The sequence below is a fragment of the Phyllobates terribilis genome, unplaced genomic scaffold (genome assembly GCF_046119375.1).
Source record: "Phyllobates terribilis strain yellow unplaced genomic scaffold, ASM4611937v1 Scaffold_8__6_contigs__length_399053987, whole genome shotgun sequence".
Lineage (NCBI taxonomy): Eukaryota > Metazoa > Chordata > Amphibia > Anura > Dendrobatidae > Phyllobates > Phyllobates terribilis.
Window position 1 is genome coordinate 78,247,224 of NW_027362768.1, and position 144,179 is coordinate 78,391,402.

Consider the following 144,179-nt stretch of genomic DNA (forward strand, 5'->3'; position numbering starts at 1 on the left):
ATTCCCTCATTTAGTGGATATTTTCACAAAAAAGTGAAATTTTCAAAAATTCAGAAAATTGGCTGAAAACGACTAAATATGAAGGATTCATAGGGCGAATCGCTCTGGAATGGAAATCGGAACGCTCACTGACATTTCCCCTATCTGAAAGTCTGATAAACGCCAGAAAAATGACTAAGTCCAAAAAAGAATTTTTTAAACTTTTTTCAATTTTACCCCCATGGGATATATATTCTACCCACACACATTTGGAACTCTCCTGGGGTACCCTCACACATATTATTCCCTCATTTGTGGATATTTTCACAAAAAAGTGAAATTTTCAAAAATTCAGAAAATTGGCTGAAAACGACTAAATATGAAGGATTCATTGGGCGAATCGCTCTGAAACTGAAATCGGAACGCTCACTGACATTTCTCCTATCTGAAAGTCTGATAAACGCCGGAAAAATGACAGTCCAAAAAAAAAATTTTTTCAACTTTTTTCAATTTTACCCCCGTGGGATATATATTTTACACACACACATTTGGAACTCTCCTGGCATACCCTCACACATATTATTCCCTCATTTAGTGGATATTTTCACAAAAAAGTGAAATTTTCAAAAATTCAGAAAATTGGCTGAAAACGACTAAATATGAAGGATTCATCGGGCGAATTGCTCTGGAACTGAAATCGGAAAGCTCACTGACATTTCTCCTATCTGAAAGTCTGATAAACGCTGAAAAAATGACTAAGTCCAAAAAAAAATTTTTTTCAACTTTTTTCAATTGTACCCCCGTGGGATATATATTCTACCCACACACATTTGGAACTCTCCTGATGTACCCTCACACATATTATTCCCTCATTTAGTGGATATTTTCACAAAAAAGTGAAATTTTCAAAAATTCAGAAAATTGGCTGAAAACGACTAAATATGAAGGATTCATAGGGCGAATCGCTCTGGAATGGAAATCGGAATGCTCACTGACATTTCCCCTATCTGAAAGTCTGATAAACGCCAGAAAAATGACTAAGTCCAAAAAAGAATTTTTTTAACTTTTTTCAATTTTACCCCCATGGGATATATATTCTACCCACACACATTTGGAACTCTCCTGGGGTACCCTCACACATATTATTCCCTCATTTGTGGATATTTTCACAAAAAAGTGAAATTTTCAAAAATTCAGAAAATTGGCTGAAAACGACTAAATATGAAGGATTCATTGGGCGAATTGCTCTGGAACTGAAATCGGAACGCTCACTGACATTTCTCCTATCTGAAAGTCTGATAAACGCCGGAAAAATGACAGTCCAAAAAAAAAATTTTTTCAACTTTTTTCAATTTTACCCCCGTGGGATATATATTTTACCCACACACATTTGGAACTCTCCTGGCATACCCTCACACATATTATTCCCTCATTTAGTGGATATTTTCACAAAAAAGTGAAATTTTCAAAAATTCAGAAAATTGGCTGAAAACGACTAAATATGAAGGATTCATCGGGCGAATTGCTCTGGAACTGAAATCGGAAAGCTCACTGACATTTCCCCTATCTGAAAGTCTGATAAATGCCGGAAAAAAGACTAAGTCCAAAAAAAAAATTTTTTAAACTTTTTTCAATTGTAACCCGTGGGATATATATTCTACCCACACACATTTTGGAACTCTCCTGGTGTACCCTCACACATATTATTCAGTCATTTAGTGGATATTTTCACAAAAAAGTGAAATTTTCAAAAATTCCGAAAATTGGCTGAAAACGACTAAATATGAAGGATTCATAGGGCGAATCGCTCTTTAACTGAAATCGGAACGCTCACTGACATTTCCCCTATCTGAAAGTCTGATAAACGTCAGAAAAATGACTAATTTCAAAAAAAAATTTTTCTTTCAACTTTTTTCAATTTTACCCCCGTGGGATATATATTCTACCCACACACATATGGAACTCTCCTGGTGTACCCTCACACATATTATTCCCTCATTTAGTGGATATATTCACAAAAAAGTGAAATTTTCAAAAATTCAGAAAATTGGCTGAAAACGACTAAATATGAAGGATTCATCGGGCGAATCGCTCTGGAACTGAAATCGGAACGCTCACTGACATTTCTCCTATCTGAAAGTCTGATAAACGCTGAAAAAATTACTAAGTCCAAAAAAAAAATTTTTCAACTTTTTACAGTTTTATCCCCGTGGGATATATATTCTACCCACACACATTTGGAACTCTCCTGGTGTACCCTCACACATATTATTCAGTCATTTAGTGGATATTTTCACAAAAAAGTGAAATTTTCAAAAATTCAGAAAATTGGCTGAAAACGACTAAATATGAAGGATTCATCGGGCGAATCGCTCTGGAACTGAAATCTGAACGCTCACTGACATTTCTCCTATCTGAAAGTCTGATAAACGCCGGAAAAATGACTAAGTCCAAAAAAAAATTTTTTTCAACTTTTTTCAATTTTACCCCCGTGGGATATATATTTTACCCACACACATTTGGAACTCTCCTGGCGTACCCTCACACATATTATTCCCTCATTTAGTGGATATTTTCACAAAAAAGTGAAATTTTCAAAAATTCAGAAAATTGGCTGAAAACGACTAAATATGAAGGACTCATCGGGCGAATCGCTCTGGAACTGAAATCGGAACGCTCACTGACATTTCCCCTATCTGAAAGTCTGATAAACGCCGGAAAAATGACTAAGTCCAAAAAAAAATTTTTTTCAACTTTTTTCAATTTTACCCACACACATTTAGAACTCTCCTGGCGTACCCTCACACATATTATTCCCTCATTTAGTGGATATTTTCACAAAAAAGTGAAATTTTCAAAAATTCAGAAAATTGGCTGAAAACGACTAAATATGAAGGCTTCATAGGGCGAATCGCTCTGGAACGGAAATCGGAATGCTCACTGACATTTCCCCTATCCGAAAGTCTGATAAACGCCGGAAAAATGACTAAGTCCAAAAAAAATTTTTTTGAAACTTTTTTCAATTTTACCCTCGTGGGATATATATTCTACCCACACACGTTTGGAACTCTCCTGGCGTACCCTCACACATATTATTCCCTCATTTAGTGGATATTTTCACAAAAAAGTGAAATTTTAAAAAATTCAGAAAATTGGCTGAAAACGACTAAATATGAAGGATTCATCGGGCGAATCGCTCTGGAACTGAAATCGGAATGCTCACTGACATTTCCCCTATCTGAAAGTCTGATAAACGCCGGAAAAATGACTAAGTCCAAAAAAAAATTTTTTTCAACTTTTTTCAATTTTACCCCCGTGGGATATATATTCTACCCACACACATTTGGAACTCTCCTGGTGTACCCTCACACATATTATTCCCTCATTTAGTGGATATTTTCACAAAAAAGTGAAATTTTCAAAAATTCAGAAAATTGGCTGAAAACGACTAAATATGAAGGATTCATAGGGCGAATTGCTCTGGAACTGAAATCGGAACGCTCACTGACATTTCTCCTATCTGAATGTCTGATAAGCGCTGAAAAAATGACAGTCCAAAAAAAAATTTTTTGAAACTTTTTTCAATTTTACCCTCGTGGGATATATATTCTACCCACACACATTTGGAACTCTCCTGGCGTACCCTCACACATATTATTCCCTCATTTAGTGGATATATTCACAAAAAAGAGAAATTTTCAAAAATTCAGAAAATTGGCTGAAAACGACTAAATATGAAGGATTCATCGGGCGAATCGCTCTGGAACTGAAATCGGAACGCTCACTGACATTTCCCCTATCTGAAAGTCTGATAAACGTCAGAAAAATGACTAATTTCAAAAAAAAAATTTTTTTAAACTTTTTTCAATTGTACCCCCGTGGGATATATATTCTACCCACACACATTTTGGAACTCTCCTGGTGTACCCTCACACATATTATTCCCTCATTTAGTGGATATATTCACAAAAAAATGAAATTTTCAAAAATTCAGAAAATTGGCTGAAAACGACTAAATTTGAAGGATTCATCGGGCGAATCGCTCTGGAACTGAAATCGGAACGCTCACTGACATTTCCCCTATCTAAAAGTTTGATAAACGCTGAAAAAATGACTAAGTCCAAAAAAAATTTTTTTTCAAATTTTCAATTGTACCCCCGTGGGATATATATTCTACCCACACACATTTGGAACTCTCCTGGCATACCCTCACACATATTATTCCCTCATTTAGTGGATATTTTCACAAAAAAGTGAAATTTTCAAAAATTCAGAAAATTGGCTGAAAATGACTAAATATGAAGGATTCATTGGGCGAATCACTCTGGAAATGAAATTGGAACGCTCACTGACATTTCCCCTATCTGAAAGTCTGATAAACGCCAGAAAAATGACTAAGTCCAAAAAAAAAAATTTTTAAACTTTTTTCAATTTTACCCCCGTGGGATATATATTCTACACACACACATTTGGAACTCTCCTGGCGTACCCTCACACATATTTTATTCCCTCATTTAGTGGATATTTTCACAAAAAAAGTGAAATTTTCAAAAATTCAGAAAATTGGCTGAAAATGACTAAATATGAGGGATTCATCGGGCGAATCCTTCTGGAACTGAAATCGGAACGCTCACTGACATTTCCCCTATCTGAAAGTCTGATAAACGCGGGAAAAATGACTAAGTCCAAAAAAAAATGTTTTTCAACTTTTTTCAATTGTAACCCGTGGGATATATATTCTACCCACACACATTTGGAACTCTCCTGGGGTACCCTCACACATATTATTCCCTCATTTAGTGGATATTTTCACAAAAAAGTGAAATTTTCAAAAATTCAGAAAAGTGGCTGAAAACGACTAAATATGAAGGACTCATCGGGCGAATCGCTCTGGAACTGAAATCGGAACTCTCACTGACATTTCCCCTATCTGAAAGTCTGATAAACGCCGGAAAAATGACTAAGTCCAAAAAAAAAATTTTTACAACTTTTTTGAATTTTACCCCCGTGGGATATATATTCTACACACACACATTTGGAACTCTCCTGGCGTACCCTCACACATATTTTATTCCCTCATTTAGTGGATATTTTCACAAAAAAGTGAAATTTTCAAAAATTCAGAAAATTGGCTGAAAACGACTAAATTTGAAGGATTCATCGGGCGAATCGCTCTGGAACTGAAATCGGAACGCTCACTGACATTTCCCCTATCTAAAAGTTTGATAAACGCTGAAAAAATGACTAAGTCCAAAAAAAATTTTTTTTCAACTTTTTTCAATTGTACCCCCGTGGGATATATATTCTACCCACACACATTTGGAACTCTCCTGGCATACCCTCACACATATTATTCCCTCATTTAGTGGATATTTTCACAAAAAAGTGAAATTTTCAAAAATTCAGAAAATTGGCTGAAAATGACTAAATATGAAGGATTCATCGGGCGAATCACTCTGGAAATGAAATTGGAACGCTCACTGACATTTCCCCTATCTGAAAGTCTGATAAACGCCAGAAAAATGACTAAGTCCAAAAAAAAAAATTTTTAAACTTTTTTCAATTTTACCCCCGTGGGATATATATTCTACACACACACATTTGGAACTCTCCTGGCGTACCCTCACACATATTTTATTCCCTCATTTAGTGGATATTTTCACAAAAAAAGTGAAATTTTCAAAAATTCAGAAAATTGGCTGAAAATGACTAAATATGAGGGATTCATCGGGCGAATCCTTCTGGAACTGAAATCGGAACGCTCACTGACATTTCCCCATCTGAAAGTCTGATAAACGCCGGAAAAATGAATAAGTCCAAAAAAAAATTTTTTTCAACTTTTTTCAATTTTACCCCCGTGGGATATATATTCTACCCACACACATTTGGAACTCTCCTGGCGTACCCTCACACATATTATTATCTCATTTAGTGGATATATTCACAAAAAAGTGAAATTTTCAAAAATTCAGAAAATTGGCTGAAAACGACTAAATATGAAGGACTCATCAGGCGAATCGCTCTGGAACTGAAATCAGAACGCTCACTGACATTTCCCCTATCTGAAAGTCTGATAAACGCGGGAAAAATGACTAAGTCCAAAAAAAAATGTTTTTCAACTTTTTTCAATTGTAACCCGTGGGATATATATTCTACCCACACACATTTGGAACTCTCCTGGGGTACCCTCACACATATTATTCCCTCATTTAGTGGATATTTTCACAAAAAAGTGAAATTTTCAAAAATTCAGAAAAGTGGCTGAAAACGACTAAATATGAAGGACTCATCGGGCGAATCGCTCTGGAACTGAAATCGGAACTCTCACTGACATTTCCCCTATCTGAAAGTCTGATAAACGCCGGAAAAATGACTAAGTCCAAAAAAAAAATTTTTACAACTTTTTTAAATTTTACCCCCGTGGGATATATATTCTACACACACACATTTGGAACTCTCCTGGCGTACCCTCACACATATTATTCCCTCATTTAGTGGATATTTTCACAAAAAAGTGAAATTTTCAAAAATTCAGAAAATTGGCTGAAAACGACTAAATTTGAAGGATTCATCGGGCGAATCGCTCTGGAACTGAAATCGGAACGCTCACTGACATTTCCCCTATCTAAAAGTCTGATAAACGCTGAAAAAATGACTAAGTCCAAAAAAAAATTTTTTTCAACTTTTTTCAATTGTACCCCCGTGGGATATATATTCTACCCACACACATTTGGAACTCTCCTGGCATACCCTCACACATATTATTCCCTCATTTAGTGGATATTTTCACAAAAAAGTGAAATTTTCAAAAATTCAGAAAATTGGCTGAAAATGACTAAATATGAAGGATTCATAGGGCGAATCGCTCTGGAACTGAAATCGGAATGCTCACTGACATTTCCCCTATCCGAAAGTCTGATAAACACTGGAAAAATGACTTAGTTCAAAAAAAAATTTTTTGAAACTTTTTTCAATTTTACCCTCGTGGGATATATATTCTACCCACACACATTTGGAACTCTCCTGGCGTACCCTCACAGATATTATTCCCTCATTTAGTGGATATATTCACAAAAAAGAGAAATTTTCAAAAATTCAGAAAATTGGCTGAAAACGACTAAATATGAAGGATTCATCGGGCGAATCGCTCTGGAACTGAAATCGGAACGCTCACTGACATTTCCCCTATCTGAAAGTCTGATAAACGCCGGAAAAATGACTAAGTCCAAAAAAAAAATTTTTACAACTTTTTTAAATTTTACCCCCGTGGGATATATATTCTACACACACACATTTGGAACTCTCCTGGCGTACCCTCACACATATTATTCCCTCATTTAGTGGATATTTTCACAAAAAAGTGAAATTTTCAAAAATTCAGAAAATTGGCTGAAAACGACTAAATTTGAAGGATTCATCGGGCGAATCGCTCTGGAACTGAAATCGGAACGCTCACTGACATTTCCCCTATCTAAAAGTCTGATAAACGCTGAAAAAATGACTAAGTCCAAAAAAAAATTTTTTTCAACTTTTTTCAATTGTACCCCCGTGGGATATATATTCTACCCACACACATTTGGAACTCTCCTGGCATACCCTCACACATATTATTCCCTCATTTAGTGGATATTTTCACAAAAAAGTGAAATTTTCAAAAATTCAGAAAATTGTCTGAAAATGACTAAATATGAAGGATTCATCGGGCGAATAACTCTGGAACTGAAATTGGAACGCTCACTGACATTTCCCCTATCTGAAAGTCTGATAAACGCCGGAAAAATGACTAAGTCCAAAAAAAAAATTTTTACAACTTTTTTAAATTTTACCCCCGTGGGATATATATTCTACACACACACATTTGGAACTCTCCTGGCGTACCCTCACACATATTTTATTCCCTCATTTAGTGGATATTTTCACAAAAAAGTGAAATTTTCAAAAATTCTGAAAATTGGCTGAAAATGACTAAATATGAAGGATTCATAGGGCGAATCGCTCTGGAACTGAAATCGGAATGCTCACTGACATTTCCCCTATCCGAAAGTCTGATAAACACTGGAAAAATGACTAAGTCCAAAAAAAAATTTTTTTAAACTTTTTTCAATTGTACCCCCGTGGGATATATATTCTACCCACACACATTTTGGAACTCTCCTGGTGTACCCTCACACATATTATTCAGTCATTTAGTGGATATTTTCACAAAAAAGTGAAATTTTCAAAAATTCAGAAAATTGGCTGAAAACGACTAAATATGAAGGATTCATCGGGCGAATCGCTCTGGAACTGAAATCGGAACGCTCACTGACATTTCTCCTATCTGAAAGTCTGATAAACGCCAGAAAAATGACTAAGTCCAAAAAAAAATTTTTTTCAACTTTTTTCAATTTTACCCCCGTGGGATATATATTCTACCCACACACATTTGGAACTCTCCTGGTGTACCCTCACACATATTATTCCCTCATTTAGTGGATATATTCACAAAAAAGTGAAATTTTCAAAAATTCAGAAAATTGGCTGAAAACGACTAAATATGAAGGATTCATCGGGCGAATCGCACTGGAACTGAAATCTGAACGCTCACTGACATTTCTCCTATCTGAAAGTCTGATAAACGCCGGAAAAATGACAGTCCAAAAAAAAATTTTTTTCAACTTTTTTCAATTTTACCCCCGTGGGATATATATTCTACCCACACACATTTGGAACTCTCCTGGCGTACCCTCACACATATTATTCCCTCATTTAGTGGATATATTCACAAAAAAGTGAAATTTTCAAAAATTCAGAAAATTGGCTGAAAATAACTAAATATGAAGGATTCATCGGGCGAATTGCTCTGGAACTGAAATCGGAAAGCTCACTGACATTTCTCCTATCTGAAAGTCTGATAAACGCTGAAAAAATGACTAAGTCCAAAAAAAATTTTTTTTCAACTTTTTTCAATTGTACCCCCGTGGGATATATATTCTACCCACAAACATTTGGAACTCTCCTGGTGTACCCTCACACATATTATTCCCTCATTTGTGGATATTTTCACAAAAAAGTGAAATTTTCAAAAATTCAGAAAATTGGCTGAAAACGACTAAATATGAAGGATTCATTGGGCGAATTGCTCTGGAACTGAAATCGGAACGCTCACTGACATTTCTCCTATCTGAAAGTCTGATAAACGCCGGAAAAATGACAGTCCAAAAAAAAAATTTTTTCAACTTTTTTCAATTTTACCCCCGTGGGATATATATTTTACCCACACACATTTGGAACTCTCCTGGCATACCCTCACACATATTATTCCCTCATTTAGTGGATATTTTCACAAAAAAGTGAAATTTTCAAAAATTCAGAAAATTGGCTGAAAACGACTAAATATGAAGGATTCATCGGGCGAATTGCTCTGGAACTGAAATCGGAAAGCTCACTGACATTTCCCCTATCTGAAAGTCTGATAAATGCCGGAAAAAAGACTAAGTCCAAAAAAAAAATTTTTTAAACTTTTTTCAATTGTAACCCGTGGGATATATATTCTACCCACACACATTTTGGAACTCTCCTGGTGTACCCTCACACATATTATTCAGTCATTTAGTGGATATTTTCACAAAAAAGTGAAATTTTCAAAAATTCCGAAAATTGGCTGAAAACGACTAAATATGAAGGATTCATAGGGCGAATCGCTCTTTAACTGAAATCGGAACGCTCACTGACATTTCCCCTATCTGAAAGTCTGATAAACGTCAGAAAAATGACTAATTTCAAAAAAAAATTTTTCTTTCAACTTTTTTCAATTTTACCCCCGTGGGATATATATTCTACCCACACACATATGGAACTCTCCTGGTGTACCCTCACACATATTATTCCCTCATTTAGTGGATATATTCACAAAAAAGTGAAATTTTCAAAAATTCAGAAAATTGGCTGAAAACGACTAAATATGAAGGATTCATCGGGCGAATCGCTCTGGAACTGAAATCGGAACGCTCACTGACATTTCTCCTATCTGAAAGTCTGATAAACGCTGAAAAAATTACTAAGTCCAAAAAAAAATTTTTTCAACTTTTTACAGTTTTATCCCCGTGGGATATATATTCTACCCACACACATATGGAACTCTCCTGGTGTACCCTCACACATATTATTCAGTCATTTAGTGGATATTTTCACAAAAAAGTGAAATTTTCAAAAATTCAGAAAATTGGCTGAAAACGACTAAATATGAAGGATTCATCGGACGAATCGCTCTGGAACTGAAATCTGAACGCTCACTGACATTTCTCCTATCTGAAAGTCTGATAAACGCCGGAAAAATGACTAAGTCCAAAAAAAAATTTTTTTCAACTTTTTTCAATTTTACCCCCGTGGGATATATATTTTACCCACACACATTTGGAACTCTCCTGGCGTACCCTCACACATATTATTCCCTCATTTAGTGGATATTTTCACAAAAAAGTGAAATTTTCAAAAATTCAGAAAATTGGCTGAAAACGACTAAATATGAAGGACTCATCGGGCGAATCGCTCTGGAACTGAAATCGGAACGCTCACTGACATTTCCCCTATCTGAAAGTCTGATAAACGCCGGAAAAATGACTAAGTCCAAAAAAAAATTTTTTTCAACTTTTTTCAATTTTACCCACACACATTTAGAACTCTCCTGGCGTACCCTCACACATATTATTCCCTCATTTAGTGGATATTTTCACAAAAAAGTGAAATTTTCAAAAATTCAGAAAATTGGCTGAAAACGACTAAATATGAAGGCTTCATAGGGCGAATCGCTCTGGAACGGAAATCGGAATGCTCACTGACATTTCCCCTATCCGAAAGTCTGATAAACGCCGGAAAAATGACTAAGTCCAAAAAAAATTTTTTTGAAACTTTTTTCAATTTTACCCTCGTGGGATATATATTCTACCCACACACGTTTGGAACTCTCCTGGCGTACCCTCACACATATTATTCCCTCATTTAGTGGATATTTTCACAAAAAAGTGAAATTTTAAAAAATTCAGAAAATTGGCTGAAAACGACTAAATATGAAGGATTCATAGGGCGAATTGCTCTGGAACTGAAATCGGAACGCTCACTGACATTTCTCCTATCTGAATGTCTGATAAACGCTGAAAAAATGACAGTCCAAAAAAAAATTTTTTGAAACTTTTTTCAATTTTACCCTCGTGGGATATATATTCTACCCACACACATTTGGAACTCTCCTGGCGTACCCTCACACATATTATTCCCTCATTTAGTGGATATATTCACAAAAAAGAGAAATTTTCAAAAATTCAGAAAATTGGCTGAAAACGACTAAATATGAAGGATTCATCGGGCGAATCGCTCTGGAACTGAAATCGGAACGCTCACTGACATTTCCCCTATCTGAAAGTCTGATAAACGTCAGAAAAATGACTAATTTCAAAAAAAAAAATTTTTTAAACTTTTTTCAATTGTACCCCCGTGGGATATATATTCTACCCACACACATTTTGGAACTCTCCTGGTGTACCCTCACACATATTATTCCCTCATTTAGTGGATATATTCACAAAAAAATGAAATTTTCAAAAATTCAGAAAATTGGCTGAAAACGACTAAATATGAAGGATTCATCGGGTGAATCGCTCTGGAACTGAAATCGGAACGCTCACTGACATTTCTCCTATCTGAAAGTCTGATAAACGCTGAAAAAATTACTAAGTCCAAAAAAAATTTTTTTCAACTTTTTACAATTTTATCCCCGTGGGATATATATTTTACCCACACACATTTGGAACTCTCCTGGCGTACCCTTACACATATTATTCCCTCATTTAGTGGATATTTTCACAAAAAAGTGAAATTTTCAAAAATTCAGAAAATTGGCTGAAAACGACTAAATATGAAGGATTCATCGGGCGAATCGCTCTGGAACTGAAATCGGAATGCTCACTGACATTTCCCCTATCCGAAAGTCTGATAAACGCCGGAAAAATGACTAAGTCCAAAAAAAAATTTTTTAAAACTTTTTTCAATTTTACCCTCGTGGGATATATATTCTACCCACACACATTTGGAACTCTCCTGGCGTACCCTCACACATATTATTCCCTCATTTAGTGGATATATTCACAAAAAAGAGAAATTTTCAAAAATTCAGAAAATTGGCTGAAAACGACTAAATATGAAGGCTTCATAGGGCGAATCGCTCTGGAACGGAAATCGGAATGCTCACTGACATTTCCCCTATCCGAAAGTCTGATAAACGCCGGAAAAATGACTAAGTCCAAAAAAAATTTTTTTGAAACTTTTTTCAATTTTACCCTCGTGGGATATATATTCTACCCACACACGTTTGGAACTCTCCTGGCGTACCCTCACACATATTATTCCCTCATTTAGTGGATATTTTCACAAAAAAGTGAAATTTTAAAAAATTCAGAAAATTGGCTGAAAACGACTAAATATGAAGGATTCATCGGGCGAATCGCTCTGGAACTGAAATCGGAATGCTCACTGACATTTCCCCTATCCGAAAGTCTGATAAACGCCAGAAAAATGACTAAGTCCAAAAAAAAATTTTTTTCAACTTTTTTCAATTTTACCCCCGTGGGATATATATTCTACCCACACACATTTGGAACTCTCCTGGTGTACCCTCACACATATTATTCCCTCATTTAGTGGATATATTCACAAAAAAGTGAAATTTTCAAAAATTCAGAAAATTGGCTGAAAACGACTAAATTTGAAGGATTCATCGGGCGAATCGCTCTGGAACTGAAATCGGAACGCTCACTGACATTTCCCCTATCTAAAAGTTTGATAAACGCTGAAAAAATGACTAAGTCCAAAAAAAATTTTTTTTCAACTTTTTTCAATTGTACCCCCGTGGGATATATATTCTACCCACACACATTTGGAACTCTCCTGGCATACCCTCACACATATTATTCCCTCATTTAGTGGATATTTTCACAAAAAAGTGAAATTTTCAAAAATTCAGAAAATTGGCTGAAAATGACTAAATATGAAGGATTCATCGGGCGAATCACTCTGGAAATGAAATTGGAACGCTCACTGACATTTCCCCTATCTGAAAGTCTGATAAACGCCAGAAAAATGACTAAGTCCAAAAAAAAAAATTTTTAAACTTTTTTCAATTTTACCCCCGTGGGATATATATTCTACACACACACATTTGGAACTCTCCTGGCGTACCCTCACACATATTTTATTCCCTCATTTAGTGGATATTTTCACAAAAAAAGTGAAATTTTCAAAAATTCAGAAAATTGGCTGAAAATGACTAAATATGAGGGATTCATCGGGCGAATCCTTCTGGAACTGAAATCGGAACGCTCACTGACATTTCCCCATCTGAAAGTCTGATAAACGCCGGAAAAATGAATAAGTCCAAAAAAAAATTTTTTTCAACTTTTTTCAATTTTACCCCCGTGGGATATATATTCTACCCACACACATTTGGAACTCTCCTGGCGTACCCTCACACATATTATTATCTCATTTAGTGGATATATTCACAAAAAAGTGAAATTTTCAAAAATTCAGAAAATTGGCTGAAAACGACTAAATATGAAGGACTCATCAGGCGAATCGCTCTGGAACTGAAATCAGAACGCTCACTGACATTTCCCCTATCTGAAAGTCTGATAAACGCGGGAAAAATGACTAAGTCCAAAAAAAAATGTTTTTCAACTTTTTTCAATTGTAACCCGTGGGATATATATTCTACCCACACACATTTGGAACTCTCCTGGGGTACCCTCACACATATTATTCCCTCATTTAGTGGATATTTTCACAAAAAAGTGAAATTTTCAAAAATTCAGAAAAGTGGCTGAAAACGACTAAATATGAAGGACTCATCGGGCGAATCGCTCTGGAACTGAAATCGGAACTCTCACTGACATTTCCCCTATCTGAAAGTCTGATAAACGCCGGAAAAATGACTAAGTCCAAAAAAAAAATTTTTACAACTTTTTTAAATTTTACCCCCGTGGGATATATATTCTACACACACACATTTGGAACTCTCCTGGCGTACCCTCACACATATTATTCAGTCATTTAGTGGATATTTTCACAAAAAAGTGAAATTTTCAAAAATTCAGAAAATTGGCTGAAAACGACTAAATATGAAGGATTCATAGGGCGAATCGCTCTGGAACTGAAATCGGAACGCTCACTGACATTTCCCCTATCTGAAAGTCTGATAAACGCCAGAAAAATGACTAAGTCCAAAAAAAAAATTTTTTCAACTTTTTTCAATTTTACCCCCGTGGGATATATATTCTACCCACACACATTTGGAACTCTCCTGGTGTACCCTCACACATATTATTCCCTCATTTAGTGGATATATTCACAAAAAAGTGAAATTTTCAAAAATTCAGAAAATTGGCTGAAAACGACTAAATTTGAAGGATTCATCAGGCGAATCGCTCTGGAACTGAAATCGGAACGCTCACTGACATTTCCCCTATCTAAAAGTTTGATAAACGCTGAAAAAATGACTAAGTCCAAAAAAAATTTTTTTTCAACTTTTTTCAATTGTACCCCCGTGGGATATATATTCTACCCACACACATTTGGAACTCTACTGGCATACCCTCACACATATTATTCCCTCATTTAGTGGATATTTTCACAAAAAAGTGAAATTTTCAAAAATTCAGAAAATTGGCTGAAAATGACTAAATATGAAGGATTCATCGGGCGAATCACTCTGGAAATGAAATTGGAACGCTCACTGACATTTCCCCTATCTGAAAGTCTGATAAACGCCAGAAAAATGACTAAGTCCAAAAAAAAAAATTTTTAAACTTTTTTCAATTTTACCCCCGTGGGATATATATTCTACACACACACATTTGGAACTCTCCTGGCGTACCCTCACACATATTTTATTCCCTCATTTAGTGGATATTTTCACAAAAAAAGTGAAATTTTCAAAAATTCAGAAAATTGGCTGAAAATGACTAAATATGAGGGATTCATCGGGCGAATCCTTCTGGAACTGAAATCGGAACGCTCACTGACATTTCCCCATCTGAAAGTCTGATAAACGCCGGAAAAATGAATAAGTCCAAAAAAAAATTTTTTTCAACTTTTTTCAATTTTACCCCCGTGGGATATATATTCTACCCACACACATTTGGAACTCTCCTGGCGTACCCTCACACATATTATTATCTCATTTAGTGGATATATTCACAAAAAAGTGAAATTTTCAAAAATTCAGAAAATTGGCTGAAAACGACTAAATATGAAGGACTCATCAGGCGAATCGCTCTGGAACTGAAATCAGAACGCTCACTGACATTTCCCCTATCTGAAAGTCTGATAAACGCGGGAAAAATTACTAAGTCCAAAAAAAAATGTTTTTCAACTTTTTTCAATTGTAACCCGTGGGATATATATTCTACCCACACACATTTGGAACTCTCCTGGCGTACCCTCACACATATTATTCCCTCATTTAGTGGATATATTCACAAAAAAGAGAAATTTTCAAAAATTCAGAAAATTGGCTGAAAACGACTAAATATGAAGGATTCATCGGGCAAATCGCTCTGGAACTGAAATCGGAACGCTCACTGACATTTCCCCTATCTGAAAGTCTGATAAATGCCGGAAAAAAGACTAAGTCCAAAAAAAAATTTTTTTAAACTTTTTTCAATTGTACCCCCGTGGGATATATATTCTACCCACACACATTTTGGAACTCTCCTGGTGTACCCTCACACATATTATTCAGTCATTTAGTGGATATTTTCACAAAAAAGTGAAATTTTCAAAAATTCAGAAAATTGGCTGAAAACGACTAAATATGAAGGATTCATAGGGCGAATCGCTCTGGAACTGAAATCGGAACGCTCACTGACATTTCCCCTATCTGAAAGTCTGATAAACGTCAGAAAAATGACTAATTTCAAAAAAAAATTTTTCTTTCAACTTTTTTCAATTTTACCCCCGTGGGATATATATTCTACCCACACACATATGGAACTCTCCTGGTGTACCCTCACACATATTATTCCCTCATTTAGTGGATATATTCACAAAAAAATGAAATTTTCAAAAATTCAGAAAATTGGCTGAAAACGACTAAATATGAAGGATTCATCGGGCGAATCGCTCTGGAACTGAAATCGGAACGCTCACTGACATTTCTCCTATCTGAAAGTCTGATAAACGCTGAAAAAATTACTAAGTCCAAAAAAAAATTTTTTCAACTTTTTACAATTTTATCCCCGTGGGATATATATTTTACCCACACACATTTGGAACTTTCCTGGCGTACCCTTACACATATTATTCCCTCATTTAGTGGATATTTTCACAAAAAAGTGAAATTTTCAAAAATTCAGAAAATTGGCTGAAAACGACTAAATATGAAGGATTCATCGGGCGAATCGCTCTGGAACTGAAATCGGAATGCTCACTGACATTTCCCCTATCCGAAAGTCTGATAAACGCCGGAAAAATGACTAAGTCCAAAAAAAAATTTTTTTAAACTTTTTTCAATTTTACCCTCGTGGGATATATATTCTACCCACACACATTTGGAACTCTCCTGGCGTACCCTCACACATATTATTCCCTCATTTAGTGGATATTTTCACAAAAAAGTGAAATTTTCAAAAATTCAGAAAATTGGCTGAAAATGACTAAATATGAAGGATTCATCGGGCGAATCACTCTGGAACTGAAATTGGAACGCTCACTGACATTTCCCTTATCTGAAAGTCTGATAAACGCCGGAAAAATGACAGTCCAAAAAAAAAATTTTTACAACTTTTTTAAATTTTACCCCCGTGGGATATATATTCTACACACACACATTTGGAACTCTCCTGGCGTACCCTCACACATATTTTATTCCCTCATTTAGTGGATATTTTCACAAAAAAGTGAAATTTTCAAAAATTCAGAAAATTGGCTGAAAATGACTAAATATGAGGGATTCATCGGGCGAATCCCTCTGGAACTGAAATCGGAACGCTCACTGACATTTCCCCATCTGAAAGTCTGATAAACGCCGGAAAAATGAATAAGTCCAAAAAAAAATTTTTTTCAACTTTTTTCAATTTTACCCCCGTGGGATATATATTCTACCCACACACATTTGGAACTCTCCTGGCGTACCCTCACACATATTATTCCCTCATTTAGTGGATATATTCACAAAAAAGTGAAATTTTCAAAAATTCAGAAAATTGGCTGAAAACGACTAAATATGAAGGACTAATCAGGCGAATCGCTCTGGAACTGAAATCAGAACGCTCACTGACATTTCCCCTATCTGAAAGTCTGATAAACGCGGGAAAAATGAATAAGTCCAAAAAAAAATTTTTTTCAACTTTTTTCAATTGTAACCCGTGGGATATATATTCTACCCACACACATTTGGAACTCTCCTGGGGTACCCTCGCACATACTATTCCCTCATTTAGTGGATATTTTCACAAAAAAGTGAAATTTTAAAAAATTCAGAAAATTGGCTGAAAACGACTAAATATGAAGGACTAATCAGGCGAATCGCTCTGGAACTGAAATCAGAACGCTCACTGACATTTCTCCTATCTGAAAGTCTGATAAACGCGGAAAAAATGACTAAGTCCAAAAAAAAATTTTTTTCAACTTTTTTCAATTGTAACCCGTGGGATATATATTCTACCCACACACATTTGGAACTCTCCTGGGGTACCCTCACACATATTATTCCCTCATTTAGTGGATATTTTCACAAAAAAGTGAAATTTTCAAAAATTCAGAAAATTGGCTGAAAATGACTAAATATGAAGGATTCATCAGACGAATCACTCTGGAACTGAAATTGGAACGCTCACTGACATTTCCCCTATCTGAAAGTCTGATAAACGCCGGAAAAATGACTCAGTTCAAAAAAAAAATTTTTACAACTTTTTTAAATTTTACCCCCGTGGGATATATATTCTACACACACACATTTGGAACTCTCCTGGCGTACCCTCACACATATTATTCCCTCATTTAGTGGATATTTTCACAAAAAAGTGAAATTTTCAAAAATTCAGAAAATTGGCTGAAAATGACTAAATATGAGGGATTCATCGGGCGAATCCCTCTGGAACTGAAATCGGAACGCTCACTGACATTTCCCCATCTGAAAGTCTGATAAACGCCGGAAAAATGAATAAGTCCAAAAAAAAATTTTTTTCAACTTTTTTCAATTTTACCCCCGTGGGATATATATTCTACCCACACACATTTGGAACTCTCCTGGCGTACCCTCACACATATTATTCCCTCATTTAGTGGATATATTCACAAAAAAGTGAAATTTTCAAAAATTCAGAAAATTGGCTGAAAACGACTAAATATGAAGGATTCATCGGGCGAATCGCTCTGGAACTGAAATCTGAACTCTCACTGACATTTCCCCTATCTGAAAGTCTGATAAACGCCAGAAAAATGACTAAGTCCAAAAAAAAATTTTTTAAACTTTTTTCAATTTTACCCCCGTGGGATATATATTTTGCCCACACACATTTGGAACTCTCCTGGGGTACCCTCACACATATTATTCCCTCATTTAGTGGATATTTTCACAAAAAAAGTGAAATTTTAAAAAATTCTGAAAATTGGCTGAAAACGACTAAATATGAAGGACTAATCAGGCGAATCGCTCTGGAACTGAAATCAGAACGCTCACTGACATTTCCCCTATCTGAAAGTCTGACAAACGCGGGAAAAATGACTAAGTCCAAAAAAAATTTTTTTTCAACTTTTTTCAATTGTAACCCGTGGGATATATATTCTACCCACACACATTTGGAACTCTCCTGGGGTACCCTCACACATATTATTCCCTCATTTAGTGGATATTTTCACAAAAAAGTGAAATTTTCAAAAATTCAGAAAATTGGCTGAAAACGACTAAATATGAAGGACTCATCGGGCAAATCGCTCTGGAACTGAAATCGGAACTCTCACTGACATTTCCCCTATGTGAAAGTCTGATAAACGCCGGAAAAATGACTAAGTCCAAAAAAAAAATTTTTACAACTTTTTTAAATTTTACCCCCGTGGGATATATATTCTACACACACACATTTGGAACTCTCCTGGCGTACCCTCACACATATTATTCCCTCATTTAGTGGATATTTTCACAAAAAAGTGAAATTTTCAAAAATTCAGAAAATTGGCTGAAAATGACTAAATTTGAAGGATTCATCAGGCGAATCGCTCTGGAACTGAAATCGGAACGCTCACTGACATTTCCCCTATCTAAAAGTTTGATAAACGCTGAAAAAATGACTTAGTCCAAAAAATAATTTTTTTCAACTTTTTTCAATTGTACCCCCGTGGGATATATATTCTACCCACACACATTTGGAACTCTCCTGGCATACCCTCACACATATTATTCCCTCATTTAGTGGATATTTTCACAAAAAAGTGAAATTTTCAAAAATTCAGAAAATTGGCTGAAAATGACTAAATATGAAGGATTCATCGGGCGAATCACTCTGGAACTGAAATTGGAACGCTCACTGACATTTCCCCTATCTGAAAGTCTGATAAACGCCGGAAAAATGACTCAGTTCAAAAAAAAAATTTTAACAACTTTTTTAAATTTTACCCCCGTGGGATATATATTCTACACACACACATTTGGAACTCTCCTGGCGTACCCTCACACATATTATTCCCTCATTTAGTGGATATTTTCACAAAAAAGTGAAATTTTCAAAAATTCAGAAAATTGGCTGAAAATGACTAAATATGAGGGATTCATCGGGCGAATCCCTCTGGAACTGAAATCGGAACGCTCACTGACATTTCCCCATCTGAAAGTCTGATAAACGCCGGAAAAATGAATAAGTCCAAAAAAAAATTTTTTTCAACTTTTTTCAATTTTACCCCCGTGGGATATATATTCTACCCACACACATTTGGAACTCTCCTGGCGTACCCTCACACATATTATTCCCTCATTTAGTGGATATATTCACAAAAAAGTGAAATTTTCAAAAATTCAGAAAATTGGCTGAAAACGACTAAATATGAAGGATTCATCGGGCGAATCGCTCTGGAACTGAAATCTGAACTCTCACTGACATTTCCCCTATCTGAAAGTCTGATAAACGCCAGAAAAATGACTAAGTCCAAAAAAAAATTTTTTAAACTTTTTTCAATTTTACCCCCGTGGGATATATATTTTGCCCACACACATTTGGAACTCTCCTGGGGTACCCTCACACATATTATTCCCTCATTTAGTGGATATTTTCACAAAAAAGTGAAATTTTCAAAAATTCAGAAAATTGGCTGAAAACGACTAAATATGAAGGACTCATCGGGCAAATCGCTCTGGAACTGAAATCGGAACTCTCACTGACATTTCCCCTATGTGAAAGTCTGATAAACGCCGGAAAAATGACTAAGTCCAAAAAAAAAATTTTTACAACTTTTTTAAATTTTACCCCCGTGGGATATATATTCTACACACACACATTTGGAACTCTCCTGGCATACCCTCACACATATTATTCCCTCATTTAGTGGATATTTTCACAAAAAAGTGAAATTTTCAAAAATTCAGAAAATTGGCTGAAAATGACTAAATATGAAGGATTCATCGGGTGAATCACTCTGGAACTGAAATTGGAATGCTCACTGACATTTCCCCTATCTGAAAGTCTGATAAACGCCAGAAAAATGACTAAGTCCAAAAAAAAAAATTTTTAAACTTTTTTCAATTTTACCCCCATGGGATATATATTCTACCCACACACATTTGGAACTCTCCTGGGGTACCCTCACACATATTATTCCCTCATTTAGTGGATATTTTCACAAAAAAGTGAAATTTTCAAAAATTCAGAAAATTGGCTGAAAATGACTAAATATGAAGGATTCATCGGGCGAATCACTCTGGAACTGAAATTGGAACGCTCACTGACATTTCCCCTATCTGAAAGTCTGATAAACGCCGGAAAAATGACTCAGTTCAAAAAAAAAATTTTTACAACTTTTTTAAATTTTACCCCCGTGGGATATATATTCTACACACACACATTTGGAACTCTCCTGGCGTACCCTCACACATATTATTCCCTCATTTAGTGGATATTTTCACAAAAAAGTGAAATTTTCAAAAATTCAGAAAATTGGCTGAAAATGACTAAATATGAGGGATTCATCGGGCGAATCCCTCTGGAACTGAAATCGGAACGCTCACTGACATTTCCCCATCTGAAAGTCTGATAAACGCCGGAAAAATGAATAAGTCCAAAAAAAAATTTTTTTCAACTTTTTTCAATTTTACCCCCGTGGGATATATATTCTACCCACACACATTTGGAACTCTCCTGGCGTACCCTCACACATATTATTCCCTCATTTAGTGGATATTTCACAAAAAAGTGAAATTTTCAAAAATTCAGAAAATTGGCTGAAAACGACTAAATATGAAGGATTCATCGGGCGAATCGCTCTGGAACTGAAATCTGAACTCTCACTGACATTTCCCCTATCTGAAAGTCTGATAAACGCCAGAAAAATGACTAAGTACAAAAAAAAATTTTTTAAACTTTTTTCAATTTTACCCCCGTGGGATATATATTTTGCCCACACACATTTGGAACTCTCCTGGGGTACCCTCACACATATTATTCCCTCATTTAGTGGATATTTTCACAAAAAAGTGAAATTTTCAAAAATTCAGAAAATTGGCTGAAAACGACTAAATATGAAGGACTCATCGGGCAAATCGCTCTGGAACTGAAATCGGAACTCTCACTGACATTTCCCCTATGTGAAAGTCTGATAAACGCCGGAAAAATGACAAAGTCCAAAAAAAAAATTTTTACAACTTTTTTAAATTTTACCCCCGTGGGATATATATTCTACACACACACATTTGGAACTCTCCTGGCGTACCCTCACACATATTATTCCCTCATTTAGTGGATATTTTCACAAAAAAGTGAAATTTTCAAAAATTCAGAAAATTGGCTGAAAATGACTAAATTTGAAGGATTCATCAGGCGAATCGCTCTGGAACTGAAATCGGAACGCTCACTGACATTTCCCCTATCTAAAAGTTTGATAAACGCTGAAAAAATGACTTAGTCCAAAAAATAATTTTTTTCAACTTTTTTCAATTGTACCCCCGTGGGATATATATTCTACCCACACACATTTGGAACTCTCCTGGCATACCCTCACACATATTATTCCCTCATTTAGTGGATATTTTCACAAAAAAGTGAAATTTTCAAAAATTCAGAAAATTGGCTGAAAATGACTAAATATGAAGGATTCATCGGGCGAATCACTCTGGAACTGAAATTGGAACGCTCACTGACATTTCCCCTATCTGAAAGTCTGATAAACGCCGGAAAAATGACTCAGTTCAAAAAAAAAATTTTTACAACTTTTTTAAATTTTACCCCCGTGGGATATATATTCTACACACACACATTTGGAACTCTCCTGGCGTACCCTCACACATATTATTCCCTCATTTAGTGGATATTTTCACAAAAAAGTGAAATTTTCAAAAATTCAGAAAATTGGCTGAAAATGACTAAATATGAGGGATTCATCGGGCGAATCCCTCTGGAACTGAAATCGGAACGCTCACTGACATTTCCCCATCTGAAAGTCTGATAAACGCCGGAAAAATGAATAAGTCCAAAAAAAAATTTTTTTCAACTTTTTTCAATTTTACCCCCGTGGGATATATATTCTACCCACACACATTTGGAACTCTCCTGGCGTACCCTCACACATATTATTCCCTCATTTAGTGGATATATTCACAAAAAAGTGAAATTTTCAAAAATTCAGAAAATTGGCTGAAAACGACTAAATATGAAGGATTCATCGGGCGAATCGCTCTGGAACTGAAATCTGAACTCTCACTGACATTTCCCCTATCTGAAAGTCTGATAAACGCCAGAAAAATGACTAAGTCCAAAAAAAAATTTTTTTAACTTTTTTCAATTTTACCCCCGTGGGATATATATTTTGCCCACACACATTTGGAACTCTCCTGGGGTACCCTCACACATATTATTCCCTCATTTAGTGGATATTTTCACAAAAAAGTGAAATTTTCAAAAATTCAGAAAATTGGCTGAAAAAGACTAAATTTGAAGGATTCATCAGGCGAATCGCTCTGGAACTGAAATCGGAACGCTCACTGACATTTCCCCTATCTAAAAGTTTGATAAACGCTGAAAAAATGACTTAGTCCAAAAAATAATTTTTTTCAACTTTTTTCAATTGTACCCCCGTGGGATATACATTCTACCCACACACATTTGGAACTCTCCTGGCATACCCTCACACATATTATTCCCTCATTTAGTGGATATTTTCACAAAAAAGTGAAATTTTCAAAAATTCAGAAAATTGGCTGAAAATGACTAATTATGAAGGATTCATCGGGTGAATCACTCTGGAACTGAAATTGGAATGCTCACTGACATTTCCCCTATCTGAAAGTCTGATAAACGCCAGAAAAATGACTAAGTCCAAAAAAAAAAATTTTTAAACTTTTTTCAATTTTACCCCCATGGGATATATATTCTACCCACACACATTTGGAACTCTCCTGGGGTACCCTCACACATATTATTCCCTCATTTAGTGGATATTTTCACAAAAAAGTGAAATTTTCAAAAATTCAGAAAATTGGCTGAAAATGACTAAATATGAGGGATTCATCGGGCGAATCCCTCTGGAACTGAAATCGGAACTCTAACTGACATTTCCCCTATCTGAAAGTCTGATAAACGCCGGAAAAATGACTAAGTCCAAAAAAAAAATTTTTACAACTTTTTTAAATTTTCCCCCGTGGGATATATATTCTACACACACACATTTGGAACTCTCCTGGCGTACCCTCACACATATTATTCCCTCATTTAGTGGATATTTTCACAAAAAAGTGAAATTTTCAAAAATTCAGAAAATTGGCTGAAAATGACTAAATTTGAAGGATTCATCGGGCGAATCGCTCTGGAACTGAAATCGGAACGCTCACTGACATTTCCCCTATCTAAAAGTTTGATAAACGCTGAAAAAATGACTAAGTCCAAAAAAAAATTTTTTTCAACTTTTTTCAATTGTACCCCCGTGGGATATATATTCTACCCACACACATATGGAACTCAACTGGCATACCCTCACACATATTATTCCCTCATTTAGTGGATATTTTCACAAAAAAGTGAAATTTTCAAAAATTCAGAAAATTGGCTGAAAATGACTAAATATGAAGGATTCATCGGGCGAATCACTCTGGAACTGAAATTGGAACGCTCACTGACATTTCCCCTATCTGAAAGTCTGATAAACGCCGGAAAAATGACTCAGTTCAAAAAAAAAATTTTTACAACTTTTTTAAATTTTACCCCCGTGGGATATATATTCTACCCACACACATTTGGAACTCTCCTGGCGTACCCTCACACATATTATTCCCTCATTTAGTGGATATATTCACAAAAAAGTGAAATTTTCAAAAATTCAGAAAATTGGCTGAAAACGACTAAATATGAAGGATTCATCGGGCGAATCGCTCTGGAACTGAAATCTGAACGCTCACTGACATTTCCCCTATCTGAAAGTCTGATAAACGCCAGAAAAATGACTAAGTCCAAAAAAAATTTTTTTAAACTTTTTTCAATTTTACCCCCGTGGGATATATATTTTACCCACACACATTTGGAACTCTCCTGGGGTACCCTCACACATATTATTCCCTCATTTAGTGGATATTTTCACAAAAAAGTGAAATTTTAAAAAATTCAGAAAATTGGCTGAAAACGACTAAATATGAAGGACTAATCAGGCGAATCGCTCTGGAACTGAAATCAGAACGCTCACTGACATTTCCCCTATCTAAAAGTTTGATAAACGCTGAAAAAATGACTAAGTCCAAAAAAAATTTTTTTCAACTTTTTTCAATTGTACCCCCGTGCGATATATATTCTACCCACACACATTTGGAACTCTCCTGGCATACCCTCACACATATTATTCCCTCATTTAGTGGATATTTTCACAAAAAAGTGAAATTTTCAAAAATTCAGAAAATTGGCTGAAAATGACTAAATATGAAGGATTCATCGGGCGAATCACTCTGGAACTGAAATTGGAACGCTCACTGACATTTCCCCTATCTGAAAGTCTGATAAACGCCAGAAAAATGACTAAGTCCAAAAAAAAAAATTTTTAAACTTTTTTCAATTTTACCCCCATGGGATATATATTCTACCCACACACATTTGGAACTCTCCTGGGGTACCCTCACACATATTATTCCCTCATTTAGTGGATATTTTCACAAAAAAGTGAAATTTTCAAAAATTCAGAAAATTGGCTGAAAATGACTAAATATGAGGGATTCATCGGGCGAATCCCTCTGGAACTGAAATCGGAACTCTCACTGACATTTCCCCATCTGAAAGTCTGATAAACACCGGAAAAATGAATAAGTCCAAAAAAAAATTTTTTTCAACTTTTTTCAATTTTACTCCCGTGGTATATATATTCTACCCACACACATTTGGAACTCTCCTGGCGTACCCTCACACATATTATTCCCTCATTTAGTGGATATATTCACAAAAAAGTGAAATTTTCAAAAATTCAGAAAATTGGCTGAAAACGACTAAATATGAAGGATTCATCGGGCGAATCGCTCTGGAACTGAAATCTGAACTCTCACTGACATTTCCCCTATCTGAAAGTCTGATAAACACCAGAAAAATGACTAAGTCCAAAAAAAAATTTTTTAAACTTTTTTCAATTTTACCCCCGTGGGATATATATTTTGCCCACACACATTTGGAACTCTCCTGGGGTACCCTCACACATATTATTCCCTCATTTAGTGGATATTTTCACAAAAAAAGTGAAATTTTAAAAAATTCTGAAAATTGGCTGAAAACGACTAAATATGAAGGACTAATCAGGCGAATCGCTCTGGAACTGAAATCAGAACGCTCACTGACATTTCCCCTATCTGAAAGTCTGATAAACGCGGGAAAAATGACTAAGTCCAAAAAAAATTTTTTTTCAACTTTTTTCAATTGTAACCCGTGGGATATATATTCTACCCACACACATTTGGAACTCTCCTGGGGTACCCTCACACATATTATTCCCTCATTTAGTGGATATTTTCACAAAAAAGTGAAATTTTCAAAAATTCAGAAAATTGGCTGAAAATGACTAAATATGAAGGATTCATCGGGTGAATCACTCTGGAACTGAAATTGGAATGCTCACTGACATTTCCCCTATCTGAAAGTCTGATAAATGCCAGAAAAATGACTAAGTCCAAAAAAAAAAAATTTTTAAACTTTTTTCAATTTTACCCCCATGGGATATATATTCTACCCACACACATTTGGAACTCTCCTGGGGTACCCTCACACATATTATTCCCTCATTTAGTGGATATTTTCACAAAAAAGTGAAATTTTCAAAAATTCAGAAAATTGGCTGAAAATGACTAAATATGAGGGATTCATCGGGCGAATCCCTCTGGAACTGAAATCGGAACTCTCACTGACATTTCCCCTATCTGAAAGTCTGATAAACGCCGGAAAAATGAGTAAGTCCAAAAAAAAAATTTTTACAACTTTTTTAAATTTTACCCCCGTGGGATATATATTCTACACACACACATTTGGAACTCTCCTGGCGTACCCTCACACATATTATTCCCTCATTTAGTGGATATTTTCACAAAAAAGTGAAATTTTAAAAAATTCAGAAAATTGGCTGAAAACGACTAAATATGAAGGACTAATCAGGCGAATCGCTCTGGAACTGAAATCAGAACGCTCACTGACATTTCCCCTATCTGAAAGTCTGATAAACGCGGGAAAAATGACTAAGTCCAAAAAAAATTTTTTTTCAACTTTTTTCAATTGTAACCCGTGGGATATATATTCTACCCACACACATTTGGAACTCTCCTGGCATACCCTCACACATATTATTCCCTCATTTAGTGGATATTTTCACAAAAAAGTGAAATTTTCAAAAATTCAGAAAATTGGCTGAAAATGACTAAATATGAAGGATTCATCGGGCGAATCACTCTGGAACTGAAATTGGAACACTCACTGACATTTCCCCTATCTGAAAGTCTGATAAACGCCGGAAAAATGACTCAGTTCAAAAAAAAAATTTTTACAACTTTTTTAAATTTTACCCCCGTGGGATATATATTCTACACACACACATTTGGAACTCTCCTGGCGTACCCTCACACATATTATTCCCTCATTTAGTGGATATTTTCACAAAAAAGTGAAATTTTCAAAAATTCAGAAAATTGGCTGAAAATGACTAAATATGAGGGATTCATCGGGCGAATCCCTCTGGAACTGAAATCGGAACGCTCACTGACATTTCCCCATCTGAAAGTCTGATAAACGCCGGAAAAATGAATAAGTCCAAAAAAAAATTTTTTTCAACTTTTTTCAATTTTACCCCCGTGGGATATATATTCTACCCACACACATTTGGAACTCTCCTGGCGTACCCTCACACATATTATTCCCTCATTTAGTGGATATATTCACAAAAAAGTGAAATTTTCAAAAATTCAGAAAATTGGCTGAAAACGACTAAATATGAAGGACTAATCAGGCGAATCGCTCTGGAACTGAAATCAGAACGCTCACTGACATTTCCCCTATCTGAAAGTCTGATAAACGCGGGAAAAATGACTAAGTCCAAAAAAAAATTTTTTTCAACTTTTTTCAATTGTAACCCGTGGGATATATATTCTACCCACACACATTTGGAACTCTCCTGGGGTACCCTCACACATATTATTCCCTCATTTAGTGGATATTTTCACAAAAAAGTGAAATTTTCAAAACTTCAGAAAAGTGGCTGAAAACGACTAAATATGAAGAACTCATCGGGCGAATCGCTCTGGAACTGAAATCGGAACTCTCACTGACATTTCCCCTATCTGAAAGTCTGATAAACGCCGGAAAAATGACTAAGTCCCAAAAAAAATATTTTTACAACTTTTTTAAATTTTACCCCCGTGGGATATATATTCTACACACACACATTTGGAACTCTCCTGGCGTACCCTCACACATATTATTCCCTCATTTAGTGGATATTTTCACAAAAAAGTGAAATTTTAAAAAATTCAGAAAATTGGCTGAAAACGACTAAATATGAAGGACTAATCAGGCGAATCGCTCTGGAACTGAAATCAGAACGCTCACTGACATTTCCCCTATCTGAAAGTCTGATAAACGCCGGAAAAATGACTCAGTTCAAAAAAAAAATTTTTACAACTTTTTTAAATTTTACCCCCGTGGGATATATATTCTACACACACACATTTGGAACTCTCCTGGCGTACCCTCACACATATTATTCCCTCATTTAGTGGATATTTTCACAAAAAAGTGAAATTTTCAAAAATTCAGAAAATTGGCTGAAAATGACTAAATATGAGGGATTCATCGGGCGAATCCCTCTGGAACTGAAATCGGAACGCTCACTGACATTTCCCCATCTGAAAGTCTGATAAACGCCGGAAAAATGAATAAGTCCAAAAAAAAATTTTTTTCAACTTTTTTCAATTTTACCCCCGAGGGATATATATTCTACCCACACACATTTGGAACTCTCCTGGGGTACCCTCACACATATTATTCCCTAATTTAGTGGATATTTTCACAAAAAAGTGAAATTTTCAAAAATTCAGAAAATTGGCTAAAAACGACTAAATATGAAGGACTCATCGGGCGAATCACTCTGGAACTGAAATCGGAACGCTCACTGACATTTCCCCTATCTGAAAGTCTGATAAACGCCGGAAAAATGACTAAGTCCAAAAAAAAAATTTTTACAACTTTTTTAAATTTTTCCCCCGTGGGATATATATTCTACACACACACATTTGGAACTCTCCTGGCGTACCCTCACACATATTATTCCCTCATTTAGTGGATATTTTCACAAAAAAGTGAAATTTTAAAAAATTCAGAAAATTGGCTGAAAACGACTAAGTATGAAGGACTAATCAGGCGAATGGCTCTGGAACTGAAATCGGAACGCTCACTGACATTTCCCCTATCTAAAAGTTTGATAAACGCTGAAAAAATGACTAAGTCCAAAAAAAATTTTTTTTCAACTTTTTTCAATTGTAACCCGTGGGATATATATTCTACCCACACACATTTGGAACTCTCCTGGGGTACCCTCACACATATTATTCCCTCATTTAGTGGATATTTTCACAAAAAAGTGAAATTTTCAAAAATTCAGAAAATTGGCTGAAAACGACTAAATTTGAAGGATTCATCGGGCGAATCGCTCTGGAACTGAAATCGGAACGCTCACTGACATTTCCCCTATCTAAAAGTCTGATAAACGCTGAAAAAATGACTAAGTCCAAAAAAAAATTTTTTTCAACTTTTTTCAATTGTACCCCCGTGGGATATATATTTTACCCACACACATTTGGAACTCTCCTGGGGTACCCTCACACATATTATTCCCTCATTTAGTGGATATTTTCACAAAAAAGTGAAATTTTCAAAAATTCAGAAAATTGGCTGAAAATGACTAAATATGAAGGATTCATCGGGCGAATCACTCTGGAACTGAAATTGGAATGCTCACTGACATTTCCCCTATCTGAAAGTCTGATAAACGCCGGAAAAATGACTCAGTTCAAAAAAAAAATTTTTACAACTTTTTTAAATTTTACCCCCGTGGGATATATATTCTACACACACACATTTGGAACTCTCCTGGCGTACCCTCACACATATTATTCCCTCATTTAGTGGATATTTTCACAAAAAAATGAAATTTTCAAAAATTCAGAAAATTGGCTGAAAATGACTAAATATGAGGGATTCATCGGGCGAATCCCTCTGGAACTGAAATCGGAACGCTCACTGACATTTACCCATCTGAAAGTCTGATAAACGCCGGAAAAATGAATAAGTCCAAAAAAAAATTTTTTTCAACTTTTTTCAATTTTACCCCCGTGGGATATATATTCTACCCACACACATTTGGAACTCTCCTGGCGTACCCTCACACATATTATTCCCTCATTTAGTGGATATATTCACAAAAGAGTGAAATTTTCAAAAATTCAGAAAATTGGCTGAAAACGACTAAATATGAAGGATTCATCGGGCGAATCGCTCTGGAACTGAAATCTGAACTCTCACTGACATTTCCCCTATCTGAAAGTCTGATAAACGCCAGAAAAATGACTAAGTCCAAAAAAAAATTTTTTAAACTTTTTTCAATTTTACCCCCGTGGGATATATATTCTACACACACACATTTGGAACTCTCCTGGCGTACCCTCACACATATTATTCCCTCATTTAGTGGATATTTTCACAAAAAAGTGAAATTTTCAAAAATTCAGAAAATTGGCTGAAAATGACTAAATTTGAAGGATTCATCGGGCGAATCGCTCTGGAACTGAAATCGGAACGCTCACTGACACTTCCCCTATCTAAAAGTTTGATAAACGCTGAAAAAATGACTTAGTCCAAAAAAAAATTTTTTTCAACTTTTTTCAATTGTACCCCCGTGGGATATATATTCTACCCACACACATTTGGAACTCTCCTGGCATACCCTCACACATATTATTCCCTCATTTAGTGGATATTTTCACAAAAAAGTGAAATTTTCAAAAATTCAGAAAATTGGCTGAAAATGACTAAATATGAAGGATTCATCGGGCGAATCACTCTGGAACTGAAATTGGAACGCTCACTGACATTTCCCCTATCTGAAAGTCTGATAAACGCCGGAAAAATGACTCAGTTCAAAAAAAAAATTTTTACAACTTTTTTAAATTTTACCCCCATGGGATATATATTCTACCCACACACATTTGGAACTCTCCTGGCATACACTCACACATATTATTCCCTCATTTAGTGGATATTTTCACAAAAAAGTGAAATTTTCAAAAATTCAGAAAATTGGCTGAAAACGACTAAATATGAAGGATTCATCGGGCGAATCGCTCTGGAACTGAAATCTGAACGCTCACTGACATTTCCCCTATCTGAAAGTCTGATAAACGCCAGAAAAATGACTAGTCTAAAAAAAATTTTTTTAAACTTTTTTCAATTTTACCCCCGTGGGATATATATTCTACCCACACACATTTGGAACTCTCCTGGCGTACCCTCACACATATTATTCCCTCATTTAGTGGATATATTCACAAAAAAGTGAAATTTTCAAAAATTCAGAAAATTGGCTGAAAACGACTAAATATGAAGGACTAATCAGGCGAATCGCTCTGGAACTGAAATCAGAACGCTCACTGACATTTCCCCTATCTGAAAGTCTGATAAACGCGGGAAAAATGACTAAGTCCAAAAAAAAATTTTTTTCAACTTTTTTCAATTGTAACCCGTGGGATATATATTCTACCCACACACATTTGGAACTCTCCTGGGGTACCCTCACACATATTATTCCCTCATTTAGTGGATATTTTCACAAAAAAGTGAAATTTTCAAAACTTCAGAAAAGTGGCTGAAAACGACTAAATATGAAGAACTCATCGGGCGAATCGCTCTGGAACTGAAATCGGAACTCTCACTGACATTTCCCCTATCTGAAAGTCTGATAAACGCCGGAAAAATGACTAAGTCCCAAAAAAAATATTTTTACAACTTTTTTAAATTTTACCCCCGTGGGATATATATTCTACACACACACATTTGGAACTCTCCTGGCGTACCCTCACACATATTATTCCCTCATTTAGTGGATATTTTCACAAAAAAGTGAAATTTTAAAAAATTCAGAAAATTGGCTGAAAACGACTAAATATGAAGGACTAATCAGGCGAATCGCTCTGGAACTGAAATCAGAACGCTCACTGACATTTCCCCTATCTGAAAGTCTGATAAACGCCGGAAAAATGACTCAGTTCAAAAAAAAAATTTTTACAACTTTTTTAAATTTTACCCCCGTGGGATATATATTCTACACACACACATTTGGAACTCTCCTGGCGTACCCTCACACATATTATTCCCTCATTTAGTGGATATTTTCACAAAAAAGTGAAATTTTCAAAAATTCAGAAAATTGGCTGAAAATGACTAAATATGAGGGATTCATCGGGCGAATCCCTCTGGAACTGAAATCGGAACGCTCACTGACATTTCCCCATCTGAAAGTCTGATAAACGCCGGAAAAATGAATAAGTCCAAAAAAAAATTTTTTTCAACTTTTTTCAATTTTACCCCCGAGGGATATATATTCTACCCACACACATTTGGAACTCTCCTGGGGTACCCTCACACATATTATTCCCTAATTTAGTGGATATTTTCACAAAAAAGTGAAATTTTCAAAAATTCAGAAAATTGGCTAAAAACGACTAAATATGAAGGACTCATCGGGCGAATCACTCTGGAACTGAAATCGGAACGCTCACTGACATTTCCCCTATCTGAAAGTCTGATAAACGCCGGAAAAATGACTAAGTCCAAAAAAAAAATTTTTACAACTTTTTTAAATTTTTCCCCCGTGGGATATATATTCTACACACACACATTTGGAACTCTCCTGGCGTACCCTCACACATATTATTCCCTCATTTAGTGGATATTTTCACAAAAAAGTGAAATTTTAAAAAATTCAGAAAATTGGCTGAAAACGACTAAGTATGAAGGACTAATCAGGCGAATGGCTCTGGAACTGAAATCGGAACGCTCACTGACATTTCCCCTATCTAAAAGTTTGATAAACGCTGAAAAAATGACTAAGTCCAAAAAAAATTTTTTTTCAACTTTTTTCAATTGTAACCCGTGGGATATATATTCTACCCACACACATTTGGAACTCTCCTGGGGTACCCTCACACATATTATTCCCTCATTTAGTGGATATTTTCACAAAAAAGTGAAATTTTCAAAAATTCAGAAAATTGGCTGAAAACGACTAAATTTGAAGGATTCATCGGGCGAATCGCTCTGGAACTGAAATCGGAACGCTCACTGACATTTCCCCTATCTAAAAGTCTGATAAACGCTGAAAAAATGACTAAGTCCAAAAAAAAATTTTTTTCAACTTTTTTCAATTGTACCCCCGTGGGATATATATTCTACCCACACACATTTGGAACTCTCCTGGCATACACTCACACATATTATTCCCTCATTTAGTGGATATTTTCACAAAAAAGTGAAATTTTCAAAAATTCAGAAAATTGGCTGAAAACGACTAAATATGAAGGATTCATCGGGCGAATCGCTCTGGAACTGAAATCTGAATGCTCACTGACATTTCCCCTATCTGAAAGTCTGATAAACACCAGAAAAATGACTAAGTCCCAAAAAAAATTTTTTAAACTTTTTTCAATTTTACCCCCGTGGGATATATATTTTACCCACACACATTTGGAACTCTCCTGGGGTACCCTCACACATATTATTCCCTCATTTAGTGGATATTTTCACAAAAAAGTGAAATTTTCAAAAATTCAGAAAATTGGCTGAAAATGACTAAATATGAAGGATTCATCGGGCGAATCACTCTGGAACTGAAATTGGAATGCTCACTGACATTTCCCCTATCTGAAAGTCTGATAAACGCCGGAAAAATGACTCAGTTCAAAAAAAAAATTTTTACAACTTTTTTAAATTTTACCCCCGTGGGATATATATTCTACACACACACATTTGGAACTCTCCTGGCGTACCCTCACACATATTATTCCCTCATTTAGTGGATATTTTCACAAAAAAATGAAATTTTCAAAAATTCAGAAAATTGGCTGAAAATGACTAAATATGAGGGATTCATCGGGCGAATCCCTCTGGAACTGAAATCGGAACGCTCACTGACATTTACCCATCTGAAAGTCTGATAAACGCCGGAAAAATGAATAAGTCCAAAAAAAAATTTTTTTCAACTTTTTTCAATTTTACCCCCGTGGGATATATATTCTACCCACACACATTTGGAACTCTCCTGGCGTACCCTCACACATATTATTCCCTCATTTAGTGGATATATTCACAAAAGAGTGAAATTTTCAAAAATTCAGAAAATTGGCTGAAAACGACTAAATATGAAGGATTCATCGGGCGAATCGCTCTGGAACTGAAATCTGAACTCTCACTGACATTTCCCCTATCTGAAAGTCTGATAAACGCCAGAAAAATGACTAAGTCCAAAAAAAAATTTTTTAAACTTTTTTCAATTTTACCCCCGTGGGATATATATTCTACACACACACATTTGGAACTCTCCTGGCGTACCCTCACACATATTATTCCCTCATTTAGTGGATATTTTCACAAAAAAGTGAAATTTTCAAAAATTCAGAAAATTGGCTGAAAATGACTAAATTTGAAGGATTCATCGGGCGAATCGCTCTGGAACTGAAATCGGAACGCTCACTGACACTTCCCCTATCTAAAAGTTTGATAAACGCTGAAAAAATGACTTAGTCCAAAAAAAAATTTTTTTCAACTTTTTTCAATTGTACCCCCGTGGGATATATATTCTACCCACACACATTTGGAACTCTCCTGGCATACCCTCACACATATTATTCCCTCATTTAGTGGATATTTTCACAAAAAAGTGAAATTTTCAAAAATTCAGAAAATTGGCTGAAAATGACTAAATATGAAGGATTCATCGGGCGAATCACTCTGGAACTGAAATTGGAACGCTCACTGACATTTCCCCTATCTGAAAGTCTGATAAACGCCGGAAAAATGACTCAGTTCAAAAAAAAAATTTTTACAACTTTTTTAAATTTTACCCCCATGGGATATATATTCTACCCACACACATTTGGAACTCTCCTGGCATACACTCACACATATTATTCCCTCATTTAGTGGATATTTTCACAAAAAAGTGAAATTTTCAAAAATTCAGAAAATTGGCTGAAAACGACTAAATATGAAGGATTCATCGGGCGAATCGCTCTGGAACTGAAATCTGAACGCTCACTGACATTTCCCCTATCTGAAAGTCTGATAAACGCCAGAAAAATGACTAGTCTAAAAAAAATTTTTTTAAACTTTTTTCAATTTTACCCCCGTGGGATATATATTTTACCCACACACATTTGGAACTCTCCTGGGGTACCCTCACACATATTATTCCCTCATTTAGTGGATATTTTCACAAAAAAGTGAAATTTTAAAAAATTCAGAAAATTGGCTGAAAACGACTAAATATGAAGGACTAATCAGGCGAATCGCTCTGGAACTGAAATCAGAACGCTCACTGACATTTCCCCTATCTGAAAGTCTGATAAACGTGCGAAAAATGACTAAGTCCAAAAAAAAATTTTTTTCAACTTTTTTCAATTGTAACCCGTGGGATATATATTCTACCCACACACATTTGGAACTCTCCTGGGGTACCCTCACACATATTATTCCCTCATTTAGTGGATATTTTCACAAAAAAGTGAAATTTTCAAAAATTCAGAAAATTGGCTGAAAACGACTAAACATGAAGGACTCATCGGGCGAATCGCTCTGGAACTGAAATCGGAACTCTCACTGACATTTCCCCTATCTGAAAGTCTGATAAACGCCGGAAAAATGACTAAGTCCAAAAAAAAAATTTTTACAACTTTTTTAAATTTTACCCCCGTGGGATATATATTCTACACACACACATTTGGAACTCTCCTGGCGTACCCTCACACATATTATTCCCTCATTTAGTGGATATTTTCACAAAAAAGTGAAATTTTCAAAAATTCAGAAAATTGGCTGAAAATGACTAAATATGAAGGATTCATCGGGCGAATCACTCTGGAACTGAAATTGGAACGCTCACTGACATTTCCCCTATCTGAAAGTCTGATAAACGCCAGAAAAATGACTAAGTCCAAAAAAAAAAATTTTTAAACTTTTTCAATTTTACCCCCATGGGATATATATTCTACCCACACACATTTGGAACTCTCCTGGGGTACCCTCACACATATTATTCCCTCATTTAGTGGATATTTTCACAAAAAAGTGAAATTTTCAAAAATTCAGAAAATTGGCTGAAAATGACTAAATATGAGGGATTCATCGGGCGAATCCCTCTGGAACTGAAATCGGAACTCTCACTGACATTTCCCCATCTGAAAGTCTGATAAACGCCGGAAAAATGAATAAGTCCAAAAAAAATTTTTTTTCAACTTTTTTCAATTGTAACCCGTGGGATATATATTCTACCCACACACATTTGGAACTCTCCTGGGGTACCCTCACACATATTATTCCCTCATTTAGTGGATATTTTCACAAAAAAGTGAAATTTTCAAAAATTCAGAAAATTGGCTGAAAATGACTAAATTTGAAGAATTCATCAGGCGAATCGCTCTGGAACTGAAATCGGAACGCTCACTGACATTTCCACTATCTAAAAGTTTGATAAACGCTGAAAAAATGACTTAGTCCAAAAAAAAATTTTTTTCAACTTTTTTCAATTGTACCCCCGTGGGATATATATTCTACCCACACACATTTGGAACTCTCCTGGCATACCCTCACACATATTATTCCCTCATTTAGTGGATATTTTCACAAAAAAGTGAAATTTTCAAAAATTCAGAAAATTGGCTGAAAATGACTAAATATGAAGGATTCATCGGGTGAATCACTCTGGAACTGAAATTGGAATGCTCACTGACATTTCCCCTATCTGAAAATCTGATAAACGCCAGAAAAATGACTAAGTCCAAAAAAAAAAATTTTTAAACTTTTTTCAATTTTACCCCCATGGGATATATATTCTACCCACACACATTTGGAACTCTCATGGGGTACCCTCACACATATTATTCCCTCATTTAGTGGATATTTTCACAAAAAAGTGAAATTTTCAAAAATTCAGAAAATTGGCTGAAAATGACTAAATATGAGGGATTCATCGGGCGAATCCCTCTGGAACTGAAATCGGAACTCTCACTGACATTTCCCCTATCTGAAAGTCTGATAAACGCCGGAAAAATGAGTAAGTCCAAAAAAAAAATTTTTACAACTTTTTTAAATTTTACCCCCGTGGGATATATATTCTACACACACACATTTGGAACTCTCCTGGCGTACCCTCACACATATTATTCCCTCATTTAGTGGATATTTTCACAAAAAAGTGAAATTTTCAAAAATTCAGAAAATTGGCTGAAAATGACTAAATATGAGGGATTCATCGGGCGAATCCCTCTGGAACTGAAATTGGAACGCTCACTGACATTTCCCCATCTGAAAGTCTGATAAACGCCGGAAAAATGAATAAGTCCAAAAAAAAAAATTTTTAAACTTTTTTCAATTTTACCCCCATGGGATATATATTCTACCCACACACATTTGGAACTCTCCTGGGGTACCCTCACACATATTATTCCCTCATTTAGTGGATATTTTCACAAAAAAGTGAAATTTTCAAAAATTCAGAAAATTGGCTGAAAACGACTAAATATGAAGGATTCATCGGGCGAATCGCTCTGGAACTGAAATCTGAACTCTCACTGACATTTCCCCTATCTGAAAGTCTGATAAACGCCAGAAAAATGACTAAGTCCAAAAAAAAATTTTTTAAACTTTTTTCAATTTTACCCCCGTGGGATATATATTTTGCCCACACACATTTGGAACTCTCCTGGGGTACCCTCACACATATTATTCCATCATTTAGTGGATATTTTCACAAAAAAAGTGAAATTTTAAAAAATTCTGAAAATTGGCTGAAAACGACTAAATATGAAGGACTAATCAGGCGAATCGCTCTGGAAATGAAATCAGAACGCTCACTGACATTTCCCCTATCTGAAAGTCTGATAAACGCCAGAAAAATGACTAAGTCCAAAAAAAAAAATTTTAAAACTTTTTTCAATTTTACCCCCATGGGATATATATTCTACCCACACACATTTGGAACTCTCCTGGCGTACCCTCACACATATTATTCCCTCATTTAGTGGATATTTTCACAAAAAAGTGAAATTTTCAAAAATTCAGAAAATTGGCTGAAAACGACTAAATTTGAAGGATTCATCGGGCGAATCTCTCTAGAACTGAAATCGGAACGCTCACTGACATTTCCCCTATCTGAAAGTCTGATAAACGCCGGAAAAATGACTAAGTCCCAAAAAAAATATTTTTACAACTTTTTTAAATTTTACCCCCGTGGGATATATATTCTACACACACACATTTGGAACTCTCCTGGCGTACCCTCACACATATTATTCCCTCATTTAGTGGATATTTTCACAAAAAAGTGAAATTTTCAAAAATTCAGAAAATTGGCTGAAAATGACTAAATATGAAGGATTTATCGGGCGAATCACTCTGGAACTGAAATTGGAACGCTCACTGACATTTCCCCTATCTGAAAGTCTGATAAACGCCAGAAAAATGACTAAGTCCAAAAAAAAATTTTTTTCAACTTTTTTCAATTGTACCCCCATGGGATATATATTCTACCCACACACATTTGGAACTCTCCTGGCGTACCCTCACACATATTATTCCCTCATTTAGTGGATATTTTCACAAAAAAGTGAAATTTTCAAAAATTCAGAAAATTGGCTGAAAACGACTAAATTTGAAGGATTCATCGGGCGAATCGCTCTGGAACTGAAATTGGAACGCTCACTGACATTTCCCCTATCTAAAAGTCTGATAAACGCTGAAAAAATGAATAAGTCCAAAAAAAATTTTTTTTCAACTTTTTTCAATTGTAACCCGTGGGATATATATTCTACCCACACACATTTGGAACTCTCCTGGGGTACCCTCACACATATTATTCCCTCATTTAGTGGATATTTTCACAAAAAAGTGAAATTTTCAAAAATTCAGAAAATTGGCTGAAAATGACTAAATTTGAAGAATTCATCAGGCGAATCGCTCTGGAACTGAAATCGGAACGCTCACTGACATTTCCACTATCTAAAAGTTTGATAAACGCTGAAAAAATGACTTAGTCCAAAAAAAAATTTTTTTCAACTTTTTTCAATTGTACCCCCGTGGGATATATATTCTACCCACACACATTTGGAACTCTCCTGGCATACCCTCACACATATTATTCCCTCATTTAGTGGATATTTTCACAAAAAAGTGAAATTTTCAAAAATTCAGAAAATTGGCTGAAAATGACTAAATATGAAGGATTCATCGGGTGAATCACTCTGGAACTGAAATTGGAATGCTCACTGACATTTCCCCTATCTGAAAATCTGATAAACGCCAGAAAAATGACTAAGTCCAAAAAAAAAAATTTTTAAACTTTTTTCAATTTTACCCCCATGGGATATATATTCTACCCACACACATTTGGAACTCTCATGGGGTACCCTCACACATATTATTCCCTCATTTAGTGGATATTTTCACAAAAAAGTGAAATTTTCAAAAATTCAGAAAATTGGCTGAAAATGACTAAATATGAGGGATTCATCGGGCGAATCCCTCTGGAACTGAAATCGGAACTCTCACTGACATTTCCCCTATCTGAAAGTCTGATAAACGCCGGAAAAATGAGTAAGTCCAAAAAAAAAATTTTTACAACTTTTTTAAATTTTACCCCCGTGGGATATATATTCTACACACACACATTTGGAACTCTCCTGGCGTACCCTCACACATATTATTCCCTCATTTAGTGGATATTTTCACAAAAAAGTGAAATTTTCAAAAATTCAGAAAATTGGCTGAAAATGACTAAATATGAGGGATTCATCGGGCGAATCCCTCTGGAACTGAAATTGGAACGCTCACTGACATTTCCCCATCTGAAAGTCTGATAAACGCCGGAAAAATGAATAAGTCCAAAAAAAAAAATTTTTAAACTTTTTTCAATTTTACCCCCATGGGATATATATTCTACCCACACACATTTGGAACTCTCCTGGGGTACCCTCACACATATTATTCCCTCATTTAGTGGATATTTTCACAAAAAAGTGAAATTTTCAAAAATTCAGAAAATTGGCTGAAAACGACTAAATATGAAGGATTCATCGGGCGAATCGCTCTGGAACTGAAATCTGAACTCTCACTGACATTTCCCCTATCTGAAAGTCTGATAAACGCCAGAAAAATGACTAAGTCCAAAAAAAAATTTTTTAAACTTTTTTCAATTTTACCCCCGTGGGATATATATTTTGCCCACACACATTTGGAACTCTCCTGGGGTACCCTCACACATATTATTCCATCATTTAGTGGATATTTTCACAAAAAAAGTGAAATTTTAAAAAATTCTGAAAATTGGCTGAAAACGACTAAATATGAAGGACTAATCAGGCGAATCGCTCTGGAAATGAAATCAGAACGCTCACTGACATTTCCCCTATCTGAAAGTCTGATAAACGCCAGAAAAATGACTAAGTCCAAAAAAAAAAATTTTAAAACTTTTTTCAATTTTACCCCCATGGGATATATATTCTACCCACACACATTTGGAACTCTCCTGGCGTACCCTCACACATATTATTCCCTCATTTAGTGGATATTTTCACAAAAAAGTGAAATTTTCAAAAATTCAGAAAATTGGCTGAAAACGACTAAATTTGAAGGATTCATCGGGCGAATCTCTCTAGAACTGAAATCGGAACGCTCACTGACATTTCCCCTATCTGAAAGTCTGATAAACGCCGGAAAAATGACTAAGTCCCAAAAAAAATATTTTTACAACTTTTTTAAATTTTACCCCCGTGGGATATATATTCTACACACACACATTTGGAACTCTCCTGGCGTACCCTCACACATATTATTCCCTCATTTAGTGGATATTTTCACAAAAAAGTGAAATTTTCAAAAATTCAGAAAATTGGCTGAAAATGACTAAATATGAAGGATTTATCGGGCGAATCACTCTGGAACTGAAATTGGAACGCTCACTGACATTTCCCCTATCTGAAAGTCTGATAAACGCCAGAAAAATGACTAAGTCCAAAAAAAAATTTTTTTCAACTTTTTTCAATTGTACCCCCATGGGATATATATTCTACCCACACACATTTGGAACTCTCCTGGCGTACCCTCACACATATTATTCCCTCATTTAGTGGATATTTTCACAAAAAAGTGAAATTTTCAAAAATTCAGAAAATTGGCTGAAAACGACTAAATTTGAAGGATTCATCGGGCGAATCGCTCTGGAACTGAAATTGGAACGCTCACTGACATTTCCCCTATCTAAAAGTCTGATAAACGCTGAAAAAATGACTAAGTCCAAAAAAAATTTTTTTTCAACTTTTTTCAATTGTACCCCCGTGGGATATATATTCTACCCACACACATTTGGAACTCTCCTGGCATACCCTCACACATATTATTCCCTCATTTAGTGGATATTTTCACAAAAAAGTGAAATTTTCAAAAATTCAGAAAATTGGCTGAAAATGACTAAATATGAAGGATTCATCGGTCGAATCACTCTGGAACTGAAATTGGAACGCTCACTGACATTTCCCCTATCTGAAAGTCTGATAAACGCCAGAAAAATGACTAAGTCCAAAAAAAAATTTTTTTCAACTTTTTTCAATTGTACCCCCGTGGGATATATATTCTACACACACACATTTGGAACTCTCCTGGCGTACCCTCACACATATTATTCCCTCATTTAGTGGATATTTTCACCAAAAAGTGAAATTTTCAAAAATTCAGAAAATTGGCTGAAAACGACTAAATATGAAGGACTAATCGGGCGAATCGCTCTGGAACTGAAATCAGAATGCTCACTGACATTTCCCCTATCTGAAAGTTTGATAAACGCCGGAAAAATGAATAAGTCCAAAAAAAAATTTTTTTCAACTTTTTTCAATTTTACCCCCATGGGATATATATTCTACCCACACACATTTGGAACTCTCCTGGGGTAACCTCACACATATTATTCCCTCATTTAGTGGATATTTTCACAAAAAAGTGAAATTTTCAAAAATTCAGAAAATTGGCTGAAAATGACTAAATATGAGGGATTCATCGGGCGAATCCCTCTGGAACTGAAATTGGAACGCTCACTGACATTTCCCCTATCTGAAAGTCTGATAAACGCGGGAAAAATGACTAAGTCCCAAAAAAAATATTTTTACAACTTTTTTAAATTTTACCCCCATGGGATATATATTCTACCCACACACATTTGGAACTCTCCTGGCGTACCCTCACACATATTATTCCCTCATTTAGTGGATATTTTCACAAAAAAGTGAAATTTTCAAAAATTCAGAAAATTGGCTGAAAACGACAAAATTTGAAGGATTCATCGGGCGAATCGCTCTGGAACTGAAATCGGAACGCTCACTGACATTTCCCCTATCTAAAAGTCTGATAAACGCTGAAAAAATGACTAAGTCCAAAAAAAAATTTTTTTCAACTTTTTTCAATTGTACCCCCGTGGGATATATATTCTACCCACACACATTTGGAACTCTCCTGGCATACCCTCACACATATTATTCCCTCATTTAGTGGATATTTTCACAAAAAAGAGAAATTTTCAAAAATTCAGAAAATTGGCTGAAAATGACTAAATATGAAGGATTCATCGGGCGAATCACTCTGGAACTGAAATTGGAACGCTCACTGACATTTCCCCTATCTGAAAGTCTGATAAACGCCAGAAAAATGACTAAGTCCAAAAAAAAATTTTTTTAACTTTTTTCAATTTTACCCCCGTGGGATATATATTTTACCCACACACATTTGGAACTCTCCTGGGGTACCCGCACACATATTATTCCCTCATTTAGTGGATATTTTCACAAAAAAGTGAAATTTTAAAAAATTCAGAAAATTGGCTGAAAACGACTAAATATGAAGGACTAATCGGATGAATCGCTCTGGAACTGAAATCAGAACGCTCACTGACATTTCCCCTATCTGAAAGTCTGTTAAACGCCGGAAAAATGACTAAGTCCAAAAAAAAATTTTTTTCAACTTTTTTCAATTGTACCCCCGTGGGATATATATTCTACCCACACACATTTGGAACTCTCCTGGCATACCCTCACACATATTATTCCCTCATTTAGTGGATATTTTCACAAAAAAGTGAAAGTTTCAAAAATTCAGAAAATTGGCTGAAAACGACTAAATATGAAGGATTCATTGGGCGAATCGCTCTGGAACTGAAATCTGAACGCTCACTGACATTTCCCCTATCTGAAAGTCTGATAAACGCCGGAAAAATGACTAAGTCCAAAAAAAAATTTTTTAAACTTTTTTCAATTTTACCCCCGTGGGATATATATTTTACCCACACACATTTGGAACTCTCCTGGGGTACCCTCACACATATTATTCCCTCATTTAGTGGATATTTTCACAAAAAAGTGAAATTTTAAAAAATTCAGAAAATTGGCTGAAAACGACTAAATATGAAGGACTAATCGTGCGAATCGCTCTGGAACTGAAATCAGAACGCTCACTGACATTTCCCCTATCTGAAAGTCTGATAAACTCCAGAAAAATGACTAAGTCCAAAAAAAAATTTTTTTCAACTTTTTTCAATTTTACCCCCATGGGATATATATTCTACCCACACACATTTGGAACTCTCCTGGGGTACCCTCACACATATTATTCCCTCATTTAGTGGATATATTCACAAAAAAGTGAAATTTTAAAAAATTCAGAAAATTGGCTGAAAACGACTAAATATGAAGGACTAATCGGGCGAATCCCTCTGGAACTGAAATATGAACGCTCACTGACATTTCCCCTATCTGAAAGTCTGATAAACGCCGGAAAAATGACTAAGTCCAAAAAAAAATTTTTTTCAACTTTTTTCAATTTTACCCCCGTGGGATATATATTCTACCCACACACATTTGGAACTCTCCTGGGGTACCCTCACACATATTATTCCCTCATTTAGTGGATATTTTCACAAAAAAGTGAAATTTTCAAAAATTCAGAAAATTGGCTGAAAATGACTAAATATGAGGGATTCATCGGGCGAATCCCTCTGGAACTGAAATATGAATGCTCACTGACATTTCCCCTATCTGAAAGTCTGATAAACGCCGGAAAAATGACTAAGTCCCAAAAAAAATTTTTTTCAACTTTTTTCAATTTTACCCCCGTGGGATATATATTCTACCCACACACATTTGGAACTCTCCTGGCGTACCCTCACACATATTATTCCCTCATTTAGTGGATATATTCACAAAAAAGTGAAATTTTCAAAAATTCAGAAAATTGGCTGAAAACGACAAAATATGAAGGATTCATTGGGCGAACCGCTCTGGAACTGAAATCTGAACGCTCACTGACATTTCCCCTATCTGAAAGTCTGATAAACGCCAGAAAAATGACTAAGTCCAAAAAAAAATTTTTTAAACTTTTTTCAATTTTACCCCCGTGGGATATATATTTTACCCACACACATTTGGAACTCTCCTGGGGTACCCTCACACATATTATTCCCTCATTTAGTGGATATTTTCACAAAAAAGTGAAATTTTAAAAAATTCAGAAAATTGGCTGAAAACGACTAAATATGAAGGACTAATCGGATGAATCGCTCTGGAACTGAAATCAGAACGCTCACTGACATTTCCCCTATCTGAAAGTCTGTTAAACGCCGGAAAAATGACTAAGTCCAAAAAAAAATTTTTTTCAACTTTTTTCAATTGTACCCCCGTGGGATATATATTCTACCCACACACATTTGGAACTCTCCTGGCATACCCTCACACATATTATTCCCTCATTTAGTGGATATTTTCACAAAAAAGTGAAAGTTTCAAAAATTCAGAAAATTGGCTGAAAATGACTAAATATGAAGGATTCATCGGGCGAATCACTCTGGAACTGAAATTGGAACGCTCACTGACATTTCCCCTATCTGAAAGTCTGATAAACGCCAGAAAAATGACTAAGTCCAAAAAAAAATTTTTTAAACTTTTTTCAATTTTACCCCCGTGGGATATATATTTTACCCACACACATTTGGAACTCTCCTGGGGTACCCTCACACATATTATTCCCTCATTTAGTGGATATTTTCACAAAAAAGTGAAATTTTAAAAAATTCAGAAAATTGGCTGAAAACGACTAAATATGAAGGACTAATCGGGCGAATCGCTCTTGAACTGAAATCAGAATGCTCACTGACATTTCCCCTATCTGAAAGTCTGATAAACGCCGGAAAAATGACTAAGTCAAAAAAAAATTTTTTTTAAACTTTTTTCAATTTTACCCCCATGGGATATATATTCTACCCACACACATTTGGAACTCTCCTGGGGTACCCTCACACATATTATTCCCTCATTTAGTGGATATTTTCACAAAAAAGTGAAATTTTCAAAAATTCAGAAAATTGGCTGAAAATGACTAAATATGAGGGATTCATCGGGCGAATCCCTCTGGAACTGAAATATGAACGCTCACTGACATTTCCCCTATCTGAAAGTCTGATAAACGCCGGAAAAATGACTAAGTCCAAAAAAAAATTTTTTTCAACTTTTTTCAATTTTACCCCCGTGGAATATATATTCTACCCACACACATTTGGAACTCTCCTGGCGTACCCTCACACATATTATTCCCTCATTTAGTGGATATATTCACAAAAAAGTGAAATTTTCAAAAATTCAGAAAATTGGCTGAAAACGACTAAATATGAAGGATTCATCGGGCGAATCGCTCTGGAACTGAAATCGGAACGCTCACTGACATTTCTCCTATCTGAAAGTCTGATAAACGCTGAAAAAATGACTAAGTCCAAAAAAAAATTTTTTCAACTTTTTTCAATTTTACCCCGGTGGGATATATATTTTACCCAAACACATTTGGAACTCTCCTGGCGTACCCTCACACATATTGTTACCTCATTTAGTGGATATATTCACAAAAAAGTGAAATTTTCAAAAATTCAGAAAAATGACTGAAAACGACTAAATATGAAGGATTCATCGGGCGAATCGCTCTGGAACTGAAATCTGAACGCTCACTGACATTTCCCCTATCTGAAAGTCTGATAAACGCCAGAAAAATGACTAAGTCCAAAAAAAAATTTTTTAAACTTTTTTCAATTTTACCCCCATGGGATATATATTTTACCCACACACATTTGGAACTCTCCTGGGGTACCCTCACACATATTATTCCCTCATTTAGTGGATATTTTCACAAAAAAGTGAAATTTTAAAAAATTCAGAAAATTGGCTGAAAACGACTAAATATGAAGGACTAATCGGGTGAATCGCTCTGGAACTGAAATCAGAACGCTCACTGACATTTCCCCTATCTGAAAGTCTGTTAAACGCCGGAAAAATGACTAAGTCCAAAAAAAAATTTTTTTCAACTTTTTTCAATTGTACCCCCGTGGGATATATATTCTACCCACACACATTTGGAACTCTCCTGGTGTCGCCTCACACATATTATTCCCTCATTTAGTGGATATTTTCACAAAAAAGTGAAATTTTCAAAAATTCAGAAAATTGGCTGAAAACGACTAAATATGAAGGATTCATAGGGCGAATCGCTCTGGAACTGAAATCGGAACGCTCACTGACATTTCCCCTATCTGAAAGTCTGATAAACGCGGGAAAAATGACTAAGTCCCAAAAAAAATTTTTTAAACTTTTTTCAATTTTACCCCCGTGGGATATATATTTTACCCACACACATTTGGAACTCTCCTGGGGTACCCTCACACATATTATTCCCTCATTTAGTGGATATTTTCACAAAAAAGTGAAATTTTAAAAAATTCAGAAAATTGGCAGAAAACGACTAAATATGAAGGACTAATCGGGCGAATCGCTCTGGAACTGAAATCGGAACTCTCACTGACATTTCCCCTATCTGAAAGTCTGATAAACGCCGGAAAAATGACTAAGTCCAAAAAAAAAATTTTTACAACTTTTTTCAATTGTACCCCCGTGGGATATATATTCTACCCACACACATTTGGAACTCTCCTGGCATACCCTCACACATATTATTCCCTCATTTAGTGGATATTTTCACAAAAAAGTGAAATTTTCAAAAATTCAGAAAATTGGCTGAAAATGACTAAATATGAAGGATTCATCAGGCGAATCACTCTGGAACTGAAATTGGAACGCTCACTGACATTTCCCCTATCTGAAAGTCTGTTAAACGCCTGAAAAATGACTAAGTCCCAAAAAAAATTTTTTTCAACTTTTTTCAATTGTACCCCCGTGGGATATATATTCTACCCACACACATTTGGAACTCTCCTGGTGTACCCTCACACATATTATTCCCTCATTTAGTGGATATTTTCACAAAAAAGTGAAATTTTCAAAAATTCAGAAAATTGGCTGAAAACTACTAAATATGAAGGATTCATCGGGCGAATCGCTCTGGAACTGAAATCGGAACGCTCACTGACATTTCTCCTATCTGAAAGTCTGATAAATGCTGAAAAAATGACTGAGTCCAAAAAAAATTTTTTTTCAACTTTTTTCAATTGTACCCCCGTGGGATATATATTCTACCCACACACGTTTGGAACTCTCCTGGCATACCCTCACACATATTATTCCCTCATTTAGTGGATATATTCACAAAAAAGTGAAATTTTCAAAAATTCAGAAAATTGGCTGAAAACGACTAAATATGAAGGATTCATCGGGCGAATCGCTCTGGAACTGAAATCGGAACGCTCATTTACATTTCTCCTATCTGAAAGTCTGATAAACGCTGAAAAAATGACTAAGTCCAAAAAAAAATTTTTTTCAACTTTTTTCAATTGTACCCCCGTGGGATATATATTCTACCCACACACATTTGGAACTCTCCTGGCATACCCTCACACATATTATTCCCTCATTTAGTGGATATTTTCACAAAAAAGTGAAATTTTCAAAAATTCAGAAAATTGGCTGAAAACGACTAAATATGAAGGATTCATCGGGCGAATCACTCTGGAACTGAAATTGGAATGCTCACTGACATCTCCCCTATCTGAAAGTCTGATAAACGCCGGAAAAATGACTAAGTCCAAAAAAAAATTTTTTAAACTTTTTTCAATTTTACCCCCATTGGATATATATTCTACCCACACACATTTGGAACTCTCCTGGGGTACCCTCACACATATTATTCCCTCATTTAGTGGATATTTTCACAAAAAAGTGAAATTTTCAAAAATTCAGAAAATTGGCTGAAAACGACTAAATATGAAAGACTCATCGGGCGAATCGCTCTGGAACTGAAATCGGAATGCTCACTGACATTTCTCCTATCTGAAAGTCTGATAAACGCTGAAAAAATGACTAAGTCCAAAAAAAAAATTTTTTTCAACTTTTTTCAATTTTACCCCCATGGGATATATATTCTACCCACATTTGGAACTCTCCTGGGTTACCCTCACACATATTATTCCCTCATTTAGTGGATATTTTCACAAAAAAGTGAAATTTTCAAAAATTCAGAAAATTGGCTGAAAACGACTAAATATGAAGGATTCATCGGGCGAATCGCTCTGGAGCTGAAATCTGAACGCTCACTGACATTTCTCCTATCTGAAAGTCTGATAAACTCCGGAAAAATGACTAAGTCCAAAAAAAAATTTTTTTCAACTTTTTTCAATTTTACCCCTGTGGGATATATATTCTACCCACACACATTTGTAACTCTCCTGGGGTACCCTCACACATATTATTCCCTCATTTAGTGGATATTTTAAAAAAAAAGTGAAATTTTCAAAAATTCAGAAAATTGGCTGAAAACGACTAAATATGAAGGATTCATCGGGCGAATCGCTCTGGAGCTGAAATCTGAACGCTCACTGACATTTCCCCTATCTGAAAGTCTGATAAACGCCGGAAAAATGACTAAGTCCAAAAGAAATTTTTTTTCAACTTTTTTCAATTTTACCCCCGTGGGATATATATTCTACCCACACACATTTGGAACGCTCCTGGTGTACCCTCACACATATTATTCCCTCATTTAGTGGATATATTAACAAAAAAGTGAAATTTTCAAAAATTCAGAAAATTGGCTGAAAACGACTAAATATGAAGGATTCATCGGGCGAATCGCTCTGGAACTGAAATCGGAACGCTCACTGACATTTCTCCAATCTGAAAGTCTGATAAACGCTGAAAAAATGACTAAGTCCAAAAAAAATTTTTTCAACTTTTTTCAATTTTACCCCGGTGGGATATATATTTTACCCAAACACATTTGGAACTCTCCTGGCGTACCCTCACACATATTGTTACCTCATTTAGTGGATATATTCACAAAAAAGTGAAATTTTCAAAAATTCAGAAAATTGGCTAAAAACGACTAAATATGAAGGATTCATCGGGCGAATCGCTCTGGAACTGAAATCGGAACGCTCACTGACATTTCTCCTATCTGAAAGTCTGATAAATGCTGAAAAAATGACTAAGTCCAAAAAAAATTTTTTTAAACTTTTTTCAATTTTACCCCCATGGGATATATATTCTACCCACACACATTTGGAACTCTCCTGGCATACCCTCACACATATTATTCCATCATTTAGTGGATATTTTCACAAAAAAGTGAAATTTTCAAAAATTCTGAAAATTGGCTGAAAACGACTAAATATGAAGGATTCATCGGGCGAATCACTCTGGAACTGAAATTGGAACGCTCACTGACATCTCCCCTATCTGAAAGTCTGATAAACGCCGGAAAAATGACTAAGTCCAAAAAAAAATTTTTTAAACTTTTTTCAATTTTACCCCCATTGGATATATATTCTACCCACACACATTTGGAACTCTCCTGGGGTACCCTCACACATATTATTCCCTCATTTAGTGGATATTTTCACAAAAAAGTGAAATTTTCAAAAATTCAGAAAATTGGCTGAAAACGACTAAATATGAAAGACTCATCGGGCGAATCGCTCTGGAACTGAAATCGGAATGCTCACTGACATTTCTCCTATCTGAAAGTCTGATAAACGCTGAAAAAATGACTAAGTCCAAAAAAAAATTTTTTTTCAACTTTTTTCAATTGTATCCCCGTGGGATATATATTCTACCCACACACATTTGGAACTCTCCTGGCATACCCTCACACATATTATTCCCTCATTTAGTGAATATTTTCACAAAAAAGTGAAATTTTCAAAAATTCAGAAAATTGGCTGAAAATGACTAAATATGAAGGATTCATCGGGCGAGTCGCTCTGGAACTGAAATCGGAACGCTCACTGACATTTCCCTTATCTGAAAGTCTGATAAACGCCGGAAAAATGACTAAGTCCAAAAGAAATTTTTTTTCAACTTTTTTCAATTTTACCCCCGTGGGATATATATTCTACCCACACACATTTGGAACGCTCCTGGTGTACCCTCACACATATTATTCCCTCATTTAGTGGATATATTAACAAAAAAGTGAAATTTTCAAAAATTCAGAAAATTGGCTGAAAACGACTAAATATGAAGGATTCATCGGGCGAATCGCTCTGGAACTGAAATCGGAATGCTCACTGACATTTCTCCTATCTGAAAGTCTGATAAACGCTGAAAAAATGACTAAGTCCAAAAAAAATTTTTTCAACTTTTTTCAATTTTACCCCGGTGGGATATATATTTTACCCAAACACATTTGGAACTCTCCTGGCGTACCCTCACACATATTGTTACCTCATTTAGTGGATATATTCACAAAAAAGTGAAATTTTCAAAAATTCAGAAAATTGGCTGAAAACGACTAAATATGAAGGATTCATCGGGCGAGTCGCTCTGGAACTGAAATCGGAACGCTCACTGACATTTCTCCTATCTGAAAGTCTGATAAATGCTGAAAAAATGACTAAGTCCAAAAAAAAATTTTTTTCAACTTTTTTCAATTGTACCCCCGTGGGATATATATTCTACCCACACACATTTGGAACTCTCCTGGCATACCCTCACACATATTATTCCCTCATTTAGTGGATATTTTCACAAAAAAGTGAAATTTTCAAAAATTCAGAAAATTGGCTGAAAACGACTAAATATGAAGGATTCATAGGGCGAATCGCTCTGGAACTGAAATCGGAACGCTCACTGACATTTCCCCTATCTGAAAGTCTGATAAACGCCGGAAAAATGACTAAGTCCAAAAGAAATTTTTTTTCAACTTTTTTCAATTTTACCCCCGTGGGATATATATTCTACCCACACACATTTGGAACGCTCCTGGTGTACCCTCACACATATTGTTACCTCATTTAGTGGATATATTCACAAAAAAGTGAAATTTTCAAAAATTCAGAAAAATGACTGAAAACGACTAAATATGAAGGATTCATCGGGCGAATCGCTCTGAAACTGAAATCGGAACGCTCACTGACATTTCTACTATCTGAAAGTCTGATAAATGCTGAAAAAATGACTAAGTCCAAAAAAAATTTTTTTTCAACTTTTTTCAATTTTACCCCCGTGGGATATATATTCTACCCACACACATTTGTAACTCTCCTGGCATACCCTCACACATATTATTCCCTCATTTAGTGGATATTTTCACAAAAAAGTGAAATTTTCAAAAATTCAGAAAATTGGCTGAAAACGACTAAATATGAAGGATTCATCAGGCGAATCGCTCTGGAACTGAAATTGGAACGCTCACTGACATTTCCCCTATCTGAAAGTCTGATAAACGGCAGAAAAATGACTAAGTCCAAAAAAAAATTTTTTAAACTTTTTTCAATTTTACCCCCATGGGATATATATTCTACCCACATTTGGAACTCTCCTGGGGTACCCTCACACATATTATTCCCTCATTTAGTGGATATTTTCACAAAAAAGTGAAATTTTCAAAAATTCAGAAAATTGGCTGAAAACGACTAAATATGAAGGATTCATCGGGCGAATCGCTCTGGAGCTGAAATCTGAACGCTCACTGACATTTCTCCTATCTGAAAGTCTGATAAACTCCGGAAAAATGACTAAGTCCAAAAAAAAATTTTTTTCAACTTTTTTCAATTTTACCCCCGTGGGATATATATTCTACCCACACACATTTGTAACTCTCCTGGGGTACCCTCACACATATTATTCCCTCATTTAGTGGATATTTTAAAAAAAAGTGAAATTTTCAAAAATTCAGAAAATTGGCTGAAAACGACTAAATATGAAGGATTCATCGGGCGAATCGCTCTGGAACTGAAATCGGAACGCTCACTGACATTTCTCCTATCTGAAAGTCTGATAAACGCTGAAAAAATGACTAAGTCCAAAAAAAATTTTTTCAACTTTTTTCAATTTTACCCCGGTGGGATATATATTTTACCCAAACACATTTGGAACTCTCCTGGCGTACCCTCACACATATTGTTACCTCATTTAGTGGATATATTCACAAAAAAGTGAAATTTTCAAAAATTCAGAAAATTGGCTGAAAACGACTAAATATGAAGGATTCATTGGGCGAGTCGCTCTGGAACTGAAATCGGAACGCTCACTGACATTTCTCCTATCTGAAAGTCTGATAAATGCTGAAAAAATGACTAAGTCCAAAAAAAAATTTTTTTCAACTTTTTTCAATTGTACCCCCGTGGGATATATATTCTACCCACACACATTTGGAACTCTCCTGGCATACCCTCACACATATTATTCCCTCATTTAGTGGATATTTTCACAAAAAAGTGAAATTTTCAAAAATTCAGAAAATTGGCTGAAAACGACTAAATATGAAGGATTCATAGGGCGAATCGCTCTGGAACTGAAATCGGAACGCTCACTGACATTTCCCCTATCTGAAAGTCTGATAAACGCCGGAAAAATGACTAAGTCCAATAAAAAATTTTTTCAACTTTAGTGGATATATTCACAAAAAAGTGAAATTTTCAAAAATTCAGAAAATTGGCTGAAAACGACTAAATATGAAGGATTCATCGGGCGAATCGCTCTGAAACTGAAATCGGAACGCTCACTGACATTTCTACTATCTGAAAGTCTGATAAATGCTTAAAAAATGACTAAGTCCAAAAAAAATTTTTTTTCAACTTTTTTCAATTGTACCCCCGTGGGATATATATTCTACCCACACACATTTGGAACTCTCCTGGCATACCCTCACACATATTATTCCCTCATTTAGTGGATATTTTCACAAAAAAGTGAAATTTTCAAAAATTCAGAAAATTGGCTGAAAACGACTAAATATGAAGGATTCATCGGGCGAATCACTCTGGAGCTGAAATTGGAACGCTCACTGACATCTCCCCTATCTGAAAGTCTGATAAACGCCGGAAAAATGACTAAGTCTAAAAAAAAAAATTTTTTTCAACTTTTTTCAATTTTACCCCCGTGGGATATATATTCTACCCACACACATTTGGAACTCTCCTGGCGTACCCTCACACATATTATTCCCTCATTTAGTGGATATATTCACAAAAAAGTGAAATTTTCAAAAATTCTGAAAATTGGCTGAAAACGACTAAATATGAAGGATTCATCGGGCGAATCGCTCTGGAACTGAAATCTGAATGCTCACTGACATTTCTCCTATCTGAAAGTCTGATAAACGCCGGAAAAATGACTAAGTCCAAAAAAAAATTTTTTTTCAATTTTACCCCCGTGGGATATATATTCTACCCACACACATTTGGAACTCTCCTGGCATACCCTCACACATATTATTCCCTCATTTAGTGGATATTTTCACAAAAAAGTGAAATTTTCAAAAATTCAGAAAATTGGCTGAAAACGACTAAATATGAAGGATTCATCGGGCGAATCGCTCTGAAACTGAAATCGGAACGCTCACTGACATTTCTACTATCTGAAAGTCTGATAAATGCTGAAAAAATGACTAAGTCCAAAAAAAATTTTTTTTCAACTTTTTTCAATTGTACCCCCGTGGGATATATATTCTACCCACACACATTTGGAACTCTCCTGGCATACCCTCACACATATTATTCCCTCATTTAGTGGATATTTTCACAAAAAAGTGAAATTTTCAAAAATTCAGAAAATTGGCTGAAAACGACTAAATATGAAGGATTCATCGGGCGAATCACTCTGGAACTGAAATTGGAACGCTCACTGACATCTCCCCTATCTGAAAGTCTGATAAACGCCGGAAAAATGACTAAGTCCAAAAAAAAATTTTTTTCAACTTTTTTCAATTTTACCCCCGTGGGATATATATTCTACCCACACACATTTGGAACTCTCCTGGCGTACCCTCACACATATTATTCCCTCATTTAGTGGATATATTCACAAAAAAGTGAAATTTTCAAAAATTCTGAAAATTGGCTGAAAACGACTAAATATGAAGGATTCATCGGGCGAATCGCTCTGGAACTGAAATCTGAATGCTCACTGACATTTCTCCTATCTGAAAGTCTGATAAACGCCGGAAAAATGACTAAGTCCAAAAAAAAATTTTTTTTCAATTTTACCCCCGTGGGATATATATTCTACCCACACACATTTGGAACTCTCCTGGCATACCCTCACACATATTATTCCCTCATTTAGTGGATATTTTCACAAAAAAGTGAAATTTTCAAAAATTCTGAAAATTGGCTGAAAACGACTAAATATGAAGGATTCATCGGGCGAATCGCTCTGGAACTGAAATTGGAACGCTCACTGACATTTCCCCTATCTGAAAGTCTGATAAACGCCATAAAAATGACTAAGTCCAAAAAAAATTTTTTTAAACTTTTTTCAATTTTACCCCCATGGGATATATATTCTACCCACATTTGGAACTCTCCTGGGGTACCCTCACACATATTATACCCTCATTTAGTAGATATTTTCACAAAAATAGTGAAATTTTCAAAAATTCAGAAAATTGGCTGAAAACGACTAAATATGAAGGATTCATCGGGCGAATCGCTCTGGAGCTGAAATCTGAACGCTCACTGACATTTCTCCTATCTGAAAGTCTGATAAACTCCGGAAAAATGACTAAGTCCAAAAAAAAATTTTTTTCAACTTTTTTCAATTTTACCCCCGTGGGATATATATTTTACCCACACACATTTGGAACTCTCCTGGCGTACCCTCACACATATTATTCCCTCATTTAGTGGATATTTTCACAAAAAAGTGAAATTTTCAAAAATTCTGAAAATTTCTGAAAACGACTAAATATGAAGGATTTATCGGGCGAATCGCTCTGGAACTGAAATCGGAATGCTCCCTGACATTTCCCCTATCTGAAAGTCTGATAAACGCCGGAAAAATGACTAAGTCCAAAAAAAAATTTTTTTCAACTTTTTTCAATTTTACCCCCGTGGGATATATATTCTACCCACACACATTTGGAACTCTCCTGGGGTACCCTCACACATATTATTCCCTCATTTAGTGGATATATTCACAAAAAAGTGAAATTTTCAAAAATTCTGAAAATTGGCTGAAAACGACTAAATATGAAGGATTCATCGGGCGAATCGCTCTGGAACTGAAATCGGAACGCTCACTGACATTTCTCCTATCTGAAAGTCTGATAAATGCTGAAAAAATGACTAAGTCCAAAAAAAATTTTTTTTCAACTTTTTTCAATTGTACCCCCGTGGGATATATATTCTACCCACACACATTTGGAACTCTCCTGGCATACCCTCACACATATTATTCCCTCATTTAGTGGATATTTTCACAAAAAAGTGAAATTTTCAAAAATTCAGAAAATTGGCTGAAAACGACTAAATATGAAGGATTCATCGGGCGAATCACTCTGGAACTGAAATTGGAACGCTCACTGACATTTCCCCTATCTGAAAGTCTGATAAACGCCAGAAAAATGACTAAGTCCAAAAAAAAATTTTTAAAACTTTTTTCAATTTTACCCCCGTGGGATATTTATTCTACCCACACACATTTGGAACTCTCCTGGGGTACCCTCACACATATTATTCCCTCATTTAGTGGATATATTCACAAAAAAGTGAAATTTTCAAAAATTCTGAAAATTGGCTGAAAACGACTAAATATGAAGGATTCATCGGGCGAATCGCTCTGGAACTGAAATCGGAACGCTCACTGACATTTCTCCTATCTGAAAGTCTGATAAACGCCGGAAAAATGACTAAGTCCAAAAAAAAATTTTTTAAACTTTTTTCAATTTTACCCCCATTGGATATATATTCTACCCACACACATTTGGAACTCTCCTGGGGTACCCGCACACATATTATTCCCTCATTTAGTGGATATTTTCACAAAAAAGTGAAATTTTCAAAAATTCAGAAAATTGGCTGAAAACGACTAAATATGAAGGATTCATCGGGCGAATCGCTCTGGAACTGAAATCGGAACGCTCACTGACATTTCCCCTATCTGAAAGTCTGATAAACGCCAGAAAAATGACTAAGTCCAAAAAAAAATTTTTTTTCAACTTTTTTCAATTTTACCCCCGTGGGAAATATATTTTACCCACACACATTTGGAACTCTCCTGGCGTACCCTCACACATATTATTCCCTCATTTAGTGGATATTTTCACAAAAAAGTGAAATTTTCAAAAATTCAGAAAATTGGCTGAAAACGACTAAATATGAAGGATTCATAGGGCGAATCGCTCTGGAACTGAAATCGGAATGCTCACTGACATTTCCCCTATCTGAAAGTCTGAGAAACGCCAGAAAAATGACTAAGTCCAAAAAAAAATTTTTTAAACTTTTTTCTATTTTACCCCCATGGGATATATATTCTACCCACATTTGGAACTCTCCTGGCGTACCCTCACACATATTATTCCCTCATTTAGTGGATATATTCACAAAAAAGTGAAATTTTCAAAAATTCTGAAAATTGGCTGAAAACGACTAAATATGAAGGATTCATCGGGCGAATCGCTCTGGAACTGAAATCGGAACGCTCATTGACATTTCTCCTATCTGAAAGTCTGATAAACGCTGAAAAAATGACTAAGTCCAAAAAAAAATTTTTTTCAACTTTTTTCAATCTTTCCCCCGTGGGATATATATTCTACCCACACACATTTGGAACTCTCCTGGGGTACCCTCACACATATTATTCCCTCATTTAGTGGATATTTTCACAAAAAAGTGAAATTTTCAAAAATTCAGAAAATTGGCTGAAAACGACTAAATATGAAGGATTCATCGGGCGAATCACTCTGGAACTGAAATTGGAACGCTCACTGACATTTCCCCTATCTGAAAGTCTGATAAACGCCAGAAAAATTACTAAGTCCAAAAAAAAATTTTTAAAACTTTTTTCTATTTTACCCCCATGGGATATATATTCTACCCACATTTGGAACTCTCCTGGCGTACCCTCACACATATTATTCCCTCATTTATTGGATATATTCACAAAAAAGTGAAATTTTCAAAAATTCAGAAAATTGGCTGAAAACGACTAAATATGAAGGATTCATCGGGCGAATCACTCTGGAACTGAAATTGGAACGCTCACTGACATTTCCCCTATCTGAAAGTCTGATAAACGCCAGAAAAATGACTAAGTCCAAAAAAAAATTTTTTCAACTTTTTTCAATTTTACCCCCGTGGGATATATATTCCACCCACACACATTTGAAACTCTTCTGGGGTACCCTCACACATATTATTCCCTCATTTAGTGGATATTTTCACAAAAAATGAAATTTTCAAAAATTCAGAAAATTGGCTGGAAACGACTAAATATGAAGGATTCATCGGGCGAATCGCTCTGGAACTGAAATCGGAATGCTCACTGACATTTCTACTATCTGAAAGTCTGATAAATGCTGAAAAAATGACTAAGTCCAAAAAAAAATTTTTTTCAACTTTTTTCAATTGTACCCCCGTGGGATATATATTCTACCAACACACATTTTGAACTCTCCTGGCATACCCTCACACATATTATTCCCTCATTTAGTGGATATTTTCACAAATTCAGAAAATTGGCTGAAAACGACTAAATATGAAGGATTCATCGGGCGAATCACTCTGGAACTGAAATTGGAACGCTCACTGACATTTCCCCTATCTGAAAGTCTGATAAACGCCGGAAAAATGACTAAGTCCAAAAAAAAAATTTTTTCAACTTTTTTCAATTTTACCCCCGTGGGATCGAAATTCTACCCACACACTCTCCTGGGGTACCCTCACACATATTATTCCCTCATTTAGTGGATATTTTCACAAAAAAGTGAAATTTTCAAAAATTCAGAAAATTGGCTGAAAACGACTAAATATGAAGGATTCATCGGGCGAATCACTCTGGAACTGAAATTGGAACGCTCACTGACATTTCCCCTATCTGAAAGTCTGAGAAACGCCGGAAAAATGACTAAGTCCAAAGAAAAAATTTTTTAAACTTTTTTCAATTTTACCCCCGTGGGATAGAAATTCTACCCACACACATTTGTAACTCTCCTGGGGTACCCTCACACATATTATTCCCTCATTTAGTGGATATTTTCACAAAAAAGTGAAATTTTCAAAAATTCAGAAAATTGGCTGAAAACGACTAAATATGAAGGATTCATCGGGCGAATCGCTCTGGAACTGAAATCGGAACGCTCACTGACATTTCCCCTATCTGAAAGTCTGATAAACGCCGGAAAAATGACTAAGTCCAAAAAAAAATTTTTTAAACTTTTTTCAATTTTACCCCCATTGGATATATATTCTACCCACACACATTTGGAACTCTCCTGGGGTACCCTCACACATATTATTCCCTCATTTAGTGGATATTTTCACAAAAAAGTGAAATTTTCAAAAATTCAGAAAATTGGCTGAAAACGACTAAATATGAAGGATTCATCGGGCGAATCGCTCTGGAACTGAAATCGGAACGCTCACTGACATTTCCCCTATCTGAAAGTCTGATAAACGCCAGAAAAATGACTAAGTCCAAAAAAAAATTTTTTTTCAACTTTTTTCAATTTTACCCCCGTGGGAAATATATTTTACCCACACACATTTGGAACTCTCCTGGCGTACCCTCACACATATTATTCCCTCATTTAGTGGATATTTTCACAAAAAAGTGAAATTTTCAAAAATTCAGAAAATTGGCTGAAAACGACTAAAAATGAAGGATTCATAGGGCGAATCGCTCTGGAACTGAAATCGGAATGCTCACTGACATTTCCCCTATCTGAAAGTCTGAGAAACGCCAGAAAAATGACTAAGTCCAAAAAAAAATTTTTTAAACTTTTTTCTATTTTACCCCCATGGGATATATATTCTACCCACATTTGGAACTCTCCTGGCGTACCCTCACACATATTATTCCCTCATTTAGTGGATATATTCACAAAAAAGTGAAATTTTCAAAAATTCAGAAAATTGGCTGAAAACGACTAAATATGAAGGATTCATCGGGCGAATCGCTCTGGAACTGAAATCGGAACGCTCATTGACATTTCTCCTATCTGAAAGTCTGATAAACGCTGAAAAAATGACTAAGTCCAAAAAAAAATTTTTTTCAACTTTTTTCAATCTTTCCCCCGTGGGATATATATTCTACCCACACACATTTGGAACTCTCCTGGGGTACCCTCACACATATTATTCCCTCATTTAGTGGATATTTTCACAAAAAAGTGAAATTTTCAAAAATTCAGAAAATTGGCTGAAAACGACTAAATATGAAGGATTCATCGGGCGAATCACTCTGGAACTGAAATTGGAACGCTCACTGACATTTCCCCTATCTGAAAGTCTGATAAACGCCAGAAAAATTACTAAGTCCAAAAAAAAATTTTTAAAACTTTTTTCTATTTTACCCCCATGGGATATATATTCTACCCACATTTGGAACTCTCCTGGCGTACCCTCACACATATTATTCCCTCATTTATTGGATATATTCACAAAAAAGTGAAATTTTCAAAAATTCTGAAAATTTCTGAAAACGACTAAATATGAAGGATTTATCGGGCGAATCGCTCTGGATCTGAAATCGGAATGCTCCCTGACATTTCCCCTATCTGAAAGTCTGATAAACGCCGGAAAAATGACTAAGTCCAAAAAAAAATTTTTTTCAACTTTTTTCAATTTTACCCCCGTGGGATATATATTCTACCCACACACATTTGGAACTCTCCTGGCATACCCTCACACATATTATTCCCTCATTTAGTGGATATTTTCACAAAAAAGTGAAATTTTCAAAAATTCTGAAAATTGGCTGAAAACGACTAAATATGAAGGATTCATCGGGCGAATCACTCTGGAACTGAAATTGGAACGCTCACTGACATCTCCCCTATCTGAAAGTCTGATAAACGCCGGAAAAATGACTAAGTCCAAAAAAAAATTTGTTAAACTTTTTTCAATTTTACCCCCATTGGATATATATTCTACCCACACACATTTGGAACTCTCCTGTGGTACCCTCACACATATTATTCCCTCATTTAGTGGATATTTTCACAAAAAAGTGAAATTTTCAAAAATTCAGAAAATTGGCTGAAAACGACTAAATATGAAGGATTCATCGGGCGAATCACTCTGGAACTGAAATTGGAACGCTCACTGACATTTCCCCTATCTGAAAGTCTGAGAAACGCCGGAAAAATGACTAAGTCCAAAGAAAAAATTTTTTAAACTTTTTTCAATTTTACCCCCGTGGGATAGAAATTCTACCCACACACATTTGTAACTCTCCTGGGGTACCCTCACACATATTATTCCCTCATTTAGTGGATATTTTCACAAAAAAGTGAAATTTTCAAAAATTCAGAAAATTGGCTGAAAACGACTAAATATGAAGGATTCATTGGGCGAATCGCTCTGGAACTGAAATCGGAACGCTCACTGACATTTCCCCTATCTGAAAGTCTGATAAACGCCAGAAAAATGACTAAGTCCAAAAAAAAATTTTTAAAACTTTTTTCAATTTTACCCCCGTGGGATATATATTCTACCCACACACATTTGGAACTCTCCTGGGGTACCCTCACACATATTATTCCCTCATTTAGTGGATATTTTCACAAAAAAGTGAAATTTTCAAAAATTCAGAAAATTGGCTGAAAATGACTAAATATGAGGGATTCATCGGGCGAATCCCTCTGGAACTGAAATCGGAACGCTCACTGACATTTCCCCTATCTGAAAGTCTGATAAACGCCGGAAAAATGACTAAGTCCAAAACACAATTTTTTTTCAACTTTTTTCAATTTTACCCCCGTGGGATATATATTTTACCCACACACATTTGGAACTCTCCTGGCGTACCCTCCCACATATTATTCCCTCATTTAGTGGATATTTTCACAAAAAAGTGAAATTTTCAAAAATTCAGAAAATTGGCTGAAAACGACTAAATATGAAGGATTCATAGGGCGAATCGCTCTGGAACTGAAATCGGAACGCTCACTGACATTTCCCCTATCTGAAAGTCTGATAAACGACAGAAAAATGACTAAGTCCAAAAAAAAATGTTTTAAACTTTTTTCAATTTTACCCCCATTGGATATATATTTTACCCACACACATTTGGAACTCTCCTGGCGTACCCTCACACATATTATTCCCTCATTTAGTGGATATTTTCACAAAAAAGTGAAATTTTCAAAAATTCTGAAAATTTCTGAAAACGACTAAATATGAAGGATTTATCGGGCGAATCGCTCTGGATCTGAAATCGGAATGCTCCCTGACATTTCCCCTATCTGAAAGTCTGATAAACGCCGGAAAAATGACTAAGTCCAAAAAAAAATTTTTTTCAACTTTTTTCAATTTTACCCCCGTGGGATATATATTCTACCCACACACATTTGGAACTCTCCTGGCATACCCTCACACATATTATTCCCTCATTTAGTGGATATATTCACAAAAAAGTGAAATTTTCAAAAATTCTGAAAATTGGCTGAAAACGACTAAATATGAAGGATTCATCGGGCGAATCGCTCTGGAACTGAAATCGGAATGCTCATTGACATTTCTCCTATCTGAAAGTCTGATAAACACTGAAAAAATGACTAAGTTCAAAAAAAATTTTTTTTCAACTTATTTCAATTTTACCCCCGTGGGATATATATTCTACCCACACACATTTGGAACTCTCCTGGCATACCCTCACACATATTATTCCCTCATTTAGTGGATATTTTCACAAAAAAGTGAAATTTTCAAAAATTCAGAAAATTGGCTGAAAACGACTAAATATGAAGGAATCATAGGGCGAATCGCTCTGGAACTGAAATCGGAACGCTCACTGACATTTCCCCTATCTGAACGTCTGATAAACGACAGAAAAATGACTAAGTCCAAAAAAAATTTTTTTTAACTTTTTTCTATTTTACCCCCATGGGATATATATTCTACCCACATTTGGAACTCTCCTGGCGTACCCTCACACATATTATTCCCTCATTTAGTGGATATATTCACAAAAAAGTGAAATTTTCAAAAATTCAGAAAATTGGCTGAAAACGACTAAATATGAAGGATTCATCGGGTGAATCGCTCTGAAACTGAAATCGGAACGCTCACTGACATTTCTCCTATCTGAAAGTCTGATAAATGCTGAAAAAATGACTAAGTCCAAAAAAAATTTTTTTTCAACTTTTTTCAATTGTACCCCCGTGGGATATATATTCTACCCACACACATTTGGAACTCTCCTGGCATACCCTCACACATATTATTCCCTCATTTAGTGGATATTTTCACAAAAAAGTGAAATTTTCAAAAATTCAGAAAATTGGCTGAAAACGACTAAATATGAAGGATTCATTGGGCGAATCGCTCTGGAACTGAAATCTGAATGCTCTCTGACATTTCTCCTATCTGAAAGTCTGATAAACGCCGGAAAAATGACTAAGTCCAAAAAAAAATTTTTTTTCAACTTTTTTCAATTTTACCCCCGTGGGATATATATTCTACCCACACACATTTGGAACTCTCCTGGCGTACCCTCACACATATTATTCCCTCATTTAGTGGATATTTTCACAAAAAAGTGAAATTTTCAAAAATTCAGAAAATTGGCTGAAAACGACTAAATATGAAGGATTCATCGGGCGAATCGCTCTGGAACTGAAATTGGAACGCTCACTGACATTTCGCCTATCTGAAAGTCTGATAAACGCCAGAAAAATGACTAAGTCCAAAAAAAAATTTTTTAAACTTTTTTCAATTTTACCCCCATGGGATATATATTCTACCCACACACATTTGGAACTCTCCTGGCGTACCCTCACACATATTATTCCCTCATTTAGTGGATATTTTCACAAAAAGTGAAATTTTCAAAAATTCAGAAAATTGGCTGAAAACGACTAAATATGAAGGACTCATCGGGCGAATCGCTCTGGAACTGAAATCGGAACGCTCACTGACATTTCCCCTATCTGAAAGTCTGATAAACGCCGGAAAAATGACAGTTCAAAAAAAAAAATTTTTTCAACTTTTTTCAATCTTTCCCCCGTGGGATATATATTCTACCCACACACATTTGGAACTCTCCTGGCGTACCCTCACACATATTATTCCCTCATTTAGTGGATATTTTCACAAAAAGTGAAATTTTCAAAAATTCAGAAAATTGGCTGAAAACGACTAAATATGAAGGATTCATCGGGCGAATCGCTCTGGAACTGAAATCGGAATGCTCACTGACATTTCTCCTATCTGAAAGTCTGATAAACGCTGAAAAAATGGCTAAGTCCAAGAAAAAATTTTTTTCAACTTTTTTCAATTTTACCCCCGTGGGATATATATTCTACCCACACACATTTGGAACTCTCCTGGGGTACCCTCACACATATTATTCCCTCATTTAGTGGATATTTTCACAAAAATTTAAATTTTCAAAAATTCAGAAAATTGGCTGAAAACGACTAAATATGAAGGACTCATCGGGCGAATCGCTCTGGAACTGAAATCGGAACGCTCACTGACATTTCCCCTATCTGAAAGTCTGATAAACGCCGGAAAAATGACTAAGTTCAAAAAAAAAATTTTTTCAACTTTTTTCAATCTTTCCCCGTGGGATATATATTCTACCCACACACATTTGGAACTCTCCTGGCGTACCCTCACACATATTATTCCCTCATTTAGTGGATATTTTCACAAAAAGTGAAATTTTCAAAAATTCAGAAAATTGGCTGAAAACGACTAAATATGAAGGATTCATCGGGCGAATCGCTCTGGAGCTGAAATCGGAATGCTCACTGACATTTCTCCTATCTGAAAGTCTGATAAACGCTGAAAAAATGACTAAGTCCAAGAAAAAATTTTTTTCAACTTTTTTCAATTTTACCCCCGTGGGATATATATTCTACCCACACACATTTGGAACTCTCCTGGGGTACCCTCACACATATTATTCCCTCATTTAGTGGATATTTTCACAAAAAAGTGAAATTTTCAAAAATTCAGAAAAATGGCTGAAAACGACTAAATATGAAGGACTCATCGGGCGAATCGCTCTGGAACTGAAATTGGAACGCTCACTGACATTTCTCCTATCTGAAAGTCTGATAAACGCTGAAAAAATGACTAAGTTCCAAAAAATTTTTTTTTCAACTTTTTTCAATTTTACCCCCGTGGGATATATATTCTACCCACACACATTTGGAACTCTCCTGGCATACCCTCACACATATTATTCCCTCATTTAGTGGATATATTCACAAAAAAGTGAAATTTTCAAAAATTCAGAAAATTGGCTGAAATTGACTAAATATGAAGGATTCATCGGGCGAATCGCTCTTGAACTGAAATCGGAATGCTCACTGACATTTCCCCTATCTGAAAGTCTGATAAACGCCGGAAAAATGACTAAGTTAAAAAAAAATTTTTTTTCAACTTTTCTCAATCTTTCCCCCGTGGGATATATATTCTACCCACACACATTTGGAACTCTCCTGGCGTACCCTCACACATATTATTCCCTCATTTAGTGGATATTTTCACAAAAAGTGAAATTTTCAAAAATTCAGAAAATTGGCTGAAAACGACTAAATATGAAGGATTCATTGGGCGAATTGCTCTGGAACTGAAATCGGAATGCTCACTGACATTTCTCCTATCTGAAAGTCTGATAAATGCTGAAAAAATAACTAAGTCCAAGAAAAAAATTTTTTCAACTTTTTTCAATTTTACCCCCGTGGGATATATATTCTACCCACACACATTTGGAACTCTCCTGGGGTACCCTCACACATATTATTCCCTCATTTAGTGGATATTTTCACAAAAATTGAAATTTTCAAAAATTCAGAAAATTGGCTGAAAACAACTAAATATGAAGGACTCATCGGGCGAATCGCTCTGGAACTGAAATCGGAACGCTAACTGACATTTCCCCTATCTGAAAATCTGATAAACGCCGGAAAAATGACTAAGTCCAAAAAAAATTTTTTTTAAACTTTTTTCAATTTTACCCTCGTGGGATATATATTCTACCCACACACATTTGGAACTCTCCTGGCGTACCCTCACACATATTATTCCCTCATTTAGTGGATATTTTCACAAAAAAGTGAAATTTTCAAAAATTCAGAAAATTGGCTGAAAACGACTAAATATGAAGGATTCATAGGGCGAATCGCTCTGAAACTGAAATCGAAACGCTCACTGACATTTCCCCTATCTGAAAGTCTGATAAATGCTGAAAAAATGGCTAAGTCAAAGAAAAAAATTTTTTCAACTTTTTTCAATTTTACCCCCGTGGGATATATATTCTACCCACACACATTTGGAACTCTCCTGGGGTACCCTCACACATATTATTCCCTCATTTAGTGGATATTTTCACAAAAATTGAAATTTTCAAAAATTCAGAAAATTGGCTGAAAACGACTAAATATGAAGGACTCATCGGGCGAATCACTCTGGAACTGAAATTGGAACGCTCACTGACATTTCTCCTATCTGAAAGTCTGATAAACGCTGAAAAAATGACTAAGTTCCAAAAAATTTTTTTTTCAACTTTTTTCAATTTTACCCCCGTGGGATATATATTCTACCCACACACATTTGGAACTCTCCTGGCATACCCTCACACATATTATTCCCTCATTTAGTGGATATATTCACAAAAAAGTGAAATTTTCAAAAATTCTGAAAATTGGCTGAAAACGACTAAATATGAAGGATTCATCGGGCGAATCGCTCTGGAACTGAAATCGGAATGCTCACTGACATTTCCCCTATCTGAAAGTCTGATAAACGCCGGAAAAATGACTAAGTTAAAAAAAAAAATGTTTTCAACTTTTTTCAATCTTTCCCCCGTGGGATATATATTCTACCCACACACATTTGGAACTCTCCTGGCGTACCCTCACACATATTATTCCCTCATTTAGTGGATATTTTCACAAAAAGTGAAATTTTCAAAAATTCAGAAAATTGGCTGAAAACGACTAAATATGAAGGATTCATTGGGCGAATTGCTCTGGAACTGAAATCGGAATGCTCACTGACATTTCTCCTATCTGAAAGTCTAATAAATGCTGAAAAAATGACTAAGTCCAAGAAAAAATTTTTTTCAACTTTTTTCAATTTTACCCCCGTGGGATATATATTCTACCCACACACATTTGGAACTCTCCTGGGGTACCCTCACACATATTATTCCCTCATTTAGTGGATATTTTCACAAAAAAGTGAAATTTTCAAAAATTTAGAAAGTCGTCTGAAAACGACTTAATATGAAGGATTCATAGGGCGAATCGCTCTGGAACTGAAATCGGAACGCTCACTGACATTTCCCCTATCTGAAAGTCTGATAAACGCCGGAAAAATGACTAATTCCAAAAAAAAAAATTTTTCAACTTTTTGCAATTGTACCCCCGTGGGATATATATTCTACCCACACACATTTGGAACTCTCCTGGGGTACCCTCACACAGATTATTCCCTCATTTAGTGGATATTTTCACAAAAAAGTGAAATTTTCAAAAATTCTGAAAATTGGCTGAAAACGACTAAATATGAAGGATTCATCGGGCGAATCGCTCTGGAACTGAAATCGGAATGCTCACTGACATTTCTCCTATCTGAAAGTCTGATGAACGCCCGAAAAATGACTAAGTCCAAAAAAAAATTTTTTTCAACTTTTTTCAATTTTACCCCCGTGGGATATATATTTTACCAACACACATTTGGAACTCTCCTGGCGTACCCTCACACATATTATTCCCTCATTTAGTGGATATTTTCACAAAAAAGTGAAATTTTCAAAAATTTAGAAAGTCGTCTGAAAACGACTAAATATGAAGGATTCATAGGGCGAATCGCTCTGGAACTGAAATCGGAACGCTCACTGACATTTCCCCTATCTGAAAGTCTGATAAACGCCGGAAAAATGACTAATTCCAAAAAAAAAATTTTTTCAACTTTTTGCAATTGTACCCCCGTGGGATATATATTCTACCCACACACATTTGGAACTCTCCTGGGGTACCGTCACACATATTATTCCCTCATTTAGTGGATATTTTCACAAAAAAGTGAAATTTTCAAAAATTCTGAAAATTGTCTGAAAACGACTAAATATGAAGGATTCATCGGGCGAATCGCTCTGGAACTGAAATCGGAACGCTCACTGACATTTCCCCTATCTGAAAGTCTGATAAACGCCGGAAAAATGACTAAGTTAAAAAAAAAAATTTTTTCAACTTTTTTCAATCTTTCCCCCGTGGGATATATATTCTACCCACACACATTTGGAACTCTCCTGGGCTACCCTCACACATATTATTCCCTCATTTAGTGGATATTTTCACAAAAAAGTGAAATTTTCAAAAATTCAGAAAATTGGCTGAAAACGACTAAATATGAAGGATTCATCGGGCGAATCGCTCTGGAACTGAAATCGGAATGCTCACTGACATTTCCCCTATCTGAAAGTCTGATAAACGTCGGAAAAATGACTAAGTCCAAAAAAAAAATTTTTAAAACTTTTTTAAATTTTACCCCCGTGGGATATATATTCTACCCACACACATTTGGAACTCTCCTGGCCTACCCTCACACATATTATTCCCTCATTTAGTGGATATATTCACAAAAAATTGAAATTTTCAAAAATTCAGAAAATTGGCTGAAAACGACTAAATATGAAGGATTCATCGGGCGAATCGCTCTGGAACTGAAATCGGAATGCTCACTGACATTTCTCCTATCTGAAAGTCTGATGAACGCCGGAAAAATGACTAAGTCCAAGAAAAATTTTTTTTCAACTTTTTTCAATTTTACCCGCGTGGGATATATATTCTACCCACACACATTTGGAACTCTCCTGGGGTACCCTCACACATATTATTCCCTCATTTAGTGGATATTTTCACAAAAAATTGAAATTTTCAAAAATTCAGAAAATTGGCTGAAAACAACTAAATATGAAGGACTCATCGGGCGAATCGCTCTGGAACTGAAATCGGAACGCTAACTGACATTTCCCCTATCTGAAAGTCTGATAAATGCCGGAAAAATGACTAAGTCCAAAAAAAATTTTTTTTAAACTTTTTTCAATTTTACCCTCGTGGGATATATATTCTACCCACACACATTTGGAACTCTCCTGGGGTACCCTCACACATATTATTCCCTCATTTAGTGGATATTTTCACAAAAAAGTGAAATTTTCAAAAATTTAGAAAGTAGTCTGAAAACGACTTAATATGAAGGATTCATAGGGCGAATCGCTCTGGAACTGAAATCGGAACGCTCACTGACATTTCCCCTATCTGAAAGTCTGATAAACGCCGGAAAAATGACTAATTCCAAAAAAAAAATTTTTTCAACTTTTTGCAATTGTACCCCCGTGGGATATATATTCTACCCACACACATTTGGAACTCTCCTGGGGTACCCTCACACAGATTATTCCCTCATTTAGTGGATATTTTCACAAAAAAGTGAAATTTTCAAAAATTCTGAAAATTGGCTGAAAACGACTAAATATGAAGGATTCATCGGGCGAATCGCTCTGGAACTGAAATCGGAACGCTCACTGACATTTCCCCTATCTGAAAGTCTGATAAACGCCGGAAAAATGACTAAGTTAAAAAAAAAAATTTTTTCAACTTTTTTCAATCTTTCCCCCGTGGGATATATATTCTACCCACACACATTTGGAACTCTCCTGGCGTACCCTCACACATATTATTCCCTCATTTAGTGGATATTTTCACAAAAAGTGAAATTTTCAAAAATTCAGAAAATTGGCTGAAAACGACTAAATATGAAGGATTCATCGGGCGAATCGCTCTGGAACTGAAATCGGAATGCTCACTGACATTTCTCCTATCTGAAAGTCTGATAAACGCTGAAAAAATGACTAAGTCCAAGAAAAATTTTTTTTCAACTTTTTTCAATTTTACCCCCGTGGGATATATATTCTACCCACACACATTTGGAACTCTTCTGGCATACCCTCACACATATTATTCCCTCATTTAGTGGATATTTTCACAAAAAAGTGAAATTTTCAAAAATTCTGAAAATTGTCTGAAAACGACTAAATATGAAGGATTCATCGGGCGAATCGCTCTGGAACTGAAATTGGAACGCTCACTGACATTTCCCCTATCTGAAAGTCTGATAAACGCCGGAAAAATGACTAAGTTAAAAAAAAAATTTTTTTCAACTTTTTTCAATCTTTCCCCTGTGGGATATATATTCTACCCACACACATTTGGAACTCTCCTGGGCTACCCTCACACATATTATTCCCTCATTTAGTGGATATTTTCACAAAAAAGTGAAATTTTCAAAAATTCAGAAAATTGGCTGAAAACGACTAAATATGAAGGATTCATCGGGCGAATCGCTCTGGAACTGAAATCGGAATGCTCACTGACATTTCCCCTATCTGAAAGTCTGATAAACGTCGGAAAAATGACTAAGTCCAAAAAAAAATTTTTTAAAACTTTTTTAAATTTTACCCCCGTGGGATATATATTCTACCCACACACATTTGGAACTCTCCTGGCATACCCTCACACATATTATTCCCTCATTTAGTGGATATATTCACAAAAAATTGAAATTTTCAAAAATTCAGAAAATTGGCTGAAAACGACTAAATATGAAGGATTCATCGGGCGAATCGCTCTGGAACTGAAATCGGAATGCTCACTGACATTTCTCCTATCTGAAAGTCTGATGAACGCCGGAAAAATGACTAAGTCCAAAAAAAATTTTTTTTAAACTTTTTTCAATTTTACCCTCGTGGGATATATATTCTACCCACACACATTTGGAACTCTCCTGGGGTACCCTCACACATATTATTCCCTCATTTAGTGGATATTTTCACAAAAAAGTGAAATTTTCAAAAATTTAGAAAGTCGTCTGAAAACGACTTAATATGAAGGATTCATAGGGCGAATCGCTCTGGAACTGAAATCGGAACGCTCACTGACATTTCCCCTATCTGAAAGTCTGATAAACGCCGGAAAAATGACTAATTCCAAAAAAAAAATTTTTTCAACTTTTTGCAATTGTACCCCCGTGGGATATATATTCTACCCACACACATTTGGAACTCTCCTGGGGTACCCTCACACAGATTATTCCCTCATTTAGTGGATATTTTCACAAAAAAGTGAAATTTTCAAAAATTCTGAAAATTGGCTGAAAACGACTAAATATGAAGGATTCATCGGGCGAATCGCTCTGGAACTGAAATCGGAATGCTCACTGACATTTCTCCTATCTGAAAGTCTGATGAACGCCGGAAAAATGACTAAGTCCAAAAAAAAATTTTTTTCAACTTTTTTCAATTTTACCCCCGTGGGATATATATTTTACCAACACACATTTGGAACTCTCCTGGCGTACCCTCACACATATTATTCCCTCATTTAGTGGATATTTTCACAAAAAAGTGAAATTTTCAAAAATTTAGAAAGTCGGCTGAAAACGACTAAATATGAAGGATTCATAGGGCGAATCGCTCTGGAACTGAAATCGGAACGCTCACTGACATTTCCCCTATCTGAAAGTCTGATAAACGCCGGAAAAATGACTAATTCCAAAAAAAAAATTTTTTCAACTTTTTGCAATTGTACCCCCGTGGGATATATATTCTACCCACACACATTTGGAACTCTCCTGGGGTACCGTCACACATATTATTCCCTCATTTAGTGGATATTTTCACAAAAAAGTGAAATTTTCAAAAATTCTGAAAATTGTCTGAAAACGACTAAATATGAAGGATTCATCGGGCGAATCGCTCTGGAACTGAAATCGGAACGCTCACTGACATTTCCCCTATCTGAAAGTCTGATAAACGCCGGAAAAATGACTAAGTTAAAAAAAAAAATTTTTTCAACTTTTTTCAATCTTTCCCCCGTGGGATATATATTCTACCCACACACATTTGGAACTCTCCTGGGCTACCCTCACACATATTATTCCCTCATTTAGTGGATATTTTCACAAAAAAGTGAAATTTTCAAAAATTCAGAAAATTGGCTGAAAACGACTAAATATGAAGGATTCATCGGGCGAATCGCTCTGGAACTGAAATCGGAATGCTCACTGACATTTCCCCTATCTGAAAGTCTGATAAACGTCGGAAAAATGACTAAGTCCAAAAAAAAAATTTTTAAAACTTTTTTAAATTTTACCCCCGTGGGATATATATTCTACCCACACACATTTGGAACTCTCCTGGCCTACCCTCACACATATTATTCCCTCATTTAGTGGATATATTCACAAAAAATTGAAATTTTCAAAAATTCAGAAAATTGGCTGAAAACGACTAAATATGAAGGATTCATCGGGCGAATCGCTCTGGAACTGAAATCGGAATGCTCACTGACATTTCTCCTATCTGAAAGTCTGATGAACGCCGGAAAAATGACTAAGTCCAAGAAAAATTTTTTTTAAACTTTTTTCAATTTTACCCGCGTGGGATATATATTCTACCCACACACATTTGGAACTCTCCTGGGGTACCCTCACACATATTATTCCCTCATTTAGTGGATATTTTCACAAAAAATTGAAATTTTCAAAAATTCAGAAAATTGGCTGAAAACAACTAAATATGAAGGACTCATCGGGCGAATCGCTCTGGAACTGAAATCGGAACGCTAACTGACATTTCCCCTATCTGAAAGTCTGATAAATGCCGGAAAAATGACTAAGTCCAAAAAAAATTTTTTTTAAACTTTTTTCAATTTTACCCTCGTGGGATATATATTCTACCCACACACATTTGGAACTCTCCTGGGGTACCCTCACACATATTATTCCCTCATTTAGTGGATATTTTCACAAAAAAGTGAAATTTTCAAAAATTTAGAAAGTCGTCTGAAAACGACTTAATATGAAGGATTCATAGGGCGAATCGCTCTGGAACTGAAATCGGAACGCTCACTGACATTTCCCCTATCTGAAAGTCTGATAAACGCCGGAAAAATGACTAATTCCAAAAAAAAAATTTTTTCAACTTTTTGCAATTGTACCCCCGTGGGATATATATTCTACCCACACACATTTGGAACTCTCCTGGGGTACCCTCACACAGATTATTCCCTCATTTAGTGGATATTTTCACAAAAAAGTGAAATTTTCAAAAATTCTGAAAATTGGCTGAAAACGACTAAATATGAAGGATTCATCGGGCGAATCGCTCTGGAACTGAAATCGGAACGCTCACTGACATTTCCCCTATCTGAAAGTCTGATAAACGCCGGAAAAATGACTAAGTTAAAAAAAAAAATTTTTTCAACTTTTTTCAATCTTTCCCCCGTGGGATATATATTCTACCCACACACATTTGGAACTCTCCTGGCGTACCCTCACACATATTATTCCCTCATTTAGTGGATATTTTCACAAAAAGTGAAATTTTCAAAAATTCAGAAAATTGGCTGAAAACGACTAAATATGAAGGATTCATCGGGCGAATCGCTCTGGAACTGAAATCGGAATGCTCACTGACATTTCTCCTATCTGAAAGTCTGATAAACGCTGAAAAAATGACTAAGTCCAAGAAAAATTTTTTTTCAACTTTTTTCAATTTTACCCCCGTGGGATATATATTCTACCCACACACATTTGGAACTCTTCTGGCATACCCTCACACATATTATTCCCTCATTTAGTGGATATATTCACAAAAAAGTGAAATTTTCAAAAATTCTGAAAATTGGCTGAAATCGACTAAATATGAAGGATTCATCGGTCGAATCGCTCTGAAACTGAAATCGGAACGCTCACTGACATTTCCCCTATCTGAAAGTCTGATAAACGCCGGAAAAATGACTAAGTTAAAAAAAAAAATTTTTTCAACTTTTTTCAATCTTTCCCCCGTGGGATATATATTCTACCCACACACATTTGGAACTCTCCTGGCATACCCTCACACATATTATTCCCTCATTTAGTGGATATATTCACAAAAAAGTGAAATTTTCAAAAATTCTGAAAATTGGCTGAAAACGACTAAATATGAAGTACTCATCGGGCGAATCGCTCTGGAACTGAAATCGGAATGCTCACTGACATTTCCCCTATCTGAAAGTCTGATAAACGTCGGAAAAATGACTAAGTCCAAAAAAAAAATTTTTAAAACTTTTTTAAATTTTACCCCCGTGGGATATATATTCTACCCACACACATTTGGAACTCTCCTGGCCTACCCTCACACATATTATTCCCTCATTTAGTGGATATATTCACAAAAAATTGAAATTTTCAAAAATTCAGAAAATTGGCTGAAAACGACTAAATATGAAGGATTCATCGGGCGAATCGCTCTGGAACTGAAATCGGAATGCTCACTGACATTTCTCCTATCTGAAAGTCTGATGAACGCCGGAAAAATGACTAAGTCCAAGAAAAATTTTTTTTCAACTTTTTTCAATTTTACCCGCGTGGGATATATATTCTACCCACACACATTTGGAACTCTCCTGGGGTACCCTCACACATATTATTCCCTCATTTAGTGGATATTTTCACAAAAAATTGAAATTTTCAAAAATTCAGAAAATTGGCTGAAAACAACTAAATATGAAGGACTCATCGGGCGAATCGCTCTGGAACTGAAATCGGAACGCTAACTGACATTTCCCCTATCTGAAAGTCTGATAAATGCCGGAAAAATGACTAAGTCCAAAAAAAATTTTTTTTAAACTTTTTTCAATTTTACCCTCGTGGGATATATATTCTACCCACACACATTTGGAACTCTCCTGGGGTACCCTCACACATATTATTCCCTCATTTAGTGGATATTTTCACAAAAAAGTGAAATTTTCAAAAATTTAGAAAGTCGTCTGAAAACGACTTAATATGAAGGATTCATAGGGCGAATCGCTCTGGAACTGAAATCGGAACGCTCACTGACATTTCCCCTATCTGAAAGTCTGATAAACGCCGGAAAAATGACTAATTCCAAAAAAAAAATTTTTTCAACTTTTTGCAATTGTACCCCCGTGGGATATATATTCTACCCACACACATTTGGAACTCTCCTGGGGTACCCTCACACAGATTATTCCCTCATTTAGTGGATATTTTCACAAAAAAGTGAAATTTTCAAAAATTCTGAAAATTGGCTGAAAACGACTAAATATGAAGGATTCATCGGGCGAATCGCTCTGGAACTGAAATCGGAACGCTCACTGACATTTCCCCTATCTGAAAGTCTGATAAACGCCGGAAAAATGACTAAGTTAAAAAAAAAAATTTTTTCAACTTTTTTCAATCTTTCCCCCGTGGGATATATATTCTACCCACACACATTTGGAACTCTCCTGGCGTACCCTCACACATATTATTCCCTCATTTAGTGGATATTTTCACAAAAAGTGAAATTTTCAAAAATTCAGAAAATTGGCTGAAAACGACTAAATATGAAGGATTCATCGGGCGAATCGCTCTGGAACTGAAATCGGAATGCTCACTGACATTTCTCCTATCTGAAAGTCTGATAAACGCTGAAAAAATGACTAAGTCCAAGAAAAATTTTTTTTCAACTTTTTTCAATTTTACCCCCGTGGGATATATATTCTACCCACACACATTTGGAACTCTTCTGGCATACCCTCACACATATTATTCCCTCATTTAGTGGATATATTCACAAAAAAGTGAAATTTTCAAAAATTCTGAAAATTGGCTGAAATCGACTAAATATGAAGGATTCATCGGTCGAATCGCTCTGAAACTGAAATCGGAACGCTCACTGACATTTCCCCTATCTGAAAGTCTGATAAACGCCGGAAAAATGACTAAGTTAAAAAAAAAAATTTTTTCAACTTTTTTCAATCTTTCCCCCGTGGGATATATATTCTACCCACACACATTTGGAACTCTCCTGGCATACCCTCACACATATTATTCCCTCATTTAGTGGATATATTCACAAAAAAGTGAAATTTTCAAAAATTCTGAAAATTGGCTGAAAACGACTAAATATGAAGTACTCATCGGGCGAATCGCTCTGGAACTGAAATCGGAATGCTCACTGACATTTCCCCTATCTGAAAGTCTGATAAACGCCGGAAAAATGACTAAGTTCAAAAAAAAATTTTTTTCAACTTTTTTCAATCTTTCCCCCGTGGGATATATATTCTACCCACACACATTTGGAACTCTCCTGGCGTACCCTCACACATATTATTCCCTCATTTAGTGGATATTTTCACAAAAAGTGAAATTTTCAAAAATTCTGAAAATTGGCTGAAAACGACTAAATATGAAGGATTCATCGGGCGAATCGCTCTGGAGCTGAAATCGGAATGCTCACTGACATTTCTCCTATCTGAAAGTCTGATAAACGCTGAAAAAATGACTAAGTCCAAGAAAAATTTTTTTTCAACTTTTTTCAAATTTACCCCCGTGGGATATATATTCTACCCACACACATTTGGAACTCTCCTGGCATACCCTCACACATATTATTCCCTCATTTAGTGGATATATTCACAAAAAAGTGAAATTTTCAAAAAATTCTGAAAATTGGCTGAAAACGACTAAATATGAAGGATTCATCGGGAGAATCGCTCTGGAACTGAAATCGGAACGCTCACTGACATTTCCCCTATCTGAAAGTCTGATAAACGCCGGAAAAATGACTAAGTTAAAAAAAAAATTTTTTTCAACTTTTTTCAATCTTTCCCCCGTGGGATATATATTCTACCCACACACATTTGGAACTCTCCTGGTGTACCCTCACACATATTATTCCCTCATTTAGTGGATATTTTCACAAAAAGTGAAATTTTCAAAAATTCAGAAAATTGGCTGAAAACGACTAAATATGAAGGATTCATCGGGCGAATCGCTCTGGAACTGAAATCGGAATGCTCACTGACATTTCCCCTATCTGAAAGTGTGATAAACGTCGGAAAAATGACTAAGTCCAAAAAAAAAATTTTTAAAACTTTTTTAAATTTTACCCCCGTGGGATATATATTCTACCCACACACATTTGGAACTCTCCTGGCCTACCCTCACACATATTATTCCCTCATTTAGTGGATATATTCACAAAAAATTGAAATTTTCAAAAATTCAGAAAATTGGCTGAAAACGACTAAATATGAAGGATTCATCGGGCGAATCGCTCTGGAACTGAAATCGGAATGCTCACTGACATTTCTCCTATCTGAAAGTCTGATGAACGCCGGAAAAATGCCTAAGTCCAAGAAAAAATTTTTTTCAACTTTTTTCAATTTTACCCGCGTGGGATATATATTCTACCCACACACATTTGGAACTCTCCTGGGGTACCCTCACACATATTATTCCCTCATTTAGTGGATATTTTCACAAAAAAGTGAAATTTTCAAAAATTTAGAAAGTCGTCTGAAAACGACTTAATATGAAGGATTCATAGGGCGAATCGCTCTGGAACTGAAATCGGAACGCTCACTGACATTTCCCCTATCTGAAAGTCTGATAAACGCCGGAAAAATGACTAATTCCAAAAAAAAAATTTTTTCAACTTTTTGCAATTGTACCCCCGTGGGATATATATTCTACCCACACACATTTGGAACTCTCCTGGGGTACCCTCACACAGATTATTCCCTCATTTAGTGGATATTTTCACAAAAAAGTGAAATTTTCAAAAATTCTGAAAATTGGCTGAAAACGACTAAATATGAAGTACTCATCGGGCGAATCGCTCTGAAACTGAAATCGGAATGCTCACTGACATTTCCCCTATCTGAAAGTCTGATAAACGCCGGAAAAATGACTAAGTTCAAAAAAAAAATTTTTTCAACTTTTTTCAATCTTTCCCCCGTGGGATATATATTCTACCCACACACATTTGGAACTCTCCTGGCGTACCCTCACACATATTATTCCCTCATTTAGTGGATATTTTCACAAAAAGTGAAATTTTCAAAAATTCAGAAAATTGGCTGAAAACGACTAAATATGAAGGATTCATCGGGCCAATCGCTCTGGAGCTGAAATCGGAATGCTCACTGACATTTCTCCTATCTGAAAGTCTGATAAACGCTGAAAAAATGACTAAGTCCAAGAAAAATTTTTTTTCAACTTTTTTCAAATTTACCCCCGTGGGATATATATTCTACCCACACACATTTGGAACTCTCCTGGCATACCCTCACACATATTATTCCCTCATTTAGTGGATATATTCACAAAAAAGTGAAATTTTCAAAAAATTCTGAAAATTGGCTGAAAACGACTAAATATGAAGGATTCATCGGGCGAATCGCTCTGGAACTGAAATCGGAACGCTCACTGACATTTCCCCTATCTGAAAGTCTGATAAACGCCGGAAAAATGACTAAGTTAAAAAAAAAATTTTTTTCAACTTTTTTCAATCTTTCCCCCGTGGGATATATATTCTACCCACACACATTTGGAACTCTCCTGGGGTACCCTCACACATATTATTCCCTCATTTAGTGGATATTTTCACAAAAAGTGAAATTTTCAAAAATTCAGAAAATTGGCTGAAAACGACTAAATATGAAGGATTCATCGGGCGAATCGCTCTGGAACTGAAATCGGAATGCTCACTGACATTTCTCCTATCTGAAAGTCTGATAAAAGCTGAAAAAATGACTAAGTCCAAGAAAAAAATTTTTTCAACTTTTTTCAATTTTACCCCCGTGGGATATATATTCTACCCACACACATTTGGAACTCTCCTGGGGTACCCTCACACATATTATTCCCTCATTTAGTGGATATTTTCACAAAAATTGAAATTTTCAAAAATTCAGAAAATTGGCTGAAAACGACTAAATATGAAGGACTCATCGGGCGAATCGCTCTGGAACTGAAATCGGAACGCTAACTGACATTTCCCCTATCTGAAAGTCTGATAAACGCCGGAAAAATGACTAAGTCCAAAAAAATTTTTTTTGAAACTTTTTTCAATTTTACCCTCGTGGGATATATATTCTACCCACACACATTTGGAACTCTCCTGGCGTACCCTCACACATATTATTCCCTCATTTAGTGGATATTTTCACAAAAAAGTGAAATTTTCAAAAATTTAGAAAGTCGGCTGAAAACGACTAAATATGAAGGATTTATCGGGCGAATCGCTCTGGAACTGAAATCGGAATGCTCACTGACATTTCCCCTATCTGAAAGTTTGATAAACGCCAGAAAAATGACTAAGTCCAAGAAAAAATTTTTTTAAACTTTTTTCAATTTTACCCCCGTGGAATATATATTCTACCCACACACATTTGGAACTCTCCTGGGGTACCCTCACACATATTATTCCCTCATTTAGTGGATATTTTCACAAAAAAGTGACATTTTCAAAAATTTAGAAAGTCGGCTGAAAACGACTAAATATGAAGGATTTATCGGGCGAATCGCTCTGGAACTGAAATCGGAATGCTCACTGACATTTCCCCTATCTGAAAGTTTGATAAACGCCTGAAAAATGACTAAGTCCAAAAAAAAATTTTTTTCAACTTTTTTCAATTTTACCCCCGTGGGATATATATTTTACCCACACACATTTGGAACTCTCCTGGCGTACCCTCACACATATTATTCCCTCATTTAGTGGATATTTTCACAAAAAAGTGAAATTTTCAAAAATTCAGAAAATTGGCTGAAAACGACTAAATATGAAGGATTCATAGGGTGAATCGCTCTGGAACTGAAATCGGAACGCTCACTGACATTTCTCCTATCTGAAAGTCTGATAAATGCTGAAAAAATGACTAAGTTCAAAAAAAATTTTTTTTCAACTTTTTTCAATTTTACCCCCGTGGGATATATATTCTACCCACACACATTTGGAACTCTCCTGGCATACCCTCACACATATTATTCCCTCATTTAGTGGATATATTCACAAAAAAGTGAAATTTTCAAAAATTCTGAAAATTGGCTGAAAACGACTAAATATGAAGGATTCATCGGGCGATTCGCTCTGGAACTGAAATCGGAACGCTCACTGACATTTCCCCTATCTGAAAGTCTGATAAACGCCGGAAAAATGACTAAGTTCAAAAAAAAATTTTTTTTAACTTTTTTCAATCTTTCCCCTGTGGGATATATATTCTACCCACACACATTTGGAACTCTCCTGGCGTACCCTCACACATATTATTCCCTCATTTAGTGGATATTTTCACAAAAAAGTGAAATTTTCAAAAATTCAGAAAATTGGCTGAAAACGACTAAATATGAAGGATTCATAGGGCGAATCGCTCTGGAACTGAAATCGTAACGCTCACTGACATTTCCCCTATCTGAAAGTCTGATAAACGCTAGAAAAATGACTATGTCCAAAAAAAAATTTTTTTAAACTTTTTTCAATTTTACCCCCGTGGAATATATATTCTACCCACACACATTTGGAACTCTCCTGGGGTACCCTCACACATATTATTCCCTCATTTAGTGGATATTTTCACAAAAAAGTGAAATTTTCAAAAATTTAGAAAGTTGGCTGAAAATGACTAAATATGAAGGATTCATCGGGCAAATCGCTCTGGAACTGAAATCGGAATGCTCACTGACATTTCCCCTATCTGAAAGTCTGATAAACGCCAGAAAAATGACTAAGTCCAAAAAAAAATTTTTTTAAACTTTTTTCAATTGTACCCCCTTGGGATATATATTCTACCCACACACATTTGGAACTCTCCTGGTGTACCCTCACACATATTATTCCCTCATTTAGTGGATATTTTCACAAAAAAGTGAAATTTTCAAAAATTCTGAAAATTTCTGAAAACGACTAAATATGAAGGATTTATCGGGCGAATCGCTCTGGAACTGAAATCGGAATGCTCACTGACATTTCCCCTATCTGAAAGTCTGATAAACACCGGAAAAATGACTAAGTTCAAAAAAAAATTTTTTTCAACTTTTTTCAATCTTTCCCCCTTCGGATATATATTCTACCCACACACATTTGGAACTCTCCTGGCGTACCCTCACACATATTATTCCCTCATTTAGTGGATATTTTCACAAAAAGTGATATTTTCAAAAATTCAGAAAATTGGCTGAAAACGACTAAATATGAAGGATTCATCGGGCGAATCGCTCTGGAACTGAAATCGGAATGCTCACTGACATTTCTCCTATCTGAAAGTCTGATAAAAGCTGAAAAAATGACTAAGTCCAAGAAAAAAATTTTTTCAACTTTTTTCAATTTTACCCCCGTGGGATATATATTCTACCCACACACATTTGGAACTCTCCTGGGGTACCCTCACACATATTATTCCCTCATTTAGTGGATATTTTCACAAACATTGAAATTTTCAAAAATTCAGAAAATTGGCTGAAAACGACTAAATATGAAGGACTCATCGGGCGAATCGCTCTGGAACTGAAATCGGAACGCTAACTATCATTTCCCCTATCTGAAAGTCTGATAAACGCCGGAAAAATGACTAAGTCCAAGAAAAAAATTTTTTAAACTTTTTTCAATCTTTCCCCTGTGGGATATATATTCTACCCACACACATTTGGAACTCTCGTGGCGTACCCTCACACATATTATTCCCTCATTTAGTGGATATTTTCACAAAAAGTGAAATTTTCAAAAATTCAGAAAATTGGCTGAAAACGACTAAATATGAAGGATTCATCGGGCGAATCGCTCTGGAACTGAAATCGGAATGCTCACTGACATTTCTCCTATCTGAAAGTCTGATAAACGCTGAAAAAATGACTAAGTCCAAGAAAAAATTTTTTTCAACTTTTTTCAATTTTACCCCCGTGGGATATATATTCTACCCACACACATTTGGAACTCTCCTGGGGTACCCTCACACATATTATTCCCTCATTTAGTGGATATTTTCACAAAAAGTGAAATTTTCAAAAATTCAGAAAATTGGCTGAAAACGACTAAATATGAAGGATTCATCGGGCGATTCGCTCTGGAACTGAAATCGGAATGCTCACTGACATTTCTCCTATCTGAAAGTCTGATAAACGCTGAAAAAATGACTAAGTCCAAGAAAAATTTTTTTTAAACTTTTTTCAATTTTACCCCCGTGGAATATATATTCTACCCACACACATTTGGAACTCTCCTGGGGTACCCTCACACATATTATTCCCTCATTTAGTGGATATTTTCACAAAAAAGTGACATTTTCAAAAATTTAGAAAGTCGGCTGAAAACGACTAAATATGAAGGATTTATCGGGCGAATCGCTCTGGAACTGAAATGGGAATGCTCACTGACATTTCCCCTATCTGAAAGTTTGATAAACGCCTGAAAAATGAATAAGTTAAAAAAAAAAATTTTTTCAACTTTTTCAATTTTACCCCCGTGGGATATATATTCTACCCACACACATTTGGAACTCTCGTGGCGTACCCTCACACATATTATTCCCTCATTTAGTGGATATTTTCACAAAAACGTGAAATTTTCAAAAATTCTGAAAATTGGCTGAAAACGACTAAATATGAAGGACTCATCGGGCGAATCGCTCTGGAACTGAAATCGGAATGCTCACTGACATTTCCCCTATCTGAAAGTCTGATAAACGCCAGAAAAATGACTAAGTCCAAAAAAAATTTTTTTAAACTTTTTTCAATTTTACCCCCGTGGGATATATATTCTACCCACACACATTTGGAACTCTCCTGGGGTACCCCCACACATATTATTCCCTCATTTAGTGGATATTTTCACAAAAAAGTGAAATTTTCAAAAATTTAGACAGTCGGCTGAAAACGACTAAATATGAAGGATTCATAGGGCGAATCGCTCTGGAACTGAAATCGGAACGCTCACTGACATTTCCCCTATCTGAAAGTCTGATAAACGCCGGAAAAATGAATAAGTCCAAAAAAAAAATTTTTACAACTTTTTTAAATTTTACCCCCGTGGGATATATATTCTACACACACACATTTGGAACTCTCCTGGGGTACTCTCACACATATTATTCCCTCATTTAGTGGATATTTTCACAAAAACGTGAAATTTTCAAAAATTCAGAAAATTGGCTGAAAACGACTAAATATGAAGGACTCATCGGGCGAATCGCTCTGGAACTGAAATCGGAATGCTCACTGACATTTCCCCTATCTGAAAGTCTGATAAACGCTGGAAAAATGACTAAGTCCAAAAAAAAAATTTTTTCAACTTTTTTCAATTTTACCCCCGTGGGATATATATTCTACCCACAAACATTTGGAACTCTCCTGGCGTACCCTCACACATATTATTCCCTTATTTAGTGGATGTTTTCACAAAAAGTGAAATTTTCAAAAATTCAGAAAATTGGCTGAAAACGACTAAATATGAAGGATTCATCGGGCGAATCGCTCTGGAACTGAAATCGGAATGCTCACTGACATTTCTCCTATCTGAAAGTCTGATAAACGCTGAAAAAATGACTAAGTCCAAGAAAAATTTTTTTTAAACTTTTTTCAATTTTACCCCCGTGGAATATATATTCTACCCACACACATTTGGAACTCTCCTGGGGTACCCTCACACATATTATTCCCTCATTTAGTGGATATTTTCACAAAAAAGTGAAATTTTCAAAAATTTAGAAAGTCGGCTGAAAACGACTAAATATGAAGGATTTATCGGGCGAATCGCTCTGGAACTGAAATGGGAATGCTCACTGACATTTCCCCTATCTGAAAGTTTGATAAACGCCTGAAAAATGAATAAGATAAAAAAAAAATTTTTTTCAACTTTTTCAATTTTACCCCGTGGGATATATATTCTACCCACACACATTTGGAACTCTCGTGGCGTACCCTCACACATATTATTCCCTCATTTAGTGGATATTTTCACAAAAACGTGAAATTTTAAAAAATTCTGAAAATTGGCTGAAAACGACTAAATATGAAGGACTCATCGGGCGAATCGCTCTGGAACTGAAATCGGAATGCTCACTGACATTTCCCCTATCTGAAAGTCTGATAAACGCCAGAAAAATGACTAAGTCCAAAAAAAATTTTTTTAAACTTTTTTCAATTTTACCCCCGTGGGATATATATTCTACCCACACACATTTGGAACTCTCCTGGGGTACCCCCACACATATTATTCCCTCATTTAGTGGATATTTTCCCAAAAAAGTGAAATTTTCAAAAATTTAGAAAGTCGGCTGAAAACGACTAAATATGAAGGATTCATAGGGCGAATCGCTCTGGAACTGAAATCGGAACGCTCACTGACATTTCCCCTATCTGAAAGTCTGATAAACGCCGGAAAAATGAATAAGTCCAAAAAAAAAATTTTTACAACTTTTTTAAATTTTACCCCCGTGGGATATATATTCTACACACACACATTTGGAACTCTCCTGGGGTACTCTCACACATATTATTCCCTCATTTAGTGGATATTTTCACAAAAACGTGAAATTTTCAAAAATTCAGAAAATTGGCTGAAAACGACTAAATATGAAGGACTCATCGGGCGAATCGCTCTGGAACTGAAATCGGAATGTTCACTGACATTTCCCCTATCTGAATGTCTGATAAACGCTGGAAAAATGACTAAGTCCAAAAAAAAAATTTTTTCAACTTTTTTCAATTTTACCCCCGTGGGATATATATTCTACCCACAAACATTTGGAACTCTCCTGGCGTACCCTCACACATATTATTCCCTTATTTAGTGGATGTTTTCACAAAAAGTGAAATTTTCAAAAATTCAGAAAATTGGCTGAAAACGACTAAATATGAAGGATTCATCGGGCGAATCGCTCTGGAACTGAAATCGGAAAGCTCACTGACATTTCCCCTATCTGAAAGTCTGATAAACGCCTGAAAAATGACTAAGTTAAAAAAAAAAAATTTTTCAACTTTTTTCAATTTTACCCCCGTGGATATAAATTCTACCCACACACATTTGGAACTCTCCTGGCATACCCTCACACATATTATTCCCTCATTTAGTGGATATATTCACAAAAAAGTGAAATTTTCAAAAATTCAGAAAATTGGCTGAAAACAACTAAATATGAAGGATTCATCGGGTGAATCGCTCTGGAACTGAAATCGGAACGCTCACTGACATTTCTCCTATCTGAAAGTCTGATAAACGCTGAAAAAATGACTAAGTTCAAAAAAAAAATTTTTTCAACTTTTTTCAATTTTACCCCCGTGGGATATATATTCTACCCACACACATTTGGAACTCTCCTGGGGTACCCTCACACATATTATTCCCTCATTTAGTGGATATTTTCACAAAAATTGAAATTTTCAAAAATTCAGAAAATTGGCTGAAAACGACTAAATATGAAGGACTCATCGAGCGAATCGCTCTGGAACTGAAATCGGAACGCTCACTGACATTTCCCCTATCTGAAAGTCTGATAAACTCTGGAAAAATGACTAAGTCCAAAAAAAAAATTTTTTCAACTTTTTTCAATTTTACCCCCGTGGGATATATATTCTACCCACAAACATTTGGAACTCTCCTGGCGTACCCTCACACATATTATTCCCTTATTTAGTGGATATTTTCACAAAAAGTGAAATTTTCAAAAATTCAGAAAATTGGCTGAAAACGACTAAATATGAAGGATTCATCGGGCGAATCGCTCTGGAACTGAAATCGGAATGCTCACTGACATTTCTCCTATCTGAAAGTCTGATAAATGCTGAAAAAATGACTAAGTCCAAGAAAAAATTTTTTTAAACTTTTTTCAATTTTACACCCGTGGAATATATATTCTACCCACACACATTTGGAACTCTCCTGGGGTACCCTCACACATATTATACCCTCATTTAGTGGATATTTTCACAAAAATTGAAATTTTCAATAATTCAGTAAATTGGCTGAAAACGACTAAATATGAAGGACTCATCGGGCGAATCGCTCTGGAACTGAAATCGGAACGCTAACTGACATTTCCCCTATCTGAAAGTCTGATAAACGCCGGAAAAATGACTAAGTCCAAAAAAAATTTTTTTTAAACTTTTTTCAATTTTACCCTCGTGGGATATATATTCTACCCACACACATTTGGAACTCTCCTGGCGTACCCTCACACATATTATTCCCTCATTTAGTGGATATTTTCACAAAAAAGTGAAATTTTCAAAAATTCAGAAAATTGGCTGAAAACGACTAAATATGAAGGATTGATCGGGCGAATCGCTCTGGAACTGAAATCGGAACGCTCACTGACATTTCTCCTATCTGAAAGTCTGATAAACGCTGAAAAAATGCCTAAGTTCCAAAAAAATTTTTTTTCAACTTTTTTCAATTTTACCCCCGTGGGATATATATTCTACCCACACACATTTGGAACTCTCCTGGCATACCCTCACACATATTGTTCCCTCATTTAGTGGATATATTCACAAAAAAGTGAAATTTTCAAAAATTCAGAAAATTGGCTGAAAACAACTAAATATGAAGGGTTCATCGGGCGAATCGCTCTGGAACTGAAATCGGAACGCTCACTGACATTTCCCCTATCTGAAAGTCTGATAAACGCTGGAAAAATGACAAAGTCCAAAAAAAAAATTTTTTCAACTTTTTTCAATTTTACCCCTGTGGGATATATATTCTACCCACAAACATTTGGAACTCTCCTGGCGTACCCTCACACATATTATTCCCTTATTTAGTGGATATTTTCACAAAAAGTGAAATTTTCAAAAATTCAGAAAATTGGCTGAAAACGACTAAATATGAAGGATTCATCGGGCGAATCGCTCTGGAACTGAAATCGGAATGCTCACTGACATTTCTCCTATCTGAAAGTCTGATAAACGCTGAAAAAATGACTAAGTCCAAGAAAAAATTTTTTTTAACTTTTTTCAATTTTACCCCCGTGGAATATATATTCTACCCACACACATTTGGAACTCTCCTGGGGTACCCTCACACATATTATTCCCTCATTTAGTGGATATTTTCACAAAAAAGTGAAATTTTCAAAAATTTAGAAAGTCGGCTGAAAACGACTAAATGTGAAGGATTTATCGGGCGAATCGCTCTGGAACTGAAATCGGAATGCTCACTGACATTTCCCCTATCTGAAAGTCTGATAAACGCCTGAAAAATGACTAAGTTAAAAAAAAATTTTTTTTCAACTTTTTTCAATTTTACCCCCGTGGGATATATATTCTACCCACACACATTTGGAACTCTCCTGGCATACCCTCACACATATTGTTCCCTCATTTAGTGGATATATTCACAAAAAAGTGAAATTTTCAAAAATTCAGAAAATTGGCTGAAAACAACTAAATATGAAGGATTCATCGGGTGAATCGCTCTGGAACTGAAATCGGAACGCTCACTGACATTTCTCCTATCTGAAAGTCTGATAAACGCTGAAAAAATGACTAAGTTCAAAAAAAAATTTTTTTCAACTTTTTTCAATTTTACCCCCGTGGGATATATATTCTACCCACACACATTTGGAACTCTCCTGGCATACCCTCACACATATTATTCCCTCATTTAGTGGATATATTCACAAAAAAGTGAAATTTTCAAAAATTCTGAAAATTGGCTGAAAACGACTAAATATGAAGGATTCATCGGGCGAATCGCTCTGGAACTGAAATCGGAACACTCACTGACATTTCCCCTATCTGAAAGTCTGATAAACGCCGGAAAAATGTCTAAGTTCAAAAAAAAAATTTTTTTCAACTTTTTTCAATCTTTCCCCCGTGGGATATATATTCTACCCACACACATTTGGAACTCTCCTGGCGTACCGTCACACATATTATTCCCTCATTTAGTGGATATTTTCACAAAAAAGTGAAATTTTCAAAAATTCTGAAAATTGGCTGAAAACGACTAAATATGAAGGATTCATCGGGCGAATCGCTCTGGAACTGAAATCGGAATGCTCACTGACATTTCTCCTATCTGAAAGTCTGATAAACGCTGAAAAAATGACTAAGTCCAAGAAAAAAATTTTTTCAACTTTTTTCAATTTTACCCCCGTGGGATATATATTCTACCCACACATATTTGGAACTCTCCTGGGGTACCCTCACACATATTATTCCCTCATTTAGTGGATATTTTCACAAAAATTGAAATTTTCAAAAATTCAGAAAATTGGCTGAAAACGACTAAATATGAAGGACTCATCGGGCGAATCGCTCTGGAACTGAAATCGGAACGCTCACTGACATTTCCCCTATCTGAAAGTCTGATAAACGCCGGAAAAATGACTAAGTTCAAAAAAAAATTTTTTTCAACTTTTTTCAATCTTTCCCCCGTGGGATATGTATTCTACCCACACACATTTGGAACTCTCCTGGCGTACCCTCACACATATTATTCCCTCATTTAGTGGATATTTTCACAAAAAGTGAAATTTTCAAAAATTCAGAAAATTGGCTGAAAACGACTAAATATGAAGGATTTATCGGGCGAATCGCTCTGGAACTGAAATCGGAATGCTCACTGACATTTCCCCTATCTGAAAGTCTGATAAACGCCTGAAAAATGACTAAGTTAAAAAAAAATTTTTTTTCAACTTTTTTCAATTTTACCCCCGTGGGATATATATTCTACCCACACACATTTGGAACTCTCCTGGCATACCCTCACACATATTATTCCCTCATTTAGTGGATATATTCACAAAAAAGTGAAATTTTCAAAAATTCTGAAAATTGGCTGAAAACGACTAAATATGAAGGATTCATCGGGCGAGTCGCTCTGGAACTGAAATCGGAACGCTCACTGACATTTCCCCTATCTGAAAGTCTGATAAACGCCGGAAAAATGACTAAGTTCAAAAAAAAATTTTTTTTCAACTTTTTTCAATCTTTCCCCCGTGGGATATATATTCTACCCACACACATTTGGAACTCTCCTGGCGTACCCTCACACATATTATTCCCTCATTTAGTGGATATTTTCACAAAAAAGTGAAATTTTCAAAAATTCAGAAAATTGGCTGAAAACGACTAAATATGAAGGATTCATCGGGCTCTGGAACTGAAATCGGAATGCTCACTGACATTTCTCCTATCTGAAAGTCTGATAAACGCTGAAAAAATGACTAAGTCCAAGAAAAAAAATTTTTCAACTTTTTTCAATTTTACCCCCGTGGGATATATATTCTACCCACACACATTTGTAACTCTCCTGGGGTACCCTCACACATATTATTCCCTCATTTAGTGGATATTTTCACAAAAATTGAAATTTTCAAAAATTCAGAAAATTGGCTGAAAACGACTAAATATGAAGGACTCATCGGGCGAATCGCTCTGGAACTGAAATCGGAACGCTCACTGACATTTCCCCTATCTGAAAGTCTGATAAACGCCGGAAAAATGACTAAGTTCAAAAAAAAAATTTTTTTCAACTTTTTTCAATCTTTCCCCCGTGGGATATATATTCTACCCACACACATTTGGAACTCTCTTGGCGTACCCTCACACATATTATTCCCTCATTTAGTGGATATTTTCACAAAAAAGTGAAATTTTCAAAAATTCAGAAAATTGGCTGAAAACGACTAAATATGAAGGATTCATCGGGCGAATCGCTCTGGAACTGAAATCGGAATACTCACTGACATTTCTCCTATCTGAAAGTCTGATAAACGCTGAAAAAATGACTAAGTCCAAGAAAAAAATTTTTTCAACTTTTTTCAATTTTACCCCCGTGGGATATATATTCTACCCACACACATTTGGAACTCTCCTGGGGTACCCTCACACATATTATTCCCTCATTTAGTGGATATTTTCACAAAAATTGAAATTTTCAAAAATTCAGAAAATTGGCTGAAAACGACTAAATATGAAGGACTCATCGGGCGAATCGCTCTGGAACTGAAATCGGAACGCTCACTGACATTTCCCCTATCTGAAAGTCTGATAAACGCCGGAAAAATGACTAAGTTCAAAAAAAAATTTTTTTCAACTTTTTTCAATCTTTCCCCCGTGGGATATATATTCTACCCACACACATTTGGAACTCTCCTGGCATACCCTCACACATATTATTCCCTGATTTAGTGGATATATTCACAAAAAAGTGAAATTTTCAAAAATTCTGAAAATTGGCTGAAAACGACTAAATATGAAGGACTCATCGGGCGAATCGCTCTGGAACTGAAATCGGAATGCTCACTGACATTTCCCCTATCTGAAAGTCTGATAAACGCTGGAAAAATGACTAAGTCCAAGAAAAAAATTTTTTTAAACTTTTTTCAATTTTACCCCCGTGGGATATATATTCTACCCACACACATTTGGAACTCTCCTGGGGTACCCTCACACATATTATTCCCTCATTTAGTGGATATTTTCACAAAAAAGTGAAATTTTCAAAAATTTAGAAAGTCGGCTGAAAACGACTAAATATGAAGGATTTATCGGGCGAATCGCTCTGGAACTGAAATCGGAATGCTCACTGACATTTCCCCTATCTGAAAGTCTGATAAACGCCTGAAAAATGACTAAGTTAAAAAAAAATTTTTTTTCAACTTTTTTCAATTTTACCCCCGTGGGATATATATTCTACCCACACACATTTGGAACGCTCCTGGCATACCCTCACACATATTATTCCCTCATTTAGTGGATATATTCACAAAAAAGTGAAATTTTCAAAAATTCTGAAAATTGGCTGAAAACGACTAAATATGAAGGATTCATCGGGCGAGTCGCTCTGGAACTGAAATCGGAACGCTCACTGACATTTCCCCTATCTGAAAGTCTGATAAACGCCGGAAAAATGACTAAGTTCAAAAAAAAAATTTTTTTCAACTTTTTTCAATCTTTCCCCCGTGGGATATATATTCTACCCACACACATTTGGAACTCTCCTGGCGTACCCTCACACATATTATTCCCTCATTTAGTGGATATTTTCACAAAAAAGTGAAATTTTCAAAAATTCAGAAAATTGGCTGAAAACGACTAAATATGAAGGATTCATCGGGCGAATCGCTCTGGAACTGAAATCGGAATACTCACTGACATTTCTCCTATCTGAAAGTCTGATAAACGCTGAAAAAATGACTAAGTCCAAGAAAAAAATTTTTTCAACTTTTTTCAATTTTACCCCCGTGGGATATATATTCTACCCACACACATTTGGAACTCTCCTGGGGTACCCTCACACATATTATTACCTCATTTAGTGGATATTTTCACAAAAATTGAAATTTTCGAAAATTGGCTGAAAACGACTAAATATGAAGGATTCATCGGGCGAATCGCTCTGGAACTGAAATCGGAATGCTCACTGACATTTCTCCTATCTGAAAGTCTGATAAACGCTGAAAAAATGACTAAGTCCAAGAAAAATTTTTTTTAAACTTTTTTCAATTTTACCCCCGTGGAATATATATTCTACCCACACACATTTGGAACTCTCCTGGGGTACCCTCACACATATTATTCCCTCATTTAGTGGATATTTTCACAAAAAAGTGAAATTTTCAAAAATTTAGAAAGTCGGCTGAAAACGACTAAATATGAAGGATTTATCGGGCGAATCGCTCTGGAACTGAAATCGGAATGCTCACTGACATTTCCCCTATCTGAAAGTCTGATAAACGCCTGAAAAATGACTAAGTTAAAAAAAAAATTTTTTTCAACTTTTTCAATTTTACCCCCGTGGGATATATATTCTACCCACACACATTTGGAACTCTCCTGGCATACCCTCACACATATTATTCCCTCATTTAGTGGATATTTTCACAAAAAAGTGAAATTTTCAAAAATTCTGAAAATTGGCTGAAAACGACTAAATATGAAGGATTCATCGGGCGAGTCGCTCTGGAACTGAAATCGGAATGCTCACTGACATTTCTCCTATCTGAAAGTCTGATAAACGCTGAAAAAATGACTAAGTCCAAGAAAAAAATTTTTTCAACTTTTTTCAATTTTACCGCCGTGGGATATATATTCTACCCACACACATTTGGAACTCTCCTGGGGTACCCTCACACATATTATTCCCTCATTTAGTGGATATTTTCACAAAAAAGTGAAATTTTCAAAAATTTAGAAAGTCGGCTGAAAACGACTAAATATGAAGGATTTATCGGGCGAATCGCTCTGGAACTGAAATCGGAATGCTCACTGACATTTCCCCTATCTGAAAGTCTGATAAACGCCTGAAAAATGACTAAGTTAAAAAAAAAATTTTTTTCAACTTTTTCAATTTTACCCCCGTGGGATATATATTCTACCCACACACATTTGGAACTCTCCTGGCATACCCTCACACATATTATTCCCTCATTTAGTGGATATTTTCACAAAAAAGTGAAATTTTCAAAAATTCTGAAAATTGGCTGAAAACGACTAAATATGAAGGATTCATCGGGCGAGTCGCTCTGGAACTGAAATCGGAACGCTCACTGACATTTCCCCTATCTGAAAGTCTGATAAACGCCGGAAAAATGACTAAGTTCAAAAAAAAATTTTTTTTCAACTTTTTTCAATCTTTCCCCCGTGGGATATATATTCTACCCACACACATTTGGAACTCTCCTGGCATACCCTCACACATATTATTCCCTCATTTAGTGGATATTTTCACAAAAAAGTGAAATTTTCAAAAATTCAGAAAATTGGCTGAAAACGACTAAATATGACGGATTCATCGGGCGAATCGCTCTGGAACTGAAATCGGAATGCTCACTGACATTTCTCCTATCTGAAAGTCTGATAAACGCTGAAAAAATGACTAAGTCCAAGAAAAAAATTTTTTCAACTTTTTTCAATTTTACCCCCGTGGGATATATATTCTACCCACACACATTTGGAACTCTCCTGGGGTACCCTCACACATATTATTCCCTCATTTAGTGGATATTTTCACAAAAAAGTGAAATTTTCAAAAATTTAGAAAGTCGGCTGAAAACGACTAAATATGAAGGATTTATCGGGCGAATCGCTCTGGAACTGAAATCGGAATGCTCACTGACATTTCCCCTATCTGAAAGTCTGATAAACGCCTGAAAAATGACTAAGTTAAAAAAAAATTTTTTTTCAACTTTTTTCAATTTTACCCCCGTGGGATATATATTCTACCCACACACATTTGGAACTCTCCTGGCATACCCTCACACATATTATTCCCTCATTTAGTGGATATATTCACAAAAAAGTGAAATTTTCAAAAATTCTGAAAATTGGCTGAAAACGACTAAATATGAAGGATTCATCGGGCGAGTCGCTCTGGAACTGAAATCGGAACGCTCACTGACATTTCCCCTATCTGAAAGTCTGATAAACGCCGGAAAAATGACTAAGTTCAAAAAAAAAATTTTTTTCAACTTTTTTCAATCTTTCCCCCGTGGGATATATATTCTACCCACACACATTTGGAACTCTCCTGGCGTACCCTCACACATATTATTCCCTCATTTAGTGGATATTTTCACAAAAAAGTGAAATTTTCAAAAATTCAGAAAATTGGCTGAAAACGACTAAATATGAAGGATTCATCGGGCGAATCGCTCTGGAACTGAAATCGGAATGCTCACTGACATTTCTCCTATCTGAAAGTCTGATAAACGCTGAAAAAATGACTAAGTCCAAGAAAAAAATTTTTTCAACTTTTTTCAATTTTACCCCCGTGGGATATATATTCTACCCACACACATTTGTAACTCTCCTGGGGTACCCTCACACATATTAATCCCTCATTTAGTGGATATTTTCACAAAAATTGAAATTTTCAAAAATTCAGAAAATTGGCTGAAAACGACTAAATATGAAGGACTCATCGGGCGAATCGCTCTGGAACTGAAATCGGAACGCTCACTGACATTTCCCCTATCTGAAAGTCTGATAAACGCCGGAAAAATGACTAAGTTCAAAAAAAAAAATTTTTTCAACTTTTTTCAATCTTTCCCCCGTGGGATATATATTCTACCCACACACATTTGGAACTCTCCTGGCGTACCCTCACACATATTATTCCCTCATTTAGTGGATATTTTCACAAAAAAGTGAAATTTTCAAAAATTCAGAAAATTGGCTGAAAACGACTAAATATGAAGGATTCATCGGGCGAATCGCTCTGGAACTGAAATCGGAATACTCACTGACATTTCTCCTATCTGAAAGTCTGATAAACGCTGAAAAAATGACTAAGTCCAAGAAAAAAATTTTTTCAACTTTTTTCAATTTTACCCCCGTGGGATATATATTCTACCCACACACATTTGGAACTCTCCTGGGGTACCCTCACACATATTATTCCCTCATTTAGTGGATATTTTCACAAAAATTGAAATTTTCAAAAATTCAGAAAATTGGCTGAAAACGACTAAATATGAAGGGTTCATCGGGCGAATCGCTCTGGAACTGAAATCGGAATGCTCACTGACATTTCTCCTATCTGAAAGTCTGATAAACGCTGAAAAAATGACTAAGTCCAAGAAAAAATTTTTTTAAACTTTTTTCAATTTTACCCCCGTGGAATATATATTCTACCCACACACATTTGGAACTCTCCTGGGGTACCCTCACACATATTATTCCCTCATTTAGTGGATATTTTCACAAAAAAGTGAAATTTTCAAAAATTTAGAAAGTCGGCTGAAAACGACTAAATATGAAGGATTTATCGGGCGAATCGCTCTGGAACTGAAATCGGAATGCTCACTGACATTTCCCCTATCTGAAAGTCTGATAAACGCCTGAAAAATGACTAAGTTAAAAAAAAATTTTTTTTCAACTTTTTCAATTTTACCCCCGTGGGATATATATTCTACCCACACACATTTGGAACTCTCCTGGCGTACCCTCACACATATTATTCCCTCATTTAGTGGATATTTTCACAAAAACGTGAAATTTTCAAAAATTCAGAAAATTGGCTGAAAACGACTAAATATGAAGGACTCATCGGGCGAATCGCTCTGGAACTGAAATCGGAATGCTCACTGACATTTCCCCTATCTGAAAGTCTGATAAACGCTGGAAAAATGACTAAGTCCAAAAAAAAAATTTTTTCAATTTTACCCCCGTGGGATATATATTCTACCCACAAACATTTGGAACTCTCCTGGCGTACCCTCACACATATTATTCCCTCATTTAGTGGATATTTTCACAAAAAAGTGACATTTTCAAAAATTTAGAAAGTCGGCTGAAAACGACTAAATATGAAGGATTTATCGGGCGAATCGCTCTGGAACTGAAATCGGAATGCTCACTGACATTTCCCCTATCTGAAAGTCTGATAAACGCCTGAAAAATGACTAAGTTAAAAAAAAAAAATTTTTCAACTTTTTTCAATTTTACCCCCGTGGGATATATATTCTACCCACACACATTTGGAACTCTCCTGGCATACCCTCACACATATTATTCCCTCATTTAGTGGATATATTCACAAAAAAGTGAAATTTTCAAAAATTCTGAAAATTGGCTGAAAACGACTAAATATGAAGGATTCATCGGGTGAATCGCTCTGGAACTGAAATCGGAACGCTCACTGACATTTCTCCTATCTGAAAGTCTGATAAACGCTGAAAAAATGACTAAGTTCAAAAAAAATTTTTTTTCAACTTTTTTCAATTTTACCCCCGTGGGATATATATTCTACCCACACACATTTGGAACTCTCCTGGCATACCCTCACACATATTATTCCCTCATTTAGTGGATATATTCACAAAAAAGTGAAATTTTCAAAAATTCAGAAAATTGGCTGAAAACAACTAAATATGAAGGATTCATCGGGTGAATCGCTCTGGAACTGAAATCGGAACGCTCACTGACATTTCTCCTATCTGAAAGTCTGATAAACGCTGAAAAAATGACTAAGTTCAAAAAAAAATTTTTTTCAACTTTTTTCAATTTTACCCCCGTGGGATATATATTCTACCCACACACATTTGGAACTCTCGTGGTGTACCCTCACACATATTATTCCCTCATTTAGTGGATATTTTCACAAAAAGTGAAATTTTCAAAAATTCAGAAAATTGGCTGAAAACGACTAAATATGAAGAATTCATCGGGCGAATCGCTCTGGAACTGAAATTGGAACGCTCACTGACATTTCTCCTATCTGAAAGTCTGATAAACGCTGAAAAAATGACTAAGTTCCAAAAAATTTTTTTTTCAACTTTTTTCAATTTTACCCCCGTGGGATATATATTCTACCCACACACATTTGGAACTCTCCTGGCATACCCTCACACATATTATTCCCTCATTTAGTGGATATATTCACAAAAAAGTGAAATTTTCAAAAATTCTGAAAATTGGCTGAAAACGACTAAATATGAAGGATTCATCGGGCGAATCGCTCTGGAACTGAAATCGGAACGCTCGCTGACATTTCCCCTATCTGAAAGTCTGATAAACGCCGGAAAAATGACTAAGTTCAAAAAAAAATTTTTTTCAACTTTTTTCAATCTTTCCCCCGTGGGATATATATTCTAACCACACACATTTGGAACTCTCCTGGCGTACCCTCACACATATTATTCCCTCATTTAGTGGATATTTTCACAAAAAGTGAAATTTTCAAAAATTCAGAAAATTGGCTGAAAACGACTAAATATGAAGGATTCATCGGGCGAATCGCTCTGGAACTGAAATCGGAATGCTCACTGACATTTCTCCTATCTGAAAGTCTGATAAACGCTGAAAAAATGACTAAGTCCAAGAAAAAATTTTTTTCAACTTTTTTCAATTTTACCCCCGTGGGATATATATTCTACCCACACACATTTGGAACTCTCCTGGGGTACCCTCACACATATTATTCCCTCATTTAGTGGATATTTTCACAAAAAAGTGAAATTTTCAAAAATTCAGAAAATTGGCTGAAAACGACTAAATATGAAGGATTCATTGGGCGAATCGCTCTGAAACTGAAATCGGAACGCTCACTGACATTTCCCCTATCTGAAAGTCTGATAAACGCCAAAAAAATGACTAATTCCCAAAAAAAATTTTTTTCAACTTTTTGCAATTGTACCCCCGTGGGATATATATTCTACCCACACACATTTGGAACTCTCCTGGCGTACCCTCACACATATTATTCCCTCATTTAGTGGATATTTTCACAAAAAAGTGAAATTTTCAAAAATTCTGAAAATTGGCTGAAAACGACCAAATATGAAGGATTCATCGGGCGAATCGCTCTGGAACTGAAATCGGAACGCTCACTGACATTTCCCCTATCTGAAAGTCTGATAAACGCCGGAAAAATGACTAAGTTCAAAAAAAAATTTTTTTCAACTTTTTTCAATCTTTCCCCCGTGGGATATATATTCTACCCACACACATTTGGAACTCTCCTGGCGTACCCTCACACATATTATTCCCTCATTTAGTGGATATTTTCACAAAAAGTGAAATTTTCAAAAATTCAGAAAATTGGCTGAAAACGACTAAATATGAAGGATTCATCAGGCGAATCGCTCTGGAACTGAAATCGGAATGCTCACTGACATTTCTCCTATCTGAAAGTCTGATAAACGCTGAAAAAATGACTAAGTCCAAGAAAAAAATTTTTTCAACTTTTTTCAATTTTACCCCCGTGGGATATATATTCTACCCACACACATTTGGAACTCTCCTGGGATACCCTCACACATATTATTCCCTCATTTAGTGGATATTTTCACAAAAATTGAAATTTTCAAAAATTCAGAAAATTGGCTGAAAACGACTAAATATGAAGGACTCATCGGGCGAATCGCTCTGGAACTGAAATCGGAACGCTCACTGACATTTCTCCTATCTGAAAGTCTGATAAATGCTGAAAAAATGACTAAGTCCAAGAAAAAATTTTTTTCAACTTTTTTCAATTTTACCCCCGTGGGATATATATTCTACCCACACACATTTGGAACTCTCCTTGGGTACCCTCACACATATTATTCCCTCATTTAGTGGATATTTTCACAAAAAAGTGAAATTTTCAAAAATTCAGAAAATTGGCTGAAAACGACTAAATATGAAGGATTCATCGGGCGAATCGCTCTGAAACTGAAATCGGAACGCTCACTGACATTTCCCCTATCTGAAAGTCTGATAAACGCCAAAAAAATGACTAATTCCCAAAAAAAATTTTTTCAACTTTTTTCAATTTTACCCCCGTGGGATATATATTCTACCCACACACATTTGTAACTCTCCTGGGGTACCCTCACACATATTAATCCCTCATTTAGTGGATATTTTCACAAAAATTGAAATTTTCAAAAATTCAGAAAATTGGCTGAAAACGACTAAATATGAAGGACTCATCGGGCGAATCGCTCTGGAACTGAAATCGGAACGCTCACTGACATTTCCCCTATCTGAAAGTCTGATAAACGCCGGAAAAATGACTAAGTTCAAAAAAAAAATTTTTTTCAACTTTTTTCAATCTTTCCCCCGTGGGATATATATTCTACCCACACACATTTGGAACTCTCCTGGCGTACCCTCACACATATTATTCCCTCATTTAGTGGATATTTTCACAAAAAAGTGAAATTTTCAAAAATTCAGAAAATTGGCTGAAAACGACTAAATATGAAGGATTCATCGGGCGAATCGCTCTGGAACTGAAATCGGAATACTCACTGACATTTCTCCTATCTGAAAGTCTGATAAACGCTGAAAAAATGACTAAGTCCAAGAAAAAAATTTTTTCAACTTTTTTCAATTTTACCCCCGTGGGATATATATTCTACCCACACACATTTGGAACTCTCCTGGGGTACCCTCACACATATTATTCCCTCATTTAGTGGATATTTTCACAAAAATTGAAATTTTCAAAAATTCAGAAAATTGGCTGAAAACGACTAAATATGAAGGGTTCATCGGGCGAATCGCTCTGGAACTGAAATCGGAATGCTCACTGACATTTCTCCTATCTGAAAGTCTGATAAACGCTGAAAAAATGACTAAGTCCAAGAAAAAATTTTTTTAAACTTTTTTCAATTTTACCCCCGTGGAATATATATTCTACCCACACACATTTGGAACTCTCCTGGGGTACCCTCACACATATTATTCCCTCATTTAGTGGATATTTTCACAAAAAAGTGAAATTTTCAAAAATTTAGAAAGTCGGCTGAAAACGACTAAATATGAAGGATTTATCGGGCGAATCGCTCTGGAACTGAAATCGGAATGCTCACTGACATTTCCCCTATCTGAAAGTCTGATAAACGCCTGAAAAATGACTAAGTTAAAAAAAAATTTTTTTTCAACTTTTTCAATTTTACCCCCGTGGGATATATATTCTACCCACACACATTTGGAACTCTCCTGGCGTACCCTCACACATATTATTCCCTCATTTAGTGGATATTTTCACAAAAAAGTGAAATTTTCAAAAATTCAGAAAATTGGCTGAAAACGACTAAATATGAAGGATTCATCGGGCGAATCGCTCTGGAGCTGAAATCGGAATGCTCACTGACATTTCTCCTATCTGAAAGTCTGATAAACGCTGAAAAAATGACTAAGTCCAAGAAAAATTTTTTTTCAACTTTTTTCAATTTTACCCCCGTGGGATATATATTCTACGCACACACATTTGGATCTCTCCTGGGGTACTCTCACACATATTATTCCCTCATTTAGTGGATATTTTCACAAAAACGTGAAATTTTCAAAAATTCAGAAAATTGGCTGAAAACGACTAAATATGAAGGACTCATCGGGCGAATCGCTCTGGAACTGAAATCGGAATGCTCACTGACATTTCCCCTATCTGAAAGTCTGATAAACGCTGGAAAAATGACTAAGTCCAAAAAAAAAATTTTTTCAATTTTACCCCCGTGGGATATATATTCTACCCACAAACATTTGGAACTCTCCTGGCGTACCCTCACACATATTATTCCCTCATTTAGTGGATATTTTCACAAAAAAGTGACATTTTCAAAAATTTAGAAAGTCGGCTGAAAACGACTAAATATGAAGGATTTATCGGGCGAATCGCTCTGGAACTGAAATCGGAATGCTCACTGACATTTCCCCTATCTGAAAGTCTGATAAACGCCTGAAAAATGACTAAGTTAAAAAAAAAAAATTTTTCAACTTTTTTCAATTTTACCCCCGTGGGATATATATTCTACCCACACACATTTGGAACTCTCCTGGCATACCCTCACACATATTATTCCCTCATTTAGTGGATATATTCACAAAAAAGTGAAATTTTCAAAAATTCAGAAAATTGGCTGAAAACAACTAAATATGAAGGATTCATCGGGTGAATCGCTCTGGAACTGAAATCGGAACGCTCACTGACATTTCTCCTATCTGAAAGTCTGATAAACGCTGAAAAAATGACTAAGTTCAAAAAAAAATTTTTTTCAACTTTTTTCAATTTTACCCCCGTGGGATATATATTCTACCCACACACATTTGGAACTCTCGTGGTGTACCCTCACACATATTATTCCCTCATTTAGTGGATATTTTCACAAAAAGTGAAATTTTCAAAAATTCAGAAAATTGGCTGAAAACGACTAAATATGAAGAATTCATCGGGCGAATCGCTCTGGAACTGAAATTGGAACGCTCACTGACATTTCTCCTATCTGAAAGTCTGATAAACGCTGAAAAAATGACTAAGTTCCAAAAAATTTTTTTTTCAACTTTTTTCAATTTTACCCCCGTGGGATATATATTCTACCCACACACATTTGGAACTCTCCTGGCGTACCCTCACACATATTATTCCCTCATTTAGTGGATATTTTCACAAAAACGTGAAATTTTCAAAAATTCAGAAAATTGGCTGAAAACGACTAAATATGAAGGACTCATCGGGCGAATCGCTCTGGAACTGAAATCGGAATGCTCACTGACATTTCCCCTATCTGAAAGTCTGATAAACGCTGGAAAAATGACTAAGTCCAAAAAAAAAATTTTTTCAATTTTACCCCCGTGGGATATATATTCTACCCACAAACATTTGGAACTCTCCTGGCGTACCCTCACACATATTATTCCCTCATTTAGTGGATATTTTCACAAAAAAGTGACATTTTCAAAAATTTAGAAAGTCGGCTGAAAACGACTAAATATGAAGGATTTATCGGGCGAATCGCTCTGGAACTGAAATCGGAATGCTCACTGACATTTCCCCTATCTGAAAGTCTGATAAACGCCTGAAAAATGACTAAGTTAAAAAAAAAAAATTTTTCAACTTTTTTCAATTTTACCCCCGTGGGATATATATTCTACCCACACACATTTGGAACTCTCCTGGCATACCCTCACACATATTATTCCCTCATTTAGTGGATATATTCACAAAAAAGTGAAATTTTCAAAAATTCTGAAAATTGGCTGAAAACGACTAAATATGAAGGATTCATCGGGTGAATCGCTCTGGAACTGAAATCGGAACGCTCACTGACATTTCTCCTATCTGAAAGTCTGATAAACGCTGAAAAAATGACTAAGTTCAAAAAAAATTTTTTTTCAACTTTTTTCAATTTTACCCCCGTGGGATATATATTCTACCCACACACATTTGGAACTCTCCTGGCATACCCTCACACATATTATTCCCTCATTTAGTGGATATATTCACAAAAAAGTGAAATTTTCAAAAATTCAGAAAATTGGCTGAAAACAACTAAATATGAAGGATTCATCGGGTGAATCGCTCTGGAACTGAAATCGGAACGCTCACTGACATTTCTCCTATCTGAAAGTCTGATAAACGCTGAAAAAATGACTAAGTTCAAAAAAAAATTTTTTTCAACTTTTTTCAATTTTACCCCCGTGGGATATATATTCTACCCACACACATTTGGAACTCTCGTGGTGTACCCTCACACATATTATTCCCTCATTTAGTGGATATTTTCACAAAAAGTGAAATTTTCAAAAATTCAGAAAATTGGCTGAAAACGACTAAATATGAAGAATTCATCGGGCGAATCGCTCTGGAACTGAAATTGGAACGCTCACTGACATTTCTCCTATCTGAAAGTCTGATAAACGCTGAAAAAATGACTAAGTTCCAAAAAATTTTTTTTTCAACTTTTTTCAATTTTACCCCCGTGGGATATATATTCTACCCACACACATTTGGAACTCTCCTGGCATACCCTCACACATATTATTCCCTCATTTAGTGGATATATTCACAAAAAAGTGAAATTTTCAAAAATTCTGAAAATTGGCTGAAAACGACTAAATATGAAGGATTCATCGGGCGAATCGCTCTGGAACTGAAATCGGAACGCTCGCTGACATTTCCCCTATCTGAAAGTCTGATAAACGCCGGAAAAATGACTAAGTTCAAAAAAAAATTTTTTTCAACTTTTTTCAATCTTTCCCCCGTGGGATATATATTCTAACCACACACATTTGGAACTCTCCTGGCGTACCCTCACACATATTATTCCCTCATTTAGTGGATATTTTCACAAAAAGTGAAATTTTCAAAAATTCAGAAAATTGGCTGAAAACGACTAAATATGAAGGATTCATCGGGCGAATCGCTCTGGAACTGAAATCGGAATGCTCACTGACATTTCTCCTATCTGAAAGTCTGATAAACGCTGAAAAAATGACTAAGTCCAAGAAAAAATTTTTTTCAACTTTTTTCAATTTTACCCCCGTGGGATATATATTCTACCCACACACATTTGGAACTCTCCTGGGGTACCCTCACACATATTATTCCCTCATTTAGTGGATATTTTCACAAAAAAGTGAAATTTTCAAAAATTCAGAAAATTGGCTGAAAACGACTAAATATGAAGGATTCATTGGGCGAATCGCTCTGAAACTGAAATCGGAACGCTCACTGACATTTCCCCTATCTGAAAGTCTGATAAACGCCAAAAAAATGACTAATTCCCAAAAAAAATTTTTTTCAACTTTTTGCAATTGTACCCCCGTGGGATATATATTCTACCCACACACATTTGGAACTCTCCTGGCGTACCCTCACACATATTATTCCCTCATTTAGTGGATATTTTCACAAAAAAGTGAAATTTTCAAAAATTCTGAAAATTGGCTGAAAACGACCAAATATGAAGGATTCATCGGGCGAATCGCTCTGGAACTGAAATCGGAACGCTCACTGACATTTCCCCTATCTGAAAGTCTGATAAACGCCGGAAAAATGACTAAGTTCAAAAAAAAATTTTTTTCAACTTTTTTCAATCTTTCCCCCGTGGGATATATATTCTACCCACACACATTTGGAACTCTCCTGGCGTACCCTCACACATATTATTCCCTCATTTAGTGGATATTTTCACAAAAAGTGAAATTTTCAAAAATTCAGAAAATTGGCTGAAAACGACTAAATATGAAGGATTCATCAGGCGAATCGCTCTGGAACTGAAATCGGAATGCTCACTGACATTTCTCCTATCTGAAAGTCTGATAAACGCTGAAAAAATGACTAAGTCCAAGAAAAAAATTTTTTCAACTTTTTTCAATTTTACCCCCGTGGGATATATATTCTACCCACACACATTTGGAACTCTCCTGGGATACCCTCACACATATTATTCCCTCATTTAGTGGATATTTTCACAAAAATTGAAATTTTCAAAAATTCAGAAAATTGGCTGAAAACGACTAAATATGAAGGACTCATCGGGCGAATCGCTCTGGAACTGAAATCGGAACGCTCACTGACATTTCTCCTATCTGAAAGTCTGATAAATGCTGAAAAAATGACTAAGTCCAAGAAAAAATTTTTTTCAACTTTTTTCAATTTTACCCCCGTGGGATATATATTCTACCCACACACATTTGGAACTCTCCTTGGGTACCCTCACACATATTATTCCCTCATTTAGTGGATATTTTCACAAAAAAGTGAAATTTTCAAAAATTCAGAAAATTGGCTGAAAACGACTAAATATGAAGGATTCATCGGGCGAATCGCTCTGAAACTGAAATCGGAACGCTCACTGACATTTCCCCTATCTGAAAGTCTGATAAACGCCAAAAAAATGACTAATTCCCAAAAAAAATTTTTTCAACTTTTTTCAATTTTACCCCCGTGGGATATATATTCTACCCACACACATTTGTAACTCTCCTGGGGTACCCTCACACATATTAATCCCTCATTTAGTGGATATTTTCACAAAAATTGAAATTTTCAAAAATTCAGAAAATTGGCTGAAAACGACTAAATATGAAGGACTCATCGGGCGAATCGCTCTGGAACTGAAATCGGAACGCTCACTGACATTTCCCCTATCTGAAAGTCTGATAAACGCCGGAAAAATGACTAAGTTCAAAAAAAAAATTTTTTTCAACTTTTTTCAATCTTTCCCCCGTGGGATATATATTCTACCCACACACATTTGGAACTCTCCTGGCGTACCCTCACACATATTATTCCCTCATTTAGTGGATATTTTCACAAAAAAGTGAAATTTTCAAAAATTCAGAAAATTGGCTGAAAACGACTAAATATGAAGGATTCATCGGGCGAATCGCTCTGGAACTGAAATCGGAATACTCACTGACATTTCTCCTATCTGAAAGTCTGATAAACGCTGAAAAAATGACTAAGTCCAAGAAAAAAATTTTTTCAACTTTTTTCAATTTTACCCCCGTGGGATATATATTCTACCCACACACATTTGGAACTCTCCTGGGGTACCCTCACACATATTATTCCCTCATTTAGTGGATATTTTCACAAAAATTGAAATTTTCAAAAATTCAGAAAATTGGCTGAAAACGACTAAATATGAAGGGTTCATCGGGCGAATCGCTCTGGAACTGAAATCGGAATGCTCACTGACATTTCTCCTATCTGAAAGTCTGATAAACGCTGAAAAAATGACTAAGTCCAAGAAAAAATTTTTTTAAACTTTTTTCAATTTTACCCCCGTGGAATATATATTCTACCCACACACATTTGGAACTCTCCTGGGGTACCCTCACACATATTATTCCCTCATTTAGTGGATATTTTCACAAAAAAGTGAAATTTTCAAAAATTTAGAAAGTCGGCTGAAAACGACTAAATATGAAGGATTTATCGGGCGAATCGCTCTGGAACTGAAATCGGAATGCTCACTGACATTTCCCCTATCTGAAAGTCTGATAAACGCCTGAAAAATGACTAAGTTAAAAAAAAATTTTTTTTCAACTTTTTCAATTTTACCCCCGTGGGATATATATTCTACCCACACACATTTGGAACTCTCCTGGCGTACCCTCACACATATTATTCCCTCATTTAGTGGATATTTTCACAAAAAAGTGAAATTTTCAAAAATTCAGAAAATTGGCTGAAAACGACTAAATATGAAGGATTCATCGGGCGAATCGCTCTGGAGCTGAAATCGGAATGCTCACTGACATTTCTCCTATCTGAAAGTCTGATAAACGCTGAAAAAATGACTAAGTCCAAGAAAAATTTTTTTTCAACTTTTTTCAATTTTACCCCCGTGGGATATATATTCTACGCACACACATTTGGATCTCTCCTGGGGTACTCTCACACATATTATTCCCTCATTTAGTGGATATTTTCACAAAAACGTGAAATTTTCAAAAATTCAGAAAATTGGCTGAAAACGACTAAATATGAAGGACTCATCGGGCGAATCGCTCTGGAACTGAAATCGGAATGCTCACTGACATTTCCCCTATCTGAAAGTCTGATAAACGCTGGAAAAATGACTAAGTCCAAAAAAAAAATTTTTTCAATTTTACCCCCGTGGGATATATATTCTACCCACAAACATTTGGAACTCTCCTGGCGTACCCTCACACATATTATTCCCTCATTTAGTGGATATTTTCACAAAAAAGTGACATTTTCAAAAATTTAGAAAGTCGGCTGAAAACGACTAAATATGAAGGATTTATCGGGCGAATCGCTCTGGAACTGAAATCGGAATGCTCACTGACATTTCCCCTATCTGAAAGTCTGATAAACGCCTGAAAAATGACTAAGTTAAAAAAAAAAAATTTTTCAACTTTTTTCAATTTTACCCCCGTGGGATATATATTCTACCCACACACATTTGGAACTCTCCTGGCATACCCTCACACATATTATTCCCTCATTTAGTGGATATATTCACAAAAAAGTGAAATTTTCAAAAATTCAGAAAATTGGCTGAAAACAACTAAATATGAAGGATTCATCGGGTGAATCGCTCTGGAACTGAAATCGGAACGCTCACTGACATTTCTCCTATCTGAAAGTCTGATAAACGCTGAAAAAATGACTAAGTTCAAAAAAAAATTTTTTTCAACTTTTTTCAATTTTACCCCCGTGGGATATATATTCTACCCACACACATTTGGAACTCTCGTGGTGTACCCTCACACATATTATTCCCTCATTTAGTGGATATTTTCACAAAAAGTGAAATTTTCAAAAATTCAGAAAATTGGCTGAAAACGACTAAATATGAAGAATTCATCGGGCGAATCGCTCTGGAACTGAAATTGGAACGCTCACTGACATTTCTCCTATCTGAAAGTCTGATAAACGCTGAAAAAATGACTAAGTTCCAAAAAATTTTTTTTTCAACTTTTTTCAATTTTACCCCCGTGGGATATATATTCTACCCACACACATTTGGAACTCTCCTGGCATACCCTCACACATATTATTCCCTCATTTAGTGGATATATTCACAAAAAAGTGAAATTTTCAAAAATTCTGAAAATTGGCTGAAAACGACTAAATATGAAGGATTCATCGGGCGAATCGCTCTGGAACTGAAATCGGAACGCTCGCTGACATTTCCCCTATCTGAAAGTCTGATAAACGCCGGAAAAATGACTAAGTTCAAAAAAAAATTTTTTTCAACTTTTTTCAATCTTTCCCCCGTGGGATATATATTCTAACCACACACATTTGGAACTCTCCTGGCGTACCCTCACACATATTATTCCCTCATTTAGTGGATATTTTCACAAAAAGTGAAATTTTCAAAAATTCAGAAAATTGGCTGAAAACGACTAAATATGAAGGACTCATCGGGCGAATCGCTCTGGAACTGAAATCGGAACGCTCACTGACATTTCTCCTATCTGAAAGTCTGATAAATGCTGAAAAAATGACTAAGTCCAAGAAAAAATTTTTTTCAACTTTTTTCAATTTTACCCCCGTGGGATATATATTCTACCCACACACATTTGGAACTCTCCTTGGGTACCCTCACACATATTATTCCCTCATTTAGTGGATATTTTCACAAAAAAGTGAAATTTTCAAAAATTCAGAAAATTGGCTGAAAACGACTAAATATGAAGGATTCATCGGGCGAATCGCTCTGAAACTGAAATCGGAACGCTCACTGACATTTCCCCTATCTGAAAGTCTGATAAACGCCAAAAAAATGACTAATTCCCAAAAAAAATTTTTTTCAACTTTTTGCAATTGTACCCCCGTGGGATATATATTCTACCCACACACATTTGGAACTCTCCTGGGGTACCCTCACACATATTATTCCCTCATTTAGTGGATATTTTCACAAAAAAGTGAAATTTTCAAAAATTCTGAAAATTGGCTGAAAACGACCAAATATGAAGGATTCATCGGGCGAATCGCTCTGGAACTGAAATCGGAACGCTCACTGACATTTCCCCTATCTCAAAGTCTGATAAACGCCTGAAAAATGACTAAGTTAAAAAAAAATTTTTTTTCAACTTTTTTCAATTTTACCCCCGTGGGATATATATTCTACCCACACACATTTGGAACTCTCCTGGGGTACCCTCACACATATTATTCCCTCATTTAGTGGATATTTTCACAAAAATTGAAATATTCAAAAATTCAGAAAATTGGCTGAAAACGACTAAATATGAAGGACTCATCGGGCGAATCGCTCTGGAACTGAAATCGGAACGCTCACTGACATTTCCCCTATCTGAAAGTCTGATAAACGCCGGAAAAATGACTAAGTTCAAAAAAAAATTTTTTTCAACTTTTTTCAATCTTTCCCCCGTGGGATATATATTCTACCCACACACATTTGGAACTTTCCTGGCGTACCCTCACACATATTATTCCCTCATTTAGTGGATATATTCACAAAAAAGTGAAATTTTCAAAAATTCTGAAAATTGGCTGAAAACGACTAAATATGAAGGATTCATCGGGTGAATCGCTCTGGAACTGAAATCGGAACGCTCACTGACATTTCTCCTATCTGAAAGTCTGATAAACGCTGAAAAAATGACTAAGTTCAAAAAAAAATTTTTTTCAACTTTTTTCAATTTTACCCCCGTGGGATATATATTCTACCCACACACATTTGGAACTCTCCTGGCATACCCTCACACATATTATTCCCTCATTTAGTGGATATATTCACAAAAAAGTGAAATTTTCAAAAATTCTGAAAATTGGCTGAAAACGACTAAATATGAAGGATTCATCGGGCGAATCGCTCTGGAACTGAAATCGGAATGCTCACTGACATTTCTCCTATCTGAAAGTCTGATAAACGCTGAAAAAATGACTAAGTCCAAGAAAAAATTTTTTTCAACTTTTTTCAATTTTACCCCCGTGGGATATATATTCTACCCACACACATTTGGAACTCTCCTGGGGTACCCTCACACATATTATTCCCTCATTTAGTGGATATTTTCACAAAAATTGAAATTTTCAAAAATTCAGAAAATTGGCTGAAAACGACTAAATATGAAGAACTCATCGGGCGAATCGCTCTGGAACTGAAATCGGAAAGCTAACTGACATTTCCCCTATCTGAAAGTCTGATAAACACCGGAAAAATGACTAAGTCCCAAAAAAATTTTTTTTAAACTTTTTTCAATTTTACCCTCGTGGGATATATATTCTACCCACACACATTTGGAACTCTCCTGGCGTACCCTCACACATATTATTCCCTCATTTACTGGATATTTTCACAAAAAAGTGAAATTTTCAAAAATTCAGAAAATTGGCTGAAAACGACTAAATATGAAGGATTCATCGGGCGAATCGCTCTGGAACTGAAATCGGAATGCTCACTGACATTTCCCCTATCTGAAAGTCTGATAAACGCCTGAAAAATGACTAAGTTAAAAAAAAAATTTTTTTCAACTTTTTCAATTTTACCCCCGTGGGATATAAATTCTACCCACACACATTTGGAACTCTCCTGGCATACCCTCACACATATTATTTCATCATTTAGTGGATATTTTCACAAAAAAAGTGAAATTTTCAAAAATTCAGAAAATTGGCTGAAAACGACTAAATATGAAGGATTCATCGGGCGAATCGCTCTGGAACTGAAATCGGAATGCTCACTGACATTTCCCCTATCTGAAAGTCTGATAAACGCTGGAAAAATGACTAAGTCCAAGAAAAAAATTCTTTCAACTTTTTTCAGTTTTACCCCCGTGGGATCTATATTCTACCCACACACATTTGGAACTCTCCTGGGGTACCCTCACACATATTATTCCCTCATTTAGTGGATATTTTCACAAAAATTGAAATTTTCAAAAATTCAGAAAATTGGCTGAAAACGACTAAATATGAAGGACTCATCGGGCGAATCGCTCTGGAACTGAAATCGGAAAGCTAACTGACATTTCCCCTATCTGAAAGTCTGATAAACACCGGAAAAATGACTAAGTCCCAAAAAAATTTTTTTTAAACTTTTTTCAATTTTACCCTCGTGGGATATATATTCTACCCACACACATTTGGAACTCTCCTGGCGTACCCTCACACATATTATTCCCTCATTTACTGGATATTTTCACAAAAAAGTGAAATTTTCAAAAATTCAGAAAATTGGCTGAAAACGACTAAATATGAAGGATTCATCGGGCGAATCGCTCTGGAACTGAAATCGGAATGCTCACTGACATTTCCCCTATCTGAAAGTCTGATAAACGCCTGAAAAATGACTAAGTTAAAAAAAAAATTTTTTTCAACTTTTTTCAATTTTACCCCCGTGGGATATAAATTCTACCCACACACATTTGGAACTCTCCTGGCATACCCTCACACATATTATTTCATCATTTAGTGGATATTTTCACAAAAAAAGTGAAATTTTCAAAAATTCAGAAAATTGGCTGAAAACGACTAAATATGAAGGATTCATCGGGCGAATCGCTCTGGAACTGAAATCGGAATGCTCACTGACATTTCCCCTATCTGAAAGTCTGATAAACGCTGGAAAAATGACTAAGTCCAAGAAAAAAATTTTTTCAACTTTTTTCAGTTTTACCCCCGTGGGATATATATTCTACCCACACACATTTGGAACTCTCCTGGGGTACCCTCACACATATTATTCCCTCATTTAGTGGATATTTTCACAAAAATTGAAATTTTCAAAAATTCAGAAAATTGGCTGAAAACGACTAAATATGAAGGACTCATCGGGCGAATCGCTCTGGAACTGAAATCGGAACGCTAACTGACATTTCCCCTATCTGAAAGTCTGATAAACGCTGGAAAAATGACTAAGTCCAAAAAAAATTTTTTTTAAACTTTTTTCAATTTTACCCTCGTGGGATATATATTCTACCCACACACATTTGGAACTCTCCTGGCGTACCCTCACACATATTATTCCCTCATTTAGTGGATATTTTCACAAAAAAGTGAAATTTTCAAAAATTCAGAAAATTGGCTGAAAACGACTAAATATGAAGGATTCATCGGGCGAATCGCTCTGGAACTGAAATCGGAACGCTCACTGACATTTCTCCTATCTGAAAGTCTGATAAACGCTGAAAAAATGACTAAGTTCCAAAAAAATTTTTTTTCAACTTTTTTCAATTTTACCCCCGTGGGATATATATTCTACCCACACACATTTGGAACTCTCCTGGCATACCCTCACACATATTATTCCCTCATTTAGTGGATATATTCACAAAAAAGTGAAATTTTCAAAAATTCTGAAAATTGGCTGAAAACGACTAAATATGAAGGATTCATCGGGCGAATCGCTCTGGAACTGAAATCGGAACGCTCACTGACATTTCCCCTATCTGAAAGTCTGATAAACGCCGGAAAAATGACTAAGTTCAAAAAAAAATTTTTTTCAACTTTTTTCAATCTTTCCCCCGTGGGATATATATTCTACCCACACACATTTGGAACTCTCCTGGCATACCCTCACACATATTATTCCCTCATTTAGTGGATATTTTCACAAAAAAGTGAAATTTTCAAAAATTCAGAAAATTGGCTGAAAACGACTAAATATGAAGTATTCATCGGGCGAATCGCTCTGGAACTGAAATCGGAACGCTCACTGACATTTCTCCTATCTGAAAGTCTGATAAACGCTGAAAAAATGACTAAGTTCCAAAAAAATTTTTTTTCAACTTTTTTCAATTTTACCCCCGTGGGATATATATTCTACCCACACACATTTGGAACTCTCCTGGCATACCCTCACACATATTATTCCCTCATTTAGTGGATATTTTCACAAAAATTGAAATTTTCAAAAATTCAGAAAATTGGCTGAAAACGACTAAATATGAAGGACTCATCGGGCGAATCGCTCTGGAACTGAAATCGGAACGCTCACTGACATTTCCCCTATCTGAAAGTCTGATAAACGCCGGAAAAATGACTAAGTTCAAAAAAAATTTTTTTCAACTTTTTTCAATCTTTCCCCCGTGGGATATATATTCTACCCACACACATTTGGAACTCTCCTTGGGTACCCTCACACATATTATTCCCTCATTTAGTGGATATTTTCACAAAAAGTGAAATTTTCAAAAGTTCTGAAAATTGGCTGAAAACGACTAAATATGAAGGATTCATCGGGCGAATCGCTCTGGAACTGAAATCGGAACGCTCACTGACATTTCCCCTATCTGAAAGTCTGATAAACGCCGGAAAAATGACTAAGTCCAAAAAAAAATTTTTTTTAACTTTTTTCAATTTTACCCCCGTGGGATATATATTCTACCCACACACATTTGGAACTCTCCTGGCATACCCTCACACATATTATTCCCGCATTTAGTGGATATTTTCACAAAAAAGTGAAATTTTCAAAAATTCAGAAAATTGGCTGAAAACGACTAAATATGAAGTAATCATCGGGCGAATCGCTCTGAAACTGAAATCGGAACGCTCACTGACATTTCCCCTATCTGAAAGTCTGATAAACGCTGGAAAAATGACTAAGTCCAAAAAAAATTTTTTTTCAACTTTTTTCAATTTAACCCCTGTGGGATATATATTCTACCCACACACATTTGGAACTCTCCTGGCGTACCCTCACACATATTATTCCCTCATTTAGTGGATATTTTCACAAAAATTGAAATTTTCAAAAATTCAGAAAATTGGCTGAAAACGACTAAATATGAAGAACTCATCGGTCGAATCGCTCTGGAACTGAAATCGCAATGCTCACTGACATTTCACCTATCTGAAAGTCTGATAAACGCCGGAAAAATGACTAAGTCCAAAAAAAAAATTTTTTTTCAATTTTACCCCCGTGGGATATATATTCTACCCACACACATTTGGAACTCTCCTGACGTACCCTCACACATATTATTCCCTCATTTAGTGGATATTTTCACAAGAAAGTGAAATTTTCAAAAATACAGAAAATTGCTGAAAACGACTAAATATGAAGGATTCATCGGGCGAATCGCTCTGGAACTGAAATCGGAAAGCTCACTGACATTTCCCCTATCTGAAAGTCTGATAAACGCCGGTAAAATGACTAAGTCCAAAAAAAAATTTTTTTAAACTTTTTTCAATTTTACCCCCGTGGGATATATATTCTACCCACACACATTTTGAGCTCTCCTGGCGTACCCTCACACATATTATTCCCTCATTTAGTGGATATTTTCACAAAAAACTGAAATTTTCAAAAATTCAGAAAATTGGCTGAAAACGACTAAATATGAAGGATTCATCGGGCGAATCGCTCTGGAACCGAAATCTGAACGCTCACTGACATTTCCCCTATCTGAAAGTCTGATAAACGCTGGAAAAATGACTAAGTCCAAAAAAAATTTTTTTTAAACTTTTTTCAATTTTACCCTCGTGGGATATATATTCTACCCACACACATTTGGAACTCTCCTGGCGTACCCTCACACATATTATTCCCTCATTTAGTGGATATTTTCACAAAAAAGTGAAATTTTCAAAAATTCAGAAAATTGGCTGAAAACGACTAAATATGAAGGATTCATCGGGCGAATCGCTCTGGAACTGAAATCGGAACGCTCACTGACATTTCTCCTATCTGAAAGTCTGATAAACGCTGAAAAAATGACTAAGTTCCAAAAAAATTTTTTTTCAACTTTTTTCAATTTTACCCCCGTGGGATATATATTCTACCCACACACATTTGGAACTCTCCTGGCATACCCTCACACATATTATTCCCTCATTTAGTGGATATATTCACAAAAAAGTGAAATTTTCAAAAATTCTGAAAATTGGCTGAAAACGACTAAATATGAAGGATTCATCGGGCGAATCGCTCTGGAACTGAAATCGGAACGCTCACTGACATTTCCCCTATCTGAAAGTCTGATAAACGCCGGAAAAATGACTAAGTTCAAAAAAAAATTTTTTTCAACTTTTTTCAATCTTTCCCCCGTGGGATATATATTCTACCCACACACATTTGGAACTCTCCTGGCATACCCTCACACATATTATTCCCTCATTTAGTGGATATTTTCACAAAAAAGTGAAATTTTCAAAAATTCAGAAAATTGGCTGAAAACGACTAAATATGAAGTATTCATCGGGCGAATCGCTCTGGAACTGAAATCGGAACGCTCACTGACATTTCTCCTATCTGAAAGTCTGATAAACGCTGAAAAAATGACTAAGTTCCAAAAAAATTTTTTTTCAACTTTTTTCAATTTTACCCCCGTGGGATATATATTCTACCCACACACATTTGGAACTCTCCTGGCATACCCTCACACATATTATTCCCTCATTTAGTGGATATTTTCACAAAAATTGAAATTTTCAAAAATTCAGAAAATTGGCTGAAAACGACTAAATATGAAGGACTCATCGGGCGAATCGCTCTGGAACTGAAATCGGAACGCTCACTGACATTTCCCCTATCTGAAAGTCTGATAAACGCCGGAAAAATGACTAAGTTCAAAAAAAATTTTTTTCAACTTTTTTCAATCTTTCCCCCGTGGGATATATATTCTACCCACACACATTTGGAACTCTCCTTGGGTACCCTCACACATATTATTCCCTCATTTAGTGGATATTTTCACAAAAAGTGAAATTTTCAAAAGTTCTGAAAATTGGCTGAAAACGACTAAATATGAAGGATTCATCGGGCGAATCGCTCTGGAACTGAAATCGGAACGCTCACTGACATTTCCCCTATCTGAAAGTCTGATAAACGCCGGAAAAATGACTAAGTCCAAAAAAAAATTTTTTTTAACTTTTTTCAATTTTACCCCCGTGGGATATATATTCTACCCACACACATTTGGAACTCTCCTGGCATACCCTCACACATATTATTCCCGCATTTAGTGGATATTTTCACAAAAAAGTGAAATTTTCAAAAATTCAGAAAATTGGCTGAAAACGACTAAATATGAAGTAATCATCGGGCGAATCGCTCTGAAACTGAAATCGGAACGCTCACTGACATTTCCCCTATCTGAAAGTCTGATAAACGCTGGAAAAATGACTAAGTCCAAAAAAAATTTTTTTTCAACTTTTTTCAATTTAACCCCTGTGGGATATATATTCTACCCACACACATTTGGAACTCTCCTGGCGTACCCTCACACATATTATTCCCTCATTTAGTGGATATTTTCACAAAAATTGAAATTTTCAAAAATTCAGAAAATTGGCTGAAAACGACTAAATATGAAGAACTCATCGGTCGAATCGCTCTGGAACTGAAATCGCAATGCTCACTGACATTTCACCTATCTGAAAGTCTGATAAACGCCGGAAAAATGACTAAGTCCAAAAAAAAATTTTTTTTCAATTTTACCCCCGTGGGATATATATTCTACCCACACACATTTGGAACTCTCCTGACGTACCCTCACACATATTATTCCCTCATTTAGTGGATATTTTCACAAGAAAGTGAAATTTTCAAAAATACAGAAAATTGCTGAAAACGACTAAATATGAAGGATTCATCGGGCGAATCGCTCTGGAACTGAAATCGGAAAGCTCACTGACATTTCCCCTATCTGAAAGTCTGATAAACGCCGGTAAAATGACTAAGTCCAAAAAAAAATTTTTTTAAACTTTTTTCAATTTTACCCCCGTGGGATATATATTCTACCCACACACATTTTGAGCTCTCCTGGCGTACCCTCACACATATTATTCCCTCATTTAGTGGATATTTTCACAAAAAACTGAAATTTTCAAAAATTCAGAAAATTGGCTGAAAACGACTAAATATGAAGGATTCATCGGGCGAATCGCTCTGGAACCGAAATCTGAACGCTCACTGACATTTCCCCTATCTGAAAGTCTGATAAACGCCGGAAAAATGACTAAGTCCAAAAAAAAATTTTTTTTAACTTTTTTCAATTTTACCCCCGTGGGATATATATTTTACCCACACACATTTGGAACTCTCCTGGCATACCCTCACACATATTATTCCCTCATTTAGTGGATATTTTCACAAGAAAGTGAAATTTTCAAAAATTCTGAAAATTGGCTGAAAACGACTAAATATGAAGAACTCATCGGTCGAATCGCTCTGGAACTGAAATCGGAATGCTCACTGCCATTTCCTTTATCTGAAAGTCTGATAAACGCCGGAAAAATGACTAAGTCCAAAAAAAAAATTTTTTAAACTTTTTTCAATTTTACCCCTGTGGGATATATATTCTACCCACACACATTTGGAACTCTCCTGGCGTACCCTCACACATATTATTCCCTCATTTAGTGGATATTTTCACAAAAAAGTGAAATTTTCAAAAATTCAGAAAATTGGCTGAAAACGACTAAATATGAAGGATTCATCGGGCGAATCGCTCTGGAACCGAAATCTGAACGCTCACTGACATTTCCCCTATCTGAAAGTCTGATAAACGCCGGAAAAATGACTAAGTCCAAAAAAAAAATTTTTTAAACTTTTTTCAATTTTACCCCTGTGGGATATATATTCTACCCACACACATTTGGAACTCTCCTGGCATACCCTCACACATATTATTCCCTCATTTAGTGGATATTTTCACAAAAATTGAAATTTTCAAAAATTCAGAAAATTGGCTGAAAACGACTAAATATGAAGGACTCATCGGGCGAATCGCTCTGGAACTGAAATCGGAACGCTCACTGACATTTCCCCTATCTGAAAGTCTGATAAACGCCGGAAAAATGACTAAGTTCAAAAAAAATTTTTTTCAACTTTTTTCAATCTTTCCCCCGTGGGATATATATTCTACCCACACACATTTGGAACTCTCCTGGCGTACCCTCACACATATTATTCCCTCATTTAGTGGATATTTTCACAAAAATTGAAATTTTCAAAAATTCAGAAAATTGGCTGAAAACGACTAAATATGAAGAACTCATCGGTCGAATCGCTCTGGAACTGAAATCGGAACGCTCACTGACATTTCACCTATCTGAAAGTCTGATAAACACCGGAAAAATGACTAAGTCCAAAAAAAAATTTTTTTTCAACTTTTTTCAATTTTACCCCCGTGGGATATATATTCTACCCACACACATTTGGAACTCTCCTGGCGTACCCTCACACATATTATTCCCTCATTTAGTGGATATTTTCACAAGAAAGTGAAATTTTCAAAAATACAGAAAATTGCTGAAAACGACTAAATATGAAGGATTCATCGGGCGAATCGCTCTGGAACTGAAATCGGAAAGCTCACTGACATTTCCCCTATCTGAAAGTCTGATAAACGCCGGTAAAATGACTAAGTCCAAAAAAAAATGTTTTAAAACTTTTTTCAATTTTACCCCCGTGGGATATATATTCTACCCACACACATTTGGAACTCTCCTGGCGTACCCTCACACATATTATTCCCTCATTTAGTGGATATTTTCACAAAAAAGTGAAATTTTCAAAAATTCTGAAAATTGGCTGAAAACGACTAAATATGAAGAACTCATCGGTCGAATCGCTCTGGAACTGAAATCGGAATGCTCACTGCCATTTCCCCTATCTGAAAGTCTGATAAACGCCAGAAAAATGACTAAGTGCAAAAAAAAAATTTTTTAAACTTTTTTCAATTTTACCCCTGTGGGATATATATTCTACCCACACACATTTGGAACTCTCCTGGCGTACCCTCACACATATTATTCCCTCATTTAGTGGATATTTTCACAAAAAAGTGAAATTTTCAAAAATTCAGAAAATTGGCTGAAAACGACTAAATATGAATGATTCATCGGACGAATCGCTCTGGAACTGAAATCGGAACGCTCACTGACATTTCCCCTATCTGAAAGTCTGATAAACGCCGTAAAAATGACAAAGTCCCAAAAAAATTTTTTTTCAACTTTTTTCAATTTAACCCCTGTGGGATATATATTCTACCCACACACATTTGGAACTCTCCTGGCGTACCCTCACACATATTATTCCCTCTTTTAGTGGATATTTTCACAAAAATTGAAATTTTCAAAAATTCAGAAAATTGGCTGAAAACGACTAAATATGAAGAACTCATCGGTCGAATCGCTCTGGAACTGAAATCGAAACGCTCACTGACATTTCACCTATCTGAAAGTCTGATAAACACCGGAAAAATGACTAAGTCCAAAAAAAAATTTTTTTTCAACTTTTTTCAATTTTACCCCCGTGGGATATATATTCTACCCACACACATTTGGAACTCTCCTGGCGTACCCTCACACATATTATTCCCTCATTTAGTGGATATTTTCACAAAAAAGTGAAATTTTCAAAAATTCAGAAAATTGGCTGAAAACGACTAAATATGAAGGATTCATCGGGCGAATCGCTCTGGAACTGAAATCGGAATGCTCACTGACATTTCCCCTATCTGAAAGTCTGATAAACGCCGGAAAAATGACTAAGTCCAAAAAAAAATTTTTTAAAACTTTTTTCAAGTTTACCCCCGTGGGATATATATTCTACCCACACACATTTGGAACTCTCCTGGCGTACCCTCACACATATTATTCCCTCATTTAGTGGATATTTTCACAAAAAAGTGAAATTTTCAAAAATTCAGAAAATTGGCTGAAAACGACTAAATATGAAGGATTCATCGGGCGAATCGCTCTGGAACTGAAATCTGAACGCTCACTGACATTTCCCCTATCTGAAAGTTTGATAAACGCCGGAAAAATGACTAAGTCCAAAAAAAAATTTTTTTTAACTTTTTTCAATTTTACCCCCGTGGGATATATATTTTACCCACACACATTTGGAACTCTCCTGGCATACCCTCACACATATTATTCCCTCATTTAGTGGATATTTTCACAAGAAAGTGAAATTTTCAAAAATTCTGAAAATTGGCTGAAAACGACTAAATATGAAGAACTCATCGGTCGAATCGCTATGGAACTGAAATCGGAATGCTCACTGCCATTTCCCCTATCTGAAAGTCTGATAAACGCCGGAAAAATGACTAAGTCCAAAAAAAAAATTTTTTAAACTTTTTTCAATTTTACCCCTGTGGGATATATATTCTACCCACACACATTTGGAACTCTCCTGGCGTACCCTCACACATATTATTCCCTCATTTAGTGGATATTTTCACAAGAAAGTGAAATTTTCAAAAATACAGAAAATTGCTGAAAACGACTAAATATGAAGGATTCATCGGGCGAATCGCTCTGGAACTGAAATCGGAATGCTCACTGACATTTCCCCTATCTGAAAGTCTGATAAACGCCGGAAAAATGACTAAGTCCAAAAAAAAATTTTTTAAAACTTTTTTCAAGTTTACCCCCGTGGGATATATATTCTACCCACACACATTTGGAACTCTCCTGGCGTACCCTCACACATATTATTCCCTCATTTAGTGGATATTTTCACAAAAAAGTGAAATTTTCAAAAATTCAGAAAATTGGCTGAAAACGACTAAATATGAAGGATTCATCGGGCGAATCGCTCTGGAACTGAAATCTGAACGCTCACTGACATTTCCCCTATCTGAAAGTCTGATAAACGCCGGAAAAATGACTAAGTCCAAAAAAAAATTTTTTTTAACTTTTTTCAATTTTACCCCCGTGGGATATATATTTTACCCACACACATTTGGAACTCTCCTGGCATACCCTCACACATATTATTCCCTCATTTAGTGGATATTTTCAGAAGAAAGTGAAATTTTCAAAAATTCTGAAAATTGGCTGAAAACGACTAAATATGAAGAACTCATCGGTCGAATCGCTCTGGAACTGAAATCGGAATGCTCACTGCCATTTCCTTTATCTGAAAGTCTGATAAACGCCGGAAAAATGACTAAGTCCAAAAAAAAAATTTTTTAAACTTTTTTCAATTTTACCCCTGTGGGATATATATTCTACCCACACACATTTGGAACTCTCCTGGCGTACCCTCACACATATTATTCCCTCATTTAGTGGATATTTTCACAAAAAAGTGAAATTTTCAAAAATTCAGAAAATTGGCTGAAAACGACTAAATATGAAGGATTCATCGGGCGAATCGCTCTGGAACCGAAATCTGAACGCTCACTGACATTTCCCCTATCTGAAAGTCTGATAAACGCCGGAAAAATGACTAAGTCCAAAAAAAAATTTTTTTTAACTTTTTTCAATTTTACCCCCGTGGGATATATATTTTACCCACACACATTTGGAACTCTCCTGGCATACCCTCACACATATTATTCCCTCATTTAGTGGATATTTTCACAAGAAAGTGAAATTTTCAAAAATTCTGAAAATTGGCTGAAAACGACTAAATATGAAGAACTCATCGGTCGAATCGCTCTGGAACTGAAATCGGAATGCTCACTGCCATTTTACCTATCTGAAAGTCTGATAAACGCCGGAAAAATGACTAAGTCCAAAAAAAAAATTTTTTAAACTTTTTTCAATTTTACCCCTGTGGGATATATATTCTACCCACACACATTTGGAACTCTCCTGGCATACCCTCACACATATTATTCCCTCATTTAGTGGATATTTTCACAAAAATTGAAATTTTCAAAAATTCAGAAAATTGGCTGAAAACGACTAAATATGAAGGACTCATCGGGCGAATCGCTCTGGAACTGAAATCGGAACGCTCACTGACATTTCCCCTATCTGAAAGTCTGATAAACGCCGGAAAAATGACTAAGTTCAAAAAAAATTTTTTTCAACTTTTTTCAATCTTTCCCCCGTGGGATATATATTCTACCCACACACATTTGGAACTCTCCTGGCGTACCCTCACACATATTATTCCCTCATTTAGTGGATATTTTCACAAAAATTGAAATTTTCAAAAATTCAGAAAATTTGCTGAAAACGACTAAATATGAAGAACTCATCGGTCGAATCGCTCTGGAACTGAAATCGGAACGCTCACTGACATTTCACCTATCTGAAAGTCTGATAAACACCGGAAAAATGACTAAGTCCAAAAAAAAATTTTTTTTCAACTTTTTTCAATTTTACCCCCGTGGGATATATATTCTACCCACACACATTTGGAACTCTCCTGGCGTACCCTCACACATATTATTCCCTCATTTAGTGGATATTTTCACAAGAAAGTGAAATTTTCAAAAATACAGAAAATTGCTGAAAACGACTAAATATGAAGGATTCATCGGGCGAATCGCTCTGGAACTGAAATCGGAAAGCTCACTGACATTTCCCCTATCTGAAAGTCTGATAAACGCCGGTAAAATGACTAAGTCCAAAAAAAAATGTTTTAAAACTTTTTTCAATTTTACCCCCGTGGGATATATATTCTACCCACACACATTTGGAACTCTCCTGGCGTACCCTCACACATATTATTCCCTCATTTAGTGGATATTTTCACAAAAAAGTGAAATTTTCAAAAATTCTGAAAATTGGCTGAAAACGACTAAATATGAAGAACTCATCGGTCGAATCGCTCTGGAACTGAAATCGGAATGCTCACTGCCATTTCCCCTATCTGAAAGTCTGATAAACGCCAGAAAAATGACTAAGTGCAAAAAAAAAATTTTTTAAACTTTTTTCAATTTTACCCCTGTGGGATATATATTCTACCCACACACATTTGGAACTCTCCTGGCGTACCCTCACACATATTATTCCCTCATTTAGTGGATATTTTCACAAAAAAGTGAAATTTTCAAAAATTCAGAAAATTGGCTGAAAACGACTAAATATGAATGATTCATCGGACGAATCGCTCTGGAACTGAAATCGGAACGCTCACTGACATTTCCCCTATCTGAAAGTCTGATAAACGCCGTAAAAATGACAAAGTCCCAAAAAAATTTTTTTTCAACTTTTTTCAATTTAACCCCTGTGGGATATATATTCTACCCACACACATTTGGAACTCTCCTGGCGTACCCTCACACATATTATTCCCTCATTTAGTGGATATTTTCACAAAAATTGAAATTTTCAAAAATTCAGAAAATTGGCTGAAAACGACTAAATATGAAGAACTCATCGGTCGAATCGCTCTGGAACTGAAATCGAAACGCTCACTGACATTTCACCTATCTGAAAGTCTGATAAACACCGGAAAAATGACTAAGTCCAAAAAAAAATTTTTTTTCAACTTTTTTCAATTTTACCCCCGTGGGATATATATTCTACCCACACACATTTGGAACTCTCCTGGCGTACCCTCACACATATTATTCCCTCATTTAGTGGATATTTTCACAAAAAAGTGAAATTTTCAAAAATTCAGAAAATTGGCTGAAAACGACTAAATATGAAGGATTCATCGGGCGAATCGCTCTGGAACTGAAATCGGAATGCTCACTGACATTTCCCCTATCTGAAAGTCTGATAAACGCCGGAAAAATGACTAAGTCCAAAAAAAAATTTTTTAAAACTTTTTTCAAGTTTACCCCCGTGGGATATATATTCTACCCACACACATTTGGAACTCTCCTGGCGTACCCTCACACATATTATTCCCTCATTTAGTGGATATTTTCACAAAAAAGTGAAATTTTCAAAAATTCAGAAAATTGGCTGAAAACGACTAAATATGAAGGATTCATCGGGCGAATCGCTCTGGAACTGAAATCTGAACGCTCACTGACATTTCCCCTATCTGAAAGTTTGATAAACGCCGGAAAAATGACTAAGTCCAAAAAAAAATTTTTTTTAACTTTTTTCAATTTTACCCCCGTGGGATATATATTTTACCCACACACATTTGGAACTCTCCTGGCATACCCTCACACATATTATTCCCTCATTTAGTGGATATTTTCACAAGAAAGTGAAATTTTCAAAAATTCTGAAAATTGGCTGAAAACGACTAAATATGAAGAACTCATCGGTCGAATCGCTCTGGAACTGAAATCGGAATGCTCACTGCCATTTCCCCTATCTGAAAGTCTGATAAACGCCGGAAAAATGACTAAGTCCAAAAAAAAAATTTTTTAAACTTTTTTCAATTTTACCCCTGTGGGATATATATTCTACCCACACACATTTGGAACTCTCCTGGCGTACCCTCACACATATTATTCCCTCATTTAGTGGATATTTTCACAAAAAAGTGAAATTTTCAAAAATTCTGAAAATTGGCTGAAAACGACTAAATATGAAGTAATCATCAGGCGAATCGCTCTGGAACTGAAATCGGAACGCTCACTGACATTTCCCCTATCTGAAAGTCTGATAAACGCCGTAAAAATGACAAAGTCCAAAAAAAATTTTTTTTCAACTTTTTTCAATTTAACCCCTGTGGGATATATATTCTACCCACACACATTTGGAACTCTCCTGGCGTACCCTCACACATATTATTCCCTCATTTAGTGGATATTTTCATAAAAATTGAAATTTTCAAAAATTCAGAAAATTGGCTGAAAACGACTAAATATGAAGAACTCATCGGTCGAATCGCTCTGGAACTGAAATCGGAACGCTCACTGACATTTCACCTATCTGAAAGTCTGATAAACACCGGAAAAATGACTAAGTCCAAAAAAAAATTTTTTTTCAACTTTTTTCAATTTTACCCCCGTGGGATATATATTCTACCCACACACATTTGGAACTCTCCTGGCGTACCCTCACACATATTATTCCCTCATTTAGTGGATATTTTCACAAAAAAGTGAAATTTTCAAAAATTCTGAAAATTGGCTGAAAACGACTAAATATGAAGGATTCATCGGGCGAATCGCTCTGGAACTGAAATCTGAACGCTCACTGACATTTCCCCTATCTGAAAGTCTGATAAACGCCGGAAAAATGACTAAGTCCAAAAAAAAATTTTTTTTAACTTTTTTCAATTTTACCCCCGTGGGATATATATTTTACCCACACACATTTGGAACTCTCCTGGCATACCCTCACACATATTATTCCCTCATTTAGTGGATATTTTCAGAAGAAAGTGAAATTTTCAAAAATTCTGAAAATTGGCTGAAAACGACTAAATATGAAGAACTCATCGGTCGAATCGCTCTGGAACTGAAATCGGAATGCTCACTGCCATTTCCCCTATCTGAAAGTCTGATAAACGCCGGAAAAATGACTAAGTCCAAAAAAAAAATTTTTTAAACTTTTTTCAATTTTACCCCTGTGGGATATATATTCTACCCACACACATTTGGAACTCTCCTGGCATACCCTCACACATATTATTCCCTCATTTAGTGGATATTTTCACAAAAAAGTGAAATTTTCAAAAATTCAGAAAATTGGCTGAAAACGACTAAATATGAAGGATTCATCGGGCGAATCGCTCTGGAACCGAAATCTGAACGCTCACTGACATTTCCCCTATCTGAAAGTCTGATAAACGCCGGAAAAATGACTAAGTCCAAAAAAATATTTTTTTTAACTTTTTTCAATTTTACCCCCGTGGGATATATATTTTACCCACACACATTTGGAACTCTCCTGGCATACCCTCACACATATTATTCCCTCATTTAGTGGATATTTTCACAAAAAAGTGAAATTTTCAAAAATTCAGAAAATTGGCTGAAAACGACTAAATATGAAGGATTCATCGGGCGAATCGCTCTGGAACTGAAATCGGAATGCTCATTGACATTTCCCCTATCTGAAAGTCTGATAAACGCCGGAAAAATGACTAAGTCCAAAAAAAAATTTTTTAAAACTTTTTTCAAGTTTACCCCCGTGGGATATATATTCTACCCACACACATTTGGAAATCTCCTGGCGTACCCTCACACATATTATTCCCTCATTTAGTGGATATTTTCACAAAAAAGTGAAATTTTCAAAAATTCAGAAAATTGGCTGAAAACGACTAAATATGAAGTAATCATCGGGCGAATCGCTCTGGAACTGAAATCGGAACGCTCACTGACATTTCCCCTATCTGAAAGTCTGATAAACGCCGTAAAAATGACCAAGTCCAAAAAAAAATTTTTTTTCAACTTTTTTCAAGTTTACCCCCGTGGGATATATATTCTACCCACACACATTTGGAACTCTCCTGACGTACCCTCACACATATTATTCCCTCATTTAGTGGATATTTTCACAAGAAAGTGAAATTTTCAAAAATACAGAAAATTGCTGAAAACGACTAAATATGAAGGATTCATCGGGCGAATCGCTCTGGAACTGAAATCGGAAAGCTCACTGACATTTCCCCTATCTGAAAGTCTGATAAACGCCGGTAAAATGACTAAGTCCAAAAAAAAATTTTTTAAAACTTTTTTCAATTTTACCCCCATGGGATATATATTCTACCCACACACATTTGGAACTCTCCTGGCGTACCCTCACACATATTATTCCCTCATTTAGTGGATATTTTCACAAAAAAGTGAAATTTTCAAAAATTCAGAAAATTGGCTGAAAACGACTAAATATGAAGGATTCATCGGGCGAATCGCTCTGGAACTGAAATCGGAACGCTCACTGACATTTCCCCTATCTGAAAGTCTGATAAACTCCGGAAAAATGACTAAGTCCAAAAAAAAATTTTTTTTTAACTTTTTTCAATTTTACCCCCGTGGGATATATATTTTACCCACACACATTTGGAACTCTCCTGGCATACCCTCACACATATTATTCCCTCATTCAGTGGATATTTTCACAAAAAAGTGAAATTTTCAAAAATTCTGAAAATTGGCTGAAAACGACTAAATATGAAGTAATCATCGGGCGAATCGCTCTGGAACTGAAATCGGAACGCTCACTGACATTTCCCTTATCTGAAAGTCTGATAAACGCCGTAAAAATGACCAAGTCCAAAAAAAATTTTTTTTCAACTTTTTTCAATTTAACCCCTGTGGGATATATATTCTACCCACACACATTTGGAACTCTCCTGGCGTACCCTCACACATATTATTCCCTCATTTAGTGGATATTTTCACAAAAATTGAAATTTTCAAAAATTCAGAAAATTGGCTGAAAACGACTAAATATGAAGAACTCATCGGTCGAATCGCTCTGGAACTGAAATCGCAACGCTCACTGACATTTCACCTATCTGAAAGTCTGATAAACGCCGGAAAAATGACTAAGTCCAAAAAAAAATTTTTTTTCAACTTTTTTCAATTTTACCCCCGTGGGATATATATTCTACCCACACACTTTTGGAACTCTCCTGACGTACCCTCACACATATTATTCCCTCATTTAGTGGATATTTTCACAAGAAAGTGAAATTTTCAAAAATACAGAAAATTGCTGAAAACGACTAAATATGAAGGATTCATCGGGCGAATCGCTCTGGAACTGAAATCGGAAAGCTCACTGACATTTCCCATATCTGAAAGTCTGATAAACGCCGGTAAAATGACTAAGTCCAAAAAAAAATTTTTTTTAACTTTTTTCAATTTTACCCCCGTGGGATATATATTCTACCCACACACATTTGGAACTCTCCTGGCGTACCCTCACACATATTATTCCCTCAGTAAGTGGATATTTTCACAAAAAAGTGAAATTTTCAAAAATTCAGAAAATTGGCTGAAAACGACTAAATATGAAGGATTCATCGGGCGAATCGCTCTGGAACTGAAATCGGAACGCTCACTGACATTTCCCCTATCTGAAAGTCTGATAAACGCCGGAAAAATGACTAAGTCCAAAAAAAAATTTTTTTCAACTTTTTTCAATTTTACCCCCGTGGAATATATATTCTACCCACACACATTTGGAACTCTCCTGGCATACCCTCACACATATTATTCCCTCATTTAGTGGATATTTTCACAAAAATTGAAATTTTCAAAAATTCAGAAAATTGGCTGAAAATGACTAAATATGAACGACTCATCGGTCGAATCGCTCTGGAACTGAAATCGGAACGCTCACTGACATTTCCCCTATCTGAAAGTCTGATAAACGCCGGAAAAATGACTAAGTCCAAAAAAAAATTTTTTAAACTTTTTTCAATTTTACCCCTGTGGGATATATATTCTACCCACACACATTTGGAACTCTCCTGGCATACCCTCACACATATTATTCCCTCATTTAGTGGATATTTTCACAAAAAAGTGAAATTTTCAAAAATTCAGAAAATTGGCTGAAAACGACTAAATATGAAGGATTCATCGGGCGAATCGCTCTGGAACTGAAATCGGAATGCTCACTGCCATTTCCCCTATCTGAAAGTCTGATAAACGCCGGAAAAATGACTAAGTCCAAAAAAAAATTTTTTAAAACTTTTTTCAAGTTTACCCCCGTGGGATATATATTCTACCCACACACATTTGGAACTCTCCTGGCGTACCCTCACACATATTATTCCCTCATTTAGTGGATATTTTCACAAAAAAGTGAAATTTTCAAAAATTCAGAAAATTGGCTGAAAACGACTAAATATGAAGTAATCATCGGGCGAATCGCTCTGGAACTGAAATCGGAACGCTCACTGACATTTCCCCTATCTGAAAGTCTGATAAACGCCGTAAAAATGACCAAGTCCAAAAAAAATTTTTTTTCAACTTTTTTCAATTTAACCCCTGTGGGATATATATTCTACCCACACACATTTGGAACTCTCCTGGCGTACCCTCACACATATTATTCCCTCATTTAGTGGATATTTTCACAAGAAAGTGAAATTTTCAAAAATACAGAAAATTGCTGAAAACGACTAAATATGAAGAACTCATCGGTCGAATCGCTCTGGAACTGAAATCGGAATGCTCACTGCCATTTCCCCTATCTGAAAGTCTGATAAACGCCGGAAAAATGACTAAGTCCAAAAAAAAAATTTTTTAAACTTTTTTCAATTTTACCCCTGTGGGATATATATTCTACCCACACACATTTGGAACTCTCCTGGCATACCCTCACACATATTATTCCCTCATTTAGTGGATATTTTCACAAAAAAGTGAAATTTTCAAAAATTCTGAAAATTGGCTGAAAACGACTAAATATGAAGTAATCATCGGGCGAATCGCTCTGGAACTGAAATCGGAACGCTCACTGACATTTCCCCTATCTGAAAGTCTGATAAACGCCGTAAAAATGACCAAGTCCAAAAAAAATTTTTTTTCAACTTTTTTCAATTTAACCCCTGTGGGATATATATTCTACCCACACACATTTGGAACTCTCCTGGCGTACCCTCACACATATTATTCCCTCATTTAGTAGATATTTTCACAAAAATTGAAATTTTCAAAAATTCAGAAAATTGGCTGAAAACGACTAAATATGAAGGATTCATCGGGCGAATCGCTCTGGAACTGAAATCGGAATGCTCACTGACATTTCCCCTATCTGAAAGTCTGATAAACGCCGGAAAAATGACTAAGTCCAAAAAAAAATTTTTTTTAACTTTTTTCAATTTTACCCCCGTGGGATATATATTTTACCCACACACATTTGGAACTCTCCTGGCATACCCTCACACATATTATTCCCTCATTTAGTGGATATTTTCACAAAAAAGTGAAATTTTCAAAAATTCTGAAAATTGGCTGAAAACGACTAAATATGAAGTAATCATCGGGCGAATCGCTCTGGAACTGAAATCGGAACGCTCACTGACATTTCCCTTATCTGAAAGTCTGATAAACGCCGTAAAAATGACCAAGTCCAAAAAAAATTTTTTTTCAACTTTTTTCAATTTAACCCCTGTGGGATATATATTCTACCCACACACATTTGGAACTCTCCTGGCGTACCCTCACACATATTATTCCCTCATTTAGTGGATATTTTCACAAAAATTGAAATTTTCAAAAATTCAGAAAATTGGCTGAAAACGACTAAATATGAAGAACTCATCGGTCGAATCGCTCTGGAACTGAAATCGGAACGCTCACTGACATTTCACCTATCTGAAAGTCTGATAAACACCGGAAAAATGAGTAAGTCCAAAAAAAAATTTTTTAAAACTTTTTTCAATTTTACCCCCGTGGGATATATATTCTACCCACACACATTTGGAACTCTCCTGGCGTACCCTCACACATATTATTCCCTCATTTAGTGGATATTTTCACAAGAAAGTGAAATTTTCAAAAATACAGAAAATTGCTGAAAACGACTAAATATGAAGGATTCATCGGGCGAATCGCTCTGGAACTTAAATCGGAAAGCTCACTGACATTTCCCCTATCTGAAAGTCTGATAAACGCCGGTAAAATGACTAAGTCCAAAAAAAAATTTTTTAAAACTGTTTTCAATTTTACCCCCGTGGGATATATATTCTACCCACACACATTTGGAACTCTCCTGGCATACCCTCACACATATTATTCCCTCATTTAGTGGATATTTTCACAAAAAAGTGAAATTTTCAAAAATTCAGAAAATTGGCTGAAAACGACTAAATATGAAGGATTCATCGGGCGAATCACTCTGGAACTGAAATCGGAACGCTCACTGACATTTCCCCTATCTGAAAGTCTGATAAACGCCGGAAAAATGACTAAGTCCAAAAAAAAATTTTTTTCAACTTTTTTCAATTTTACCCCCGTGGAATATATATTCTACCCACACACATTTGGAACTCTCCTGGCATACCCTCACACATATTATTCCCTCATTTAGTGGATATTTTCACAAAAATTGAAATTTTCAAAAATTCAGAAAATTGGCTGAAAACGACTAAATATGAACGACTCATCGGTCGAATCGCTCTGGAACTGAAATCGGAATGCTCACTGACATTTCCCCTATCTGAAAGTCTGATAAACGCCGGAAAAATGACTAAGTCCAAAAAAAAATTTTTTAAACTTTTTTCAATTTTACCCCTGTGGGATATATATTCTACCCACACACATTTGGAACTCTCCTGGCGTACCCTCACACATATTATTCCCTCATTTAGTGGATATTTTCACAAAAAAGTGAAATTTTCAAAAATTCAGAAAATTGGCTGAAAACGACTAAATATGAAGGATTCATCGGGCGAATCGCTCTGGAACTGAAATCGGAACGCTCACTGACATTTCCCCTATGTGAAAGTCTGATAAACGCCGTAAAAATGACCAAGTCCAAAAAAAATTTTTTTTCAACTTTTTTCAATTTAACCCCTGTGGGATATATATTCTACCCACACACATTTGGAACTCTCCTGGCGTACCCTCACACATATTATTCCCTCATTTAGTGGATATTTTCACAAAAATTGAAATTTTCAAAAATTCAGAAAATTGGCTGAAAACGACTAAATATGAAGAACTCATCGGTCGAATCGCTCTGGAACTGAAATCGGAACGCTCACTGACATTTCACCTATCTGAAAGTCTGATAAACACCGGAAAAATGACTAAGTCCAAAAAAAAATTTTTTTTCAACTTTTTTCAATTTTACCCCCGTGGGATTTATATTCTACCCACACACATTTGGAACACTCCTGGCGTACCCTCACACATATCATTCCCTCATTTAGTGGATATTTTCACAAAAAAGTGAAATTTTCAAAAATTCAGAAAATTGGCTGAAAACGACTAAATATGAAGGATTCATCGGGCAAATCGCTCTGGAACTAAAAACGGAATGCTCACTGACATTTCCCCTATCTGAAAGTCTGATAAACGCCGGAAAAATAAGTCCAAAAAAAAATTTTTTAAAACTTTTTTCAATTTTACCCCCGTGGGATATATATTCTACCCACACACATTTGGAACTCTCCTGGCGTACCCTCACACATATTATTCCCTCATTTAGTGGATATTTTCACAAAAAAGTGAAATTTTCAAAAATTCAGAAAATTGGCTGAAAACGACTAAATATGAAGTAATCAACGGTCGAATCGCTCTGGAACTGAAATCGGAACGCTCACTGACATTTCCCCTATCTGAAAGTCTGATAAACGCCGGAAAAATGACTAAGTCCAAAAAAAAATTTTTTTTAACTTTTTTCAATTTTACCCCCGTGGGATATATATTTTACCCACACACATTTGGAACTCTCCTGGCATACCCTCACACATATTATTCCCTCATTTAGTGGATATTTTCACAAGAAAGTGAAATTTTCAAAAATACAGAAAATTGCTGAAAACGACTAAATATGAAGGATTCATCGGGCGAATCGCTCTGGAACTGAAATCGGAAAGCTCACTGACATTTCCCCTATCTGAAAGTCTGATAAACGCCGGTAAAATGACTAAGTCTAAAAAAAAAATTTTTTAAACTTTTTTCAATTTTACCCCTGTGGGATATATATTCTACCCACACACATTTGGAACTCTCCTGGCGTACCCTCACACATATTATTCCCTCATTTAGTGGATATTTTCACAAAAAAGTGAAATTTTCAAAAATTCAGAAAATTGGCTGAAAACGACTAAATATGAAGTAATCATTGGGCGAATCGCTCTGGAAATGAAATCGGAACGCTCACTGACATTTCACCTATCTGAAAGTCTGATAAACACCGGAAAAATGACTAAGTCCAAAAAAAAATTTTTTAAAACTTTTTTCAATTTTACCCCCGTGGGATATATATTTTACCCACACACATTTGGAACTCTCCTGGCGTACCCTCACACATATTATTCCCTCATTTAGTGGATATTTTCACAAGAAAGTGAAATTTTCAAAAATTCTGAAAATTGGCTGAAAACGACTAAATATGAAGTAATCATCGGGCGAATCGCTCTGGAACTGAAATCGGAACGCTCACTGACATTTCCCCTATCTGAAAGTCTGATAAACGCCGTAAAAATGACCAAGTCCAAAAAAAATTTTTTTTCAACTTTTTTCAATTTAACCCCTGTGGGATATATATTCTACCCACACACATTTGGAACTCTCCTGGCGTACCCTCACACATATTATTCCCTCATTTAGTGGATATTTTCACAAAAATTGAAATTTTCAAAAATTCAGAAAATTGGCTGAAAACGACTAAATATGAAGAACTCATCGGTCGAATCGCTCTGGAACTGAAATCGGAACGCTCACTGACATTTCACCTATCTGAAAGTCTGATAAACACCGGAAAAATGACTAAGTCCAAAAAAAAATTTTTTAAACTTTTTTCAATTTTACCCCTGTGGGATATATATTCTACCCACACACATTTGGAACTCTCCTGGCGTACCCTCACACATATTATTCCCTCATTTAGTGGATATTTTCACAAAAAAGTGAAATTTTCAAAAATTCAGAAAATTGGCTGAAAACGACTAAATATGAAGGATTCATCGGGCGAATCGCTCTGGAACTGAAATCGGAAAGCTATCTGACATTTCCCCTATCTGAAAGTCTGATAAACGCCGGTAAAATGACTAAGTCCAAAAAAAAATTTTTTAAAACTTTTTTCAATTTTACCCCCGTGGGATATATATTCTACCCACACACATTTGGAACTCTCCTGGCGTACCCTCACACATATTATTCCCTCATTTAGTGGATATTTTCACAAAAAAGTGAAATTTTCAAAAATTCAGAAAATTGGCTGAAAACGACTAAATATGAAGTAATCATTGGGTGAATCGCTCTGGAACTGAAATCGTAACGCTCACTGACATTTCCCCTATCTGAAAGTCTGATAAACGCCGGAAAAATGACTAAGTCCAAAAAAAAATTTTTTTTAACTTTTTTCAATTTTACCCCCGTGGGATATATATTTTACCCACACACATTTGGAACTCTCCTGGCATACCCTCACACATATTATTCCCTCATTTAGTGGATATTTTCACAAGAAAGTGAAATTTTCAAAAATACAGAAAATTGCTGAAAACGACTAAATATGAAGGATTCATCGGGCGAATCGCTCTGGAACTGAAATCGGAAAGCTCACTGACATTTCCCCTATCTGAAAGTCTGATAAACGCCGGTAAAATGACTAAGTCTAAAAAAAAAATTTTTTAAACTTTTTTCAATTTTACCCCTGTGGGATATATATTCTACCCACACACATTTGGAACTCTCCTGGCGTACCCTCACACATATTATTCCCTCATTTAGTGGATATTTTCACAAAAAAGTGAAATTTTCAAAAATTCAGAAAATTGGCTGAAAACGACTAAATATGAAGTAATCATTGGGCGAATCGCTCTGGAAATGAAATCGGAACGCTCACTGACATTTCACCTATCTGAAAGTCTGATAAACACCGGAAAAATGACTAAGTCCAAAAAAAAATTTTTTAAAACTTTTTTCAATTTTACCCCCGTGGGATATATATTTTACCCACACACATTTGGAACTCTCCTGGCGTACCCTCACACATATTATTCCCTCATTTAGTGGATATTTTCACAAGAAAGTGAAATTTTCAAAAATTCTGAAAATTGGCTGAAAACGACTAAATATGAAGTAATCATCGGGCGAATCGCTCTGGAACTGAAATCGGAACGCTCACTGACATTTCCCCTATCTGAAAGTCTGATAAACGCCGTAAAAATGACCAAGTCCAAAAAAAATTTTTTTTCAACTTTTTTCAATTTAACCCCTGTGGGATATATATTCTACCCACACACATTTGGAACTCTCCTGGCGTACCCTCACACATATTATTCCCTCATTTAGTGGATATTTTCACAAAAATTGAAATTTTCAAAAATTCAGAAAATTGGCTGAAAACGACTAAATATGAAGAACTCATCGGTCGAATCGCTCTGGAACTGAAATCGGAACGCTCACTGACATTTCACCTATCTGAAAGTCTGATAAACACCGGAAAAATGACTAAGTCCAAAAAAAAATTTTTTAAACTTTTTTCAATTTTACCCCTGTGGGATATATATTCTACCCACACACATTTGGAACTCTCCTGGCGTACCCTCACACATATTATTCCCTCATTTAGTGGATATTTTCACAAAAAAGTGAAATTTTCAAAAATTCAGAAAATTGGCTGAAAACGACTAAATATGAAGGATTCATCGGGCGAATCGCTCTGGAACTGAAATCGGAAAGCTATCTGACATTTCCCCTATCTGAAAGTCTGATAAACGCCGGTAAAATGACTAAGTCCAAAAAAAAATTTTTTAAAACTTTTTTCAATTTTACCCCCGTGGGATATATATTCTACCCACACACATTTGGAACTCTCCTGGCGTACCCTCACACATATTATTCCCTCATTTAGTGGATATTTTCACAAAAAAGTGAAATTTTCAAAAATTCAGAAAATTGGCTGAAAACGACTAAATATGAAGGATTCATCAGGCGAATCGCTCTGGAACTGAAATCGGAACGCTCACTGACATTTCCCCTATCTGAAAGTCTGATAAACGCCGGAAAAATGACCAAGTCCAAAAAAAAAATTTTTAAAACTTTTTTCAATTTTACCCCTGTGGGATATATATTCTACCCACACACATTTGGAACTCTCCTGGCGTACCCTCACACATATTATTCCCTCATTTAGTGGATATTTTCACAAAAAAGTGAAATTTTCAAAAATTCAGAAAATTGGCTGAAAACGACTAAATATGAAGTAATCATTGGGTGAATCGCTCTGGAACTGAAATCGGAACGCTCACTGACATTTCCCCTATCTGAAAGTCTGATAAACGCCGGAAAAATGACTAAGTCCAAAAAAAAATTTTTTTTCAACTTTTTTCAATTTTACCCCCGTGGGATATATATTTTACCCACACACATTTGGAACTCTCCTGGCGTACCCTCACACATATTATTCCCTCATTTAGTGGATATTTTCACAAGAAAGTGAAATTTTCAAAAATTCTGAAAATTGGCTGAAAACGACTAAATATGAAGTAATCATCGGGCGAATCGCTCTGGAACTGAAATCGGAACGCTCACTGACATTTCCCCTATCTGAAAGTCTGATAAACGCCGTAAAAATGACCAAGTCCAAAAAAAATTTTTTTTCAACTTTTTTCAATTTAACCCCTGTGGGATATATATTCTACCCACACACATTTGGAACTCTCCTGGCGTAACCTCACACATATTATTCCCTCATTTAGTGGATATTTTCACAAAAATTGAAATTTTCAAAAATTCAGAAAATTGGCTGAAAACGACTAAATATGAAGAACTCATCGGTCGAATCGCTCTGGAACTGAAATCGGAACGCTCACTGACATTTCACCTATCTGAAAGTCTGATAAACACCGGAAAAATGACTAAGTCCAAAAAAAAATTTTTTAAAACTTTTTTCAATTTTACCCCCGTGGGATATATATTCTACCCACACACATTTGGAACTCTCCTGGCGTACCCTCACACATATTATTCCCTCATTTAGTGGATATTTTCACAAAAAAGTGAAATTTTCAAAAATTCAGAAAATTGGCTGAAAACGACTAAATATGAAGGATTCATCAGGCGAATCGCTCTGGAACTGAAATCGGAACGCTCACTGACATTTCCCCTATCTGAAAGTCTGATAAACGCCGGAAAAATGACCAAGTTCAAAAAAAAAATTTTTAAAACTTTTTTCAATTTTACCCCTGTGGGATATATATTCTACCCACACACATTTGGAACTCTCCTGGCGTACCCTCACACATATTATTCCCTCATTTAGTGGATATTTTCACAAAAAAGTGAAATTTTCAAAAATTCAGAAAATTGGCTGAAAACGACTAAATATGAAGTAATCATTGGGTGAATCGCTCTGGAACTGAAATCGGAACGCTCACTGACATTTCACCTATCTGAAAGTCTGATAAACACCGGAAAAATGACTAAGTCCAAAAAAAAATTTTTTAAAACTTTTTTCAATTTTACCCCCGTGGGATATATATTTTACCCACACACATTTGGAACTCTCCTGGTGTACCCTCACACATATTATTCCCTCATTTAGTGGATATTTTCACAAAAATTGAAATTTTCAAAAATTCAGAAAATTGGCTGAAAACGACTAAATATGAAGAACTCATCGGTCGAATCGCTCTGGAACTGAAATCGGAACGCTCACTGACATTTCACCTATCTGAAAGTCTGATAAACACCGGAAAAATGACTAAGTCCAAAAAAAAATTTTTTAAAACTTTTTTCAATTTTACCCCCGTGGGATATATATTCTACCCACACACATTTGGAACTCTCCTGGCATACCCTCACACATATTATTCCCTCATTTAGTGGATATTTTCACAAAAAAGTGAAATTTTCAAAAATTCAGAAAATTGGCTGAAAATGACTAAATATGAAGGATTCATCGGGCGAATCGCTCTGGAACTGAAATCGGAAAGCTCACTGACATTTCCCCTATCTGAAAGTCTGATAAACGCCGGTAAAATGACTAAGTTCAAAAAAAAAATTTTTTAAACTTTTTTCAATTTTACCCCTGTGGGATATATATTCTACCCACACACATTTGGACCTCTCCTGGCGTACCCTCACACATATTATTCCCTCATTTAGTGGATATTTTCACAAAAAAGTGAAATTTTCAAAAATTCAGAAAATTGGCTGAAAACGACTAAATATGAAGGATTCATCGGGCGAATCGCTCTGGAACTGAAATCGGAAAGCTATCTGACATTTCCCCTATCTGAAAGTCTGATAAACGCCGGTAAAATGACTAAGTCCAAAAAAAAATTTTTTAAAACTTTTTTCAATTTTACCCCCGTGGGATATATATTCTACCCACACACATTTGGAACTCTCCTGGCGTACCCTCACACATATTATTCCCTCATTTAGTGGATATTTTCACAAAAAAGTGAAATTTTCAAAAATTCAGAAAATTGGCTGAAAACGACTAAATATGAAGGATTCATCAGGCGAATCGCTCTGGAACTGAAATCGGAACGCTCACTGACATTTCCCCTATCTGAAAGTCTGATAAACGCCGGAAAAATGACCAAGTCCAAAAAAAAAATTTTTAAAACTTTTCTCAATTTTACCCCTGTGGGATATATATTCTACCCACACACATTTGGAACTCTCCTGGCGTACCCTCACACATATTATTCCCTCATTTAGTGGATATTTTCACAAAAAAGTGAAATTTTCAAAAATTCAGAAAATTGGCTGAAAACGACTAAATATGAAGTAATCATTGGGTGAATCGCTCTGGAACTGAAATCGGAACGCTCACTGACATTTCCCCTATCTGAAAGTCTGATAAACGCCGTAAAAATGACCAAGTCCAAAAAAAATTTTTTTTCAACTTTTTTCAATTTAACCCCTGTGGGATATGTATTCTACCCACACACATTTGGAACTCTCCTGGCGTAACCTCACACATATTATTCCCTCATTTAGTGGATATTTTCACAAAAATTGAAATTTTCAAAAATTCAGAAAATTGGCTGAAAACGACTAAATATGAAGAACTCATCGGTCGAATCGCTCTGGAACTGAAATCGGAACGCTCACTGACATTTCACCTATCTGAAAGTCTGATAAACACCGGAAAAATGACTAAGTCCAAAAAAAAATTTTTTAAAACTTTTTTCAATTTTACCCCCGTGGGATATATATTCTACCCACACACATTTGGAACTCTCCTGGCGTACCCTCACACATATTATTCCCTCATTTAGTGGATATTTTCACAAAAAAGTGAAATTTTCAAAAATTCAGAAAATTGGCTGAAAACGACTAAATATGAAGGATTCATCAGGCGAATCGCTCTGGAACTGAAATCGGAACGCTCACTGACATTTCCCCTATCTGAAAGTCTGATAAACGCCGGAAAAATGACCAAGTCCAAAAAAAAAATTTTTAAAACTTTTTTCAATTTTACCCCTGTGGGATATATATTCTACCCACACACATTTGGAACTCTCCTGGCGTACCCTCACACATATTATTCCCTCATTTAGTGGATATTTTCACAAAAAAGTGAAATTTTCAAAAATTCAGAAAATTGGCTGAAAACGACTAAATATGAAGTAATCATTGGGTGAATCGCTCTGGAACTGAAATCGGAACGCTCACTGACATTTCACCTATCTGAAAGTCTGATAAACACCGGAAAAATGACTAAGTCCAAAAAAAAATTTTTTAAAACTTTTTTCAATTTTACCCCCGTGGGATATATATTTTACCCACACACATTTGGAACTCTCCTGGTGTACCCTCACACATATTATTCCCTCATTTAGTGGATATTTTCACAAAAGTTGAAATTTTCAAAAATTCAGAAAATTGGCTGAAAACGACTAAATATGAAGAACTCATCGGTCGAATCGCTCTGGAACTGAAATCGGAACGCTCACTGACATTTCACCTATCTGAAAGTCTGATAAACACCGGAAAAATGACTAAGTCCAAAAAAAAATTTTTTAAAACTTTTTTCAATTTTACCCCCGTGGGATATATATTCTACCCACACACATTTGGAACTCTCCTGGCATACCCTCACACATATTATTCCCTCATTTAGTGGATATTTTCACAAAAAAGTGAAATTTTCAAAAATTCAGAAAATTGGCTGAAAATGACTAAATATGAAGGATTCATCGGGCGAATCGCTCTGGAACTGAAATCGGAAAGCTCACTGACATTTCCCCTATCTGAAAGTCTGATAAACGCCGGTAAAATGACTAAGTCCAAAAAAAAAATTTTTTAAACTTTTTTCAATTTTACCCCTGTGGGATATATATTCTACCCACACACATTTGGACCTCTCCTGGCGTACCCTCACACATATTATTCCCTCATTTAGTGGATATTTTCACAAAAAAGTGAAATTTTCAAAAATTCAGAAAATTGGCTGAAAACGACTAAATATGAAGTAATCATTGGGTGAATCGCTCTGGAACTGAAATCGGAACGCTCACTGACATTTCACCTATCTGAAAGTCTGATAAACACCGGAAAAATGACTAAGTCCAAAAAAAAATTTTTTAAAACTTTTTTCAATTTTACCCCCGTGGGATATATATTTTACCCACACACATTTGGAACTCTCCTGGCGTACCCTCACACATATTATTCCCTCATTTAGTGGATATTTTCACAAAAATTGAAATTTTCAAAAATTCAGAAAATTGGCTGAAAACGACTAAATATGAAGAACTCATCGGTCGAATCGCTCTGGAACTGAAATCGGAACGCTCACTGACATTTCACCTATCTGAAAGTCTGATAAACACCGGAAAAATGACTAAGTCCAAAAAAAAATTTTTTAAAACTTTTTTCAATTTTACCCCCGTGGGATATATATTCTACCCACACACATTTGGAACTCTCCTGGCGTACCCTCACACATATTATTCCCTCATTTAGTGGATATTTTCACAAAAAAGTGAAATTTTCAAAAATTCAGAAAATTGGCTGAAAACGACTAAATATGAAGGATTCATCGGGCGAATCGCTCTGGAACTGAAATCGGAACGCTCACTGACATTTCCCCTATCTGAAAGTCTGATAAACGCCGGAAAAATGACTAAGTCCAAAAAAAAATTTTTTTTAACTTTTTTCAATTTTACCCCCGTGGGATATATATTTTACCCACACACATTTGGAACTCTCCTGGCATACCCTCACACATATTATTCCCTCATTTAGTGGATATTTTCACAAAAAAGTGAAATTTTCAAAAATTCAGAAAATTGGCTGAAAACGACTAAATATGAAGTAATCATCGGGCGAATCACTCTGGAACTGAAATCGGAACGCTCACTGACCTTTCCCCTATCTGAAAGTCTGATAAACGCCGGAAAAATGACCAAGTCCAAAAAAAAAATTTTTTAAACTTTTTTCAATTTTACCCCTGTGGGATATATATTCTACCCACACACATTTGGAACTCTCCTGGCGTACCCTCACACATATTATTCCCTCATTTAGTGGATATTTTCACAAGAAAGTAAAATTTTCAAAAATACAGAAAATTGCTGAAAACGACTAAATATGAAGGATTCATCGGGCGAATCGCTCTGGAACTGATATCGGAAAGCTCACTGACATTTCCCCTATCTGAAAGTCTGATAAACGCCGGAAAAATGACTAAGTCCAAAAAAAAATTTTTTTTAACTTTTTTCAATTTTACCCCCGTGGGATATATATTTTACCCACACACATTTGGAACTCTCCTGGCATACCCTCACACATATTATTCCCTCATTTAGTGGATATTTTCACAAAAAAGTGAAATTTTCAAAAATTCTGAAAATTGGCTGAAAACGACTAAATATGAAGTAATCATCGGGCGAATCACTCTGGAACTGAAATCGGAACGCTCACTTACATTTCCCCTATCTGAAAGTCTGATAAACGCCGTAAAAATGACCAAGTCCAAAAAAAATTTTTTTTCAACTTTTTTCAATTTAACCCCTGTGGGATATATATTCTACCCACACACATTTGGAACTCTCCTGGCGTACCCTCACACATATTATTCCCTCATTTAGTGGATATTTTCACAAAAATTGAAATTTTCAAAAATTCAGAAAATTGGCTGAAAACGACTAAATATGAAGAACTCATCGGTCGAATCGCTCTGGAACTGAAATCGGAACGCTCACTGACATTTCACCTATCTGAAAGTCTGATAAACACCGGAAAAATGACTAAGTCCAAAAAAAAATTTTTTTTCAACTTTTTTCAATTTTACCCCCGTGGGATATATATTCTACCCACACACATTTGGAACTCTCCTGGCGTACCCTCACACATATTATTCCCTCATTTAGTGGATATTTTCACAAGAAAGTGAAATTTTCAAAAATACAGAAAATTCCTGAAAACGACTAAATATGAAGGATTCATCGGGCGAATCGCTCTGGAACTGAAATCGGAAAGCTCACTGACATTTCCCCTATCTGAAAGTCTGATAAACGCCGGTAAAATGACTAAGTCCAAAAAAAAAATTTTTTAAACTTTTTTCAATTTTACCCCTGTGGGATATATATTCTACCCACACACATTTGGACCTCTCCTGGCGTACCCTCACACATATTATTCCCTCATTTAGTGGATATTTTCACAAAAAAGTGAAATTTTCAAAAATTCAGAAAATTGGCTGAAAACGACTAAATATGAAGTAATCATTGGGCGAATCGCTCTGGAACTGAAATCGGAACGCTCACTGACATTTCACCTATCTGAAAGTCTGATAAACACCGGAAAAATGACTAAGTCCAAAAAAAAATTTTTTTTAACTTTTTTCAATTTTACCCCCGTGGGATATATATTCTACCCACACACATTTGGAACTCTCCTGGCGTACCCTCACACATATTATTCCCTCATTTAGTGGATATTTTCACAAAAAAGTGAAATTTTCAAAAATTCTGAAAATTGGCTGAAAACGACTAAATATGAAGTAATCATCGGGCGAATCACTCTGGAACTGAAATCGGAACGCTCACTTACATTTCCCCTATCTGAAAGTCTGATAAACGCCGTAAAAATGACCAAGTCCAAAAAAAATTTTTTTTCAACTTTTTTCAATTTAACCCCTGTGGGATATATATTCTACCCACACACATTTGGAACTCTCCTGGCGTACCCTCACACATATTATTCCCTCATTTAGTGGATATTTTCACAAAAATTGAAATTTTCAAAAATTCAGAAAATTGGCTGAAAACGACTAAATATGAAGAACTCATCGGTCGAATCGCTCTGGAACTGAAATCGGAACGCTCACTGACATTTCACCTATCTGAAAGTCTGATAAACACCGGAAAAATGACTAAGTCCAAAAAAAAATTTTTTAAACTTTTTTCAATTTTACCCCTGTGGGATATATATTCTACCCACACACATTTGGAACTCTCCTGGCGTACCCTCACACATATTATTCCCTCATTTAGTGGATATTTTCACAAAAAAGTGAAATTTTCAAAAATTCAGAAAATTGGCTGAAAATGACTAAATATGAAGTAATCATCGGGCGAATCGCTCTGGAACTGAAATCGGAACGCTCACTGACATTTCACCTATCTGAAAGTCTGATAAATGCCGGAAAAATGACTAAGTCCAAAAAAAAATTTTTTTTCAACTTTTTTCAATTTTACCCCCGTGGGATATATATTCTACCCACACACATTTGGAACTCTCCTGGCGTACCCTCACACATATTATTCCCTCATTTAGTGGATATTTTCACAAGAAAGTGAAATTTTCAAAAATACAGAAAATTGCTGAAAACGACTAAATATGAAGGATTCATCGGGCGAATCGCTCTGGAACTGAAATCGGAAAGCTCACTGACATTTCCCCTATCTGAAAGTCTGATAAACGCCGGTAAAATGACTAAGTCCAAAAAAAAAATTTTTTAAACTTTTTTCAATTTTACCCCTGTGGGATATATATTCTACCCACACACATTTGGACCTCTCCTGGCGTACCCTCACACATATTATTCCCTCATTTAGTGGATATTTTCACAAAAAAGTGAAATTTTCAAAAATTCAGAAAATTGGCTGAAAACGACTAAATATGAAGTAATCATTGGGCGAATCGCTCTGGAACTGAAATCGGAACGCTCACTGACATTTCACCTATCTGAAAGTCTGATAAACACCGGAAAAATGACTAAGTCCAAAAAAAAATTTTTTAAAACTTTTTTCAATTTTACCCCCGTGGGATATATATTTTACCCACACACATTTGGAACTCTCCTGGCGTACCCTCACACATATTATTCCCTCATTTAGTGGATATTTTCACAAAAAAGTGAAATTTTCAAAAATTCAGAAAATTGGCTGAAAACGACTAAATATGAAGAACTCATCGGTCGAATCGCTCTGGAACTGAAATCGGAACGCTCACTGACATTTCACCTATCTGAAAGTCTGATAAACACCGGAAAAATGACTAAGTCCAAAAAAAAATTTTTTTTCAACTTTTTTCAATTTTACCCCCGTGGGATATATATTCTACCCACACACATTTGGAACTCTCCTGGCGTACCCTCACACATATTATTCCCTCATTTAGTGGATATTTTCACAAGAAAGTGAAATTTTCAAAAATACAGAAAATTGCTGAAAACGACTAAATATGAAGGATTCATCGGGCGAATCGCTCTGGAACTGAAATCGGAATGCTCACTGACATTTCCCCTATCTGAAAGTCTGATAAACGCCGGAAAAATGACTAAGTCCAAAAAAAAATTTTTTAAAACTTTTTTCAAGTTTACCCCCGTGGGATATATATTCTACCCACACACATTTGGAACTCTCCTGGCGTACCCTCACACATATTATTCCCTCATTTAGTGGATATTTTCACAAGAAAGTGAAATTTTCAAAAATACAGAAAATTGCTGAAAACGACTAAATATGAAGAACTCATCGGTCGAATCGCTCTGGAACTGAAATCGGAATGCTCACTGCCATTTCCCCTATCTGAAAGTCTGATAAACGCTGGAAAAATGACTAAGTCCAAAAAAAAAATTTTTTAAACTTTTTTCAATTTTACCCCTGTGGGATATATATTCTACCCACACACATTTGGAACTCTCCTGGCGTACCCTCACACATATTATTCCCTCATTTAGTGGATATTTTCACAAAAAAGTGAAATTTTCAAAAATTCAGAAAATTGGCTGAAAATGACTAAATATGAAGTAATCATCGGGCGAATCGCTCTGGAACTGAAATCGGAACGCTCACTGACATTTCACCTATCTGAAAGTCTGATAAACGCCGGAAAAATGACTAAGTCCAAAAAAAAATTTTTTTTCAACTTTTTTCAATTTTACCCCCGTGGGATATATATTCTACCCACACACATTTGGAACTCTCCTGGCGTACCCTCACACATATTATTCCCTCATTTAGTGGATATTTTCACAAGAAAGTGAAATTTTCAAAAATACAGAAAATTGCTGAAAACGACTAAATATGAAGGATTCATCGGGCGAATCGCTCTGGAACTGAAATCGGAAAGCTCACTGACATTTCCCCTATCTGAAAGTCTGATAAACGCCGGTAAAATGACTAAGTCCAAAAAAAAAATTTTTTAAACTTTTTTCAATTTTACCCCTGTGGGATATATATTCTACCCACACACATTTGGACCTCTCCTGGCGTACCCTCACACATATTATTCCCTCATTTAGTGGATATTTTCACAAAAAAGTGAAATTTTCAAAAATTCAGAAAATTGGCTGAAAACGACTAAATATGAAGTAATCATTGGGCGAATCGCTCTGGAACTGAAATCGGAACGCTCACTGACATTTCACCTATCTGAAAGTCTGATAAACACCGGAAAAATGACTAAGTCCAAAAAAAAATTTTTTAAAACTTTTTTAAATTTTACCCCCGTGGGATATATATTTTACCCACACACATTTGGAACTCTCCTGGCGTACCCTCACACATATTATTCCCTCATTTAGTGGATATTTTCACAAAAATTGAAATTTTCAAAAATTCAGAAAATTGGCTGAAAACGACTAAATATGAAGAACTCATCGGTCGAATCGCTCTGGAACTGAAATCGGAACGCTCACTGACATTTCACCTATCTGAAAGTCTGATAAACACCGGAAAAATGACTAAGTCCAAAAAAATATTTTTTAAAACTTTTTTCAATTTTACCCCCGTGGGATATATATTTTACCCACACACATTTGGAACTCTCCTGGCGTACCCTCACACATATTATTCCCTCATTTAGTGGATATTTTCACAAAAATTGAAATTTTCAAAAATTCAGAAAATTGGCTGAAAACGACTAAATATGAAGAACTCATCGGTCGAATCGCTCTGGAACTGAAATCGGAACGCTCACTGACATTTCACCTATCTGAAAGTCTGATAAACACCGGAAAAATGACTAAGTCCAAAAAAAAATTTTTTTTCAACTTTTTTCAATTTTACCCCCGTGGGATATATATTCTACCCACACACATTTGGAACTCTCCTGGCGTACCCTCACACATATTATTCCCTCATTTAGTGGATATTTTCACAAGAAAGTGAAATTTTCAAAAATACAGAAAATTGCTGAAAACGACTAAATATGAAGGATTCATCGGGCGAATCGCTCTGGAACTGAAATCGGAAAGCTCACTGACATTTCCCCTATCTGAAAGTCTGATAAACGCCGGTAAAATGACTAAGTCCAAAAAAAAAATTTTTTAAACTTTTTTCAATTTTACCCCTGTGGGATATATATTCTACCCACACACATTTGGACCTCTCCTGGCGTACCCTCACACATATTATTCCCTCATTTATTGGATATTTTCACAAAAAAGTGAAATTTTCAAAAATTCAGAAAATTGGCTGAAAACGACTAAATATGAAGCAATCATTGGGCGAATCGCTCTGGAACTGAAATCGGAACGCTCACTGACATTTCACCTATCTGAAAGTCTGATAAACACCGGAAAAATGACTAAGTCCAAAAAAAAATTTTTTAAAACTTTTTTCAATTTTACCCCCGTGGGATATATATTTTACCCACAC